Below are 144,179 nucleotides of genomic sequence, written 5' to 3'. Positions count from 1 at the left end.
TCTCCCTTACTTATATCTAGCATTAGGAACATCGGGGGTATGATATCAACTCAAGTTATACCTCCTAGTCCAGTAAGAGGAAAAAAAATGTTTTTACAGATTCCACAAAGGATAGACAGGCTGCTATACATTGCCCTGAGGACTCGCTGATGCAAGTTATAAACATCCCTTATTCATCCACTCGACAAAATGAATTATTGGCCATTCAAATAGCCTTAGCTAAATTTGAAGAACCCATCAACATCATATCAGACAGTGAATATGCAGTAAAAGTTATACACAGATTGGAAACTGCATATATCAAATATTAGAATACTAAATTGGGAGAATTGCTTCATCAGACACAAAGCATCATATGGGGTAGACAGAAACCTTTTTACATTTTACACATCCACTCTCACACAGCTGGACAAGGTCCTATTTTCAAGGGCAACAGAGTGGTAGATTAAGCTTTATTTACTCCTTTGGTCTTTGAACTTATTTATGATCCTATAACTACTCATGACCATTTTCATTTGCCCGCCCTTTTCTGTGCAGCCTTTATGGCCTAAGCAAACAAGAGGCTGTTCAGATTGTGAAGAAATGCCTCCTATGCATTCCTTATCAATGTCAAAGAAAGACAGGAACTAACCCCCGAGGAAAAGCCCCAAATGAGATTTGGCAGATGGATGTGGCACATTATGAAGGGTAGTACCTTCATGTAACAAATAGACACCTTCTTTAATTATATGTGGGCCACAGTACAGGGAGAAGAAGTAGTAAGGCATGTGAAAACCATCCCTTTCATTGTTTTGTAAATTCAAGAACCCCATTAGAACTTAAAATAGACAATGGACCTACATATACATCCAAGCAATTTAAGGACTTCCTAAAAGACTTTGGCATAACACATGTTATGGCTATTCCTTATAATCCTACTGGGCAGGCCATAGTGGAAAGAAGCAACAGGATGCTTAAAGTGATCCTCACAAAACAAAACAGGAGGAGAGGGTGGTGATCAAGGACCAATACAGCAGGGAACCACAGACAAGGCTGTGTACACAAACAACTACCTGTGTTTCTCAAACATTTTGGGACTCATGCCCACTATGAAACATCATGTCCCCATGGAAAAGACAAAAAAGGTTGTCCTTGAAAGGGCAGGCTATCTCTACAGAACAGCAAGTCCTCGTGCAAGCTCCAGAAGGAATTTGGGAAGGAACAGTTAGGGTGTTAATATGGGGACCAGGTTTCCACAGAAAATGGAGAGAGGTGGGTGCCTACCCAATGTGACTGGATTGTCTATCCAGAGACAAAAGAAGAAACATCACAAGAGGAGGAGACATAGAAGGAACACGAAGCAGCTTGGCTATCTCCAGTTGTTAATGCTCCTAGAAGGACTGCAGGTCACCACAGCAGAAGGAAAGTCACAACAATGGTGGGCCTTCATAAGGAATCCTCCATGATCAGTATTGGTGACTATGGGTGAGGAATTACCACCTCTCTTGCTGAGCGGTAATGCAGCCAGGTGGCTTAAAGAAGAATTACAACTGACTTCACAAGGAGGTAACAGTTCCACACTCCGAATGAACTTCACAGGACTAGCAGTAAGAGACCCTTTTTGCATGACAACTAATCAAATTTAGCACTGTTTGAGTGTGGAAAATGGTACTTTTGAACACTGGTTCAAGCAGGGCAAGGAATCTGTACACATGATGAAGCTAAAAGGAAGCCCTTGCCCTGCAAATCTCACTCTGCAGACAGGCAAGATGATGCAATGTTCTCATGTGAAGGTCTCGTGGGACCCCTTACCCCACATGCAACATTGTCACATGAACCATCGAATTTGTAACAACCAGACTGAAATGATACTTCAGGTATTGACATTTACCTGGCTGTGAAACTGTAGTGGTGTTACCAACATGGATAACACCAAAAGGACAGGTGAGATCTTACCACCAACTTGTCATGGCCTTGGGTCACATTGTTGTTGTCACACCTAAAAGCCAAGGACTATGGGGACCAAATTATACCGCTGATAGGTAGGATTCAAAAGAGGAGAGGTCTAAATATTGGACAATGGCTTGAGTCTGTCTGAAAGGGGGAAAATATGCTTTTATATGGGGAAGAATTGAAAATGTAAAATTCTTTATGAATGGAAATATTTAAAATGTAACATGCATGAATTGTACTGTCAATGAATGTGTGGGACCTAATGCAGGGTACGATCAGAAAAATCTTGATTGTAAAAAGAACCATATTAGCAGTCACACCAATTCAGAAACAGGTGGTTCACTACAAAAGGGGAACAAACATTGGAGCTCATACGTGAGGGAGCTGGAGGGTTATATAACAGAAAGAAAAGATGTATAAGTTGTGTGGTGATAGGGATTCTTATGTTAGTCACCTTGTTAACATCTTCCGTAAGTTTGGCTGAAAGTGTAACAACTGTATAGAACCAGGTGGTGCAGGCACACTTCTTGAATGACCTGGCCCAAAATATGTCACGAGCCTTTCAGTTACAGAATAAGATTAACAATGATTTTTATAATGACCTAAGAGTATTGAGACATGCTGTTATCACTGTTGGTGATCAAGTGGATGCCCTTATAGTTATTCAGGGAGTCCAGTGTGATTACAGATTCTCACACATGTGTGTAACTTCAATCCTCTATAATGACACATATTTTCCTTGGGATAAGGTGAAGAACCAGCTGAATGGGGTTGCCAATGGATCCATGGGGTTAGATACAGAATCCTTATGTAAACTAGCTCCTGGTATTATTCAAGCTTCTAGAGAAGATTTGATAACTGACAAGGCTGCTCAAGCTATTATTGAATTTTTTTAATCATTGGTCTTTTAATCAGTGGGGATTTCACTGGGTGATTCAGTTGACTGTATTATTTGGAATTCTGCTTCTTATAATGCTATGTTTACCTCTCGTGCTATGAACTTTGGAATCTAGTCTTAAAGGGAGTCTGGTCTGGGCTCTGGTGGAAGGCTATCATATGTGCTACATGCAAAACCAAAAATGGGAGATGAAGGAAGCCAAGGTCAAGTACAAAGCAGGCTCCCACGGGACTGAGGGATGGAAGTGAAAGTTGGAACCATGAGAATTTAGGGAGTGCTGAGGGCCCCAGCTTGTTTTGAGATACTCCCAGGACGTGTTAACCCAGGAATCACTGGGCAGGGCTTGAAGCAGACCATGTTGACAAGGCTCTCCTTGATTGGTTCCTTCTCTTCTGTGCACAAAGGCTTCGTGAGCTGATCAGGTAGACTCAGGGGTCCAAAAGGATGAGTTGCATAAGGAAAAGAAAGAGGAGGGGAAAAAATGTAACAGCAATGCACCACAATAAAGAACTGTTTGCTCTTACTCTCCTTGCCTTCTGGCTTCTCTTGACTCTTCAATCCAGGACTGTTGCTGGTCAACAGGCCCAGGGATGCCCAGAAGGTGTGTATAATGCAAGTGAGTTTCTGGAACCCTTGGGTGGGTAGGGAAGGTCCCCTACACTTGTGACCAGTCAATATATATTTACATGTCCAGTTGGAGCAGTGACATTCTGGCTTCCAAGGTCCCTTCAACATTTTGCAAAAGGAATCACAAAACTTGATTGAAGAAACTATCTCCTTTAAACATGAAACTGGGCAATTGAACAAAGAAAAGAACTTTAAATTTTTTTTTTAAAAAACTTCTTTAAAAACAGAATTGGAAAAAGGAAAAAGAAAACAACTCCTTCAAATATACAATTGGACAAAAGGAAAAGGAGATCCAAAAAGTAACTGAAGAAAACTCAATGAAAATGGAATTGGGCACTTGAAAGCTAAGGATTCTATGAGACAACAGGAATCAGTCAAGCAAAATGGAAAAAAAATTAATAAATAGGAGAAAATATAAAATACCTCATTGGAGAAAACCAAATGTCCTGGAAAATATATCCAGGAGAGATAATTTAAGAATTATTAGACTACCTGAAAGCCTTGATTAAAAAAAGCCTGGACAAACTATTTCAAGAAATCTTCAAGGAAAATTGCTCTAATTTCCAAAAGTGAGAGAGTAAAATAGTTATTGAAAAAAAATTCACTGATCACCTCCTGAAAGGGATCTCAAAGTGAAAACTAATGCTTAAAGTAGGCAAAATCCAGAATTACCAGATCTCACAACAATGCCACAAGTAGCCAGAAATAACCTATTCAAATATCAAGGAGCCGCAGTCAGGATTATGCAGGATGTGGCAGCAAAGGATCAAAGGGCCTGGAATATGATATTCCACAGGGCAAGGGAGCTTGGATTACAAGAAAGAATAAACTACCCAGCAAAAATGAGCATATTTTTTCAGGGAAAAAGAGGGAAATTCAAAGAAATAGGTGACTTTCAAATTTTCCTGATGCAAAGACCAGAATTGAACAGAAAACTCAAACTTCAAGCATGAAACTCAGAAGATTTTATTAAAAAGGAGGCAGGGGAAGGAAAAAAAAACATGCTATTCGATAAGATTAAACTGGTTTCATCCCTACATAGGAGGATGATATTTTTGAGAACTGTATCTTTATTAGAGGGAGTATACTTAGACAGAAAGTTTGGATAGAAGATAATTTTGATGGGGGTAATACAAAAAATTGAGACATTAAAAAAGGGATTGTAAAGGGACCAGAAGAAGGGAAAAGAATGGAGAAAATTACATCACATGAAGAGGCACACAGAACTTATTACAGTAGATGGATAGTAGAGAGGGAATAAGAGTTCCTTGTAGATTACCTTAATCAGACTAGACTCAAATTGGGAATAACATATAAACTCAGTAGGGTTTAGAAATATTTCTTACCCTAAGGAAAAATAGGAGGATAAATGGAGTAAGAAAAGGAGGAGCTGACAAAAGGGAAGACAAAAGGGGGGGTAAAATTATGAGGGTGAAATTATCCTAATTAGTATTATTGTAAAAGGAAAGAGAAAAGTACAAATGGAGAAGATAGGATGGACAAAAGTTAGTAATCACAAAAGTGAATGTTAATGGGATAAACTCTCCTATAAAATGGAAGTAGCAGAATGTATTAAAAACCAGAATCCTACAATATGTTCTTTACAAGAAGCACATCTGAAGCAGAGAGATACACACAGAGTTAAGTAAAAAGACTGGAGCTGAAGTGAATAAAGCACTCCTTATCTGATACAAAACAAAAGCAAAACCAGATCTCATTAAAAGAGATAAGGAAAGAAGTAACATTTTCCTATAAGGTACCATAGATAAAGAAGTAATATCAATATTAAACATACATGCACCAAGTGGTGATGATGACGTTTGCCCTCTGTTCTTGAAGAAGGTAATAACATCATGGAGGTGATGTCATAGCATGCTTATGAATTGGATTTGAGTGAGGGGGTGCTGTACAAAATCATCAGTCTAACTGTCTCCTCCAGAGACATTTGGATCCAGTGGTCAGATATGAATCAGGATTACTGGAGATGGCTCTAGATGTGAGACAATCAGGATTAAATGACTTCCCCAAGGTCACACAGTTATTGTTAAGTGTATAAGGCTTGATTTGAACTTCCATCCTCCTGACTACAAGGCCAGTACCTAACTGCCACCAAGTGGTATGGCATCTAAATTCTTAGAGGAGGAGTTAAATGAGTTATAGGAAGACATAGACAGAAAAACTATAATGAGGGGGGACCTCAACCTCCCTCTTTCAGAATTAGATAAATTTAAACACAAAATATAATAGAAGGAAGTTAAGGAGGTGAATAGAATTGTATCAAAGTCAGATATAACAGAACTTTGGAAAAAAACCGAATGACCCTAGAAAGGAATATACTTTTTTCTCAGTTTTACATGGTATGTACGCAGAAACTGATCATGTACTGGGACATTGAAACCTTGGAATCAAATGAATAAAAGCAGGAATCTTAGAGGCATCCTTTTCAGCTAATTGCGCAAAGAATTTCAAGTGTGGTAAAAGGCTATAAATAAAGTGACTTGGGATTGGTTGGAAATTAAATGACCTAATTTTAAAGAATGAGTAGAACAATAAGCCTTAGAAATGATTTGTCCAAGACAACGATAGGACAATATGCCAAAACTTGAGGGATGCAGCCAAAAGAGTTATTAGGGAAGGTTTTGTATCTCTAATTGCTTACATGAATGAAATTGAGAAAGAAGAGATCAATGTGCATGCAACTCAAAAAGCTTAAAAAATTACAAATTAAAAATCCTCTATTAAATACTAAATTAGATATTCTGAAAATCAAAGAAGAGATTAACAAAACTGAAAGTAAGAAAATTATTGAAGTTATAAGTAGAAACAGGAATTGGTTTTATAAAAAATAAAATGGAGAAACATTTGGTTAATTTAACTTAAAAGGGAAGTAAGAGAACCAACTTGTCATTATCAAAAATGAAGCAAGTGACTATACCAATGAAGAGGAAATTGAATTAATGATTAAGGACTTTTTTGCCCAGCTTTGTGGCAATCTGACAGTCTAAGTGAAATGGATGAATATTTGCAAAAACTAAATTGCCCAGATTAACAGAATAGGTAATGTAATACTTAAATAACCTCATTCCAGAAAGAGAAATTGGACAGGACATCAATGAGCTCCCCAGGAGTAAATCTCTAGGTGAGTCTGGAGATTTTTAAGTGAATTTTCCCAAACATTTACAGAAAAATTAATCCCATTTCTATACAGACAATTTGAATAAATGGGTGAGGAATAAACTCTGCCAAATTCCTTTTATGGCACCGATATTATGCTGATACCTTAAACCAGGAAGAGTCAAAACAGAAAAAGAAAATTATACACCAATTTCCCCTGTGAATATGAGTGAAAAGATTTTGAATAAAATATTAGAAGAGAGATTATAGCAAGTTATGTCTAGGATAATATACAAGGATCAGGAAGGATTTTTTTAATTAAAGATTTTATTTATTTTGAGTTTTACAATTTTCCCCCCAATCTTACTTCCTGACCACCTACCCCCACAGAAAGCAATTTATCAGTCTTTACATTGTTTCCATATTGTATATTGTTCCAAATTGAGTGTGATGAGAGAGAAATCATATCCTTAAGGAAGAAATATAAAGTCTAAGAGATAGCAAGATCAGACAATAAGATATCAGTTTTTTTTCTAAATTAAAAGTAATATTCCTTGGTCTTTGTTCAAACTCCTCAGTTCTTTAGATGGTCTTCTCCATTGCAGATAGCTCAAAATTGTCCCTGATTATTGCACTGATGGAATGAGGGAGTCCATCACTGTTGATCATCAATCCCATGTTGCTGTATTTTTCCAGTGTTTTTCTGGTTCTGCTCATTTCACTCAGCATCAGTTCATGCAAATCTCTCCAGGCTTCCCTGAATTCCCGTCCCTCCTGGTTTCTAACAGAACAATAGTGTTCCATGACATACATATACCACAGTTTGCTAAGCCATTCCCTAACTGAAGGACATTTACTTAATTTTCAATTCTTTGCCACCACAAACAGGGCTGCTATGAATATTTTTTTAGGGTTTTTTTTGCAAGGTAAATGGGGTTAAGTGGCTTGCCCAAGGCCACACAGCTAGGTAATTATTAAGTGTCTGAGACCAGATTTGAACCCAGGTACTCCTGATTCCAAGGCCGGTGCTTTATCTACTACACCACCTAGCCGCCCCTTACTATGAATATTTTTGTACAAGTGTAGTTTTTACCTTTTTCATCATCTCTTCAGGGATAGACCCAGTAGTGGTATTTCTGGATCAAAGGGTATGCACATTTCTGTTACCCTTTGGCCATAGTTCCGAATTTCTCTCCAGAAAGGATGAATGAGTTCACAGCTCCACCAACAATGTAATAGTGTCCCAGATTTCCCACAACCCTTCCAACAAGGATCATTTTCCTTTCTGGTCATATTGGACAGTCTGACAGTTGTGAGGTGGTACCTCAGAGAAGCTTTAATTTGCATTTCTCTAATAAGTAATAATTTAGAGCAATTTTCATATGACTATGGATTGCTTTGATCTCCTCATCTGTAAATTGCCTTTGCATATCCTTTGACTATTTGTCAAGTGGGGAATGGCTTTTTTATAATAAATATGACTCAGTTCTCTATATTTTAGAAATGAGTCCTTTGCCAGAAACATTAGTTGTAAAGATTGTGTCCCAATTTACTACATTTCTTTTGATCTTGGTGACAGTTGTTTTATCTGTGCAAAAGTTTTTTTAACTAAATGTAATCTAAATCATCTGGTTTGTTTTTAATGATGTTCTCCATCTCTTCCTTAGTCATAAAACTGCTTCCCTTTCCATAGATCTGACAGGTAAACTAGTCCCTGATGTTCTAATTTGCTTATAATATTTTTATGTCTAAATCCTGATCCATTTGGATCTTATCTTGGTATACGGTGTGAGATGTTGGTCTTATTAAAGTTTCTTCCATACTAACTTCCAATTTTCTCAGCAGTTTTTATCAAAGAGAGAGTTTTTATACCAATAGCTGGACTCTTTGGGTTTATCAAACAGCAGATTACTATAATTGTTTCCTGCTATTGCACCTAGTCTATTCCACTGGTCTACCACTCTTTCTTAGGCAATACCAGATAGTTTTGATGACTAATGCTTTATAATATAATTTTAGATAAGGAATGGCTAAGCCCCAATCTTTTGCACCTTTTTTCATTAAATCCTGGGAAATTTTTGACTTTTTATTTCTCTATATGAATTTACTTACAACCTTTTCTAACTCATTAAAGTAATTTCTTGGAATTTTGATTGGTAGGGCACTAAACAGGTAGTTTAGTTTTGGTCAAATTGTTATTTTTATTATATTAGCTCTACGTGTCCATGAACAGTTGATATTTGCCCAGTTTTTTAAATCTGATTTAATTTGTGTGAGAAGTATTTTATAATTGTTTGCAAAACGTTTTTGAGTCTGCCTTGGCAAGTAGACTCCCAGGTATTTTATATTGTCTGAGGTTACTTTGAATGGGATTTCTCTTTCTAGCTCTTCCTGCGGTATCTTGCTAGACATATAGAGAAAAGTTGAGGATGTATGAGGTTTTATTTTATATACTGCAACTTTTCTATAATTGCTAATTGTCTCCAGTAGTTTTTTGGATAATTTCTTGGGATTATTTAGGTAAACCATCATGTCATCTGCAAAGAGTGAGGGCTTTATCTCTTCCTTCCCAATTCTAATTCCTTCAATTTCTTTTTTCTTCTCTAATCGCTAAAGCTAACATTTCTAATATGATATTGAATAGTGATAATGGACATCCTTGTTCCATCAGGTAGAATTTTTAACAAGAATTCAAGGTTGAATCCATGAGAAATGTAAGGTGTTTAATTTCCACAGAGTGTAAGAGAAGATTGTTGGTTAAAATATGTATAAACAAATCCAAGACTGGGGTCTGTCTTTGGTTATGCCTGCATGCAGCTCTGTGAGTGTAAGACAAAAGAATTGAACCCTACCTAATAAGACTTGAAATTAAATCACACCTGTTCCATCCAGTTCCAAGTTGACTTAGAGTCCTTGCTTTTTACAGGTGACTTATTACAACACAACGTCCTATGCTCATTAGAATAAGGACCAGGGAAGGGAAAACATATTACAAGAGAATGGTATCCATTACATTGTAACACTGACCAATGACTGGCATAAAGAGGAGTAACAAGTCATTCAAAATGTGTATAAGACTGGACATTGTAGTAATTCACTGCTTTCCTCACTAGGAGAAATGGCCCTCCTCTGAAGACAAGTTTATTGATAAAAAGCTATTTTAAAACTCTGGACTAAGTATTTATGATTAGGAGCTATTTATTTCAGACCAGCATTGGGATAACAGCATAATTGGCCATGTCAGTGACAAAACTAAAATAGGTCATATATTTTTATAAATAGATACTGAAAGGACTTTAGATAGAATACAGTACCCATTTCCTATTAAAAACACTAGAAAGGGGGTGGCTAGGTTGCACAGTGGACAGTGCACCGGCCCTGGAGTCAGGAGTACCTGAGTTCAAATCTGGCCTCAGACACTTAATAATTACCTAGCTGTGTGGCCTTGGGCAAGCCACTTAACCCTACTACCTTGCAAAAAAAAGTATTTGGTACTGGCTAAGAAATAGAGTGGCAGGTCATTGGAAGAGACTGGTTACAAAAGAAAGAGTACCAAATAATTACAATTTATTAAGGTCAAAGACTCAAACTTCTAGGCTAAGAACTCACTATTTGACAAAATTTACTGGGAAAACTAGAAAATAGAATGGCAAAAAGTAGACATAGACAAATATCTCATACCCTATACCAAGATAAGCTGGGAATGGGTTTGAAAAGGATTTAGAGAAAAAAGGTGATATCTAAGTCATTGAGGAGAACAAGGAGCAGTTTATCTGTCAGATCTATGGAGAGGAAAAGAATTTATCATCAAATAAGCATTAGAGGATACTGTAAAATGCAAATTGAATAATTTGATTACATTAAATCAAAAAGATTTAATAAACCCAATGTAACCAAAGACCAAAAGGAATACAGAAATTTGGGAAACAATTTTCACAGCTGATATTTATGATAAAGGACTCCTTTCTAAAATGTATACAAAACTGAGTCAAATTTATAAGAATAGAAATCATTCCCATATTGATACGTGGTCAAATGTTATTAACAGACAGTTTTCAAATAGAGAACTTAAAGCTATCTATAGTCATGGGAAAAATTTTAAAAATCATTATCGAATGGAGAAATGCACATTAAAACAACTCTAATGTACCATCTCATACCTATCAGATTATTCAATATGATAAAAAATGAAAATTATCAATATTGGAAGGGATGTGGGTAAACTGGGACACTGGTGCATTGTTGGTGGAACTGTGAACTGATCCAAACATTCTGGAGAGCAATTTGGAATTATGCACAAAAAGGCAAGAAAATTTTGCTTACCCTTTGATGCAGCAATAATACTATTGGTCTATATCTCAAATAGACCATAAGAAAGGGAAAAAACACATGCACAAAAATATTTTTATCCATTCTTTACTTAGTGGCAAAGAATAGGTAATTGAGGGAATGCCCATCAACCACAGAATGAATGAACAAATTATGAGTAATGAATATGATGGAATAGTACTGTTCCATAAAAACTCATGAACAGGTGGATTTCAAAAAAAAAACCTGGAAAGACATGAGTTGTTGCTGAGTGATATGAGCAAAACAAGCAGAATATTGTATACATTAACAGCAATACTGTGTGATGATCAACTCTGTTAGACAACTCTCCTGAGCAGTACAATGATCTAACAGAATTCTAAAGGACTTGTGATGAAAAGTACCATTCAAATCCAGAGAGAGAACTATGGAATCTGAATTAATATCAAAGGTTACTTTCCCATTTTGACATTTTTTTTATACTTTTTTTTGATTGTCATGGATTTTTCTTCCCTTTTGTTCTGTTTCTTCTTTCACAATATGACTAATATGGAAATATGTTTAATATAGCTATGACTGTGTAATCTATATCAGATTATTATGATATAGAGGAAACAGGAGGAAAGGAAAAGGGGGGAAAAATGTAAAAGTCGAAATTTAACAAAAAATGAATTTTGAAAACGTTTTGCATGTAAACTTATTTTAAAATTAAAGTGACCCAGGGACAAGATAATACCCTGCTTCAGTCCATCTGGCTCAGTCTTCTGCAGCTTTACAAAATTTATTAGGAAGTAAATTATGAGTTTGGAAAATTCCTAATATTTAGGCAGAAGTTAGGCTCGCTTCTTAAGTTAACATTTATTTCTGTTTCTATTTTATCCCTGACCTCTTTGAGGTTGTGACAAAATTCAAATTCCTTGTAGCTACATAAAATTGAATGTAGCTAAAGAGTAGATTACTATGACTATGACTTGACAGGAATTAAGAGTACAAGTTGTGAAAGGAACTAATCTGTTCTTGAAAATTTCCTAAGACCTCCAATAAGTGAGCACACTGGTGGAACCAATCTGGATCTTTTCCTCTAAGATGCTAATAGACGCAGCGTCCTTCTGTGCCAGATTTCAGTCCTACTTCCACTTTCTCCTATTGCTGATTGATCTAGCGCTTCTGGTTATTGGTTCAGCTTGCTTTGTCTCTTCTCCATACTTTCTCCTTTCAAACCCTAGCAATCTCTGTCTTTTTTGAGAGAGTTCTTTCCTTTTTTTTTTGTTTTGCAAGTCAATGAGGTTAAGTGACTTGTCCAAGGTCATGAAGCTAGTTTAATTATTAAGTGTATGATGATGGATTTGAACTCAGGTCCTCCTGATTCCAGGGCCAGTTCTCTATCCACTGTGCCACCTAGTTGCCGCCGAGTTCTTTCCTTTCATACAAATTCTTAAAGGCATGACCAAATCCCTTAAGGCATTAAGGCAGTGCTTCTGACTGACTCCAGAAGATACAGACAAACACTCGAATCGTTTAATTCAATTAATATCTGTTCTTTCCTGCTCCGGGACCTATCCCGAGCCTTCGCCTGGATACATACCTTTCCCCGGTCTTCGGACGCATGGACCCTCCTTTGGGGAAGGAGGGCAATAACTGGACAGAACACCTGGTTGCAGTCTAACAAGCAGGTCTTTATTTCTTACATAGCAGCGAAAAAAGCCTCTCCTCTTCCCCAGTCCCCTCCCTTATCTAGTCTCCTGTTCCTCCCCCGAGCTCCTCCCCTGTTCCTCCCTCATGGGCGGAGCCACTCCTGTTACTGGGGCGTTCCCAGCACCCATGTGGGCGGGTTCACACCCCCAGGCGTCTCCTAACCCATAGGTGGCCAAGGTCCAGAGCTGGGTCCAGAGCACTTGCCTAAGGAAGTTATTTCCTTACTTTTAAGGGGGTGGGATAATCAGTAAACATCAAAAAATTAACTCTAACAGTAAATAATCTTAGAAGGCCTTTCCCAACAGAACCCTCCTTGAGGCAACACTAGAGAACATGGAATTTTCCTTAAACTGAGAAATAGTCTCTATCTAAAACCATCAACAAGCATAAGATCAGGCATGAAGCAAGTATTTCCATTATCACCACTGTTATTCAAAATTGTACTAGAAATACTACTATAGCAATAAGAGAATAAAGAACATTATAAATTGAAAAACGGATGATATTGACTATATTCACTTAAAAATTTCTTGCTCTAATAAAATCAGTGCAGACCAAATAAGAAGGAAAAAAAGGAAACAGAAAATTTTTCACAGCTAGTGTTTCTGAAAAAAGATTCATTTGAAAATTATATAGGGAACTGAATCAAATCTCTAAGATTTCAGCTCATTCCCCACTTAAAAAATGGTCAGAGGATATGAATAAGCTGTTTTCAGATGAAGAAATTGAAACTCTTCATAGGCATATAAAAATGCTCTAAACATGTTTGGCTGCCTTACTTTTTTAAATTTAATTTAATTTTTTAAATTATTTTCACCCATATTCACATGTATATTTTTAAGTTACAAAATTTCCTTCCACCCTCCCTTCCCGCCCCCCTCCCCTCAGCAGCAAAAACTCAGATTAGTATTGTTCTTTGTTAGCATTGTATTTTTATAAACATATTTACAGATTAGTTATTTTTGGTATGAAGAATTAGGAATAAGGGAAAGAGATACATAAGAGATACTTTATATAAAGTATTCATCAGATTCTGAGAGGTTGACTTTTTTTGTGTGTTTTGTTTTACTTTGTTTGTTTTCCTCTGGATGGGAATCCCATAGCTGATCTAATACAGTTGTCCTAGCTCTCTTAACTGCCTAGAGCAGCTGCTTCCATGAAGGTTGTTCATCTCATAATGCTGTTGTTGAACATTTTTCTCTTGGTTCTGCTCCCTTTGCTCAGCATCAAATCCTGTAAGTCATTTCATGCTTTTCTAGAGTCTGACCATTTATGATTTCTTATAGAACAATAGTATTCAGGAATACATTGCCTTACCCCAACTCAGGGGAAAGCATTTGTATATGAGAAAGCAGTAAGGACTCATTTTTGGATGCAGTATTAGGGCATAGCAGTGCATGGGCAATCTTCTGATGACTACATTTGTCCATGAAATGGAGATTATTTGGAGATGTCTACTACAGATATTTAATTCCAAATAACTAAAAGCTAGTAGTCATCTTGATATTCACCTAAATAGAAGTTTTAGGGAGTAAACATTGATTTAGCTCCTGCCTAATCATTTCTCTTCCTATCTTCCCATTTAGACATTTCAAATTTTGCCTAGCCTTTCAAGAAAACTATAGAACATGAAGTCAGATGGGGAAGATTAAATTGTGCTTTGAACTGATATCTTTGAATGTTTTGAGTAAAGAAATTGCAATGAACTGGTGATTATAGTCATTCTAGCAGATATCTATTTGTCCCTAGCTTCAGGGAGGGTGGGGTAGGTAAATATACTACCTGGGTGTCTCAAAGATCATAAAAGAGTGTCAGCCTGGTTCTGTCACAATGTCTCACCCCTCAGGCAAAGGTAGTACAGCTGTTACTTCTGCTAAGGAATCATTTTGTCCTCTCTCCTCAATAATTCTCATGATGTCTCCCTCTTCTCAACATAATCTCAAATCTGGGAGAGGGGTCTGGGTGGGGAGGAGTTCTTTAAAATATTAATCAGAAGGGACTTCTGGCCAAGATGGTGGAGAGAAGACAGGCACTGGGATAAGTGCTCTCTCTTTCCCCTCAGAAATAACATGAGAGAAACTTCTTAACAAAAATTCAATCAACAAAACCCAGAAAGAGATGATAGGAGAAGAACACCTACCAAGAAGGTCTGTCTTAGGGAACCATGGGTGAACCAGGAGATAGGAGCAGAGGATCAGTTCAGGATGGCAGCTGGGGTAATCCAGAGGGCCAGCATCAGCCATAGAGACTAGGGTGACTGCAGGTGCAAGATCCAACTTTAGCTGTGGAGTCCTTGACTGGAGGAGAGGAGCTACTCGAGGGTGAGTTCCAACAGAGTCTCAGAGCATACCTGGAGAAAAAGCAGCTGGGCCAGAGACCTGAGCTCCATATTTTCAGCAGAGCCCTTTGCCCAGAGCAAACAATAAACAACCCTCTCCCTGACCACAACCTCGCTTGACAGAAAGAGATTAACTTCCTCCTCCAGGGCCAAGCCCAGTGTTCAAAGTCAACTCAGACTCTGCTGCTGAGGACCTCACTATAGAGAAAAGAAACCAGCACCCCGGAATTACTAATCCAAGTGAAAAAAGCCTGTAGGATCTTCAAAAGCAAAACTCTGAAGGCCAGGTACCCCTCCCCTAATACAAGATGAATAAAGACCAGAGGAAAGGGGGGCCCATGGAGAAACAATTAGAAGGAACAGAGAGATCTAGCACTGCTCAGGAGACTATGAATTGGTCTCCAGCCCAGAAAGACTTCCTTGAAGAAATCAGGAAGGAGTTTAAAAATCAATGGGAAAAATTGGGAAAAGAAACTGTCTGGGGTCTTCTTCCCCGGACCCCCGAGTGAGCTCCTCAGTGTGCACTGCTTCAGGCGTCCCTGGTATTTCCCTCCCCCGGGGATCAGCGAGGAGGGACTCAGGCAGACACGTCTTCAGGAGGCATATGTTTTATCATTCAGTTAATAAAGGGAGGACTAACTCATTCAAAGGGCTTGCTAGCTACTCTGCCTGCTGACCCCTCCTTAGAGGAGATAATTGATAAGGCCCTAGACGAGGAACCCCCCCCCCGACCCTCTCCAAACCTCTATTAATCTCCTCTGCTTTTGCTCGCTTCTGCCACCAATTCGGTGTCACTCATGTTACCGGTATCCCTTACAACCCCACCGGTCAAGCCATTGTGGAGCGTGCCAATCAGTCCTTGAAGCGCACTCTCATTAAACAAAAAGGGGGAGTGCGTGGTAGACTCACTGCAGTTCAGGTAGCAACTGCGGTCTTCACCAGGAATTACTTGATCGGTGATGATCAGGGCATTACCCCTGCTATGAAACAAATACTACCTCCACAAACTCCACTAACACAAGAAACACACACACACAGACAAAAAACCTAACAAAAAATAAACCCACGACAGTATGGTGGAGAGATGAGGAAGGACAGTGGCATGGTCCCACCCAGGTGATGGTATGGGGAAAGGGATTCTTGTGTCTCCACACAGGTGAAGGGACATGCTGGGTCCCCACCAGGTGGACCAGGACCTGTACAGAAGATAAAGAGAAACCACCAAAAAAGCAGACGGAAGCGCCTCAACAGGACGCAGAAAGCAAAGATGGCACATAAATGGCTAAGTATGCTAGGAATATTAAGCAGATTAAAACCCATTGACTCCCGATCCATTCCCCTTCATTGGAAAAATCTTACTGAGGCCACTCATTTTACTTATTGGACAGTAATACCAGGGTTTCCTACGGTTGTTCCGGCCACATGGATAGGAGATCCAGTGGAATTACAGTTAGCAGGCTCTGCCTACCTAGTGCTAGGAGGACTTAAAGGGGCTCCTCCTGAAAAGAAACATGATCTGAATAGCCCTGTAACATTGACTTCTTTGCATCTTCCGATATGCCTTACTACAGGCTCTCACCCCCTCTGTGCTCAGGTGGTAAATGGAACACTTAAAGAAACCCCTCATGGACTAGATAGCAATCTTGGGCATGGTGACTTCTTGCATTTTTCTATGATCCAACATCTTATGCCTGTGGCCTATCTGACGCCAGATGATAAGACCAAAGGAGATATACACTATGTCCCGTCACTCCCTCTGCCCAATAACAGTTATATAGGGAGAATGGCTTTGAGCGAGTTCAAAAAAACGTGGCATTGGATTCTGGGAGGTGGATGCAATACCACTAAACCCTCTTGGGAAAGTAATAAAACTGATGGCCCTTGTAATTTTATGGACAGGATTAGAGTGGCTGCAGGAATGTCCCCTAACCAAGAGATACCCCATTCCCCTCTACCACCATGCTCTCCTTCACCAACTATGTTTGAAGCCGTACAGGTTTGTTCTACAGGAGTTCCAATCTACGGTCCCAACGTGAACGGCACTCAAGTGTATTTCCGGGATGGTGGCCCAGGCCCCTATTTCGCCGCTCCGGTCCCGCATGTGATGAAAGACAACAGTACCAGACCACAGACGCACCTTTGGAAAGCCGCAGCAGCCTTCGATGTCATCATTCATTCTATGGACAACACTGCCCCTGCCAAAGTGAACAACACCATCTGGAACATTTGGGCTGAACTGTTTTATGACTTATATTGGGTGTGCCCCGAAGGACAGAGGACAGACTATTGGTGTAATGTTTTTACCACAGAAGCAGTGACTGTTCGGAGCTCAGATATGTTCCTCATCTGCACCAATACTTCTTTCAAATGGACAGATGAGCGCTATAGCATTACATGTAACAATGGAACAATGACTAACACCCTTAAGCCAGAGTATGTAGGGTCAAATAAGACCCTGATCTTCTTATTGCAGATACCCCCTGTAACCTTCCTCCCTGTAAGCACGTCAAAACCCTTTGCAGATTCTGAATTTCTTATGGCTATGATGGAGAGGGATAAGAGGGATGTGGAATTTCCAGTTTTGGACGTAGTTGAGCTTGTAGTTTCCGTGCTGGAGCAATTAGAAATCTCGGCTCTAGCTAACCAGATGCACATCCTGGCAGAGGACCTTCAGAGGTTTATGCAAGCTACTACACAAGCATGGTCGATGCAGCAACAAATAAATAGAGAAATCCAGACAGAGCTGAGTGCTCTAGTCTCTGCTGTACAAGCCCTGTCTACCTTAGTGAGAACCCAGATGCTACTAGATGGGCTACCATGTCATCACGTCCTTAAACGACCAGCTTGCATGACAGCTGCAGTCAGAAATGCTAGCGAACAACTTGACAGGGCTATACAAACCCTGAATGACCATACTAGCCTACCTACCTATCTAGATGAGTTAGACAAAATAATCAATACCATAAGGAATATCACAGATCAGTATAAGAAAGATATGGAGGATGATCACGGTCTATTCCCTGATTGGATAAATAAGATAGACCTTAATCATTGGATGCATTATTTGTTGATTCTTGGTGCTTGGTGTTTAATGGCCTTATTGCTATGTTGCCTGTTTCCCCTTCTTTTTTCTCTGTTTATAAAAATGGGGCGTTGGGCCCTTGAGCAACTCAAGGCAGACATACTCATGTTAAACAAAAAAGGGGGAGTTGTCGGGGGTCGGCCCTGACCGCCTGGGTGGATAGGACCTCCCCGGGAGTGAGGTCAGACCAACCCAGAGAAGACACGGCTCCTTAAGGGGAGCAGTGGCTTCGCCTGGTTGGCCTGTGTCACTTGCTCCAATCGGGTGGTAGGTTCTGCCCTCGGGGCGGATTGGGGTGGCAGCCCGGAAATAACTCCCTATATTATCCAGCGCCCTGAGCTATTCGGGGGATCCCTCTGCACCTAATAAAACATATGCCTCCTGAAGACGTGTCTGCCTGAGTCCCTCCTCACTGATCCCCGGGGGAGGGAAATACCAGGGACACCTGAAGCAGTGCCCACTGAGGAGCTCACTCGGGAGTCTGGGGAAGAAGACCCCGGACAAGAAACTCAAGAGAAAATTAATATGTTGCAAGAGAAAATTAACATCAAGCAATGAGAAAACAAATCCTTGTAAAATACAATTGGACAAATACAAAATGAGAATAACTCTCAAATCTTCAATTGGGCAAATTCAAAAAGAAAATGATTCTCTCAAATCCTCAATTGGGAAAATGCAAGAAGAAAATGATTCTCTCAAAACTATATTTGGGCAAATAGAAAAGTCCTTCAAAAATAGTTTGGATCAACTGGAAAAGGAGTTGCAAAAGATAAAGAATGGAATCAGTGGAAACTAATGACTTCATGAGACAATGAGATTGTGTTAAACAAAACCAAAAGATCAAAAAAATAGAAAAAAAATTAAAATACCTCATCAACAAAACCACTGACCTCAAGAAAAAGTCAGGAAGGGAGAATCTGAGAATTATTGGCCTTCCTGAAAACATTGAAGAGAAAAAAGCCTGGGCTTAAAATTACAGGATTTAGTGATGGAAAATTGCCCTGATATCATGGAACCAGAGGGCACAATAGTTATTGAAAGAATACATCAATCCCCTCTGGACAGAGATCCTGAAATAAAAACATCAAGGAATGTTGTGGCCAAATTCCAGGACTATCAGATAGAAGAAAAAACATCCTACAAGCAGCCAGATAGAAAACATTTAAATACCAAGGAGCCACAGTAAAGATTATGAAGGACCTGAGTGAAATAACTTTAAGGGATTGAAGGGCCTGGAATGAGATATTCCAAAGAGCAAGGGAGCTTGGAATGCAGGCAAGAATCTACTACCCAGCAAAGCTGAGCCTTCTCTTCCAGGGAAAAAGCAGGGCATTTAATGAAATGGGAGATTTACAATATTTCATGATGAAAAGACCAGAGCTAAATAGAAAATCTGGACATCAAACAAGAGGCTCAAGAGACACATGAAAAGGTAAAAAACACAAAACTATACAATAAGGTGAAACTGGCTATATCCCCACTTGGAAGAAAGATTCTCATAACGGTTAAGAATTGTAACTCTATTAGAGAGAATATACATAGCCAGAAGTGATGGACAATCATAACTTTTGTGTGATTCAGAATGATTTAAAAACAATACCTCCTTAAAAAGGGGGGGAGTAAGAAAAAGGGAGGTTGGAGGGAGACTGAATCTGTAAATCTTATTACATCAAGAGGTACAAAAGATCTATTGTAATTGAGGGGAATGAGGGAAGAGGTGAGAACTACCTGAATCTTCATCTCATCAGACTTGGCTTAAAGTTAACTTAGACACACTTAATCAAGTTAAAAAACTTATCTTACCTTTCAAACATTAAAAGGGGAAAAGTGGAGGGGGGACAGAGAGGGCAAGAAAAAGGGGAACTAACAGAAGGAAGGGAAGAAGGGGAAAAGGGAAAGGGGATAAAAGGAGGAGGGGGTTGATATAAGAGGGAAAACACACTGAAGGTGGCAATATTCAGAAACAAAATATTGGGGAATATGGATAAAGGGAAAAAAGGGAAAAATACAAACAGAAAGAAGATAGCATGGAGGGTGATAAAGAGTTAGTAACTGTAACTTTGAATGTGGTGAACTTTCCCTTAAAACCTAAGTAGATAGCACAGTGGATTAAAAACCAGAATTCTACAATATGCTGCTTACAAGAAACTCATTTGAAAGAGAGAGATATAAATATAGAGTAAAGGTAAATGGTTGGAGCAAAATATATTTTGCTTCAGCTGAAGTGAATAAAGCAGGGGTAGCAATCCTTTTCTCAGACAAAGCAGCTGCCAAAATAGATAGTGTTAAAAGACACAAGGAAGGAATCTTTATCCTCCTAAAAGGTACCATAGACAATAAAGTGATTTCAGTACTGAAAATATATGCACCCAATGGTATAGCATCCAAATTCTTAGAGGAGCAGTTGAAGGAGTTACAGGAAGACATAGATAGCAAAACTCTACTAGTGGGAGACCTCAACCTCCTGCTCTCAGATTTAGATAAATGAAATTATAAAATAAACAAGAAGGAAGTTAAGGAGGTAAATAGATTGCTAGAAAATCTAAATATGATAGACCTATGGAGGAAATTGAATGGGGATAGAAAGGAATATACTTTTTTCTCTGTAGCACATGGCACTTACAGAAAAATTGACCATGTACTAAGGCATAAAAACCTAATTATCAGTTGAAGAAAGGAGGAAATAATGAATACATCTTTCTCAGATGAAAACGCAATAAAAATCATATGCAATACTGGGCCAGGGGGATATTAACCCAGAACTAATTAGAAATGAAATAATCTCATTTTAAAAATGAGTGGATCAAGCAATAAATTATAGAAAGAATTATTTAATCCTAGATAATGACAATAATTATATAACACACCAAAACCTATGGGATACACTCAAGGTGGCTTTCAGGGGATACATTATATCTTTAAATGCTTATATGAATAAATTAGAGAAAGAAAAAATAAAGGAACTAATTATGCAACTAAAATTAGAGAAAGAACAAATTAAAACTCTCCAATTAAATACCAAATTAGAAATTCTAAAAATTAAAGGAGAAATTAATAAAATTGAAAGCAAGAAATCCATTGAACTAATAAATAAAACCAAGCGCTGGTTATATGAAAAAAACCAATAAAATTGATAAACCTCTGGTCAATTTGATTTGAAAAAAGAATCAAGAAAACCAAATAGCTAGTATCATAAATGAAAAAGGTGAACTCACCACCAATGAGGAAGAAATTAAAGTAATAATTCAGAATTATTTTGTCCAACTCTATGCCAATATATTTCACAATCTAAGTGAAATGGATGAATATTTAGAAAAATTTATGTTGCTCAGGTGGAATGAAGAGGAAATTAAAAACTTAAATAACCCTATCTCAGAAAAAGAAATTCAACAAGATATTATTGAACTCCATAAGAAAAAATCTCCAGGATCAGATGGATTCAAAAAATGAATTCTATCAAACATTTAAGGAATAATTGTTTCCAATTCCATATGAACTCTTTGGAAAAATAGGTGAAGATGGACCTATGCTTAACTCTTTATATGACACCAATATGGTGAAGAGTTAAAAAAAGAGAAAGAAAATTACTTTAATGAGTTGGAAAAAGTTGTAAGAAAATTTATATGGAGAAATAAAAAGTCAAGAATTTCCAGGGATTCAATGAAAAAAAAGTGCAAAAGAGACAGCTTAGCCTTACCAGATCTTAAATTATATTATAAAGCATCAGTCCTCAAAACTGTCTGGTATTGGCTAAGAAATAGAGTCATAAATCAGTGGAATAGACTAGGTTTAATAGCAGGAAAAGATTATAATAATCTGCTGTTTTATAAATGGAAAGAGTCCAACTATTGGGATAAAAACTCTCTTCAATAAAAACTGTTGGGAAAATTGGAAGTTAGTATAGAAAAAACATAGAAAAGACCAATGCCTCACACCCTATACCAAGATAAGATCCAAATGGATACAGGATTTAGACATAAAAACAATATTATAAGCAAAGTAGAACATCAAGGAGTAGTTTACCTGTCAGATCTATGGAAAGGAAAGCAATTTATGACCAAGGAATAGATAGAGAATATAATTCAAAGCAAACAAGATAATTTTGACTACATTAAATTAAAAAATCTTTTGCACAGACAAAACCACTGTAACCAAGATCAAAAGAAATGTAGTAAACTGGGAAACAATTTTTGCAACTATTATTTCTGACAAAGGACTACTTTCTAAAATATACAGAGAACTGAGTTGAATTTTCAAAAAACAATCCATTCCCCTGTTGGCAAATGGTCAAAGGATATGCAAAGGCAATTTTCAGCAGAGGAAATCAAAGCAATCCATAGTCATGAGAAAAATTGCTCCAAATCATTACTTATTTGAGAAATGTAAATTAATGCATCTCTGAGATACCATCTCATACCTCTCAGACTGGCCAATATGACCAGAAAGGACAATGATCAATGTTGGAAGGGATGTGGGAAATCTGGGACACTAATACATTGCTCATGGAGCTGTGCACTTATCCAACCTTTCTGGAGAGCAATTTGGGATTACGTGCATGCCATTTTACCTAGCAATACCACCACTGGGTCTATACCCTGAAGAGATTATGAAAAAGGGTAAAACCATCACTTGTACAAAAATATTTATAGTAGCCCTGTTTGCGGCTGCAAAATATTTGAAATTAAGTGAATGTCCTTCAACTGCGGAATGGCTGAACAAACTGTGGTATATGTATGTCATGGAACACCATTGTTCTATTAGAAACCAGGAGGGATGAGAATTCAGAGAAGCATGGAAGGATTTGCAGAAACTGATGCTGAGCGAGTTGAGCAGAACCAGAAAAACATTGTACACCATAACAGCAACATGGGGGTTTTGATCAACTTTGATGGACTTGCTCATCCCTTCAGTGCAACAACCAGGGACAATTTTTGGCTATCTGCAATGGAGAATACCATCTGTATCCAGAGAAAGAATTATGGACTTTGAACAAAGACCAAAGAATATTATCCTCAAATTAGAAAAAAATGTTATATTTTTATGTAATTTTACTATTTTATACTTGATTTTTCTTCCTTAAAGATATAATATCTGTCATCACATTCAACTGAGATCAATGTATAACATGGAACCAATGTAAAGACTAACAGCATTCCTTCTGTGGGGGATGGGGAGGGAAGAAAGAATGGGGGAAAATTTGTAAAACTCAAATTAATAACATCTTTCTTAAAAAAAATTAATCAGAACCTTGACCTTCTCACCTGAACTCCCCTTAAAAGAGATAATATAACAGTAATAAGTACAATTTAGGAACTAGTCCTCGCTTCTGGGGATCAAGTTTCTTTTTTTCAATGTTATTTTTTCCAATTATATGCATAGATAGTTTTCAGCCTTCAGTTTTTTGTTAGCTTTTGAATTTTACTTTTTTCTATCTCATTTCCTTCCCTCCTTCCTCCCCAATATAGGGAGTAATATGATATAGGTTATACACATACAATCATGTTAAATATATTTCTATATTATTCGTGTTGTGAAAGAAGAATCAGAAAAAAGGAAAAAACATTAAAAAAACAAGTTTTAAAAAGTGAAAACAATATGCTTCAGTCTGCATTCAGACTCTTTAATTTTTTTCCTCTGAATGTGGATGTTTTTCCATAATTAGTCTTTTAGAATTGTCCTTGATCACTGAACTGCTGAGAGGAGTGGAATCCATTACAGTTGGTCATCACACAGTGTTGCTATTGATATGTATAGTGTACGTCTTGATTTACTCACTTCACTCAGCACTGGTTCCTGAAGGCTTTTCTAGGCTTTTCTGGTCACTCGTCGTTTCTTAGAGAACAATAATATTCCATCAACTATATAAGCCATAATTTTTTTAGCCATCCCTCAGTTGATGGGCATCCCCTCAGTTTCCAGTTCTTTGACACTACAAAAGGATCTGCTATAGGTATTTTTTATATATGTGGGGTTTTCCCCCTGTCTTACAATCTCTTTGGGATATAGACTTAGTGGTTATGTTGCAGGATCAAAGAGTATGCATAGTTTTATTACCCTTTGAGCATGGTTCCAAGTTGCTCTCCAGAGTGGTTGGTCAGTTCACAACTCCACCAACAGTGCATTGCTGTCCCAGTTTTCCCAATACCTCTCCAACATTGGTCAATTTATTTTTTTTGTCATTTTAGACAATCAGATAGGTGTGAGGTGATAGTTCAGAGTTGTTTTAATTTGCATTTCTCTAATTGATAGTAATTTAGAGTAGTTTTTCATATGACTATAGATAATTTTAGTTTCTTCATCTGAAAACTACCTGTTCATAGCCCTTGACCATTTATGAATTGGGGAATGACAAGTGTTCGTATAAATTTGACTCACTTCACTATATATTTTAGAGATGAGTTCTTTATCAGAAACACTAGCTGTGAAAATTGTTTCCCAGCTTTCTATATTCCTTGGTTCCATTGGTTTTATTTGTGCAAAACTTTAATTTAAGATAATTAAAATAATAAGATCAAATGTCTTTAAGAAATCTCTGTAGAGAAGAAAAATCATATGCCCTGATTGACTGTCTTTTAAAATTAAACACCATCCTTTTTGGATTTTCCAATCAAAACTATCATTAGGATGCAAGAACGTACAATAAGGGGACTTCTTTTGACAAATGATTATACAGAGTCTACAGGAGAAGTTCTCTAATGCAGTGGTAAGTCCTATTATAGAGTCTCATTTTAATTGCTTTAGATATCAGAATTGCTACATTATATCCCTCTAATTAGTCTATTGCTACAGCGGGCAGACACTGTATATTATTTATTGGTTTAAAATACGATTTAGAAACTGAAATGTTTTACATACACTGTTTTAAGCTAATAACAAATTGTGTGCTATAAAACAATAATGGGATGTTTTGCTTGTTTTAAATCAATAACATCTGAGGATGATTTTTCTGCCTTTACTTAATTTGTCTGTCATAACTGCATTTGAATGTAATATATAATGTTCTTAATATAATTACATGATTCATTTTTTAAAATAAATGTGCTGGTAACTTGAAGAAAAGTCTGATAAGTTGGGATAGTGGTTTGTGTTTTTGTTTTTGTAGGGCTAATGTTGCTGAAGACCTGTTGGTGTTCAAGGTTTTCTAAAGAATCATTCTTAAATGACTGTGAAAGAGACTCATAACTGTAGAACAGTATAGGACATAAGTTGCTTTACTCCATCTAAACTATTTTGGGCTTATGCACTATAATGATGGTTACTGGATGTTGTTTAGGCAGTTTCCAGGTCATTAGGTAATAGTGAAAGCAATTTCTGTGCCCATCTCAACATTTCTCCACTTATGCCATCACGTTTATTTATATTAATGGTGAATTCACACATGATGAGGTTTTCAGACATTCATTTTCTTTGTGGAAAGGATCATTTGCATGAACTTTTCCCCATAGCACCACACACAATGTCAGGAATATATTAGGAAAAAGTGAAAGATGATGATTGTTTAGTTTTAATCCTGCTTTCTCTTTCACCCATTAGACTCAAAGCTGCTCTGTGGGAAATTAGAGATCAGTATGATGATCCTTTAAATGCAGAGTCATTGGATTTATGTCTATCTGATGGAAATTATGGAAACTTAGTTTATATCTAAATCATTTAATCCAAATTCAGCAACCTCAAATCCACACGTCAACTGAAAAATAATTCACAGTATTTTACTATCATCAGCTTTAAGTACCCTTATATGCAATATCTCTTTCATTATTTTGTTTGCAGGTATGTATATTTGTGTACACATGCCCCAAATCACCAATAATGGTCTTTTGGTGAAAAGTCCTTTGACTTTTCCTTTTGGGCAGCCAGGTCATACCTTTGTTACAAGGTTTTCGTGGCACCAGACACGACCCGTGTGTTCAATAATGAGACTTCAACCAGGAGAGATGTGTAACAGATTTTATTAACAGGACACTACATCTTTACATCTCTACATCTCTAACTCACATAGTTGAGAAAAGGCATATATAAGCCTAGCCCCCCTGTTACCAGCATTCTTCATCTCCAGGCACTATGAAAGAGTAAAATGGGCATGCCAAAAAAGGTGTGTATCCTGGCTTAAACAGGATGAGGATGAAAGGCAGAGAGATAAGGGCCAAAGCTCCTTCCTGAGATACTTAAACAAGGTAAGGATGAAAAGTTCTTTCTGAGAATCTTCAACAAGATAAGGATGAAAGGCAGAGAACAAAGAGAGAGAAGGGCCAGAGCTCCTTCCTGAGTTCAGAGCACTCTGGTATGAACATTCCTGTTGTCTCTGGTCTCAATGACTCACAGGATGAACTCCTCATGGCCACATACTCTGTCTATTAATGCCTTACAATTCTCCTTTCTTGTTTAAGTGTGAAGCGCCCTATAGATTCCCAGAAAAGGGTTGTCTCAGAGGATCGACAAAAACATCAGTCAAAACCTTTCTTATGCATGAGATGAGGACTTGAATCACAAGGGGCACACACAAGCAAAATAATAAAAGTCCAATACCAAACAATATATATGGTAACAATACATGCAACAGAGCATCAGACGGAGTATGAAAGAACTGAATCAGCTTATCTGATACCTGATTAAGTTGTAAATCAGAATCTTCTGCCTGGTCAATATAATCAGTTATTTGGGCTAATTTTGACAATTCTAATGTAACATTTTCCATGCTCAGTCCATGTAGCTGGGCTCTAATAACATTCTATTCTACTTGAGATTCATTATATCATGCTTTGGTCAAACAATATTGATTATATCTACAATCACATTGTATCCTTTCTTGTAATTCCAAATATTGTACTTATTCTCCCCAAAACAGTGGCTTTCTGCAATTGATATAATGCTTTATAAAATTACTCATCTACCTGAAGTTGATGTTTAAATCCCACTGAAACATTCCACATTAATTCGTGTAATTCCTGTGCTTCAACTATTTGATTCTGAGTATTAGATATTGATATAGCAAGGGCTATAGAGGCCACAATGGCTTTTACCAGTAACATAATGCCCAAAATAACACAAGAAATACATCTTCTGTTTCTCTGGTGAAAGGATAATATTTTCTCATTAATAGTCTCAAAAATATGATCACTACGTGTTCTATACCAATTTTTTGTTTTTACAATTGTAAATGCATAACATGGTCGTGTTACTATGAAAACTTTTCTACCTACAGCAAATTTAGGGCCTATGCAAGTTCTTACTAAACAATTTATAAAGGTTAAATTGAACACCCCATCAGCATATTTAGTTAATGTAATATTATATTTTCCTTCTACTAAAAATGCATATCCTTGACCCAAGCATACCCTAGCACTAATAGTGATACTACTAGTTATATTATTCCTTATATCAGTATTAACCAATTCACGCATTCCTTGCACAGAATGTCCCCCAACTGATACAAGTTTTTCTATCCCTTTAACCTCTATTCCAGATCCATGTATATATTGCAGTCGAGGATAATTTACTGCTCCTCTATCTTGCATGTCTCTTGTGGTATTATGACAAGATATTACATATTCTGTATAATTCATAAAGTCTAAAGGTACTTTGATGCACTGATGAGTATAACAATATTTAAAGGGCATGAAACCAGGATAATGATACATAAATGAATAGAATTACAAGAAGAACTTAACCTGTTCCTTTGATATTGTTTAGTATCATTCAAAGGTATCTCAGTATCATTTAATCTCCATGTATGTAAGTGATATTTCCTGGTGTCAATTTGTCTAGAATTTTTATTTGTTTTTACAGCAATATCCCCCAAATACATCCTTCCATCCACAATCTGAGTACACCATCTATCAGAAGGTACAATACTTTTAGTGTAATTCCATTCAGTGCCCAACCAGATTCCTCCAATTTGTTTCTGGAAGCACACAGGAAATCCTTTAATCAATCCCATGAAAGTCATTGTTTTCTTAAAGTTCTGTATGGATTCATTACTTTGTTATTTCTTCAGCACCCCCATCGTCGTACATGCAAGAAAGATTTCCATGTAAAATAAATTCTGGCATAGTATCTATCCAGGACAGTGCTTTCAACCACTGTGGAGACAGAATGAAAGCCCATCAATGATCAGTCATATCAGCCTTTCCTACAGTTAACAAGTGCATCATCATAAATGTTCTTATGAGTATCTTTAATTTTCTTTTATGAGCATGATTCTTTCTTCCTCTCTTGCCTTGCCTTATCTTTCATCGATTCTTCCTCAGTTTCCACATTTCTTGTTCTTTTTGCAGGAACCCAATTGTCTCCAAGATCTGTGGAAATACAAAGAAAACCTGGACCCCATATTAATACTCTATAAGGTCCAGATCATGAGCCATCGAGCTCCTTTATCAATACAATAGATTTATTTTCAGAATTATTTTTGAAGTATTTTATTTGCAATTGTTTCTTAATTTGTATAAAATGTCTCATGGCTGGAGACAAATCATCCAATTTAGAAATTTGTAAAAAAATTATACGTATATATTGCTTTGTCTAGAATTCCTTGTGATAGACATCCTCTTCCCCTTTCTTGTTTAGTGAGGATTGCCTTAATAGTTCTGTTAGCACGTTCCACTATAGCCTGACCTGTAGGATTGTAAGGAATTCCAGTGATATTCTTTCTTCCCCAAAACATTTAAAATACAAAGAATTCTTAAGACCAATTGTTGCTAAAAAGTCCCTTCTTATGACTACAAGATTTTCTTCATACTTCTCTTAAATTCCAAAAGTCATATTCAAATTAATTTTAAATCATTTTCTTTTCAAAAGCCTAAAAAGTTTGCAAATTCTTCTCATCTTTATCAGTGCAGTACTAACTTCCCAATGCTCTCATTTATAAAAACTTTCTATTCTCACTGACCAACATTTCTTAATATTAGAACATTCTATATTCTGGGAATTAGAGATTCCCCACAATTTGAGATATCAAAGTGATATGTACTAATTCTTTACCTTTACTGTTTATCATTATTCACTCACTCCAGATTCTTCCCAAATACATTATCCACATTCCAATCAGTATAAAATTTTAACTTCCTCTTGTTTAGTTATTCTAAAGCTAACTCACAAGTCTGTCCGGACTCCCATGACTCTGGAGGGGCCATAAAACATCAGAATCCAAACTCAAACATATTATTTACAAACCCCTTAATTCAATTTACATGTATCTTTAGATTAGCACACTATAGGATCAATAATAACATAATAAAATTAACATTTACCTAGCAATTGCTTTCATATCAAACTTTTCACTTTATGAGGTTTATTATTTTTGTAATCAATTCATTGCCAAACATTGCAAAAAGTACCAATTCAATGCAACTTAAATCACCCCAACCTCATATAAACACATATCTCCCTATAGACTTACAGTTCTATACTTTGTTCTTGTCTTATCCATCATTTTCCAAAGTTCCCAAAATCTGTCTTTTGTATACAAAGTTAATCCTGCTCAAATCTTCTGTCTACATACTTTTACCACTTTCCATACTTAACAAATGTTTCAAAAGAAACCCCAATTGTCTCTAAGTCTGTATTTTCTTTCCAATACTTTCAGAATCTCTTGCTCAAACTATACAACTCAAATTTTCCACCATTCCTTTTCATTAGCTCTTCTTGACTTTAATTCATACTATTCCAAACTAGAGTCACATAGCTTATACAGCTATATAAACTACAGATATGATTCCACTTTTCACAGTGAATTTTTCATTCCAAGGTTTTAATATTTAACATTTCTTGATTACAACTGCTAAAATCCTGGAGAAGGCAGTCAATCAAAAATCCCTTAGCCTAATTAGAACATTCCCTGCCCCTCTTCTTCAAATAGAGTAAACTGAATAACTTTTATAGAGAGAGACCATCCTAGATTCTTTATGGAGGGGGGTATTGGTCTTCTATTCTTCAACCCTTACATGTCCCATAATTTTCTGTAATAACTAACAATATCTGAATCTATATTGATAAATTCCTGAAGCTCTAATGATGCCATATCATTCTGGAAAAAGGATTAATCATTTAGTTTCCCCTATATGGGCATTTTGGTAACCACATTATACACTTTAGGATTAACCTGACTCTCTTGTCTTTCTGAAATTTATTTTCCCTATTTCAAATTAAAATAACATTTGTTTCTATGATTTCTTAGTTTAACATATTTGGTAATATTTGCTGTTTCTTTAACTTCAAAATAAGGTTCCTTTTTAACACTTACTTTACTAATTCTTCCTGAAGTAGCTCTCCCTCCTGAAAGGGGGAGGGAGGGGGAAACACTCCAGCAGCACAGAATCAAGGAGAATGGGAAAGAGAAGGTAACATAAACAAGGAATGGGGGGCCCTACTCATAATAGTAAAATAACAGAGTGATCGTTTGGCCTCAGTCAATTTAACACCAAAATCCATTCCTTTTTAAAATAAAAACAAAGAAAATTTAAAAATCCCTCTTGGAATTGCTCAAGAGGAGGGGGAGGGCAGCAGTGGTAGTGGCAGCAGCAGAGGGGAGGGGGGGATCAGATTACTCACTCTAACACAGGCAGAAAGCAGGCTCAAGGGGAGAGCCAGGGAGGGCATTAGATGCCTAAAAATCTAGGGGCCCAAAATAACAAAGAGCAACAATTTAAATGAGACAACCCAAGAACAGTTTTAGGGGAACTTTCCTCCCCATCTAGCAAATTAATAGAAGAACCTGAACACACATGTAAATAGACAATCTAAACTCATAAAGACAGATGAGGCACAAGCACAGATCACACAAACATAACAGAATTTTCCAAACTGACCATCTCAACACATATCCAGAAACACAGACCAATGGCAAATTCCTGAGTCTCAGGAATGCCCTGAGGGGAGATTCTCTCTTAAACTAGTAAGAAGGAGCTGGTGCAGAGGAGGCCAAATTTCATCCTCCTGTATAACTTTATTTCTTTTTTCTATTTCTTTGTACAGGTTTATTGTCTGTTTGACTTTCTATAGAGAAATGTCTCTGAGGTCGCTCCGTTCCCCAAAAGCATTTTTTACTATACTAAATATCAAGGAATCTAGTTCTTTAAGATAATCAGGGCATGCTTGTTCGGAGTTAGTCATCTGTTCTCCTTACTACTTTCCATTTTTCAGGGGTTAATTCTATATCTCGAAGCCCTGGTGAAACAGTCTGAATTCTTTCTATGAAACTCTTTAAATCTGGAAGATTTATAGTTACTCCTTGCTTCTTTACAGTTTTATAATAATTGTGGAGCCCAAACTTCCTGTTCTTCTGGTTTAATTATGGGTAACAAATTTCCCATCTTCCTGACCTTTTTCTCGGGGTACTCTCACTACTTTCTGTCTTTCCATTTAGACAGGGTCCCGGTTCCTATCCTGCCCTATCCCCCCTGTTCAGGGGGCCACTTGAAAAATCCTTTGACTTTTCCTTTTGGGCAGCCAGGTCATACCTTTGTTCCAAAGTCTTCGTGGTGCTGGACACAACCTGCATGTTCAATAATGAGAGTTCAACCAGGAGAGATGCGTAACAGGTTTTATTAACAGGACACTACACTACATCTCTACATCTCTAACTCACATAGTTGAGTAAGGGTATATATAAGCCTAGTCCCCCTGTTATCAGTATTCCTCATCTCCAGGCACTGTGAAAGATAATAGGCATTCCACAAAAGGTGTGTATCCTGGCTTAAACAGGATGAGGATGAAAAGCAGAGAGATAAGGGTTAAAGCTCCTTCCTGAGACACTTAAACAAGGTAAGGATGAAAAGTTCCTTCCTGAGAATCTTCAACAAGATAAGGATGAAAGGCAGAGAACAAACAGAGAGAAGGGCCAGAGCTCCTTCCTGAGTTCAGAGCACTCTGGTATGGTCATTCCTGTTGTCCCTGGTCTCAGTGACTCTCAGGATGAATTCCTCATGGCCACATACTCTGTATATTAACCCCTTACATTTTGGAAAGTGTAAAATTAAATAAATTGACCATTGCACAAGCATTCAGATGTTACAGTATAATCCATACTATGCTGAAAGGGTAATATCTTTTTACCATCTGGTAAATGGACGAGAATTTCTCATTCAGAAGATTTTCTTGTATACATGTAATAAATTAATGAAATTAATTTAAAAATTCTCTCAGCTTCTAAAGAAACCTACTATCTGCTAGATTGTTTCAATTATCTTTTTTGTTTAACTTGTATATTTTTTCTAGACATACAACTACCTATCTCAAAGAAATCTCTTTATATAAGGGAGATGTATTATTGACACGGAGGGAATACAAATTTGATATTTCTTAAGTAAGAAGTTTCATACCCATCCTTGGGTCCTCCTCACCCCAGGACACCAAGAAGAGATTTTGTATTACTAACTCTTCTTTGCCCCTCTTTGTCCTTTCACACCACTTCTCTCCTTTTTCCTAGGATAGGAATGTGGTTAGATTTGTAGTAGGAATAACATACCCTTAGTAGGAGGAAAGGGGCTGGCTCAGGGATACAGAATTATAATTGTTCAAGGTCCTACAACCTGGATTCATTGTTGTCGCCTTTCCCCATTTTGTTCTCTAACTCCCACATCTACACTTGAAAAAGTTTTAGCCACAAAAAATAGCTAAATCTCCAAATGGCTTTGTCCCCAATTCCTATCCTCAAATTCTATATTTTTATATATTTTGGAATTTCTCTTATAGATTGACTGTTGACTGAGGTAGATATGGGGTAGGAGTGTGGGGATAGACTGACTAATGAGGGTCCAGTCCTAAGATTTAAAAAATGAATTTTAGAGCCACACACATTTCTGAATGTCGTCTGTGGGTTATAAAGCAGAAAACAAAAGTCAATGACAATCAAGTACTTGTTAATTTAATCTTCATTATAGAATGATATTAATTTAATCCCTTATTTTCAAAGACCATTTCTGCAAATGAAGTATTATTTTGATAATCTTTATTGTCAATTTTCCCTATATTGTTATTTTTTAGTCATATTACTGAAGTGTAAAGTTGGAGATCAAAGATTTTCAAGGGTTATTAAAGTATCTTTAAATAGGTCTTATTTTCCTGTTGACATTTTAGGTTAAGTGATCTTGCCCTTCACTACACAATAGTTATTTACATTTCAGCTTAGTATTCAGGAGTTTATTTCCTCTTAGTTGCTTAGTTAGTTATTAAGATATGTTCTGGCCATGTGAGCCGTCATTGTGGCCAAACTATTGTCTTAGAGTGACATGCCTCCTGGATCTCATTTAAGATCACTGAGGGCTTAGTTGCAATTTGGCATCAGATGTTCTCCTAGCTGCTTTTAGTTGATGGCTCTAAGCTCCCTAGCAAGGGTACACTGACAAGAGACTGAGGGTGGTATGAAAGAAGTGCATCTCCTCTCAGTTCCTTGCCCTTAGTATTTTTTTCTTCTTCATCCATCAGCAAAAATAAAGAAAGTGATTGATTATATCCATGTGACATTTCTACACAAAAGATCTTATGCATCTTCTTCCATTCAGGGAGAATAATTTTCCCCTTTTAGAATGTGGGAGTAACTTTAGTCCCCTCCAACAAGAATTTAGCTGCTGACTATTTTCCTCAAGAGCAGGATAGTCCAAAAGTCTTTGAAAAATTATTAAGCCTTAATAGTTTAAAGCTGAACTAAGACTTTTCAGTTACCATATACAGTAATCCTCTAGTTAATTAGAAAATTTTATAACAAACTTTTGATATAGTTTTTGGCATTATGAATGTTGTAGTTTTTATTTTTTTTAACTTAGTAGTATTTTATGTTTTTCCCCAAATAAATGTAAAGATTGTTTTCAGCTTTCATTTTTGTAAAATTATGAGTTCCGAATTTTTCTCCTTCCCTCCCCTCAATATAGCAAGCAATCTGTTATAAGTTACACATGAACAATCATGTTAAACACATTTTCAAAATGTTGCAGTTTTTAGCAAAATCTTATCTTCCTCTTCACCCAAGGGGCCAATAATCATTTCAGAGCAAACAGTTTAAAAATAATCCTTTTATTTTTTGATTGGATTTTTTGATTTGATTTTTTGAAATTTTGATTGGATTTATATAAATTAAGAGATTAAAAGTATTTCACATAATTTTCAAAAGCTGATATGTAATTTATATTAGGTTTAATATAATATTGTATAAAGTCTTCTTCCAGGGCCTTGTCTTGGTGGAGCTGATCCTGGGCTGTTATGTGGTCCAGAGGTAGCACCTTCGGGCAAGCTAGAAAGGCTCTAAGGATTTCCCTGGTGATAGGCTGCCTGGTATTCAAGGTGCAGGCTAGCCACATACAGGAGGGTCTATGAGCAAATTAACTCTTAATAATGGAGGATTAAGTTAGTCTTTGCATGATTAAGATTAAGCTAACAAGAACTTAATCATCACTCCCTAAGTGTCTGACATATGATAAATTTTTTACTAGAAAAAAGCCCCAAAACTCAAATATTTATGAAATCCTGTCTGAAGACATGAAAGGGGTGCAGTCTGTCCTGATGGAGGGATATACCCACATCATTGGAATCCTGAGCCTTTTGAAAGGATGAAATTATTATTCAGTAAGAGAGTGGCCAATTTTTAAAAGATGAGGTAATAGGTTTATATGTTTCATGTTTCTGGTTCTATTTGGTGGCACTATTATTTTAGAGAATATAAAACAAAAAAGTTGACTGATGATGCCCTTGTAATAATTTATGGTAATCTTAAAACTCTAGTGGGATCAAAGAAGATCTCTCTAGGTCTCTAAATGTTTGTATTTTATTGCTGTAGAAATTACTGTTATTAGTAGAAGTGCTTCTATTGGTTTTAATTTGTTTTTAACAAAAAGAAACTTTGTTCCAATTTTTAATAGAAAAAAAGTTGTAATTTGTTTTGAGATGAACAATCCAATTATGTGCATCTTTTAACTAAGACACTTCTGTCCCATTGTGATTCTTAACCAGGACCAGGCAGTTTTGATGACTGCTGATTTATAGTATAATTTTAGATCTGGTAGAGCGAGGCTACCTTGCTTTACATTTTTTTTTCATCAGTTCCCTTGGTATTCTTGTCTTATTCTTGCCCTTTTTGGATTTTGGAATTATTTTGACTTTTATTATACTAATTCCCTACTTACAGCATAGTTTTAGGTTGTAATCTATACAAACAAAATGCAGCACTTTGTAACTTATTTGTAACAAATTTCATTTGTTTCAAGTTGTTAAAAAGGAGACAATATTAAAAATGTACAGACTATTGTTTATCATATTCTAATAAAAAAGAGCCACAGTATTCCATAAAATTCACATATCATAACTTCTTTAGCCATTCCTCAATTGATGGACATCCCCTCAATTTCCAATTCTTTGCTACTACAGAAAGAGTTGCTATGAATATTTTCATACAAATAGGAATTTTCCCTTTTTTCATAATTTCTTCTGTATATAGACCTTGAATTGGAATTGCTGGGTCAAATGGTATGAATGGCTTTATTACTCTTTGACATAGTTCTGTATTGCTCTACAGAAAGGTTGGGTCTGTTCACAACTCCACCAGCAATGCATCAATGTCCCAATCCTCCCACAACCTCTCCAAAATTGATCATTTTACCTTTTGCTCAAGTAGGTCAATCTGATAGTTGTGAGATGATACCTCATTGATGTTTTAATTTTCATTTCTGTAATCAATAATGATTTGCAGCATTTTTTCATAGGATTATATATAGTTTTAATTTCTTCATTTAAAAACTGTCTGTTCATATCCTTTTGACCATTTATTAATTGGGGAATGACATGTGACCTTATGAATTTGATGCAATTCTCTATATATTTTAGAAAGGAAGACCTTTATTAGAACTCCTAGTTGTGAAGTTTGTTTCCCATCTTTCTGCTTTTGTTCTAATTGTGGCAGCATTGATTTTATTAGTGCAAAACCTTTTTAATTTAATATAGTCAAAATCATTCATTTTGCAATTTATAATGTACTATATTTCTTGTCTGGTTGCAAATTTATCCCATAGACCAAGATCTGATAGAATATTTCTTGGTCTTTTAATTTATCTGTGGTATCACCCTTTATGTATAAATCCTGTACCCAATTGGATTTTATTTTGGTATAGAGTGTGAGATATGAATCGATGCCTAGTTTTTGCCATACTATTTTCCAGTTTTCCCAGCAATTTTGATCAAATAGTGAGTTCTTGTCCCAGAAACTGATGTCTTTGGATTTATCAAATAGTAGATTGCTCTATTCATTTACTACAACTTCTTTTGAACTTATCCTAATTCACTGATCCATTCCTCTATTTCTTAAGTAATTCCAGGCAATTTTGATGATTGTTGTCTTTAGATCTGGTAGAGCGAGGCTACCTTCCTTTACATTTTTTTTCATCAGTTCCTTTGGTATTCTTGCCCTTTTCTTGTTCCAGATGAATTTTGTTACTATTTTTTTCTAGCTCAGTAAAATAGTCATTTGGTTTGATTGGTATGGCACTGAATAAGTAATTTAATAAGTAATGTAATTTGGGCAGAAGTGTTATTTTATTATATAATATTAGCTCAATCTACCCATGAGCATTTGACATTTCCCCAATTATTTAGGTCAGACTTTATTTGGGTGAGAAGTGCTTTATAATTGTGTTCATATACTTTCTGGGTTTGTCTTGGAAAGTAGATTTCCAAATATTTAATGTTGTCTACAGTTATTGTAAATGGACTTTCTCTTTCTATCTCTTGTTCTTGGGCTTTGTTGTTCATATAACTGCTGATTATTTATTTGGGTTTATTTTATATCCTGCTACTTTGCTGAATTTGTTAATTGTTACAAGGAGTTTTTAAGATGATTTTCTCAAGTTATCTAAGTATTACATCATATCATCTGCAAAGAGTAAAAGTTTTGCTTCCTTGCAATTCTGATTCCTTCAATTTCTTTTTCTTCTCTTATTGCTACAGCTAGCATTTCTAATTCTATATTGAATAGTAATAGTGATAATGGGCATCCTTGTTTCACCCCTGATTTGATTGGAAATGCTCCAAGTTTATTCCCATTACATATAATATTTGTTGATGGTTTTAGATAAATACTATTTATTATTTGAAGGAAAACTTCATTTATTCCTAAACATAGTGTTTTCAATAGGAATGGATGCTGTTTTTTATCCAAGAAGTTTTCAGCATTTATTGAGATAATCATATGATTTATCTCAGTTTTCTTATTGATGTGTTTAATTATGTTGAGTGTTTTCCTAATGTTGATCCATCCTTGTCTACCTGGTATAAATCCTACCTGATCATGGTATATTATCTTAGTAAGAACTTACTGTAGTCTCATTGCTAAAATTTTAGTTAAGATTTTTGCATCAGTATTCATTAGGGAGATTGGTCTCTAATTTTCTTTTGTTTTGGTTCTTCCTAGTTTAGGTATCAACACCATGTTAGGGTCATAAAAGGAGTTTGACAGAATTGCTTCCTCTCCTATTGCTTTAAACAGTTCATGTAGAATAGGAATTAATTGTTCCTTGAATGTGTGATAGAGGGGGGCAGCTAGGTACCACAGTAGATAGAGCACTGGCCCTGGAGTCAGGAATACCTAAATTCAAATCTGGCCTCAGACAACTAATAATTTCTTAGCTGTGAGGCCTTGGGCAAATCACTTAACCCCATTGCCTTGCAAAAACAAAAACAAAAACAAAAAAATGCATGGTAGAATTCACTTGCAAATCCATCAGAACCTGGAGAATGTTTCTTAGGAAGTTTATTGGTGGTTTCTTCAATTTCTTTTTCTGAAATGGAGTTTATAAAAGTAACTTATTTCCTCTTCTGTTAATCTTGGGCAGTTTGTAATTTTGTAAATATTCATTAATTTCACTCAGATTAAGCTATTTATTGGTATACAGTTTGGCAAAGTAGCTCTGAATTATCTCTTTAATCTCCTCATCATTGGTAGTTAGTTCACCCTTTTCATTTTTGATACTGCTAATTTGATTACTTTTTTTTTAAATCCGATTGACCGAAGGTTTGTCTATTTTATCGGCTTTTTCATAAAACCAGCTCTTAGTTTTATTTATGGGATAACTGGTTTATTTTCTTTCCAGTTTATGAATTTCCATCTTGATTTTCAAGATTTCTAATTTTGTTTTTAATTGGGGATGTTGAATTTTCTCTTTTTCTAGCTTTTTTTAGTTGCCTACCCAATTCATTGATCTGCTCTTTCACTATTTTATTCACATAGGCATTTGGAGATATAAAGTTTCCTCTCAAAACTGCCTTGGTTGCATCTCATAAATTTTGGTATGATGTCTCATTATTATCATTTTTCATGGATATAATTATTGATTGTTTCTATTATTTGCTGTTTGATTCATTCATTATTTAAGATAAAGTTGTTTATTTTTGAATTAGTTCTTGGTTTATCTTTCCCTGACCCTTTATTACACGTAATTTTTATTACATCATGGTCTGAGATGTGTACATTGATTACTTCTGCCTTTCTGCATTTGATTATAAGGTTTTTTTGCCCTGGTACATGGTCAGTTTTCTTATATGTGTCATATACTGCTGAGAAAAAGGTATATTCTTCTCTATCCCCATTAAGTTTTCTCCAGAGGGCTATCATAGCTAAGTTTTCTAAGATTTCATTCATCTTAACTTTCTTCTTTTTTATTTTTTTGTTAGATTTATCTTGTTCTGAGCAGAGAGATTAAAATTTACCATTATTAAAGTTTTGCTGTCTATGTCTTCTTGTAATTCACTCAGCTTTTTCTCTAGAAATTTGGATGATATACCATCAGGTACATATATGTTTAGTAATGATATAGCTTCATTACCAATGGTGCCTTTTAAGATGTTATAGCTTCCTTACTTATTCCTTTTAATGAGATTTTTGCTTTTACTTTATCTGAGATTAGGGTTACTATTTTTTACTTCAGCTGAGGCACAATATATTTTGTTTCAAAATTTTATCTTTACCTTGTGTGTATCTCTTGCTTCAGATGTGTTTCTTGTAAACAACATATTGAAAGATTCTGGTTTATAATGTATTCTGCTATCCACTTCAGTTTCATGGGACAGTTCATCCCATTCACATTTACAATTAAGAGTACTAATTCTGTATTTCCCTCTATACTATCTTTCTTCATTTATATTTTTCTCTTTCCTTTTCCTTTATTCCTCCTCACCAAAAGTTTACTAGCTTTCCCCTTTGACTTTTCTTTTAAAAATGTAACTTTCAGTTTATTTTCACTTATACCTTCACTTTCCCCTTTATTAGTACCTTCTTCCTTTATCTTTCCCTTTCCCAGTCCCACCCCCTTCCCTGTGGATTAGGGTAGATTTTAAAACCCAAATGTGAATGTATCTTATTCCCTTTCTGGACTAAATATATTGAATAAAATTTATTCAGCATTCACAATTGCCCTTCTTTCCCTCGAAAAATTATAAATCTTTGTGCCTCTTCCCTTGGTGATATTTATCTCTCTAATACTATTAATCAGGAATCATCAATCAAAGTTTGATTATTTGATTCCTTGATAAGGTCATATTGTTTTCACAATTTCATCACAGCTTGTTTGTTTGATTGTTTGATAAGCAGCATTGACTCAAATTACATTAAATTATAATCCTGTTTTTACTTTACCCCTTTTTAAGTATCTGCAAGTACACATAATGCTCCTTATGAGCTAAAGTGTCATCCAAAGCCATATCATTTCTTGAACTATTTGTGCCCTTCCCCACAGGTCTATTTCCTTTTTTTAAAATTTTATTAAAGATATTATTTGAGTTTTACAGTTTTCACCCAATCTTGCTTCTCTCCCCCCACCCCCACCCCACAGATAGCACTCCGTCAGTCTTTACTTTGTTTCCATGTTGTACCTCGATTCAAATTGGGTGTGATGAGAGAGAAATCATATCCTTAAAGACAACAGAATTCTCAGAAGTAACCAATTATTCCCAATTGTTGCCCTGATGGAATGAGCAAGTCCTTCAAGGTTGAACATCACTCCCATGTTGCTGTTAGGGTGTACAGTGTTTTTCTGGTTCTGCTCATCTCACTCAGCATCAGTTCATGCAAATCCCTCCAGGTTTCCCTGAAATCCCATCCCTCCTGATTTCTAAAAGAACAATAGTATTCCATGACATACATATACCACAGTTTGCTAAACCATTCCCCAATTGAAGGACATTTACTGGATTTCCAATTCTTTGCCACCACAAACAGGGCTGCTATAAATATTTCTGTACAAGTAATATTTTTACCCTTTTTCCTCATCTCTTCAGGGAATAGACCCAGTAGTGGTATTGCTGGGTCAAAGGGTATGCACATTTTTGTTGCCCTTTGTGCATAGCTCCAAATAGCTCTCCAGAAAGGTTGGATGAGTTCACAGCTCCACCAACAGTATAATAGTGTCCCAGATTTCCCACATCCCTTCCAACAATGATTGTTATCCTTCCTGATCATACTGGCCAATCTGAGAGGTGTGAGGAGTTACCTCAATGAAGCTTTAATTTGCATTTCTCTAATAATTAATGATTTAGAGCATTTTTTCATATGGCTGTGGATTGCTTTGATCTCCTCATCTGTAAATTGCCTTTGCATATCCTTTGACCATTTGTCAATTGGGGAATGGCTTTTTGTTTTAAAAATATGACTCAGTTCTCTGTATATTTTAGAAATGAGTCTTTTGTCAGAATCATTAGTTGTAAAGATTGTTTCCCAATTTACTACTTTTCTTTTGATTTTGATTACATTGGTTGTACCTGTGCAAAACCTTTTTAATTTAATGTAATTGAAATCATCTAATTGGTTTTTAGTGATGTTCTCCAACTCTTCCTTAGTCATAAACTGTTCCCCTTTCCATAGATCTGACAGGTAGACTAGTCCTTGATCTTCTAATTTGCTTATTGTATTGTTTTTTATGTCTATGCCCTGTAACCATTTGGATCTTATCTTGGTAAAGGGTGTGAGGTGTTGGTCTAATCTAAGTTTCTTCCACACTAACTTCCAATTATCCCAGCAGTTTTTATCAAAGAGGGAGTTTTTATCCCAGTGGCGTGACTCTTTGGGTTTATCAAACAGCAGATTACTATAATCCTCTCCTGCTTTTACACCTAGTCTATTCCACTGGTCCACCACTCTATTTGTTAGCCAATACCAAACAGTTTTGATGACTGATGCTTTATACTATAATTTTAGATCTGGTAGTGCTAAGCCACCTTCGTTTGCATTTTTTTTCATTAAGCTCCTGGCAATTCTTGACTTTTTAATTTCTCCATATAAATTTACTTACAATTTTTTCTAGCTCATTAAAGTGATTTTTGGGAATTTTGATTGGTAGGGCACTAAACTGATAGTTTAGTTTTGGTAGAATTGTCATTTTTATTGTATTAGCTCTACCTATCCATGAGCAGTTGATATTTGCCCAGTTATTTAAATCTGATTTAATTTGTGTGAGAAGTGTTTTATAATTGTTCTCAAAAAGATTCTGAGTCTGTCTTGGCAAATAGACTATCAAGTAGTTTACACTGTCTGAGGTTGCTTTGAATGGTTCTTTCTAGCTCTTCCTGCTGTTTCTTGCTAGTCATATATAGGAAAGTTGAGGATTTATGGGGGGTTATTTTATAACCTGCAACTTTGTTCAAATTGCTAATTGTTTCCAGTAGTTTTTTAGATGATTTCTTGGGATTCTCTAGGTAGACCATCATGTCATCTGCGAATAGTGAGAGTTTTGTCTCTTCCTTCCCAATTCTAATTCCTTTAATTTCTTTTTCTTCTCTAATTGCTGATGCTAACATTTCTAATACAATATTGATAGTAGTGGTGATAATGGGCACACTTATTTAACCCCTGATCTTATTGGGAATGCCTCTAGCCTCTCCCCATTGAGTATAATGCTTGTTGATGGTTTCAGATAGATACTGCTCATTATTTTAAGGAACAGTCCATTTATTCCTACACTCTCTAGTGTTTTTAATAGGAATGGATGCTGTATTTTGTCAAAAGCTTTTTCAGCATTTATTGATATGATCATATGGTTTCTGATACGTTTGTTATTGATATAATTGAGTATACTAACAGTTTTCCTAATATTGTACCAATCTTGCATTCCTGGAATAAATCCTACTTGATCATAATGTATTATCCTAGTGATGACTTGTTGTAGTAGTTTTGCTAAGATTTTATTTAGGATTTTTGTGTCTATATTCATGTGGGAAATAGGTCTATGATTTTCTTTCTCTGTTTTAACTCTTCCTGATTTAGGTAGTAGTACCATATTGGTTTCATAGAAAGAGTTAGGCAGAGTTCCATCTTTCCCTATTTTTCCAAAGAGTTTATATAGGATTGGAACCAATTTTTCCTTAAATGTTTGGTAGAATTCACTTGTGAATCCATCAGGCCCTGGAGTTTTTTTTTTTAGGGAGTTCACTAATGGCTTGTTGAATTTCTTTTTCTGAGATAGGGTTGTTCAGGTATTTAATCACTTCTTCATTTATCCTGAGAAACTTATATTTTTGTAAATATTCATCCATTTCACTTAGATTATCAGATTTATTGGCATAAATTTGGGCAAAATAATTTCGAATTATTACTTTAATTTCCTCCTCATTGGTGGTGAGTTCACCCTTTTCATTTATAATACTAGCAATTTGGTTTTCTTCTTTCTTTTTTTTAATCAAATTGACCAGTGGTTTATCAATTTTATTGGTTTTTTCATAATACCAACTTTTGGTTTTATTTATTAATTCAATAGTTTTTTTGCTTTCAATTTTATTAATTTCTCCTTTGATTTTTAAAATTTCTAATTTGGTCTTTGGCAATTTTTGATTTGTTCTTTCTCTAATTTTTTTATTTGCATGTTTAGTTCATTGATTTCCTCTTTCTCCAGTTTATTCATATGAGCATTTAGAGCTATAATATATCCCCTGAGAGTTGCTTTGAATGAATCCCAAAAGTTTTGGTATGTTGTTTCATTATTATCATTATCTAGGGTAAAATGGTTAATTCTTTATATAATTTGTTTTTTGGTCCATTCATTTTTTAAGATGAGGTTATTCAGTTTCCAATTTGCTCTGGGTCTATATCTCCTTGGCCCAGTATTGCATATGACTTTTATTGCAATGTGATCTGAGAAAGATGTATTCACTATTTCTGCCTTTCTGCAGCTGATCATTAGGTTTTTATGTCCTAGTACATGGTCAATTTTTGTATAAGTTCCATGTACTGCAGAGAAAAAGGTATATTCCTTCCTATCCCCATTAAGTTTCCTCCATAAGTCTACTCTATCTAATTTTTCTAACAATCTATTTACCTCCCTAATTTCTCTCTTGTTTGTTTTATGATTTGATTTATCTAGATCTGATAGCGGGAGGTTGAGGTCTCCTACTAGTAGAGTTTTGTTGTCTATGTCTTCCTGTAATTCTTTCAGCTTCTCCTCTAAGAATTTGGGTGCTGTCCCACTGGGTGCATATATATTCAATATTGAAATGACTTTATTGTCTATGGTACCTTTTAGGAGGTTAAAGTTCCTTCCTTATCTCTTTTAATGCTATCTATTTTTGCTGCTGCTTTGTCTGAGATAAGGATTGCTACTGCTGCTTTTTTTACTTCAGCTGAAGCAAAATATATTTTGCTCCAACCTTTTACCTTTACTCTGTATGTATCTCTCTCCTTCACATGAGTTTCTTGTAAGCAGCATATTGTAGGATTCTGGTTTTTAATCCACTCTGCTATTTGCTTAAGTTTTAAGGGAGAGCTCATCCCATTCACATTTAAGGTTATGATTACTAATTCTTTATTGCCCTCTGTGCTATCTTCCCTCTGTTTGTATTTTTCCCCCTTTCTCCCCCTTTTATCCATATTCCCCAGTATTTTGTTTTTGAATACCCCCCCTTCAGTGTGTTTGTCCTCCTTTATCACTCCCTCCCCTTTCTTTCCCCTTTCCCTGTTCCCTTCCCTTCCTTTTGTTATTTCCCCTTATTTCCTTGACTCCCCTTCCCTTTCTCTGTCCCCCCTCCCCTTTTCCCCTTTTACTTCTTGAAAAGTTAGATGTTTTATAAGTTAACTGAGTATTTGCAGGTTGGCTTTAAGCCAAGTCTGATGAGAAGAAGAGGCAGGTGTTTCTCTTCTACTCCCTTCTTCCCCTCTGTTACCATAGGTTTTTTGTACCTCTTAGTGTAATGAGATTTGTCCTATTCAATCCCCTCCCTCCTCCCGTCTCTTTCCTGTCCCCCTTTTTAGGGAGGTAGTGTATTTTTTTTAGATCATTCTATCTAAGTCATAGAAAATTTTGAGTGTCTGACCCTTCTGGATCAGTATATTCTGTTAAATAGAGTCCAAATTCCTGAGAGTTATTAGAGTCTTTCTCCCCGGTGGAGTTAAAGCCAGTTACATCCGATTAGATATCAGTCTCATGGATAGGTCATGGATGTCCAGCATTTCTGGCTAGGTATATTCTCTCTGTTAGAGTTACATTTCTCAGGATTCTCAGGATTTATGAGGGTCTCTACCCCCCCCCCCCATGCTGGGATATAGCCAGTTTCAACTTGCTGGATTGAATTTTTTTCCTTTTACTGCCCCCCCCCCCTTTTTTTTACTTTTTCATGTGTCTCTTGAACCTCCTGTTTGATATCCAAATTTTCTGTTTAGCTCTGGTCTTTTTATCAGAAATTTTTGGAATTCTTTCATTTCGTTAAATGTCCATCTTTTTCCCTGGAAGAGGAGGCTCAGCTTTGCAGGAAAGTAGATTCTTGGCTGCATTCCAAGCTCCCGTGCTCTTCAAAATATCTCGTTCCAGGTCCTTCCATCCCTTAAAGATGATGCAGCCAGGTCCTGCGTGATCCTTACTGTGGCTCCTTGACATTTAAATTGTTTCTTTCTGGCTGCTTGCAGGATTTTATCTTTTATCTGATAGTTCTGGAGTTTGGCCACAACATTCCTTGGTGTTTTCCTTTTAGGATCTTTTTCTGGTGGGGATTGATGTACTCTTTCAATAACTACTTTGCCCTCTGATTCCATGATGTCAGGGCAGTTTTCCATCACTAGAGCCTGTAATATTAAGTCCAGGCTTTTTTTCTCTTCAGTGTTTTCAGGAAGTCCTATAATTTTCAGGTTTCCCCTCCTCGATCTATTCTCAAGGTCAGTGGTTTTGTTGATGACGTATTTCACATTTGCTTCTATTTTTTCTATTTTTTGATTTTGTTTAACTGACTCTTGCTGTCTAGTGGAGTCATTAGTTTCTGTAGACTCCATTATTTTTTGGGGGAGGAGTTTTCTTCATTAACCTTTTCCAATTGGTTGATTCTACTTTTGAAAGAGCTTTCCATTTGACCAATTGAGGTTTTGAGAGAATTAATTTCTTTTTGCATTTGCTCATTTGAGGATCTGAGAGAATTATTCTCATTTTGCAAGGTATTAATTGTCTCCCCCCAATTTCCAGTTGATTTTTAAACTCCTTCCTTATTTCTTCAAGGAAGTCTTTCTGTGCTGGAGACCAGATTGTATTCTCCTCAGAGGTTCCAGGTCTCTCTGGGTTGGGGTCTTTCCCTTCCAGGAATTTTTCTATGGATCCACCTTTCCTCTGACCCTTCTTCATTATGCTAAGACCTTGAGTTGGGTGGGGCTGGTTCATCTGGGCTTGGGATCTCTAAAGGCTTTACTGAGTGCAGTTTCTCTGGCTGGCCAGTAGGAGGAGCTGGTTGCCCTCTCTGGGGTGTCTGTGACCTTGGTTGGGAGGCCTTCTCCCTTTGCTTGAGGGAGGGAATTGGAACTATTGAATTCTTTTGCCTTCAATCAATGGTGGGCTTTACCCTGGCCTGAGGTGATTCCTCAGCTGGGCTGGTTCTTTTGCTCACACACCTGGGCCAGAGGCAGAAATAATTTGCATTTATTTGGGAGAAGACCTCAGTGCAATGGAGGCATGGGCTCATAGTTTCTCAGACCTGAGGAGCCCAGGGATGGTGTCCGCAGCTGTCCTGCACTAGACCTCTTCCCACAGCCTCTTCCCCAAGCTCCAGGGGGACAGCCCTAACACCAGCACCTCTGCTTCCCCGCGGACCCAAGCCCCCTTTGTCCAGCCACACCGCTGATCCAGCAGGTCAGGCTCTCGGGCCTTCAGACTCAGTTCCGATTCAGGTGTTGGTCTGGCTGATCTTCCCTGGGAGCTCAGATTCACCTGCCAGTACTCAGCCAAGGCTGCTGCGGGAGACAAATCCTGAGGTAGATTTTCCTCTCCTGGCTTTTCTTTCTGGGTTTCCTGGAGGTCTATTTTCTATCACACTTTCCTCTCCCCCTCCCTCACACAGGGTCAGGGTTCTTAACCCCTTGTCAAGTGAAGCAAGGCCTATCTTTCTCACTTTATAATCTGCCTTGCCCACTCAGGCTAATTAACCCCTTGTTAAGTGAAGCAGGCCTAGCCTCATTCCCACAGCCCCCCTCCCCCCCCCAAGGTCCAGGGTAATTAACCCCTTGTTTTTAGGGGTTTTTTTAGGTTTTTGCAAGGCAAATGGGGTTAAGTGGCTTGCCCAAAGTCACACAGCTAGGTAATTAATAAGTGTCTGAGACAGGATTTGAACCCAGGCACTCCTGACTCCAAGGCTAGTGCTTTATCCACTACACCACCTAGCTGCCCCAATTAACCCCTTGTTAAGTGAAACAAGTTCTATTCTCTCTCCCACTTTACCACCTTCCACTCCCCATCCAGGGTATTTAACCCCTTGTAAAGTGAAGCAAGAGTTAAGTCAAAAACCTGATTTAATCAACTGCAATAATATTAAAGATCTCTAAGTACTGGGAGGCTCTGGAGGTATCCCTGAGGACTTTACAAATGATTGTAGGATACAGAGACATTGACTCAGGACCGCCAGATTTTGATACCTCATTAGACAAAGAGCTAAGAACAGTAGAATTAAAGTGGTTCAAAGGATAATGAAGCACTTAAGTTTAAAGTTAATACCTTTGATTTTCTTCATGGCTTTTTGTCTCAAACATAGTGATGTCATCTTGGACCTCTTCAAGGAAGAGGTAAGACTCAATTATGCCCATACCCTTTATCTTCATTCTATTCAATTATATTCTACCCTTTAATTATCCCAAGAGAAGAAAAGATCTAAAGAATTAGAAGCATTGTATCTTCCCTTTTAGTGTTGTATACAATTGATGGTCTTGGCTAGCATATATTTAGTTTAGTTTTGCTTTTTCCTGCCTCTTTTCATTGACTTTTTTCATACAACTCTTCAGTCATGTTTTTGGCAATTGAATTCTCTGTTCAGATCTGGTCTTTGTGTCAGGAAATTCTGGAAGTCCTTTATTTTGTTGACCATCCATCTGTTTCCCTAATAGCACATGCTATATTTTGCAGGGTAGTACATTCTGGGTTGTGACCCCGGTCTTTTGTTCTTTGAAATATGCTATTCAAGGTGTTCTGATCCTTCAGTGTTGAGGCTGATAGGTCCTGTGTGAGTCTAATAGTGTTTCCTTTGTATTTGAATTGTTTTCTTTTTGCCATATGCAATATCCTTAATTTGAGAGTTCTGGAATTTGGCTATTACAGCCCTTGGAAATTTTATCCTGGGATCTTTTTCTGGAGGGGTTCTATGATTCTTTCAATGGTTTTATTGTTACCTTGTTCTAGCAGATTTGAACAGTTATCCCTTATAATTTCCTTCATGATGTTTTCTGGGTTCTTTTGTTGGTCTAGGCTTTCTAGTAATTCAATGATTTGTAGATTATCCCTTATGGATCTATTTTCCAGGTCATTCATTTTCCCTAAAAGGTACATTACATATTCTTCAAGTTTTTCAGCCTTTTTGATTTATTTGATGGGATCTTGTATTCATTGATTTCTATGTGTTCAATTCTATTTTTTAGGGATTTATTTTCTTCAGTTTGCTTCTGTGTTTCCTTTTCCAGTTGGTTATTTTTACTTTTAGCATAGTTGATTTCTTTGGTCAATTTTTCATAATTTTCCTGCATGATTTTCATTTCTTTTTTTCTGTTTTTCTTCTTCCTCTCTTTTTTCTTAAATTATTTTTTAATCTCTTAGTTGAGCTTTTGTATTTGAGTCCAATTTACAGATTGTTTTGATACTACCCCTGTGAGTGATTTTTGACTGCTTTCTTCTTCAGACATGACATTTTTTATCATCTTTGTCTTTAAAGTAGTTTTCTATGGTGAGAGATCTTTTAGCTCTTTTGCTCATCTTTGTTATTTTAGAGCTGATCCTGACATATAGGGAGTATAGATCTAAGCTTTTTTTTCCTGGGGCTCAGGGTTGATCCCTAGCTTTTTGTTGGCCAAGATGTTGCCTATGCAGTCAAGGCCTTCCCTTTGCAGAGGTTTTTTCCTTCTTCATGTCCAGGTTCTGACTTAACAGTGGTTTGTTCCTGACCCAGTCTTGTCTTTTAGCTTGGTGTTCTCAGGGTTCAGACTTTGTTTGAGGTTGGGGTCCTCCCTGACATGCTATCTAGCTACTTGGACCTTTGCTCTTGTTAAGTTGTCAGGACCTGGATTCCACTGTGCCTAAGAGCCTGCTGCTGGATTTCCAGCTCTCCTGTCTCCTTAACATTACTTCCCATCCCCCCAAAGAGACAGAACTTCGCTGAAGATCCTCCATGATATCTACAGTTGAAAACTTCTTTGAAGCTTTTCTTTTTCTTGGTGGGATTGGTACTTTGAATGTCAGAGTATAGGCTTCATTTGCCTTTGGTGGGGAAAAGTTCCCAGAGCATGTTAGTTTCACAGTGCCATCTTGACTCTACCCCAAATCATTATCGATTGGAGAAATGTAAATTAAAACAAATGTAAGGTACCACCTCATACATATCAGATAGACTAAGATGACAGAAAAGGAAAATGATCAATGTTGGAGAGTATAGAGGAAAATTGGCACATTAATGCACTATTGGTGGAGTTGTAAACAGATCTAGGCATTCTGGAGAACAATCTGGAACTATGCCCAAAGATCAATAAAACTGATCATATCCTTTGACCAATACTAGGCCTATATCCAAAAGAAATCATGAACAACGGAAAAAAGTCTCACATGTTCAAAATCTCAATAACACCTCTTTTTTAGTGGCAAAGAATTAGAAATTGAGGGGGTGCCCATCCATTGGGGAATTGCTGAAAAAGCTATGAATGTTATGGAGTACCATTGTTCCATAAGAAATCACGAATGGTCAGAACTTAGAGTACTATGGAAAGAATTACACAAACTGATGATGAATGAAGGGAACAGAACCAAGAGGACATTTCATATACATATATGTGTATATATATATATATATATATATATATATATATATATATATATATATAAACAGCTACCTTGTAAGATGATTAACCTTGATGAATGCAACTTCTTTCAGTAGTTTGGAGATCAAGGACAGACCTGAGAGACCTGTTATGTACAACATCATCCACATCCAGAGGGAAAAAAACACAGATTCTGAATGTATACTAAATACACTTTTTAAAACTTCTATCATAATTTTCATTCCTATTTCACTGTTTTCTTTCTAATCCCTGGTTCTAATTCCTCTTACACAATATGACTAATATGTAAATGTGTTAAAAACAAATGTGCATGTACAAATTTTACCAGAAAGTTCACTACCATCTGGAGTGGAGAGGGAAGGGAGAGTGGTAGAAAATTATGCACCTCATAAATTTGCACATGGATGAATATTGGAAAACTAACATATTATTGGCAAATTAAACAGAATTTCAATTAAAAAAAGAATTCTTAAACACAAATTTAGAAAAGCATTAAAAAACATAAACAGGAAAGAGAAATCATTAGGGACTCAATAAAGTTAAACTATTTACAATTGTATATTTGAAGATGATATTTATAACTCATATGATCTTTATCACTTCAAGGGCAACTGGAAGGAATCTACATAGACAGAGACCATGGGTATGAATTTACAAAGTTGTGATAATCTCTGAAAAAAAATGAAGTGAAAAGTGGGGAACACTTAGAGAAGGGAGAAAGGAATGTAGAATGAGGAAAATATTCTCACATTAAAGAGGCATACAAGAAAGACTCTTAGAATGAAGTGTTTGAACATCAGTTTCATAAGAATTGATTCAAAGAGGGAAGCATATAAACACATATGAAGTTGTATATGGAAATCAATTCTACCCAATAAGGAACTTATAGGAGAAAGGGTTGAGAGAAATGGGTAGGTATGATAAGAGGAAGGTCAGATTAATAGACCTTTGAGGATTATCAGGATAAAAAGAGAGAGTAAGAAGCAGAAGGAAAATAAAAGAAGGAAGTAGAAGAAGAAGAAGAAGAAGAAGAAGAAGAAGAAGAAGAAGAAGAAGAAGAAGAAGAGGAGGAGGAAGAGGAGGAGGAGGAGGAGGAGGAAAGGACATAAAGGGAAATACAGAGTTAGTAATCATGACTATAAATTTCAAAGGGATGATAAGCTCACCAATAAAACAGAAGTCTATAGCAGATTGGTTTAGAAACCAGAATCCAACAATATTTTGTTTATAAGAAACACAGATGATACAGAATGAAATACACAGAGTAAAAATAAGGAACTAGAGCAGATTCTATTATGCTTCAGTGGAAATTTAAAAAAAACAAAGGTAGAGGTATAAATTGTGATCTCAGACAAAGCAAAAATAGATCTCATTAAAGGACATGACGGAAAATAAAATTTTACTAAAAGTTATCACATATAATGAAGTAATATCAACATTTTTGAAGTAAGTTTTTTCTGATCACCACTTCCTATATTAAAATATATAGGAAACTAAGTCAATTTTTTAAAAATAAGAGCCATTTACCAATTGATTAATTGGAATCAAAGGTTATTAATGGTTTTTTCAGAAGTAGAAATCAATATCACTCATCGTCATAGTAAAGAAGGTTAAATATCACTGTTTTTTTAGGTTTTTGCAAGGCAGTGGGGTTAAGTGGCTTCTTGCTCAAGGCCACACAGCTAGGTAATCATCAAGTGTCTGAGGCCGGATTTGAACTCAGATCCTCCTGACTCCAAGACGGGTGTTCTATCCACTGCACCACCTAGCTGACCCAATATCACTATTTTTTTAGAGAAATGCAAATTAAAACAGTGCTGAGTTACCTCCTCATATCTATCAGAAATGACAAATACTGGAGGGGATAAAAGAACATAAGTACATTACTGAATTGTTGGTGGAATTGTCTACTGATCCCATCATTCTGGAGAACCATTTGAAACTTGTTCAGAGAGCTATAAAACTGTGCATAACTTTGACCCAGAAATTCCAGTACCAGGTTTGTATCCCAAAGAGAACAAAGGAAAAGGAAAAAGATCTAATTGTACAAAATTTTTGTATCACCTCTTTTTGTTGTGACAATGAATTGGAAATTGTAAAGAGGCTTCTCAATTGAGTAATGGCTGAACAAGTTGTAGCTTATGATTGTGATGGAGTGCTATTGTCCAATAAGAAATCATCATGGGGAAAACCTTGAGAAGATATATATGAACTCATACAAAATGAGGTGAACAAAAACAAGAGATCATTGTACACAGTAACCACAATGTTGCAACGTTTGATCATTACAATGATTGGCTAGGTAGTTCAAAACAATTATCAAGATGATTCAAAGAATCTAGGATGAAAAAAATGTTATCTTCCTTCAGAGAGAGAAATGATGAATTCTGAATACAAATTGAAGTCCAATTTATCATTTTCTTTAGTTCTCTTGTTTTTTAAAAATATGGCTAATATAGAACTAGATATTGCATGATTCCCCATTAATGATTGATATTATTATTGCTTGCATTTCAGTTGGTGAAGGAGGACAAGGAGGTAGAGAACTTGGAACTCAAAATTTAAACAAAAAGAAAATAATTAATATATAAATAACAACTTTGCTTTTAATTAATTCAGTAAAAATGATAAAAGAAGAGAGTGGGGAAGAAATGCCAAGACTAGATCAACTCTAAGGATTTTGACCTTTCTGAGGACTGCTGTATGATTTTACTCTCAGGAGAAATTGTGCAGCTTCCTTTGTGTTCTCCTAAAGACAGGAACTGATTAAGATAGCAGAAAGAGAGTCAAAGTAGGGTGCCTACTAACTTGTGTATCATTGTAAAAAGTGAGAGGAAAACAAGAATCTGACCTGGGATGAATGAAGCAGAAAGAGTTTGGAGTCAGCACTGGGTTCCTAGCTGTGCCTGCTCTGTGCAATGGTTCCAATGGTTGGTTCATGTGCTCATGAATGTAAGGTGGTATTACACTTAGTAACAGACCAGAGATTGTCAGAGCTAGGAACATTCTTCGATCATGGAATGCATCTGGGAGGACCAAGAAATCAATGAATATGGAATGTCAGAGCCAGAAAGGACCCTGGAACACAAAATATCAGTGGTTGGGAGGATCATATTGACATCACAGAAGGCCAGAGCTCAAAGGCACTTTGGAACCCAGAATGTCACTGCTCCAGTGGGATGTTGAATATATATGTAGATAGTTACATAGCTATCTATCTAGCTAGCTAGCTAGATAGATTGTTAGACAGATATATAGACTGGCCACATGATAAGGGTCCTCAGGAGGGTATTCAGAACACTTAGTATCATTGCTGAAGTGGTATTTGCCTGAGCTTACACAGTTTATACTAGAGATCTTTCCAATTAGAGATTGGAACTGAGATCAAGTCTATTGATTGAATTGCTTAGGATCTTTGATGCTTCAAAGCTAATTAAGACCAGACACTTATTCCTACCACCTAACCTGTGGTACAACCTGGGATGTGGAGGGTGTAAAGGTAGTCTATCCAGTCCTGTGGTCATGTCCTCTTCCTGAAGATTTGAGGTAATAACTGAATAAAAAAGCCAAAAGGAATGTTTCCCTTGTCAGATGACACAAATGAACTCGTGTAAACCCAGAGGAACTCAGCTCCCTGAGTGACTGATACTAACTGCTTTGGTCCAATAACTACAAATTATTGATTGAGGAGTCATTCAGTCTGTGTAAATGTGAAAACATAAGCAGGCACTGAAGCCACCTGGGCCAAAAGACCCAACCCCTAGGTCCCAGGATGCTTGACCCTGGTTTGTTCAAAGAGCAGGAAGTAGGACCTTGGCCATTAGAAATCTAGATCACCTCCACTTTTGGTGGAGTATAATCTCTTTAGAGGCAAATTTGAGCAAGGTAGCTGCAACCACTTCTAATCATTGGTTGCCATGGTGACAAGGCATTGCCTAGGATACCTGGAATCCTGAGTTGCTAGGACTCAGGCAACCTCCTTCTCAGAATGTATTTCATTATGGTCCCTAGTCCAGGAGGAGTGGAGAGCTTCTTCCCAGCTTTGTCCTGGACTTCCAAGTAGGTGCATGTCTATATAGATCACAAGTGGTTGCAAAATATTTGGAGATACCCACACATGCACAGTTACTCTGTATACTGTATATAGAGAGACACAGAGAGCAAAGCAAAGACAGAAATAGAGATACAGAACCAGTCAGAGAAATATAGCTGTCAACTACAGAATATTATGCAGAAGAAAAAAAATAAAGCAAATAACTGTTGCTATGAGACATGCATCAAGGCAAGAGAACAAGCCTCATCCCAAGCCCTCACTGATCTATCTTCTCTTAACCAGGTGAGAAGCTTAACTGAGGCCCAATCATGTGAAGTTGTGGCCCAGCTTCACCCAGGTACTAAGCATTTGAGGTAGACTTTGGAACCAGGGCCTCTTATTCCATAGCAGTAGATGTTCTTTCCAGAGTAAATTTTTGCCACCAAACCATGGATTCCCTGGGAGACATCAGAATTTGGCTTTTAATTCTCCACAAAGAAATGATAAAGGACCTGCAAGCATGTGAGCAATCCAACTAATAATATAACAAATATAGAATAGCTTTTAAAAAATGTACCTGGTGAAAAATGCGAAGTACAAAATATTTGTACTTGACCACCATATCTGTATATACACAGCAGACATTTAAAAAATTCTTTATTGACGGGCTGTGTCCATAAAGGTCAAGAAAAGTCTGCATTCCTCTCCAGTGATCTTGTCTATGCCCCTAGGAATTATGCTTAGGTGGAAGCTTCTCATCCACCAAGAGAAAACCTGGGGTCAAGAAAAAAAAAAAAACAACTCTCTCTCTCTATTGGTGTCCACCTTCAATGTTATTACTCTCTTTAGGTCTCTATTTTGTTATGATGCTGCTTAGAAGTAGCTCCATGGTGGAACTTTAGCTCCAGAAGTCAATTTAGAAAAGCTTCCACTTGTGCCACATTCTACTGAATTCTATGTTTCCATTTAGAGGATTCTTTTTATCTTGAGACTTCTCATCAGGAAGTTTTAGATTTCTTCCACTTCAATAAAAATCCATGCTTTCCACTGTGAGATGATATTATTTGGCTGGGAGAATTATTTTGATCGTGAACTTATAGTCATATTTTGAGCAAGGCAATGGGGTTAAGTGACTTGCCCAAGATCACACAGCTAGGTAATTATTAAGTGTCCGAGGTCAGATTTGAACCCAGGCCCTCCTGACTCCAAGGCCAGTGCTCTATCCACTGGACCACCTAGCTTCCCCTAGTCATTGTTTTGTTTTGTTTTGCTTTTGTAATTTTTTTTTTCAAGCTCTCAGCTCATTTGGAGAATGACTGAAAATCCTGTGTATTCCTGACTGTGGCTCTTTGGTACTTGAATCATTTTTTTTTTCCCAGACTGCTGGCAATATTTTTTCTTTAACCTGTAAACTCAGGATTTGGCTATAATGTTGTCAGAAATTTTCATTTGAGGGGTGAATTATATATTTTTTCATTTCATCTTTGGTTTCTGGTTTTAAAATGTCTAGAAAATTTTCCTGTTGGATTTTATTAAATATAATATCTAAGTTCTTTTGCATCGCAAAACTTTTATGCTGTCCCAAAATTCTTTAATTTTTATTCTTTAACTTTTTTCTTTGTCATATATTTTTTCTGTTATAAGCCATAAATTTTTCTTTTCTAGAATGTTTTCATTGCTTTTTTGTGTATTTTATATCTCCTCAATGATTCTACATATTCATTCTTTTCCCTCTCCCAGAGAACCATCTGATCCATTGTACCACCTAGCTGCCCACTAATATTGTCTTTTAAATTGGAAAAATAATTCAGCACAACTGATTGAAAAATTGAAAAGACTGAAAATATGTGCAATTTGTAACACCTGTACACCTTTTTATCTCCACAAAGGGGTACATGAGAAGTGCTCTCATAACTTTATTTGAATCATGCTTAATCTTTATGATTTTGTTACATTTACTTCTGAATTTTGATGTTTTGTTTTGATTTCCATTAATCTATCTGGTTACTGTGTGGTTTTTTTTGGATCTTCTTACATCACTCTGCATCACTTCATGTAACGTTTTCCATCATCCTTTATGTTCATGAGGGATACAAATTTTTTACAGTGGAGTAATATTCCATTATGTTGTTATACTATAATTTATTTAGACATTACCCATTAGTCATAGATATCTCCTTGTTTTCAATTGTGTGCTACCACCAATCAGGTCTTTCTTCTTATCATGCCTTCCTTGTTCTATAAGATCAGTAATGGAGTCTCTGATTCAAAGGGTTTAAACATTTTAGTCATTTATTTGCGTAATTCTAAACCGCTTTATGTAATGATTGTAGCATTTCACAACTCCACCAAAAGTGTATTCATTTATCTATCCTTCAACAACCTCTCCAACATTGACTGTTAGCATGTTCCCCAATTTGAAAAATGGAGGGTGAAACCTCAAGGATTTGTACATGAAAATTATTAGATGATGTATGACCTGCATAAACGTAATGAGCAAAAAAGATAAACTGAAATCTGCATAGAAGTGAATGAGAATCTAAAAGAAGAGAAGAAAAATCTAGTAATATTTATTTTTTAAAATTTATATATTTTATTTTTTTCCAATTACATACAATGGTAGTTTCTACCTCCCCCCCCCCCCCCCCGTCTTCCTATCTTTTACAATAGGTCCTTTGCACCTCTTCATATGATGTAATTTACCCCCATTCAATCTACCCTATCCTCCTGTCTCTTTACTATTCCCCTTTTTAATGAGATTATCTTTACATCATTCTATCAAGGTCATAGACATGTAATGGTCGCCCATTCCTTCTTCCTAAGTATATTCCCTCTAATAGAGTTACAATTCTTGAAAATTTTGAGAATCTTCCTCCCAGGTGGGGATGTAACCAGTTTAATCTTATTGGATTGCAGCTTTTTGTTCTTTCCCTCCTGGTTTCCTTTTCATGTATCTCTTGAATCTCCTGTTTGAAGACCAAATTTTCTGTTTATCTCTGGTCTTTTCATCAGTAAAAATTGAACATCTCCTTTTTTACTAAATCTATCTTTTCCCCTAAAAGAGAAGGCTCAGTTTTTCTGGATAGAGAATTCTTGGCTGTAACCCAAGCTTCCTTGCTCTCCAGAATATCATATTCCAGCCACATCGATCCCTTAATGTTGATGCAGCCAAATCCTGTGTAATTCTTTCTGTGGCTCCTTGGTATCTGAATTGCTTCTTTCTGGCTGCTTGTAGGATTTTCTCCTTGTTCTGATAGTTCTGGAGTTGGCCACAGTTTTCCTTGGTGTTTTCAGGAGGGGATTGATTTATCCTTTCAATGATTATTTTTCCCTCTGATTCCAGGATATCAGAGCAATTTTCCTTCACTATATGCTGAAATATGGAGTCCAGGCCTTTTTTTTTCTTCAAAGTTTTCAGGAAGTCCCTTGATTCTTAAATTGGCTGTTCTGGGTCTATTTTACAGGTCAGTTGTTTTGCCAAGGTGCTATTTTTACATTTTTCTCCTTCTATTTTTTTAGTTTTTTGATTTTGTATAACAGATTATTGATGTCTCATGAAGTCATTAGTTTCCATAGTTTCCTTTTTTTAGAGAAGCGTTTTCTTTTTCCCAGTTTGTCCATTTGATGTATAATCTTCTTTCTGATCTCTTCTGAGAAGTCTTTCTAGGCTGGAGAACAATTCCTCTACTCCTCTGAGGCTCCACTCCTCTTTGAGCCTATATCCCTGTCTTCCAGATGACATTCAATGGACCCCATTTTGCACTGGTCTTTCTTCCTTTTGGTCCCTTTCCCTAGGATTTTGTGTTGGGGCAGGGGTTAGTTCAAAGCCCTTTGGTGTTGAGATTTAGAGAGGCCTTGCTCCCTGAGGTTAGGATCTCCAGGGGGCCTGTCAGTTGGCCCACCAGTATGCCAGAAGTTTTCCCTAAATTGTCTGTGTTGTTTGTGTCTGTGACCCACTCCCTAAACCTCTCTTCCCACAATATGGACTGGGTCTCAGGCTAAAAAGTTAATCAACTTAATCAACAATCTGCTGGATAGATCTGTCACCCACACCTGGGCCTTGGGGCAAGGTGCAAGTACCTGGGGCTGTTTCAGTTTGTTCTAGAGAAAGTCAGGCTCTCCCAAGGTGGGGAAGGGGCAGTGCTTGACTGTAAACACAGGTATTCCTTTGCTAAAACCTCAGGGGGCTCACGGGATCAATAGATGACTGGTCTAGGCACCTCTTGGAGCTCTCCTCTGCCTACCATGCACACATCAAACCTTCCACCATTTTTCTCAGGTTAGTCTCCTGGCCTTACCCTATATCCCTGCACTGGGTCTCTGTTCTCTGCCCCCTGCACACCTACATTCCCTGTACCAGTTCTTGGTAGATGTTCCCTTGAGTTCTTCTCTGGGTTCTGTGGATCAAAAATCTGTTTAGAGGTTTAGTTCATGTTATTTCTGAGGGAAATCCAGGAAAGCTTAAAACAGTGCCTGGTTTCTCTCTGCCATCTTCCCCAGAAGTCTTCCAGTAGCATTTAAAGAAATTAAGGTCACTACACACACACACACACACACACACACACACACACACACACACACACACATTTTGAAGACAGGATGCAAAGAGATAATGTAAGGATTAGTTGTCTCCCAAAGGAACAAAATAGATCAGAAACCTTTTACTATATTACAGGAAGTTATAGAAGAGAAGAGACCAGACTTTCCAAAGATTGAAAATGAAATACCAATTGAAAAATTGCATAGATCACTTCTAGAAAAGAAGCTACACAAAGCATGAAATTTCCAAGATACGTGGTGTTCGAATTTCATAATTCAATTGAGAAACACCAAGTTCTCCAAGCAATGGACAGATCCTGGTCATAGCCTGATTAATCATTGACATTTAGGGGACTACAAATGGGATGATGAATGAAAAGAAGATAATGAAAAGCATGTTAGGGATTTGTAAAGAGGGCAAGTTAACCCTTGTGGCTTCAGGAAGTGAAAAACCTTTGGTTTTTCAAGGAAGAAGAAAGGATTCAAAAGGGGAAGAAGGAAGGAGGGAGGCCTTGTTTTGGTAGTTTGCAGGAAAAATCTACTGGACTAGGTGAGAGAAAGGAAGTGGGGGGGGAAGAAGTAAACAACCACAAAAAAAGAAATGAATAAGCAAAACACCAAATAGAAAATGAAATCAGGAAGTGGTGAGCAGCAATGAAGAGAGAAAAAAAGAACAATTTGGAGGCTATCCATGTGATAAAAATACACTAAGATAACAGAAGGAATTTGATATAGTGTTTATAGCCAAAGACAAGAAAAACTTTAAAAACTCACATTACCAACAAACCCCCCCAAATATTTATGAACATTATTTATATTCTAGGCAGTGTGACCACTGCAGGAGATTTGAAAGGAGATAAAAGAGAGTTCCTACCCTTAAGTAGTTTTCAGTCTATGGGGGGGGGTTATGATCTAATAGGGAATCTTATAGTTTACTGGGATAGCTTTCAATATAATATTGGATCTTATAGTCTTCTACTCTGCCAGTTGATATTAGAGACCAAGAGAGAAAAATGGAAACAGCTAAATGAGTAAGAATGACAGATTGGAGAAGAAAACCAAATTCTACAATATGTCATTTACAATAAATATATTTGAAACACAAATACATATGCTCAATAGAAGAAATTCAAAACAACAAATACTATGCATGAAGTGATTCCAAAAGAGAAAACAGTGCCATCATGGTATCTGAAAAAGCAAAAGCAAATTTCTAAAGAATAAAAAAGAAAAAAGAAAACTACATTTGACTGGCAGGAACCATAGAGCACAAACCATTGCTTCTAAAAACTAACTTTTCTACTCCCAATGGTTATATGGCTATAAGAGCAGATGTCATAGAAGAGAATGGAGACCTGAGTGATCTTCAGAAATCAAGCAAATTTGACAGATCCTGACTGTCCATTGTGTTTCTTTTAATGCCCTAAGAACAACAGGGAGCTTCATCAGAGGGAAGCAAGGACAATCAGATTTTATTCAGTCAATAGACATTTTTTACTGTTTACTAAGTGCCAGATTCTTAGCTACACTGGAAATATAAAGAACTGGAAGAGTCCTTGCTCTTTCAAGGAGCTCATAGACTAACATAGGAGTCAACAGTCAAACCACAATGAACAAACAAGCATATTTAGGAAATACCAGGAAAAAATCAACATAAAGAAGGTGCTAGAGAACTGCAGGAAAGGGAAAAGTTTCTTTAGATGGTGGAATTTTAGCCAAGATTTGAAGGAAGCCAGATCAGTCAGATGGCAGAGATGAAGAGGGAGAATGTTCCAAATGTGAGGGACAGACATTGAAAGAAAATGTCCAGATTTTAGAGATGCAGGATCTTATCCAAGGAAGAGCAAGGAGGTCTGTGTCACTGAACTGAAGAGCACATCATAGGTATGAAGGGCTATAGAGAATGTGTTTAAGTTTAAGGAAAATGGAATGGTGAGGATGGGTAGTTTATGAAAGGCTTTGAATGCCAGAGAGAGTTTCATATTTGATCCTGAGTGGACAGGGAGCCACTGGATTTTATCAAGCAGAAGGGCAGGGGTTGGGAATGGCACATCTCTGATTTGTTCTTTAGGAAGCTGATTTTGAGAACTGAGTGAAGGACAGAGTAGAATGGGCATGTACTGGAGGTAGAAACCCCAACCAAAAGGAAGGTTCAATAGTCCATTGTGTGAGTTTATGAGGGATTGCACCAAAGCTTGTCTGAGGAGATAAATGATTCTAAATGAGCATTTTTTAAAATGTGACATTGACAGGCCTTCTCAACATGTTGATTTGGGGAGCAGTGTGATCAATAGCTAAGGAGGGCACCTAAGTTTGGCCCCTCAGTTACTGGGAGGATGCTGGTACTTGTCTCTGAAGTCAAGATGCAATAAAGTATGGATCAAATTTCTGCTGCTTGAGCTAACTTTGGTCCAACAATGAAAACCGAGAGTTCCTTCATCAGTCACCATCTCTATGTTGAACTACTGGTTACAGCAAATGGAGAAATTTAGAATACTGTGGATAAGTTCATGTACCTTAGCACTGTCCTATTTAGGGAGGTACACATTGATAATGACATTCTCATTGGCAGAATCAGCTCAGTATTTGGGAGACTCCAAAAGAAAGTGTGGGGAAAGAGATTTTAGACTGACTATTGATCTATGGAGTCTTGTACTGACCTTACTGCTATATGCCTGTGAAATATGGACAATCTACCAGGACCATACCAGGAATTTAAATCACTTCCATTTAAATTGTCTTAAGAATAGTCCTGAAGATCCCTGAAAGGAGAAGATACCAGACACTGAGGTCCTATCTCAGCTAAACTGTCTGATATTCCAATGTTTCTGCAGAGAGCCTAACTGCAATGGACAGGTCACGTTGTTCAAATGTCAGATATATGCTTGCCAAAAAGAATATTTTCAAGAGAACTCTCAGAGGGCAAGTGCTCACAGAAAAGCTAGAAGAAGTGATACAAGAACACTCTCAAGTTCACTCTGAAGAACTTTTGGAACTGAATTTGCAGCATGGGAGACCCTGGCACAGGATCGGCCAGCGCTGTGTGCCCTCAGAGAGGGTGCTGTGTTCTATGATCGGCAGAATTGAAGCAGCTCAAAAGAAACATGAGATGCATAAATTTATATTAAACACCTAGGTGTTCACATGGACTGTTTCTGTTGAACCTATGGTAGAACATACTGAGCTGGAAGTGGTATTGAAGATCAGTCACAGTCAGACACACTGGTGCTTGTCTCTAACATAGTGATTGCAGTTTGGTCTTCTTTGATAACAAAGGAAAAGAACCACCAACAGTTATAAGCATTTTGGGTACTTTATTTTTATTAAATTTATTTATTTATTTTGAATTTTACAATTTTCCCCCTAACGTCACTTCCCTCCCCCCACCCCAAACCCCATCCCCCACCAAAGGCAGTCTCTTAGTCTCTCATTGTTTCCATAGTATATATTGATCTAAGTTGAATGTGATGAAAGAGAAATCATATCTTTAAGGGAAAAAAATAAAGTATAAAAGATAGTGAAATTACATAATAAGATTATAGGTCTTTTGTCTTTTTTCAAATTCCACAATTCTTTCTTTGGATACAGATGATATTTTCCATCACAGATATCCCAAAACTGAGCCTGATTGTTGCACTGATGGAATGAGCAAGTCCATTAAGGTTGATCATCACCCCCATGTTGCTGTTAGGGTGTACAATACTCTTGTGGTTCTGTTCATCTTGCTCAGAATCTGCTCATGCAAATCCTTCCAGGCTTCCCTGCATTCCCATCCCTCCTGGTTTCTAATAGAACAATAGTGTTCCATCACATACATATACCCCAGTTTATTAAGCCATTCCCCAATTGATGGACATTGACTCAATTTCCAATTCTTTGCCACTACAAAGAGGGCTGCTATGAATACTTTTGTACAAGTGATGTTTTTACCCTTTTTCATTATCTCTTCAGGGTATAGACCCAATAGTGGTATCACTGGATTAAAGGGTATGCACATTTTTGCTGCCCTTTGGGCGTAATTCCAAATTTCTCTCCAGAAAGGTTGGATGAGTCCACAGCTCCACCAACAATGTATTAATGTCCCAGATTTCCACATCCCTTCCAACATTCATCATTGTCCTTTCTGGTCACATTGGCCAGTCAAAATGCATAAGCATTTTGAAAGGGAAGAATAACTTTGTCACATTTTGGGGGAAACTAATTGCTATTTTGGTAGAGGAGGAAGAGGCATGAATCAACTCCACGGTGTACTGAAATAGTTGTAGACCTATGATCCAGGAATTGGAATTGCAATTGGAATTGAAAGTTTAAAATACCTTGTTGAATTTGACCAGCCCTTTACCAATGCACTGTTAATGGTTTTCAGAAATGGAAAAGGAAATGAAATGGCATTTTGCACCATGCCTTACTTATTCTGTTAATATAGCAAAGTTGCTATAGAAGAATGACATTTTCTAAGAAGTACTCTCCCTAGACCCAGATTTTTTAAAGAATCCATGTTCTTTTCTTTAATGATAATACATGATACATATTTGCTGTGGTGATGACAGATGACAAATATGGGTCTAAGCTCAACTGGCCTTGGTACACATTATATTTCTGAAGAACCACAGGGTAGTTGTGTTTGGTTGGGTTATATTTTAGTTGTGTCCAACTCCTTGTAATCCCACTTGGGGTTTTCTTGGCACATATTACAGTGTTTTGCCACGTCTTTCTCTAACTCATTAGACAGATAAGGCAAAGAGGTATAAGTGATTGACCCAAGCCACACAGTTAATAAATGTCTGAAGCAAGATTAGAACTCAGGAAGACCATTCTTCCTCACTCCTATGGACTGGGCCACCTTGTTGCCCATGGTTGTACTACCTTTTGACTATGCAGTCCCTGTGATGTGTATGATATATATGAATATGTATATTACTGGATTAGGTCATGTACTGAGAGGATATCTGGTAGAGTTTTCCAGTGTCTTTCATGATGACATATTTTTTATAATATCCCTTGATATCTCATCTAACCTAAGCTGTTGTGTAAGTCTTTGAAAACTCATTTCTGCGAAGGTAAAACTGGGAAAGAGAGAAAAAGAGAGAGTCACATGTGGACAGGAATCCCACTGAAGAATTCAATTCTGGTCAATAAGAAACTATTGAATGCGCATGAGGTGAAATTGCTTAGTTTTTAGAAATGACATTTTGTTTGACATTTAAAAAAGAAACCCCTCATTGTTCTAGTCTTAAAATATATAGAAAGATGAGTATACACTAGTGAGAAAAGAGTATAAAAGACAGCAGGAACGAATGGACATCCCACTCAATTTTGAGTCATAAATATGTGGATTTACATCCTAAATTAGGAGCTATGGACACTTACTAGGGTTGTGATCTTAGACAACTTGCATAGCAGCTCTGACATTCATGGTTTTCCTTTGTTTTCCTTTCATTGTTTTCCTTTCATTCCTTTCATTTCCATTCATTCCTTTCATTTCCTTTATGCAAAGGTCAAGGAGTTGACCTTTGAGGTTCTTTCCAACTCTATACCTCTAAGTCAAAGTAGGAATTGGGCAAGACTCTTGACCTTTCTGGAATTCATTTTTCCCCTGTAGCATAAAGGGATTGGACTAGGTGAACTCTGAGGTTGATATGAGCTTGAGATTTACGTTTATGATCCTATGAACCCATTTGGTGGCTTGAGTTAAGGATTGAGCAAAGAGGGAATTGAGGCAGCAGATAGAGAACATATATAAGGGATTTAAAAGAGGGGCTTTATTAGGGATAGAGGCCATGGTCCAATGGCAAGAATCGGGACTGATATGGAATGAGAGGAGTAAGATGAGGTCTCCAGTTGTACTACTGATACAAAGAGCACCTCTAGTGAATCCCTCAATGTCTCATTTTTGTATACCCCTAGTTAGTTTTTCTTTTATACTATGATTTAATTTATCTTATTTGACACCAAAAATATATTGACCAAAATTGATTAGTTATTGACAAATACCCTAAACAGTTAAGACCAGTCATTTTCTTGTATATATTTTCTCCAGGTTTTGTCCTTGTCAGTGGGCTACATGAATTCTTTGACTGGTACATGTCCTCTGGCCCTGTATGCTTGCTCATCTGCTTGGTGAGCCTCTGACATGGTTGCCCCTCTCTTATCCACTGATGTAGAATAGCATGGCCATTTGTTTCCCTAGCTTCTCAGGGCAAGCATGTCCTGGGAGAGAGTCTTTGAGGCTGACACTAGTTTTTCTTCCACCTACTGACTCAATTGATTGAGGGGTTGAGTCCCCTACAGTCTCCATGCTTGAGGCTGGTTTCTGAGAGTACAAACTGTAGTTAGTGAAGGTGTCAGTGCAGAAATTTTCCTTCTCTTGGAGCCCCCATGGTCCTCACATATGCAATCCCTATCCCTGAAGTTGTCTAATCAGAGTTGCCTCCTTCTCAGTCTGCTGGGGATCCTTAGTTAGATGCTTGAGCCTGTCAGGTGCTCTGGGTCCCCTGGGCAATGCTCCTCAAGGGTAAGGTTAGCATCCTGGATCTCTGTGTGTACTTTTCTGTGTCAGTAAGTATGAGTTAAGTCCCCCCTCCTGTCACTGCCCCTCCTGCCCCTCCACGTCCACTGGTTATAGTCTATTCTATCCCATTTTCAACCCTTTCCTGAACCTCCCCTCACCCCAAATTGGCTTGTTTTCATGTCCAGTGAGATATGTGTGTAGGCATGGGTGGGGGTCATGGGAATATTCATATCTTTATGCATGCATTGTATATGGAGGTAGGATCCTGTGTGTTTGTGTGTATTTATGTGTGAGTACATATGTGTACCTATGTGTACCTGCTCCTCTAGGGCTGCTCCTGCCTGGGGCTTCATGCCTGCTCAGACCTGGGCCTATGTGGTTGACACTGGGGGGGAGGGCTGAAGTTGGGTGGAGTTCAGTGAGACCAGCAGAGAAAAGTCTTTAGATATACTCCCTCCCTCCTTGTTGCCTCATGTGGATGTTTCCATCTTTCCAGTCTTCCAGCCTTCCTTCCTCATCCTCAGAGTGGGGAAGGGGGATCTTTCCCAGGGATGGGTGGATCAGTCTTTTCTGGAGAAGTGACTTGGTCCTCTGTGCAAGCACATTCCAGATTTGTCCTTTAAATTGCACAATACAGTTGTGATTAGCATCCTGGAAGGGATAAATTCTCCCAAGGGAAGAATAGCTTCAATGTCTTGTGAAGGCTGGTTGCCCATAGGAACTTGATCGAAGTCTTATTTTATTTCAGAATTTTTCTTTTTTTCTCTTTCTTTTGCCAAACAATATTGACTCCCTAAATTCAAAGCTGGGGATTTAAAAAATCGGTTCTTGACTAAAGTATAAGACCTGGAACTCATCAGTTCCAACCAGCAGGTTTTCACTGGTACCTACAGTAGGTTTTTTGCTGCTCCCCCCTCCAGTAACGTGCCAGCCCTGTGGTGCCCACTCCAAGGTTTTCTCCTGTGGCCACAAAGCTCTGAGACAGGCTGGGAACTTTTCTGTTAATGTTGCCCATAATATCTCTTTTATTTGGTGTCGAATAATTTAATGGCATATTTATTTTTGGTTTGGGATTCAACCAGTACCTGGCCAATGGGGCATTTCTTTGTACCTTTTGGTCAAATAGAAAGAGGGGACTGTCCCTGAACTTACACATCTCTATGATTTACAGACTGAAAGAACACAGGTGTTTTAATGTGCCCTTCTCTCAGGAGGGTCTTGGAGCATCTTGTCATAGCCATCAATGGCTCGTATTTTTACTTTGAAAATGTCCTGTTCCGTTGACCTACTGGAGACCTACTCAATCTCTATAATGGAATATGTTCCTTCTAAATGTTGCACATGCAATAGTCCTTAGAAAAGTTTGCTGCAAAGATGCTTATCCTCACTTAACTGTTAACCTTATTAATTTAAATGCATTTGCTCTCTTTGTACAAAAAATTTCAACTTTATAGAATCAGAATAATCCAATTAATTTTCTCTCTATAGTTTCTGCTGGCATCAACTCTTCCTCTATCTGTAGATGTGAAAATTTATTTCCTCCCTGCTCCTCTGATTTGCTATTTATTTCCCTTTTACACCTAACTCATGTATCTATTTATCATTAGATATGATAGGCTGTGTCAGGTGTTGGTGTCCTATCAAATTCCTACAAATTGCTTTTCCCTTACTTGGTTTGTTTGTTTTTCTTTTTTAAATCAAATAATGTGTCCTCTTTCTCACCACCCTGCTTCACACTAACTGGTCAATTTAAGAAACATAATTTTATTTTATTTGTTTATTTCTATATATTGCACAGCCAATCTTTTCCATTGAACAACTTCTCTATTTTACTAAATTCCAAATGTTTTCCAGGCAGCTAGGAGACTGAAATCAGGAAGACTTATCTTCTGAGTTCAAATCTGGTCTCAGATACTAATTATGTGACCCTGGACAAGTCACTTAACCCAGTGTACCACACTTACTCATCTGTCAGATAAATTGCAGAAGGAAATGGCAAAGCACTGCAGTATCTTTGTCATGACAAACCCCAAATGGGATCAGGAAAAGTCAAATAGGACTAAAGAACAACAAATGTTTTCATAATCACTGCTTTATAATTATAGTTTAAGATCTGCTGCTGATACTCATTAACTGGAAACCCTTTGACTTGGTGTCAGACTGATTCCATTGAGTGGACTAGGTGACTTTGTGATTACACCCCCCCTCAATCAGGACAGTTGGACCCCAGGAAAGAAATTGCTAAACTGAGTGGATGAAGTCCCCCAAGATACTATATCTGGAGATTTGGATTATGCTGTCCCTAAAGCAGGTGCTTTCTGTCCTCTGAGACTCCATGTCTTTATCTGAGAAAATGGTGACAATAAAAGTAATTTTATTAAAGTACTACCTTTTATATCATGGTCTTGTAAGAATGATATAAGGTTTATGGAAAGTCCTTGTTACCCTGAAAGCACTTTGTGTTGGTATGCGGAATGTGCCCTAAAGATCACAGGCAATTTATAAAGTTCAGTCCCATATTTGCACCATAGATAGACTTGCTGGCACCTGGCTAGGAGATAATCTATGAATCTCCCTGGAATAACCTAAAGCAAATATATTTCATGTGCTTCAGGCCTTGATAGCTGGTTCATATATCTTCTGCAGTTAGATGCTCTCAGTTCTTGTGTCTGTCTCTGTTTCTCTGCCTGTCTCCCTCCATAGATATGCATGGGGGTATGTTCATATCTCCTGAAATTGTATAGTATCTAGTGAGGGATGGTCATGCTCATCTGGTCATCCAGAGAAAATTGGGAACAATCTTCCCCTTCTCTTGGACTTTGAATTTAGCACAGGTCTGACAAGGAAGTAGAATGAATGAAAGCAATTCAGGATGTGTTGTGTCCTTAAAGATGGACCAGTCACCAGGACAACCAATAATTAGGACTCATGGACTGGTGGCTGCTATCATCCTCAAAACTAAATTTTCCCTTTAGTGAGATTATAAAATGTAATAAAAGTATTCAGCCTGGCTCCCTTGATCTGGACATTGGAGACTCTCCTCTTGCTTTCCAGCTTTTGGACAGTCCTCCTTTTTTATCCCAGAATGAAGCATGGTTGGGGCTATAGGTGCCCAAATACTATTGAATATCCCATCTTTTCCTTTCCTTTTTACATCCACTTAATATATCAGTGCTAGTAAATTGATATGACCAGATGAGCAAAAGCAAGGAGTCATAATACATTAGCAGGGGCCTAAGCTCTACTTGCTTCTCATGGGTAGAATCCATTTGTACTTCACACATCCCATCCCTTTCATTGGTTGAAATGTTGGAGGTGAGGAGTGAGGAGGGTGATATTAACTAGTTCTGAAGAATCACCTCTTCCTGAGGGACAGGAGAGGAGGAGATAGTAGAGGAAGGTGAGTTATCACAGATGTAAGAGATGTGAGATGAGGGAGTTCTCAATGAATAGACTCAGTTTTCTCACTGAAATGAAGAAGGATTCCTAGTTGACAGAGTGGGGGTGGGGAGGGCTTATGTGAAATATCTGGAGGTTTTGGAAAAACAATGTGGTATGTGGGATACTGAATTGCTTAGGGAAATGGGAAACAATTGCCCTGCTACAATCAGGGCCCAGCTGAGTTTAGGTAATAGGAATTATTTGTGGACTGTCACCCTGGTTTCATGACTTTTTTCCAGCTTTATTCAACAAGTAGTGAGAAAAGGCTAAGACAGTACAGGATGAGAGTCATCCAGGACTGATGCTGGGCAGGGAAGATCATCTATAGATTAAAGGGCAAAAGACTCAAGAGAAAAGGTGAGGTTAGAGTTAAACTGGTTCACCAAGGAGCGAAGATGGAGAAAGGCAGGAGAATGTAGGCATGGAAGAATGATGGCCTTGGATCAAATCCAGAAGTCCCAGAACTGGAGGCTTAGGTGAGGGTGAAGTGGAGGGTTTGGGGTTGTAAGGCAGATAGAGAAGTGGAATAACAACAGAATGTGATAAAGTGAAGGAATTCAGAGTTCAGGGGAGTGGAAGTTGAATACTTGTGGATGGTGGATGACAAGATGAAGGATGTACCATTACCGTATGATGGGTAGAGGAGAAGGTCATGGAAAGTGAGTTAAGTTGGACTCAGAGAAGAGTGGGATGATTGAGGGAGTATCATAATATACCCTGATGTCCTCTAGAAAGAGAACAGAAATTGGGAAGAGAGAAACTTCAAGGCACAGGCACTGAACTTACTGGAGAAAGAAGAGAAGTGCTATTAGGTGTCACTATGGATGGAAAGATGCTCAAGGGACCTGGAGAGGTTACTGAGTGATGGTGGTAGAGGGAGAGCCTTGGCGTGCCATGGGGTCCAAGGGGATTGCAAACTGTGATGATGGAAAGGGGCACGTTTGGGGCAGGGGGTGGAAATGAATGACGATGCAACTGGTGCTGGAAAGGGTGGCTAGGAAACTTTGCCACATGGCAACAGATGTTCTGTAGTCTCTTCCAGTTCAGGACCTGTGTTCTCAGGTCCCTTCTGGGGCTGCCATTTGGATTCTCAGAGACATTGACTTCAGACAGGGTTTGGGCAGCTGGCAGCAATATACTGGAACACATTGCTGAAAGGAGCTCCTCCTCCAAGAACCTTCTCCCCTGCAGGACAAAAGACCCTACCAACAGCTTCCAAGGCACCTCACTCCATGGAACTACCAGGTCTCTGGGCGCATCCTTACTAACTGGATGGGTCAGCCTGCTCCAGACATCCTCACCCAAGAATGGTCCTCTCTGAAGAAGAGAGTCAGCACCAGAGAAAGAGTTTTTGTGACAGGAGGAGATCCCATAGAGAAGTGGGGCTTGTTTCCTTGGGGCTTTTCTCCATCATCCTGCTGTATTCCAACTAGAACTTCCCTTCCAGGGATGTGTGCACAGATAGAAACAGACAGAGACAAAGAGGAAGAAAAGAGAGACAGAGGGGGAGTGAGAGATGGACAGACAGAAAAAGAAAGAGAGGGACAGAGAGACAGCAGACAGACAAAGCCCTTGACATGCATGATCAGGTTTGATTCTTGGCTTGGATCCCACTAGTTTCTGTGGATATTCTCGACCCTGGCCTCCATCTCCATCCCCCAGTGCCACCCCTCTCAGCCTTCTAGACCAAGGTCCTGCAAGCAGAGACCGATGATTCAAACATACACATCTTTTCTGTATCATGGACCTGGCAGTAATCATTAAACACAAACAGTCAAACCCATAGTGAAGAGAATAAGATCCTGTGTGATCCTGTCTAGACCTTCTGAACTTGTCATGTTATGTCTGTATTTAGTAACAAAATGTTCACTAAGGTTCTGTGCCCTCTTCTCATCTTAATTTTGTTTTTTCTCTTGATTTGATTTACACTGATGCCTCTCTCTCTCTCTCTCTCTTTCTTTCTGTGTCTCTGTCCCTTCTTCCCACTCATCTTCCTTCCCCCCTATCCACAGGGTGTCATTTTTCCTCTTTGTATTGCCATTGACAACCATAAAGTCCAGTTTGTACACTGGAGGGTTGCAGAAAATGTTTCCTGAGTTGTATTCCAAGAGGTCTGGTTTGGGACAGGAGAGGCTACAGACTCTATGCTGGTAGGGTCAAGATCAGGTAGACATGGGGTCTATCATGCTGAAGGATCCCAGAAACTACTTATTGGTTCAGTTTTAAAGAGGTATGTTTTCTATATATTTTATTGTAGTTTTATTTCTTCTAGCAAATCTTTCTGAACTGCATTTTAACTGGTTTCTCATGTTCGACACCTCTCTTTCTAGTTGAAAGAGATCTTGGAGATCATCTAGTACAGGTTTCCTCCTTTCATAGAACAGATACAAGTTGAGTGACCCTCTCAGCCTATCAGAAACCCAAAGAAAATGAACCAATCTCTCTCCTAGAAAGGTGCTCCCCATCAGGGGCCTGGAATCATTTACCAGAAAGCAAAAGGGACATCTCTGATGTTGCTTCTCCATAATGGGACTGAAAACTAGGCCCCAGACAGAATTTCCAAGCTGGAGGAAAGCAAGGAGTACAGTGTTATTGTTATTACTCTTTGGTGTTTTTGAAGAAGTATGTATTTTTTTCAAAAACTAAACCAAGAACATTGGATGACTTTTTAAGGGGACAAAGCATGCAAATATTTCTTTTTAAGATGTAATTTGTACACATAAATATTCTTTTTCCCTTTCCGTGAAGATCAGCATGTTTAAATGTGGAGAAGAAAGCAGACAGATGACTTAGCCAGGTTTTTTTGGCACAAAAATTTCTGTTATAAGCAATTTGAGAGGTTTTCAAGATCAGAGAAAATGTCTAATCCTCCATCTTATTGGTCACATGTGAGGGAAGCCCAAGGGAAGGTTCTGATTGGTGAGACCAAGCAGAAGGCATAATAACCAGGACACCCACCCATGCCAGGAAAAAGAGTGTGGGGAAAATGGAAAGGGGTTAGAATGGACATCTGCTCAGTGTCAGCAGCATAAGACAGATACAGGCTTCAAACCTCCTGGACGCATATTGGTTGGCAGCCATGTCTGTGCTAGGAAGCCTCCAAATTCCTGTCTCCATCCCACCACACACACACACACACACACACACACACACACACACACACACACACACTGAACTTTGAGATCAATCTTAGTTGTTTTTCAATGACTTCTTCCCTTTCTGCCCAAGACCTTAAGGAGTTATCTTCTTGTACTCAATACAGCTTTCACCCATAACCATCAATATGGAAGTTTTCATTGCTTTCCTTATGAAGCCATCTTTATAGATGAGATGGCCTCTATATTTTATACATGACAGTATAGCTTGTTTTGTGTGTGATTATTTTTTAACTAAAACTAGTCAAAAAGAAATAAAAATCCATTGGGCAAAACTATATTCTCCCCTCTTTTGGACAGTATTGAGTGACTAGTTGACTTTCAATAAACCTGAAATTGTAATAGCCAAAATTAACAAGGAAAATCTGAACTGCTACTCTCCTCAGCCTCAGGGCCAACCTTCTTTAGCATCCACCAGGCTAAACCCAGGTTGTTTGTAGGACCCCATTCTCTGCAATCCCTGCCATCCCCAGTCCCTGCCCATGTCTCAACAGGTATGTCAGCCTATTGCCACATCTAGCCCTCCCTGAACTCTTCAAGTGTTTTCATTAAATCTCTTTTTACAATGAAAAAATATGCATAGTCAAATAAAATAATTTTTTTCTGTCAAGTCGAAAATTATGCATTTGTTCCTGCCCATTGAGTAGAGGGCAGTTCACTGTTACTAGGCCCTCAGGCTCTAAACCTAGGAGTCTTCGTGGAATCCTCACTATCTCCCACAGCTCATATTCAGAGTCCTGTCACTCCTACCTTTTCAATATCTCTTCAATATACCCCCTTCCCTCCTCTGATATTGCTACCCCTCACCCCTCCCCCGGTGTAGTATCTCATCACCTCATGCGCCGACTACTACAGTAACTGCTGGTGGGTCTGCCTGCCTCAAGTCTTTTCCCACTCCAGTTCATCCTTCACTGAGCCCCTAAAATAGTTTGGCTAAAATTTAGATCTGATCTTGTTGGTTCCATATTGAACATTCACAAGTGACTTCCTATTGTCTCCCACAGCAAATACAAACTGCCTTTTGACTTTCAAAGCCTTTCGTAACTCAGGCTTTCTATACTTCCAGATGGGCCATGAATATGACTCTCCATCTCTCAGTTCCCAGAATTTTCTTTGGTCTGAAATATTCTTCCTCCTGGGCTCAGATTACTCTTGGCTTCCTTTACCACCCAGCAAAGTCCCATTTTCAAGAGTAAGCTTTCCTCAACCTTTCTAGACCTTGATTCATGTACATCTGTTTGTTTGTTGTCTTCCCCATAGATTGGAAGTTCTTTAAATGAAGGGGTTGTCTTTTACCGCTTTTTGTAGATCCTGGTGTAATGGAAAGGGTTACATGCTATAGAGACTTTAAATTTGATCAGTTTGAATCTGTCCCACAATGATACACATTCTCTCTTTTAAGTCTTTAAATCAGAATTTTAATGTTTAATATATTTATAACACAAGATTATACACACTTACATATATTTAAAACATCAGCATAGATAAAGGTGAGAGAAGAGATAAAAGAGAAAAAATAATCACCCAACCAAGGAAGCTCCAACAAACCTGGAAATCTGACTAGGGAAGTCCAGAGATGTCACAACACAGCCTCCAGGGTCTCGATGGGGAAAGTCCCCTCGGCAGAGCATCCTCTCTGAAGGGATGGACTTCCAAAGCCCACTTTCCCAAAACCTTTATGGTGTTCAAACAAAAGTGGTGCAGATCCAAGGGTTTACAGGACTGAACTTATTGATCAATGAATGGGCTCTCCACCAAACTCAATGATCCTGTAATTTTGGTCAAAACACCCTCAGATTCTGAGTACAATCACTTTCTCCAGGTGTCTTGTGGTAAACACCTAGGGATTGGTCAAGTCCCCAGGTGTGGACCCCAAACATGTTCACTAGGAATGTTCCCCAGCACTCCCTGCCCAAGAACGTGTCTTGATCAATTATGCTTCAATGCAGTATGCCCAGAACATATCTTGATTAAACATGCCCTGGTTCACTGGGCTTGGGAAGTTCCTTATCCTTGGACCATGACAGCTGACAGGGAAGATCTCATTTTAACCCTTCACCCTTCATTCAGCCTCTAGATCTGACCTATCTTTGGATTAGGTACACAACATCTTAAGTGAGAGATCACACACACTCCCTCACCATAAGAGACACAACATCTTAAGTGAGAGACCACAAGCACTTCCTCACAACGAGGTACAAATCAACTCACACGGGGAACCAGAAACATTCCACAAAGAGAGGAAATACAATACAATGGACTCACTTGGAATAAGAAAAATCTTGTAGTCTAGAAGAGATAAATTAAGTTAAATAGCTTAATAAATACATTTCACAAAAATAACAATATTAATATAAATACAATGATTTGAAGAATAGAATAAAAATATTTTTGTAGACTATCTCATATAGTTCAATTGTTGCCTAGTATCCTTCATCTAAGAGGCAGCTTCACATCACTGATGTATATTAGAGTTGTTGATGTATACATAACAGGAAGTATTAATCACCATGCATACCCCACCCTCTGCTGCAAGTAAATAATCTAATGCAATTCTGTTATCAAGAACAGCATTTGCCAATGAGTCCACAGACTCTTGAAGGTTTTATAACCCTTCAGCAACTTTATTAGCTATCAACTTAACTGTCATGGTAATGCTGGTCAATATCTCTTGGTCAATATAGCCTGCCCAAGATATCAAAAAGGATACTGTCTTTCAAATCCACCAAAGAAAATTATCCCAGGATCCTCTCTGAGATATATGATGTAATGGGAGGAGCATATTAGTATGATTGTACATTTGAATGCCTGGATTAAGTACTCCTGATGCACATTGTCCATAACTCTGACATGGATTAAGCAATGAAAGGCTGTCAGGTGGTCATTACACCCAAATGAGTCATATTCTTATTTTCGATAATTTCCCATACAACCTGGGGAGGATTGTACCTTCCACATGGGAAAATAGATCACAAGGTAGTATTCATTAAATGCTCTATCAAGTGATTCCATTCATTTGTAGGATTACAGCCTGGGGTTGGGTAGGGTTTAAGGTCTACCTTCAAAGGTTGTTGTAAAGTTCCCCAGTAAAGGGGAGGATCTTTTGGCCACACTGCCTTGTTGGCATTTTGAAAGCTTTGGCCAGAGTATAATGTAGTAGCACTGGGGCACCAGGAGCAACAATTTGCAGACACATGCATGTACACTTTATTCACCTGAAACAAGGTAGGACGTTGAGAACAATTATTACATATTTGGCTATATGAGTAAAATTGGGGGAGAAATCTCTAAGGTTATCAAAATTAAAACATGAATAAGTAAAGGGGCCGATTTGGGCTTTTCCCTCACATGGATAGCAGTACAGTCCAAAATACTGTGTCTAAGTATATGGCACATTATAGAAAGGCAAGCCAGTGGGGAACCAATCAATGGTGGAGATACATATGTAAGCCAAGGGTAGGGTTGAGGCATCTGCTCTGCAGTATTGTTAAGTCCATGTCTGGTTGGGGGTCTCCGCCGTGTCTGAGGATGTTCTTGGCAGACCCAGCATCCATGAGGTCCAGTGTTTGCCACCACTTTTCCTAGTCACACCAAAGAGTTCTGTTTCCAATGTGCACATTTTCCTTCCAAAAGTACTAAACAGACTGCAAGACACTATTAATACAAGAACAGTTGGGTTAGAGGACATTGATGAATTTTGTCATCCTGTGTAAAAACTACTACCACTGTGCCATCTTTTCCTTCTGCTATTATTTCAGCAGCAAGGGAAACATCAGCAGAGTGTCTCTTGACTCATACCTTGGATCCTACTTTTAAAGCAGTGCTGTCAAAACCATCACTTCAAGTGCTAACTGAAGGTGGTACTGTCATCTCTTCCCACTGTTCTTTATAGTAGGGGGAACTCACCAACTGAACTATTTGAGAGTCCCTAGAGCACACTAATGTTTCTGGACCAAGGTTTTGTAAAATTCTTTAATCTCTCCTACATAATCTGAATCTATTACTCCTCCCAATGCATGTGTCCCCTCTACAGTCAGACTGGCTCCGAGCAAAGTGTCCAAAATGACTAGGTAGAATTATTATTCCCAATTCCTGTAGGGACAATTCCTATTTTTCCCAATTGGCAAGTCTACAGTAGCCATAGTATGTAATCATAACCAGCAGGGCCTGCAGTCCCTAAGAAGGGTGATCTTGCATGTGGATTGTAAGCCCACTATTGTAATGTTGTGCTCTTCAGTCCCTACATTCTTATCTGAATATTAGGGTTCATTATTCACCCTAATGTGGTCAAATGCATCTTTAAGAGTTGGTTATATTTCTCTTTCATCACACCCAATTTGGATCAAGGTACAACATGGAAACAAAGTAAAGACTGACAGAGTGCATTCTGTGGGGAGGAGGGGGGAGGGAAGCAAGATTGGGGGGAAAAATGTAAAACTCAAATAATATCTTTAATAAAAAATAAATTTAAATTAAAAAAAGATTTGGTTATTGAGTTCTTGTAGGGCCTCAGATTAATTCTGTGCAATGAGCATCGGAATTATCACCTATATTTCTAAGTTTGTCTTTTAATAACCCATTCATTCTTTCTATTAATCCTGCTGCCTGAGCATAAGAAGGTATATGATATATCCATTACATATTATAAGTACAGTATTGTTCAATCTCTTTTCCCTTAGAATGTGAACCATTATAACTTTGTATCTGTAAGGGGGGTCCATAGTAGAAGGTAATGATATCTATAATTCTACAACCATTCTTTTGTGTAGCATTCCTATGATGACAGGCCACTAGCATTACAAAGTTAAGTATTCACACAGGTGCACATGTATCTACATCCTCCATCAGAGGGGAGAGGACCTTGATAATGTATTTGCCAAATCTCAGCAGGTAATTTTCCTCGGGCCAGTTCACCTTTAATGGTGTGAAGGATGGATCACTTCTTTTCCATCTGACAAATAGAGCATTCAGTTTAAATATGTTTCAAATGAGATCAAAAGATAAATTTCCCAATCTACTTCCCACCTATAAAAGGCTTGAACTGAGGTGTCCCACTTATTTTTGCACCAATTGTGCTAGGGTGTAATCTTCACTGTACTGTTGTTGTTGAAGTACAGCTATTTTTGCTAGTTGATGCACATGGGCATTATGATCACATTCTGATGTGCCCGCAGTGGTGTGAGCATCTACATGAAAAACTGAGATGTTAGTAACATTGTGACCATTCCCATATATCTTGCCACAATTCTTTTCCCCAGATACCTTTCCCATGAATTTGCCAGTTATTTCTCTTCCATATGGGTAACCATGTAGTCAAACCATTAGCTACTGCCCATGAATCAGTAAAAATATGACATTCTTTCCCTTGTTCAGTTTTAATAGCTGCATGAAGCACTATTAATTCTGCCAGTTGACTGCTTCCTTCCTGTCCAATATTTTCCAAAGTCACTGAAGGGGTAGGATTATATGCTACCACTTTCCAACATCTCACTTGGCCTACATACTTAGTTGACTTGTCTGTAAACTAGGCTTGTTTCTTTTCTTCTTTCCTCAAGCAGTTATAGCCGTCTCCCCATTTTACTAATGAATTTGGAATTGTTTTGGCTGGTGGCACCACATTTTGAGCCACTAACATATCAGAAATCTTTTCATATAGTGGAGAAATTCCTTACTTACTTGTCCTATTTTGAATTTATCACTTCCACTAAATAACATTGGCTTCCTGAGCATGTCCAATTTTACATGAGGCAGGTGTACTCATTATCCACTGTATCATAGGAATTTTTGACTGCAAAATCACTTCATGCCCCATGATCAGTTGTTCTGGCTCAACCAGTTCTCAATAGGCAGCTAAGAGCTGCTGTTCAAAGGGAGAATAATTTTCCCCTGCCTGCAGTAGTGTTCGTGAGAAGAAGCCAAGGGGCTCATTTTTCCCTTATTGTTTTTGTCACAAGCTGCAGTCTGCATAACCTTCTGGAGTGGAGACCTGCAATTCCATGGGCCCCTCCCCTATAGGCCATAAATCAAGGGCAGTTTGTATGCTGATTTGGCTTCTTCAAAAGTCTTTTCTTCCTCTTGTCCCCAACTCAACTCATATTTCTTCCTAGTAACCTGCTAGAATGAATTAATATTTGGCCTAGATAGGGGATAGGAGCTCTCCAATACCCAAGTAATCCCAAAAGTTTTGTACCTCAGTCTTATTCATGGTGGGGTATGAAATCCAGGATTTTCTGCTTAGCTTTGGGGAGTATTTCTCTATGTCCCTTATTCCCCTATATTCCTAAAAATTTATTGCTGGGGCAGGACCTTGTACCTTGTTTAGTTTAATTTCTCATCCTTTATCTTTCATATGTTCTATTACCATTTATAACTGATCCATTCCCTGTATTAAAATATCATCAATGTAGTGAATTATTTGTTCATCAGCTTTTAATTCATCTAAATGGTCTGCCACTACCATATGGCAAATCGTTGGACTATGTATATAGCACTGTGCCAGTCGGGTGAATGTATTTTGTCTTCCCTGCCAGGTAAAAAAGCAAATGGATTCCACTGGGAGGGGTCTATGGGGATTGTGAAAAAATCATTAGCTAAATCTATCACTGCATACCAATGCCTCAGATACTTGTGTATATGTTCCATTAGAGTAATAGAGTCAGGAACCAGGAACAGCATCAAGAAGTAGCAACCTTATTTAATTATCTGTAATCTACTGTCATCCTCCAAGTCCCATCAGATTTTCTTACAGAACACACAGCATTATTCCATACATTGGTGATAGGGGTTAGCACTCCTGCCTCCACATATTCTTTGATAGTGGCAGTAATCTCCTCTTGTCCTCCAGGTATTCTACATTATTTTAAAGATATAGTTCTAGAGGGGGATGGCAATTTAACTGGAGGCATTTTTACTTTTCCTACTAACAAAGCCTTGATAATTAAAGCACAGACTGCAACCTGATAACATCCATCAGGTAACTGCAAAAATCATTCATCTTAATATATCAATCTCAATTACATACTGAGGAATGGGTAAACTCCCTACTGTATATTCCCTCAAGGTAACTGTCCAATCTTAATTGGCAACATTATTTGTCTGGCAAGTATCTCTTTTCCTCCTAATTCTGTGATAATCAGTTTTCCCATGTTTAAATTTATTAGGATTCCAATATATTAAAGAGGGCTCTGCTCCAGTGTCAATTAATGCTATAGCCACAGCAATGGAACCATTTTTTTCAATAGAGTAATAGTGATATGGGGTCTGCAATCTCTTTTCCTTATTATCCTCATTTGCACTGGAGATTGGTCTTTTTCCTAATCTTCTTTCAAGTGATCAAGGACAGGATAAAGCTAGGCATTTACCTCAGCTCTTTCACTTGGGAATTCACTTCTTCTCTTTATTTATCTTTCTTAATTCACCAGTGGGTTGCTCACCTATTTTTGCTCACTCCACTCTGGCCCTAAGTAAGGCATTAAACAAATGTTTTTGGGACAACTTTTCTATCTTGGCACATCCTCCTTTATTTCTTTTTCTTTCCCAATTTGCTGTCTTATCCCTAAAGGATGGTGTCACCCATTCTCCCAAGTCTCCTAACTGTGAAATTTTCTCTAATACTTCATTCAGAGGTTTTCCAGATTCTCCTAATAACAAAGTCATCATCAGATGTTTATAAGCTGGAGGGACAGTGTTTACCAATGTATTTCGATGGAGGGCCCCCAACATGTTAAATAGTAGGTGTATGCATTCCCCCAATGTTATTACCATTTTCATTACTTCCTCTTTTAATTTCTGAATCTCATCTTTTGAGAAAAACCAAGGTTGGTCCCCTCGGGGGCACATAGAATCTGTCAGCTATTGTTCCTTACAACCCTCAGCTACCAAAGCTAACAAATTAGTATTTTCAGCACCTGCCTGGTGGCTAGTCAGCATCCCATGTTCAGGCATGGGATGCTGCACAAATGAATTATTGTTTATTCCCATAAAATTTATGCAATCGATGGAGTCAACACACATACTCCCAACCCCTCTGTCACTAATTCTAATCACCCAGGATAGCTGAGGTTCCCCTGGCTTCTGCTAATATTTGTAATTTCCTGTTGAGTAAAATCCTCAGTAATAGTTTTTAAAATTCTGTTCCCTTCCTGATCTTCTTCCTTCTTTCTTCTAATGATCCTTGCCTCATTTTCTTCCTCAGGGACTTTTTTATTGGGCTCCTCCCATGCCTTATCTTCTATCTCATCCCCATTTAATTCATTCATTAATCCATTCCTTTTGTCAGGGTCTCAATATGGCATGGCTGAGGCTACAACCGCATAAACTTTCCATTTCTTCACTTTCCCGTTTCATTTTTTGTACATATACTGGGCAACTCAAACTTCAGCTTTTTCAATCACTCCCTGAAAATTTCTAACTTGATCTCCTAAGATGAAAGTCTGATACTGCAACATTCAAAATTGGCTCTGAACTGCCTTCTGTGGGCGGTGGGGGGAGGGAAGTAAGATTAGGGGGAAAATTGTAAAACTCAAAATAAACAAAATCTTTAATTAAAAAACAAAGAAAAAATTTGCTCTGTAATTCTATTAACTCTTTCTCCAAAGCTACTTTATCCTCCCACACTTTGTCCTGGTTCTCAGACATTTTCTTATAGGCAGTAAATAAAGCCCAACCTCTACTACTTACCCTACTTATCTCTTTCCCTTTTTCAGTGGGGATATCTTCCAAACACTTGATGCCTTTTTGCAGTTCAGCCTATCTTAAATGTTTCCCCTATCTTCACATGGATCTGTGTTTTTAGCCTATTTCTTTGCTAATGAGGTTTAGGGGAGATCCTCCCACAGGAGAATCTCTGGCTCTTTTCTTTTAATCTCTTCTGACTTTTTCCTAGAACTGCATTGTGGTACAGATCCTGTTTGTGATGCCAATTGGAATGGAAAGGGTTATATGTGCTGTACAGACTTTTTTTAGATTTCTGCAAGGCAAATGGGGTTAAGTGGCTTGCCCAAGACCACACAGCTAGGTAATTATTAAGGCTGCATTTGAACTCAGATCCTCCTGACTCCAGGGCCGGTGCTCTATTCACTGCGGCACCTAGCCACCCCTGGACAGACAGTTTTCCATTGGTGGAATGGACGAATGAGAACACTTCATTCCAACAGCTATGAAGTTTGCTGAAGCGGGCATTGTGGAACACTGTGAGCTAGGTTAGACATCAAAGACATCAAGGTCATCCACTGCATCTAGAGCTATCACTAGTTGTCTTGACTCTGTCATCCTACTGCACCATGGTGACTTTAGAAGAGAGAGTGAGACTAATGTCTTCATGCAACTCTGCCTCACTTAAATCCAATTCATGCAGGAATCAAAAGACATCACCCACACCACTTTACTAGTCTGATCTCACAGTCCTGAGGCAACAGACACATGATGAAGCAGCAAGTGTGGATAAACTGGCACATAACCCTATACACAGGCAGCCCAGACCATAAGGTCATATCCATACTGGAAGCAACAGAGGCATTCAACTGCCCCCCTGGACTCTGAGCAGCCTCCTGGGGTGAAGAAGAGTCACCTGAAATTGTCTGTTTATGCAAACATGGCCTTATTACTGTAGCAGGTAATTGAAACACCAAAAAATGAAGAAAACCTACTTCAAAGAAGATTTCACTCACCATAGGAGCATGGAGTGTGTGTGCACTGGTAGAGAACATAAGATCCAATGGGCCCAAAAGATTCGAATACCTAGTGTAAACTTGGCAAATATATTTATGGAGTTATGAGTTATGGAGAATTTACCCAGGCCAAGTGAATACAGGAGAATCAGAAGAAGTGATGCAAGGACACTCTTGAGATCTCTGATAAGAACTTGGGAAATGATTGTACAGCATGGGAAATATTGAAGCAAGACTGCCCAGCAAGGTGTACCCTCATTAGATAGGGTACTGTGTTCTATGAGCAAGGCAGAATGGAAGCAGTTCAAAGGAAATGAGAGATGTGTGAGTTTAAGAGTCAACACCCCAGGTGTTCACATGAACTATTTGTGCCCAACCTGTGATAGAGCATTCTGAGCTCATATTGGTCTAATCAACAACAGTTAGAGACACTGTAACTTGTCTCTAACATAGTGACAGTGTTGAGTTGTTGCTAGTCTAAAATTTTGTTTAATTTGTTTCCAATTATATGCAAAATTAGTGTTAGAAATGAGGCTCTAAAGACCCTCAGATCATAATGGAGAAGTTAACCCAGTACCAGCTTTTACTGCCCACAGCTTTCTCCTTGTAATGATCCTTCGAAACTCAGCCTCAATAAGGAAACTACACACAGAACACCATATTTCATCATTTCATCATATATGTGTGTGTGTGTGTGTGTGTGTGTGTGTGTGTGTGTATATATATATATATATATATATATATATATATATATATGATGCACTCTTTTTTGAAAAATTTTGGGTCTAAAACCTGGGTGTATCTTATCCAGTAGTTGTAGATTTTATTACTTTCATTTGCCACTTTTTCACATTTGTTTTTGAGCTCAGTGCTGTAGATTTCTTTGCTTGCATTTCAACTTTTTATCATTTGATGTCTTTGCCCTCATAGATAGAGATTTTTTTACTTGCATTTTACACTTTTTTGCATTTGTTGTCTTTGTGCTCATTGTTTCCCATTGTTTACCAGTGTATTAGGTTACTGGTTTGCCATGTTCTGCCCAAAAATGGATCAGAAAAGATTTAAAAACAAAGCTGAATTCAAGTTCAAAGTGATCCAGTTTGCAAAATTGAACGAAAATACTGCTGCTGAATGTCAGTTTGGTCCTCCTCTAACTGAGAAAACAGTTGGAGACTGGCTATGGGAAGAAGAAAACTTACTAAAAATGCCACAACAGAAGAATGCTATGAGAGGCAAGGCAGCCAAATGACCTGATTTAGAGAGGGAATCAAAGAGATGTATTGAAGATTAAAGGGCCATTGGAATTCCTGTGTCCACAAAGATGGTTTATCATGGGGGCGGCTAGGTGGCGTAGTGGATAAAGCACCGGCCTTGGAGTCAGTAGTACCTGGGTTCAAATCTTGTCTCAGACACTTAATAATTACCTAGCTGTGTGGCCTTGGGCAAGCCACTTAACAAAAACCTAAAAAAAAAAGATGGTTCATCATGAAGCACGAAGAATTGCTGAGGAAAAAGTAGTGACTGATTTCAAAAGAGGACACAATGGGTGCTTCAGGTTCATGAAATTGTATGGCCTAAGTATGCACACAACACACACAACAGATTTGCCAAGGGAGGGCTTATGGTCAACCACATATGAGAGCACCAACAGGTGAGAAGTCAGACCCTCTCCTAAAATGATTCATCATCAAACGCAGATAAGGATGCGTTTTGACAGTAATGAGGAATTGCATGAATTTTATGATGAATAAAACTTGAATTCAATAACTTTAAATAATACCTTATTCTTAAATTTTCGAGTCCCAAAATGAAGGTGAGTCTTTTTTCATGGGAGTGTCTTATACATGGGAAAATACTGTAAGTGGAGAATCTTTATTTAGAGTTCTTGCTGGAATTGGGCATATCTCCCCTTAGTGGAAAGTGTAATGAATACAGAAGGGAGAACAAGCTTTATATTATTAAATCAACCCAGACCATCCCTTGCAGACCTGATCGGTCCCTTCCCTACCGAAAAACCTTCTTTATTCACCCATTCCATGTTCCTCCTTGATATGTTACTCCTCCCTCATCATGCAAACCACGATCATTTAATGAGGTTCTATGCAGGGTATGTCAGTTACTATGTATGAGGTTCATTAAGCATGTGTACCTGATTCTTGAGTTAACTTTTATCCTACGTAAGACTAGCTAGAGTTGGTTCTAGCCCTTGAGGAGAAAAGTGGGTTCTTCGTGATTTCTTAAAAGGATGCTGCCTTTATTCTGATCAGTTGACCCCCCCCCCTTTATTTTCCTGTGTGAGAAAATCTTGCTGTAACCTTTGCTGATATAGCAAGAGTTAATTCACTTGGGAGTATAATTATAGCTATATATATAGTTTATGAGTTTCATATTTTTCTACCACTCTCCCTTTCCTCCCCAAGGCAGCAAACAATCTGGTAAAAGTCATACATGTTCAATGGCATTTAACTTATTTCCATATTAATCATATTGTGAAAGAAAAATTATCATTAAAGGGGAAAAAAACCAAGTGAAAGAAAAGAAAAAAGTTTTAAAAGATGAACATATTATGTTTTGTTCTGCATTCAGAATCTATAGGTTTTTCCTCTGGATATGCATGGTTTTTACCATAACATGGAGTCTCAGAATTGTCTGTGATCACTGAACTATTGATAAGAGTTTCATTCATATCATAGCTGATAATCTTGCAAGGTTGTTGTTAATGTGATCAGTGTACTCTTGGCACATCACTCAACATCAGGTCTTACAAGTCTTTCCATCCATCTCAAAAGTCTGGCAGTTCATGATTTTTCACAGAAAAAAATAGTACTCCATAATATTCAAATTCCATAACTTATTCAACCATTATCCAACTGATAGGCATTTCTTCAATTTCTAATTCCTTGTGGGACTTTTCCCATTTTATATGGTCTCTTTGGAATATAGACCTAGTTATGGTATTTCTGGATCAAAGGAGATAGACAGTTTCATTTTCTTTGGGGCATAGTTTCAAATTGCTCTCCATAATGGTTGGATCAATTCACAAACTCCAGCAACAGTGCATTACTATTTCAATTTTCCCACATCCTCTCCAACACAACAACAATTTTCCTTTGTTTTCATTGGACTCAATCTATTAGGTGTGAGGCGGAACTTCATAGTTCTTTTAATTTACATTTCTCTAAGCAGTATTGACCTGGAGAATTTTTTCTTTGACAATAAAGAACTTTGATTTCTTCATCTGAAACCTGCCTGTTCATAGACTTTGGCCATTTATCAATTTGAGAATAGCTTGGAGTCTTATAACTTTGAATAAGTTCTTTATGTATTTTAGAAATGAGTCTTTTACCAGAAACATGAGATGTGAATTTTGTTTCCTAGTTTTCTGCATTTTTTTGAATTTTGGTTGGATTGGATTTATTCATGCAAAAACTTTTAAATGTAAGATAATCAAAAAACATCCATATTGCAATTTATAATGTTCTCTATTTCTTGTTTGGTCATAAACTTTTCCCTTTTCCATAGATCCAACAGATAAAGTATTGCTTGCCTCTTAAGGGATCTATATCATCCATTATGTCTAAAGCCTGTACTCAATTTTGACCTTCTTTTGTAAGAGGGTATGAGATGTGAGTCTATGCCTATGCTTCAGAGGAGAATATGAATTGGTATCCAGTCCTGAAGGACATCTTAGAAGAGGACAGAAAGGAGTTTAAAAATCAAATGGAAAAACTGGAAAAAGAAATGCAAGAGAAAATTAACATCTTACAACAAGAAAACAAACCTTATGAAAATAAAATTGGACAAGTGCAAAAAGAAAATAATTCTCTAAAACCACTATTGGGCAAATGGAAAAGGATAACAACTCTCAAAAATAGAATTGGCCAATTTGAAAAGGAGGTGGACTAGGTAAATGAAGAAAATTCTTCACTAAAAAAGACTGGAATCTGTAGAAACTAATGACTTTACGAGATAGCAAGAATCTGTTAAACAAAAATAAAAAAATAGAAGAAAATTTAAAATACCTCATTGGCAAAAGATCTGACCTGAAAAATAGAACCAGAACAGACAATTTAAGAATCATAGGACTATTTGAAAACCTTGAAGAATAAAAAAATCCTGTACTACACAATTCAGGATGATTTCCTGGAACAAGATTGGGAAATAGTCATTGAAAAAATACATCAATCCCTTCCTGAAAGGGATCCCAAAATGAAAACACCAAGGAATATTGTAACCAAACTCCAGAACTATCAGATCAAGGAGAAAATCCTTCATGGGGCTAGAAAGAAACAATTCAAACCAAGGAGTCACAGTCATCTTTACACAGGACCTGGCTGCATCAAAATTAAGGGAACTAAGGGCCTGGGATATGATATTCCAAAGAGCAAGGGAGTTTGGATTACAGCCAAGAATACACTATCCAGCAAAACTGAGCTCTTTTCCTCTTTCAGGGGAAAAGAAGGACATTTATTGAAATAGGAGACTTTTTTATCTTTTCTTATGAAAAGACCAGAGTTAAACAGAAAGTTTGGTCTTTAAGAGATTCAAGAGATTCAAGAAAATGTAAATAGTGGGAAGGAAAAAAATGTTATCCAATAAGATTAAACAGGTTATAACTCCATCTGGGAGGAAGATTCTCATAACTCTTGAGAATTGTAAATCTATTAGAGGGAATATACTTGGGAAGAAGGTATGGACATCCATTACATGTCTATGACCTTGATGGAATGATTTAAAAATAAAATCTCTTTAAAAAGAAGGAAGAGTAAAGGGACAGGAAGATTGGGGGGATGAAATGGGGTAAATTACATCACATGAAGAGGTGAAAAGGACCTATTGCAATAGAGGGGAAGAAGGGAGGAGGTGAGGACCGTCTGAATCATACCCTCATCAGATTTGGCTCAAAGAGAGATTAACATACACTGACTTGGTTGAGTTTAGAAACTTATCTTACCTTTCAAGTATTACTAGGGTGCATGGTTAATACATAAGATATAAGATTTTCCATGGTAAGGCCTTATAGTTTATCTACAGAGAATTACTGACCCACAATTTACCTCTGGTGTACAGAGAATTACTGACCCCCAATTAACCCCTGATGTACAGGGAGGGGAGATGAGCAGAATTGATTTTATGCGTATATTTAAAAGAGTTTGAGCATTTAAAAGAACCGCTGAATGTCCTTGACTGTCCTTGATGAGAACTGGCCAGACTCTCAAGGACATACTTGATTAACACTGCCTATCTTTTCAGGAACTAGTCATTCCCAAATGTAAACACCATAATTCTTGGGGTTTGGGGAGAGGTGGCTCCCTCCTTGGAAAACACAGAAAATTTGGTTTTATTCTCCCCCAAATTGGCAAAAAGCTTTTTTCTTTGCTCTCAAGCTATATAAGATCTAATAGACCTTAGCCTAATTAGAGTATCACCAATGGAGAGGTTGCTCTGTCTGGGACTTTCCTGATAAGGACTCTGAAGGCTGTACCCCAGGATTCCCCAGATACTAATGATACAGATGTTGAAGCTCCCTCGAATCGGTAATATTTTCTCTTAATGTTTATGTTTAGATAGCCTTTGTTCTTCTTTTTATTATATTAGGAGTTATTGGTCCATTTTACAGTAAAACTGATTTATTTCTACTTGTTTTATAATCACTTTATTAAATATACTTTTTAGTTTTATTGGTGTGAAAGTATAATTTTGTAGGAGCAAATAAAAACCAACAGAGGGGAGGAAAAGTGGGAGGGAAGGAGGGACTGATAGAAGGAATGAAAGGAAGAAGGGGGAGGGGAAACGGAAAAGAAAAGGGAAAGGGTTGGATAGAAGGGGGTAAACACTCCAAAACAGGGAGTATTCAGAAGCAAAATACTGGGGAGTAGGGATAAGGTGAAAAAAGGGGGAAAATACAAAAAGAGAGGAGATAGCATGGAGGGCAATAAAGAGCTAATGATTATAACTGTGAATGTGAATGGTATGAAATCTCCTATAAAACAGAAGTGGATAGCAGAGTGCATTAAAAACCAGAATCCCACAATATGCTGCTTACAAGAAATGCCTTTGAAGTAAAAAGATACATACAGAGTAAAGGTAAAATGGAGCAAAATATAATATGCTTCAGAGCAAATGAAAAAAGCAGGGGTAACAATCCTTATCTCAAACAAAGCAGCTGTGCAGAAATAGATCTCATTAAAAGAGATAAAGAAGGAAACTATATCCTCCTAAAAGGTACCAAACAGAAGGGAGTAATCTCAATACTAAATAAGTATGCCTCAAGTTGTATAGTATCCAAATTCTTAGAGGAGAAGCTCCATAAGTTACAGGAAGACTGGTGGGAGACCTCAATCTCCCTCTCAGAATTAGATGAATCTAACCATAAAATAAACAAGAAAGAAGTTAAGGATATGAATAGAATCTTAGAAAACATTGATATGACAGACCTCTGGAGAAAATTGAATGGGGATAGAAAGGAATATACCTTTTTTCTGAAATGCATAGCACCTACATAAAATGTAATCATATATTAAGGCATAACAAACTCATAATCAAATGCAGAAAGGCATAAATATATCCTCTTTAGAACATGATTCAATAAAAATCACGTGCAATAAAGGGTCATGGAGAGATAGACCTAAAACTTATTGGAAACTAAATAAAATAATTTTAAAGAATGAGTTTATCAACAACAAATTATGGAAGCAATTAAGGATTTCATCCAAGACAATGACAATAATGAGACAACATGCCACAACTTATGGTATACAGAAAAAATAGTTATTAGGGGATATATTATATCTCTTAATGCTTACATGAATATGATAGAGAAAGACGAAATCAATGAATTGAGAACAGAACTAAAAAAAGGTAGAGAAAGAACAAATAAAAAACTCCCATTAAGTACCAAATTAGAAATTATGAAAAGTAAGGTTAAGTTACTAAAATTGAAAGCAAGAAAACTATTGAGCTTATAAATAAAATCAAGAGTTGGTTTTATGAAAAAATACAATAAAAGAGATACAGCTTTGGTTAATTTGATTTAAAAAAAAAGAAAGAAGAAAACCAAATTACTAGTATCAAAAATGAAAGAGGTGAACTCACCATCAATGAGGAGAAAATTAAAGTAATAATTCAGAACTAATTTGCCCAAATGTATACTAATAAATCTGATAATCTAAGTGAAATGGGTGAATATTTACAAAAATATAAATTTCCCAGGTTAAAAAAGGAGGAAATTAAATACTTAAATACCAAAATATCTATAGATTACCCTATCTCAGAAAAAGAAATTTAACAGCCCATCAATGAACTCCATAAGAAAAAAATCTATAGGGCCAGTTGGATTAACAAGTGAATCCTATCAAATACTCAAGGAATAATGGATTTTTCCTTAAAATGATAAGCAAGAATCTATCATCTGAAACTGTCAACAAGCATTATATGCAATGGGGATAAGCTAGAAAAATTCCTGGCAGTGAAATGAGTCAGGGAATAGTCAGGAGGATGAGAGTTCAAATCCAGCCTCAGACATTTGAGACTCACTAGCTGTGTGAACTTGGGCAAGTCATTTAACACTGATTATCTTGTACCCAGAGCCATCTCCAAACATCCTGATTCATATCTGGCCACTGGACTCAGATGACTCTGGAGGAGAATGTGCTGGTAACTTAATGCAGCTCCACCTCACTCAAATCCAATTCATGTGCTTATCACGCCATCACCTACTTGATGTCATGATCTTCTTTGAAAATGAAGGACAAAATATCATCAGAAGAATTCCCAATATGATCAGGGTTGAAACGAGGATGCCAGTTATCATCACTATCATTCAACATTGTATTAGAAATGTTAGCTTTAGCAATAAGAGAAGAAAAAGTAATTGAAGAAATTAGAATTAGTAATGAATAAGAAACTCTTATTCTTTGCAGATGATATGATGGTATACTTAGAGAACCCTGGAAAATCTTCCAAAAAGCTAATGTAAACAATTAGGAACTTTAATGATATCACAGAATATAAAACAAATCCACAACAATCCTCAGCATTTCTTTATAATACTAACAAGATACGGCAGCAAGAGATAGAATGAGAAATCTCATTTTAAATAACTTCAGACATTCTAAAATAATTGAGACTCTACCTGCCAAGGCAGATATAGAAACATTATTAAAAAAACCATAAAACACTTTTCATACAAATAAAATAAGATCTAAATAATTGGGGAAAATAACAATTGTATGGGTAGGTTGAATTAATATAATAAAAATGGGGTGACTAGGTGGCACAGTGGATAGAGCACTGGCTCTGAAGTCAGGAGTACTTGAGTTCAAATCCAGCCTCAGACACTTAATAATTACCTAGCTGTGTGGCCTTGGGCAAGCCACTTAATCCCGTTTGCCTTGCAAAAACCTAAATATGTATGTATATATATATATATATATGTATATATATATATACATACATATATATTTCTACCTAAATTAAACTACTTAGTAAGTGCCATATCAATTCAATCCAACTTCCAAAAATTGCTTTAGTGAGCTAGAAAACATAGTAACAATCATATGGAGGAACATAATTCAAGACTATCAAAGGAACTGATGGAAAAAATGCAAAAGAAGGCAGCCTAGCCATAAAAGATCTAAAATTATATTATAAAGCATCAGTTAGCAAAACTTTCTGGTACTGACTAAGAAATAGAGTGGTAGATCAGTGGAATTGATGAGATGCAAAAAAGAGAGCAAGAAATGACTATAGTAATCTATTGTTTGATAAACCCAAAGAGTTCAGCTTCTAGGTTAAGAAATCACTTTGATAAAAACTGCTGGGAAAATTGGAAGACAGTAGGGCAGAAAGTAGGATTAGATCAACATCTTACACCCTATACCAAGATAATATTAAAATAGGTGAAGGATTTAGACATAAAAGACAATATTATAAGCAAATTAGCAGAACAAGGCATAGTCTGTGTGTCAGATCCATGGAAAGGAGAACAGTTTATGACAAAAGATATAGACAATATTATAAAAAACAACCTGGTTAATTTTGATTACATTTAATTAAAAAGTTTTTGCACAAACAAAACCACTGTTACTAAGATCAGAAGGAATGAAGTAAATTAATTTTTACCATTAGTCTTTCAGACAAAGGACTCCTTTCTGAAATATATAGATAGCTGAGTCAAATTTATAAAAAAAAAGCCATTCCCCAGTTGACAAATGATCAAAGGATATGCAAAGGCAATTCTCAGAAAAAGAAATCAAAGCTTTCTATAATCATAAGAAAAATTGCTCTAAATCATTATTGATTAGAGAAATGCAAATAAAGTATCTCTGAGGTACCACCTCACACCTCTCAGATTGGCCAATATAATCAGAAAGGATAATGATCAATGTTGGAGGGAATGCGGGGAATCTGGGAGACTAATGCATTGTTGGTTGAGTTGTGAACTGATTCCACCTTTCTGGAGCACAATTTGCAATTACACTCAAAGGGCAATAAGAATATGCATAGCCTGGGATCCAACAAAACCTCTACTTGGTCTACATCCTGATGAGATCATGAAAAAGGGTAAGAATCCCACGTATAGAAAAATATTCAAAACAGCTTGGGTTGTTGTGCCAAAGAATTGGAAATCAAAGGGATGTCAATCAATTAGGGAATGGCTGAACAAATTGTGGCATATGAATGTGAAGGAATGTGATGTTCTATAAGGAATCATGAGGGATGGGATTTCATAAAAGCCTGGAAAAACTTTCAGTAATTGATGTAGAGTGAGATGAGCGGAACTAGAAGGATATTATACACACTAACAACAAAGAGTGATGATAATCCCTGATGGACTTGCTCACTCCATCAGTGCAATAATGAAAAGGGACAATTTTAAGGAATTTGTGATGGAGAATACCATCTGTATCCAGAGAAGGACCTGTGAAGTTTAAATAAAGACCAAAGCTGATTATCTTCAATTTTTAAAAGTTGTCATGTAATATGCAATTTTGCTATCTTTTTTTTCTCTTTTGGATCTGATTCTTCTCTCACAACAAATTCAATTTAGATCTTTGCTTATCATGGATGCAAATATAAAGCCTATATAAGATTGCCTTTTGTTGTGAGGAGGAGGGGGAAGGGAGGGAGGGAGGGAGAAAACTGTAAAACTGAGAACTTTGCAAAAAAAAATGATTGGTAGAAACTACCACTGGATATAATTGGAAAACAAAGAAAATATTTATATATAAAAAAGAAAAGGATTTCAAAATGAGCAAAAAAATTCACATTTCAAATCTGAGTGTACTCATCAATTACAAAATATGGTCATTCAATAAAACTATCTTTAAACATTCGTGGTGTGAACATTAATGCACACACACACAAACATATGCAAAAAAAACTACCAAGGAAAGAATAATTAATAAAATAAATTGTCATGTCACAAGATTTAAAGGAGAAAAAGAAAGGACAATTTACAAATAACTGTACTGACAAAAATCCTGTAAACTCATTTCTGTAGTTTTTTTCCTCATTTTACAGATGAAGAAACTTTTCCACAGAGGTATAAAATGACTCATTAGAATAATGACCACAGTGGGGGAAATATATTAGACTGTAATACTGAGGATAGACCAATGGCTACCTCAAAGGGGAGGAGAAAGCTTTTCAAACTGCATATAAGGATAGACACTGATGCAATTAGGGGCCTTTCCCCTCCAGTGGAAATGGCCTTTTTCTGTAGAAAAGTTAATTATTTAATAAAAAGCTCTTTTAAACAAAAAAAGAAATGGAGTTTGGATCAATGGAATGGAATAGGTACAAAAGAAACAGTAGCAAATGACTACAGTAATCTATTGTTTGACAAACCCAAAGACAATAGCTTCTGGGTTAAGAACTCACTATAATTAATTGCAGCTATTCTGAGGGAGATGAGAGGAAAGAAAATAAAGACTTGCACAGCAGAGAACAGAAAAGAACCAAGGAAACCAAGGAAACCAAGGAAACCAAGGAAACCAAGGAAACAAAGAAAAGATAAACAGTTTTGAAAACAATGTGTAATATTTCTTCATACACAAATTTATGCTTGATATTGTAAATCCTCTCTTATGTTTTGCTGTGTACCTGACAACTTTTTTAAAATTAAAAAAAAATCAATCTTTCTTCTTAAGCTTACATTTTGCTGAGGCACAGAGATGACATACTTATCAAATTTTGGATAAGTGGGAACAAGTCACAAAAAGATACAAATATGTTTGGATATATAGAAATAAATGAAGGGCTGAAGTCAATCAGAAAATCCTAATAACAGGATAGAAAGTCCAACTTTACAACTAAGTAAAAAAATATTTTGGCAATTAGAAGATGGAGGAAATCTGAATTAATAAAGGTATTTATGTGGAAAATGACTTGTGGAACTTAATTAACTAAAGGTAAAAACAAATCAACACTGTGAACTGGTTGTCCAAAACAGGGAAATCCTTCTTTAGCTGTTTTTAAGGGAATCCTAGTGACTAGAACAAGATCAAAACTGCAGACAGTAGGAATAGAAGGAAGAGGTGCAAGGGCAAAATTTAGGCTGCTTATCAGAAAAAAAAAACTCATAATTAATAAGAGTTGTCCAAAGCAGAATGAACTGCCTAAGGATGGGGAGTGTAGGGGTCTCCTTCAAATTTGAAGCAAAGCATAACCTCTAGTCTGGCAGATTACACAGAGGATGCTTTCTCAGTCATGAGCTGAACTAGATAGTCTCTGACATCCTTTACAAATGTGGCACTCATTTTGACATAATTCCTATAGGCACACTGGTTTGAATCAGTAGGTTCCACCTGTCTCTTTGGAGTCATCTAGACCTAAACTGGCTGCTGATAGCATGCCTTCCACCTGCCCAAACTAGAGGAAGGGGGGGGGTGCTTTCTGAAATTCTAACTGGGAAGCTGTGGGAAATCTGCCCAGGTTCTTTTCATCTCTACCACCATCTCTTCCTACCCTAAGCCAAATCAACACTTTAACTCTTCTGGTCAGGATTTCCAAGCTAAGCAGATGCAGAGCATTAATGTTTTTCCTTTTCTGAAGAAATACAAAATTTCTTGAAGTAATGATTGCCATAATTTACCTGCTGTTACTACAAAAGACATAAGAGAGTGGAGAAATTGGAGAAAATCTCAGAAAGAAGGCACTATGATTAAAGAAGACTAGGAAAGCTTTCTCATACAAGGTAGGTCTTTAGCTGAGCTTTAATGTTATAAAATATAATTGAAGGAATAATAAAGTAATAATAATAACTAATATCTGAATGGCACATACTAGGTGGTGGTGTTGGACCACTCAAAATTCAATAAACTAGAGAAAAAGTCGATCAATGAACTGGGTATGAAACCACAGCATCAACAACAAAAAAGATGAAGTTTAAAAAGACTCAATTAAACACCAAATTGAATATCATGAAAATCAAAGTATAGATTCATAAAAATCAAAGTAAAAATATCCTGTAAATAAAGTAATAATAAAACTGTGATTGCTTTAGAAAAATTTAATAAAATAAACAACTGAACTTGATTTAAAAACCAAATAATGTAATTAAATTACCAGTATACTTAATGAGGAGCTATTTGGCTTAATTCATGCCAATAAATTTAATAATTTAAATCAGGCCTGTCCTCTTACTTTTAAAAGTTTTTATGAAAACAATAAATAATATATTTTGATTTGCCATTTCAGTGAGAGCTCTGCTGTAATTCAGCTCCATTTACTAAAGCATTTAGTAAACCCACAGGTTGCCATATAAAATTACCCTGCAGGCCACATGCACCTGCTGGCTGCATTTTGGACAGCCCTGATCTAAATGAAATTAATGAACATTTACAAAAATATAAATTATCCAAATTCAGAAAAGAAGAAATATAATACAGGTTTAATAACCCTATTGTAGAAAAAAGGAAACTAAACTAGCCAATCAACACACTCCCTAAGAAAAAAATTCCCAGGACTAGATGGATTTACAAATGAATTCTCCCAAACATTTGAGGAAAGACAATTAAACCTAATGTTTTAAACTACTTGGAAAAAAATAGGTAAAGAATAAATTCCACCAAGTTCCTCTTATGCCACAAAGACAATATTCATAACTATAATTAATGGCTTGTAAGTATTAATACATAGTCCAGAGTGATGAAAATGGCTTTTATTCTTCTCTGCAAAGAAGGATCATCCGTCTTAATGAAAGAAGGCTCCATTTTGAATAATGTCCAGTCTTATATGTAGTTTGAAAGGTTTGTTACTCTACTTCATGCCAATCATTGTTTGGGGATACAATCTAATTAATACATTTACCCCTAAATGTTTTCCCCACACTGGTCATTACACTAATGAGGAGAGGGGAGTGAACAGTAATATGCATGAACCTCCTTGAGCAAGTGCACTTGTAAAGGACAAGGACCATAGGTCAACTGGGAACCAAATAGGGCAGGCTGGATCTAATCTCAGGTATCATCAGATCAGGGTCAATTCCTTTGTCTTACACTCACATACCTGACCATAGGTACAATCACAGGCAGACCCCAGTCTTTGTAATATAATCTAACAATCTCCCCTTACATTCCTGTGGAAACCAAACACCCCACATTCCTCACAATAACAAAATCAGGAAGATCAGAAACAGAGAAAGAAATACTTTCACTATGCAGAAAATATGATATACTTGCAAAATCCTATTTGATCAACTAAAAAACTAGGTGAAATAATTCACAACTTCAGAAAAGTTGCAGCAGCAACATCTCTATACATTATTAGGAAAGTCTAGCAGGAAAAGAGCCAAAGGAAAACTCCTTTTAAAATAACAGTAGATAATATAAAATAGTTGGAAAGCTATTTGTCAAGGCAAATCCAGTAACTATATGATTAAAGTTGCAAAATACTATTCATTTAAATAAAATCAGATCTAAACAACTAGAGAAATATTAATTGCTCATGAATAGGTCAAGCTAAAATAACAAAATGACAATTCTATGTAATTTCCATACCAATAAAACTATCAAAAAATTTCACGAACTAGAAAAAAAATAAGAAAATTCATCTGGAAGACCAAAAGCTCAAGAATATCAAGGGAATCAATGAAAACAATGTTATGGAAGGCAACCTTATAGTGCCAGATTTCAAACTTCATAATGAAGCAGTAAGCATCAAAGCTATCTGGTACTGATGAAGAAAAAGAGTGGGAGCTCAGTGGGATAGATTAGGTATACAACATACAGTGGTCAATGATCAATGATTTGGGATCAAGAAATCATCATTTGACAAAATATCCTGGGAAAAACAAAAATCAATTTGGTAGAAACCATGTCAAAATGGGCCCATTATTTAGACAAAAGGGTGAAATCATAAGCAAATTAGGGGAACAAGGAGTAATTTATCTGTCAGGTTTATGGTTAAAGGAAGAATTTATGATGAAACAAGAAACAGGGAGCAATAGAAAATATAAAATGAATAATTTGGATTATAGCATCTTCAAAAACTTTTCCAAAAACAAAATCAAGGCAGACAAAGTTTGAATGGGAGCAGGAAACATGGGAGTAATTTATAGCAAGTTTCTGTAATAAAGGTCTCATTTCTCAAAAATTGAGAAAACAGAGTCAGATTTATACTAATTATGAATCATTCCTTATTTGTTAAATGATCAAAGGATATAAAGAGCAGTTTTCAAAAGAAGAAATGAAAGCTCTCTATAGTTGCATGAAAAAAAATTTCTCCATCACTACTGATAAGAGACATGCAAATTGGAACAACCCTTAGATACCACTTCAAACCTATCAGATTAACTACTATGATAGAAAAGAAAATGACTAATGTTGGAGAGGATAGGGAAAAATAGGAACACTGATGGACTGTTGGTCTAACATTGTGAACTGCTTCATCCACTCTGGAGAGCAATCTAGATCTATGCCCAAAGAGCTGGAAAACTATTCATGCTTTTTGATCCTATACCATCAGTACTAAGTGGTAACTAACACACTCCCAAAATAGAACGAAAAGGGCCTATATATACTAAAATATTTATAGCAGTCCTTTTTGGGGAGGTAAAGAATTGGAAGTTGAGGAGATGCTACTCAACTGAGGAATGGTTGAAAAAGTTGTGGTATATGCTCATGATGAAATAAAAAACTGTTCTTGAAGAAATTACAAGATGGTTTCAGAAAAGTCTGGAATGACTTACATGAAGTGATACAAAGTGAAATGAACAGAAACAGAATTCTCAGCAGTACAATGATCCAAAACAGATCTAAAGACTAAGGATGAAAAATATTATCCATTTCCAGATAAACTGAATACAGACTGAAAAATACCTTTTGAACTTCATTATTTTTGTATTTTTAGTCTGTTTTTGTTTCTAATATGAATAGCTTGTAAATGTTCTGCATGACAATTCGTGCATAATCGATATCAAATTGCTTTCCTTCTAAGGAGAGAGAGGATAAAGCAAGGAAAATAATTTGAAACAAAAAAGTTTTCTTTAATGAATATGGAAACATTTTATATTTAGTTCTAACTATAAAAATTATATATAAAACTAATATATGAATAAACTCAGTTAAAAAAATAAGCAACAAATGAATGAATAAAACAAAAGATTCCTTCCTTGGACTGCTAGTTAAAGTGCCACCTAGGTCCTTCTATGGAGTATCTCTAGAAGGTGAGGTCACCAATCCAATGCAACTAAAATATCCAAATTTCTGAAATGAAAGGTTTGAATAAATTCAAGCCACTTAATTTTTCTCTTTTCTCCACTATCTATGTCATATGGCTCCTGGTGATAATTTCTGATAAAACAACAAGCATTTACTTGGCAAAGATTATTCCTCAAGCAGTGTTCTTAATCTTGAGAATATTAAGAAAGACAGAATAGTCAGCTTCAGCCCATAAAGATTTCACAGTCTAATGAAGAAGAAATCAGAGTGTAATGACATAAACAATTAAGCAAAACAAAATAAATAAGCTGAAATTCCAGAGGAAGATTGATCTATATCTTGAAGAAAGACATGGACACCAGGAAGCAAAAGTCAGGAGAAAGATCGTTCCAGAAATGTGAGTATGATAGCCAATAAAAATAGTTTGGATTTGGGAGGTGAACTAAATGGAGCAAGAAGTAACGAGAAGGCCAATGTCCCTGAAATGTTGAGTATGTAGAGAGCAGTAACTTTTAAGATGTCTGGGAAGATATGAAGGGGACCTGTGGTGAGATGGTTTTCCTTGATTCAAATGAATTGTGAAATCAATTAGCAGATTTTTTAAAAATGTAATTTTTAACATATATGACACTTACATGTAAATTAATTTTTAACATTTAGAAAATTTTTTAGTTCCAAATTCTCTCTCTCCCACCCTATCCTTGAGGTGACAAATACTTTGATTTGATTACACATATGAGATCATGCCAAATATATTTCCACCTTAGCCATTTTGCTAAAGAAAACACAAACAAAATGAAACAGCAAAAACCCATAAAGTTTACACAAAGGTAAGTTTCAATCTACATTCCAAGTTCACCATTTCTCTCTTTGGAGGTGGACACCACTATTCATCACGGGGCATTTGGAATTGTCTTAGATCACTTGACCAGAGTAACCAAGTGTTTCTCAATTGATCATCCTTTTCAGTATTATTGTACCAGGTTCTCCTAGCTCTGGACATTTCACTTTGCACAAGGTCATATAAGCATTCCTAGGGTTTTCTGAAACCAACCTACTCAACATTTTTATAGCACAATAGTATTCCATCCCAATCCTATTTCTCAACTTATTTATTCCCAAAGGATTGTATCCCAAGACTTCCCATTATTTGGTCACACAAAAAGAACTGCTATGAATATTTTTTTTGTATGAATAGGTCCCTTTCCATTTTCTTTGATCTCTAAAGGATAGAGCTCTTTGCTGGCTTAAAGGTTATGCATCAATTTGCAGGCCAATTCGGTGAAGGTGCCATAGACAGCTGAGAAAAAAAGGATACAGACACTTTTGGATTTATATAAGAGCAATGTTTCACAGATCTCTACATACAGCAATTTTAAATAATGTGAATTTGCTCACTGAAATGAGAAAGGATGGGATTGTGTACCCATGGAGGAAGGAGGCTAGCATATGTTTAAGGGCATGTAGAGTCTAGGTACAGAGAAACCACACAAGGAAAAACACTCAAGTACCAGGGCCAGCCATGTGGGGCTTGGCTAGAAATTACCAAAATTGTAGGGGGCCAACAAGAGGGGACCAGACACAAACAGACAGGAAACAATGGTCAACATGTGGGGGCCAGGAACAGTTATGCTGTAACAAAATGCAGATGGATGAAGACATGAGGACCAAAAGTGGTACAAGTGAGATAAATGAGGTTTTGGAAGAGTTGAACCAAGCCCTGACCAGCAGTTGTGGCAGAAGTCTCTCTCCACATCTCTTCTTCTACTTTCATCTTGGATATGGTTAATTTTAGGGAGTTGGGGGAACTGGAAAGGTGAGAAACCAGGGAGCACCAAGCCAAGGGGCAGGAAAGGAGAGAAAGGACACAATACTGAATATTAAAGTTCACATTTGTGAAGTTGTGATGCAGATTTCTTTCAGAATTTTTTACTTCAAATTGAACTTGGATAAACTTAATTTAGCTTAAATGAAAATTGATGTACTTTTATATTCACATTCAGTATTCTCTATAGGTCTGTCATAGCCGACTTCTCTAAAATTTTATTCTTCTCTTAGACTTCTTTCTTAATTATTTTATGACTAGGTTAAGCTAGCTCTGAAAGCAGAAAGCTGAGTTCCATCAGTAATATATTTTTTATTTCCTCGTGCATTTCAATTAATTATTGTTTCAAGTATTTGGAGGCTATGCCATTTTCTGAACACATATTTAGCAATGATATTAATTACTACATTGACTTTTATTCCTTTCATCAATATATAATTTCCTTGCTTATCACCACTAGTTAGGGTTATTTTTATGTTTTTGGTTTGTCTGAGATTATGATTGTTACCCTTGCCTTTTTTACTTCAGATGAAGCATAATAGATTCTCTTCCAGGAAATTATTTTAACTTTGTGTATGTGTTTCTCAAGTTAGTTTCTTGTTAAAAAAACACAAAATTTTGGATTCTGATTTCTAATTCTTTCTGTTAGCTGTTCCTCTTTCTGGGATGAGTTCTTCCAATTTTTACTCACATTTATGAATACTAACTGCATTTTCCTCCTTCATAAAATTTTCTATTTCTCTCTCTCTCTCTCTCTCTCTCTCTCTCTCTCTCTCTCTCTGTCTCTCCCTTTTCCATCTCTGTCTTTCTCTGTATCTCATTCTCAGTCTCACTTTGTCTCTCTGTCTGTCTCTTTTCATTTTTGTCTCTGTCTTTCACTCTTTGTCTCAGTCTCTTTGTCTCTCTCTTTCCATTTCTGTCCCTGTCTCTCCTTTTTCTGCTCTGAAGTTTGTTTTACTTCTGACCAGTGCCTTCTTTTATTTTCCCCCTCTATTTTGAGTCCCTTTGCTGTTAACCAATTCCTTACTTCTTTATTAGGTAAGGATTGATTTACCTAAGATAGGATTTGAATTACCAATTTTATACATTTATATATATATATATATATAAATGTATAAAATAAAATAAAGAATAAATTCTTAACAGATATATATGCCTACAATCATACATATATACATGTATGTGTGTATAGAGAGATAGATAAAGATATGTAAATGATGTTTCCTTTTTTTGAACCAATTTAGATATCAACAAGGTTTAAGTCTTGTCCTCCTCCACCATTTTATTTCTTAAAAGTCTTTGTTAAATTTCTTCCTTGATGGTCTTTTATCTAAGATAATTTTCCTTATCCTTTCTCTCTCATTTTCCCTTGTCCCAGTGAATTCCTCTTTTTCATATATTCATTTTTTATATATATTAACATAATCAACTCACTTCTACACCTTTGCTCTAAGTTTTACTAACTTCTCTAATAAAAAAATTCATAGAAGATATATACATCTTATTCCCTTTTAGAAAGGTATACAGTTTAATTTTCTTTATTGTTTCTTTTTTGTGTTTACCTTTTCATGCTCCTCTTGAGTCTTGGAGGTGAAAGTCAAATTGTCTGTTCAGCTCTGGTCTTTTGCTCAGGAATGCTTGAAATGCCTCTATTTCATTAAATATTCATTTTACCTTGAAGGACCGTACTCCATCTAGAGTGAGCCTGTGGTAACCAGAATGTTTTCACAGACAGTATCTCCGGCCACAGTTGTCTTGTCCTCTGAACGTTATGAATATATCTGTTTTCCCAGAAAGTAAGTGCGTACTAGTCAGTATGTTTTCAAAGACACTGTCTCCAGCCACAAGTATCTTCTCCTCTGAGGGTTCTGAATCTAGATGTGTTTCCACAGAGAGCAACCCTGGAATAAAAAGAATGTTCTCAGACAGAGTGTCTCCAGCTATAAATATATTCACCTCTAAATGTTATGGATTTGTGCAGATTTCCTTTTTTTCCCTGAAACAAAAAACAAATACAATTTCTCTGGTGGGATAGCTCTCAACGAGGGTAGTGACACATGGGATACCATTATGTAAGAAATAGGAATGCTATTTTTAAAACAGAAGTCAAGAATCTCAATTAGTAGAGGGGGGAGGGAAGAAAGAAAGGGATTTTCGATACACATAGAGACCACTGCGACTGCTGGATCAAAGCCTTGACTTAAGATCTATGGCAATGAGGAAGGAGTCCCTGACCCTGCTCGGTCTACTGATGTGTCTTCTTTTCATCCATGCTTGGGTAATGGGTGCCGTCATCAGCCTTCCACATGTCATCTGTCCCCTCGTGCCTTTGGCTACCTCCAGCCCTCACGTGTCTTCCTCCTGGTTCCAAACAGGACCTCATGTGGCTGGCTCCAGGACCCACATGTTCCTTCTCCTGTTCTTGCTTTTCTGTCACTGGCCACCCTGTCTCCTTGAACCAGGTACAGAGTTCCTTCCTCCATGGACTCATGAGTCCCTTCCTGCTTCCTTCTATATCTTCCCTAGATCAGTGGGAAACTGTATATTTGATAAAAATCAGAATGGATGAATGTAATGGAAAGTGGCAATAACTTGACAGAGCAACAACCCACAGTACATATCAAATTAAACGACAAATAGAGGAATTAAATAGAAAAAGATCAGTGGCAACTTAGAGGAATGAGGAGGAAATTATTTTCCTATCTATGAATTGGGGAAGATGTCATAACATAACAAGATGCAGCAAGGATCACTTTGCCACTACAAAGCAAAATGTCTTCACTAAAAAAATCTAATGCAGTTAATTAATTCATAATGGTAACAATTAACTGAGGGGAAAAAAACATCTTTGTAGGAATGTTCTCCAAACAACATTGCGTATGCAAGAAATACAAGGAACTGATTCCAGTAGGACTAATTAAGAGCCATTCTCCAAAAAGTCAAAGGATATGAACAGGAAGATTTCAAAGGAAGAAATCAAAGCTAATATTGACCATATGACAAAATGTTTCTAATCCCTAATGATTAGAGAAATATAAATTAAAACAAACTCTTCTTTCAGTCTGTAAATTCCAGAGATCCACAGATTCATAGAGAGTCCACTTTTTCTTTTGAACAGAAACATGTTTGAAAATGACCCTATCACCAGTGCTTGCTGAAAACAGAAAAAAAATTAATAAACCATTAAATTAAAAGTCACTAAATAAACAAGATGATGGGGAGAAGAGGAGGGGAAGTGTCCATAGGCTGTCTGCTCTTGCCCCACCCCCAAAGCTATGCCAGCTCAAAGGACATTTACCACTATTAACTGTCCAGTGACTTGCCAGTACCCCATTACATGCCCACCTTGAACCTGAACTGAGCTATTTCTGGCACTCCATCCACCTTGACCAGCCTGGCACAAGAGAGGTAATTGCTCAGAAATTCCTAGACTGACTGACACTGTACAAATAAAACTCCAGATTGTAGAGCCTGAAGGGCCAAGATCTTATTGTATGTTAGAATTGGACAGGAAGATCAATCACCACAGCAACTGTATACATATAAAAGTTGGCAGAACTGGGAATGCCACTCTTAGACTCAAAAAACTTGAAAAAGTGCAGAGCTAAGAATCAGTAAAATAAGAGTGAGGCAGTTCCTTAGTGCTTAAGTTTTAAGTCAACTCAGTTTTGAAATCAACAATTTCTGGGGCATCTAATGAATGGACACACAATGCAAATGTTCTCAGAGGAGGGGCAGGGTGTAAGATAGAAGAAGGGTGGAAAGGAAGGGCAACAGCCCTCCCAGGGAAGTCCCCAACCTAAATGGGCTGGCTCTGACTGCTGCTTCCAATTATTGACATTTATTCCTTTGCATCAAAAAGGACCATTCCACCAAATTGGATATTGCTTTATCATAATGATAGTAAATAACTAAACATATATTTGAGTGGCTCAGAAAGAGGACATGGGGACAGGCAATGGGACTGTGCAATAAAGTGCTTCTTACTAAAGCATCCTTGGTTTTCTTTTCTTTTGACCTATGCATTTTTAATAGATATTTCATTTTCTGTCCTTGGAAAGACTGGGCATTTTTCTTGATGATATAAAATGGGGAAAAATGAGACAAGTGTTACAGAGAGCACAGAACCTGGCAGATAGGAGTAGTTCAATGGGAATGGGACTAAGGGAAAAGAAAAAAACCACTGGATAGGAAGAAAAAGCAAAAGAGAAATTTTTAAAAAGTGAACAGTTTTCATTCAGATTTTGTGGATTTTTTTGACTTGTTTTTTCATCTGGATGTGGATGACTTTGTCCATAACACATCTCCCAGAGTTGTCTTAGCTGTCTGAGTTGCTGAGGGGAGCTGTATCCACCATAGTTGATCAACTCACAATGTTGTTGATAATGTATCCAATGATCTCTGGGGTTTGTTCCATTTGCTCAGCATCAGTTCCTGTAATTCTTTTCATACTTATCTGGAGTTTGACCATTCATGGCTTCCTATAGGAAAATAGTACCCCATAGCATTCCTATATCATGACTTGTTCAGTCATTCCCCTTAGTCTTAATTCCTCACACACAAAAGAACTAATATGCAAACACATTAAACACAAATGTTTATTGTTCATCACTGAGGGGAGGGTTGTGTGAAGGGAGGGTGGAAGAAAAATAACAACATAATTCATCTTGATAACTAATGAAAAAAATGTATTGGACAGTGATCTAGCAATACAGATTTCAAACTAAAACACAGAGGTATTCAAGAAAACCATTAGGTACTGGCTAAGAAATAGAGTAGTGTATGAGTGCCTTAGGTACACAATTGATGGGAGTAAATGACCACAGTAATCCAGTGTTTGATAAACCCAATGAACCTGGTTTGGGGGACAAGGACTTACCATTCAAAAAAAATATCTGGATAAACTGAAAGCAAGTTTAGGAGAAACTTGGTATAAACCATCATCTCACATAATATACTAAAATAAAGTCAAATTGAGTACAGAACTTAAACACAACTGCTGATGTCATAAGATAATTAGAAGGGTATGGACAAATGTACCTGTCAGATTGATGGATTAGGGAAAACCGTATTACTTAACATGAGGCAGAGAAGATCGTGGAAAGTTAATTGGAAAATTTTGATTATATGAAATTAAAAAGAGGTAACAGAAACCAATGTAATGCAGTCAAAATTAGAAGGAAAATAGCAAAGTAAGAACGCATTTACAGCAAGTTTCTCTGAAAAAGGTCTCATTTCTAAAATATGTAGGGAACTGAGCCAAATTTATCAAAGTACAAGACATTCTCAAATTGGTAAAGGGTCAAAGGATATGAACAGATAGTTTTCAGACAAAGAAATCAAAGCTATCTATAGTCATATGAAAAATGCTCTAACCCACCACTGATTAGAGAAATGCCAATTAAAAGAACAATGAAATATTGCCTCAAACCTAGAAGATTTGCTAACATGTCCGAAAAGGAAAACAACAAATGGTTGAGGGGGATATGGAAAAGTCCAAATGTTAATGCACTACTGGTAGAGTTATGAATGATGCAACCATTCTGAAGACCACGTGGCAACTATACTCAAAGGATATAAAACTGTGCATGTATCCCATAAAAGATCTAATAAAAATGAAAATGACCTATTTGCACAAACATATTTCAAACCACACTTCACAGTAAATATATGTTTGTTTATTTATACCATATAAAAGCATGACTTTTAAATAAAATGGCATACAAATAAAAAAATCAGAAGCAAAATAGATTAAACACTCTTAGGGGTAAGAAATGTATATTTAAACAAAGAATCAGTAGAGAAATTACAAAAACAAAAATCAGTTAAGTCTAATTATTAAAACTGAAAAGTTTCTTCTGGACAAACAAAGTATCAAATTTACCTCATCAGGGTTTAATTATCAAGATACATACATATATATATATATATATATATATATATATATATATATATATAAACATAGATATAGATATAGACATAGACATAGATATAGACATAGATATAGATAGATACACACACACACACACACAGAGAGAGAGAGAGAGAGAGACACAAATGATCAAAAGACATGAAAAAATAATTCAAAGGAAGATCTGCCAAATATTTGCAACCACAAGAAAATAAGTGCTCCAAATAACTAATAATAAGAGGAATAGAGTACAAATCAACTCTAATGGTTTATGTCACAATACATATGGGAATAAAAGGACAAAAATAGCAGTGATGAATGATAGAGGGGGTATGATGATAGGCTCATTAATATATTGTTGGGACAACTGTGAATTAGCACAGCCACTGTGGAAAATAATTTGTAATTCTGCGAAGTAAGCAATAAATATGACTGTACTGTTTAAAACAAAGAGTCCAGTAGTAGGCTAATACACCTAAGAAGCTATGAACAAGGAAAAGGTCCCATATACTCCAAAATGTCTATAATCATGCTTTTTGTTACAGCTAAATTGGAAGCAAAGTAGATATGCATCAGGAAAGAATTGTTAAACAAACCTTGAATGTGCTATAAGGAGTGATGGGGGTGATGAGCTCAAAAAAGGCAGGAAATATATTTGCACACTGATGCAAAGTGAAGTAAGTAGAGTCAAGAAAACAGTATACACATTAATTTAATTTGGAATTTAAATGGAAAGAAAAAAAGAACAAAAAGGTAAAAGTACAGGGAAGAATATGATCAAGGGGATTCAAATAGGGACAGGATAAGACACCATCGACTTACACCTTCCTGAAGGTAAGAGGTCCACAGGTATTGCCCATATTTCCTAAATGAATCCTTTAGATGTGCTGACTTTTTTTTTTCTTCTGACTCTTTGTCACATATGTTGATTGTCAGGAAGGGAAAGAGAGAGGGAGATAGGGGATACCATGGTGATGAACAAAATAGAAAACCTTAATCAAAACTTTTGGAATTGCTAGCTTTAGCAATATGTCAAGAAAAAAATAAAGGAATTAGACAAGAGGAATCAAAAAGACCCTTCTTTGTAGGTGAAATGGTGATCATTTTGGAATTTTGAAAAAAAATTGGGACTTGTTAAAAAGATAGCCTGAACAATGGAAAAGATTAAGTATGCAATATAGAGGAGCCAAGAAATACAATATCGTGGTGTTTAATAAATCCAAAGACATCAGTTGTTGGGAAGAGGGAGGGCAGGGGAGAAGCTATTATTTCATTAAAATAAACAGATGGAGGGGTGGCTAGGTGGTGCAGTGGATAGAGTACAGGCCCTGGAGTCAGGAGTACCTGAGTTCAAAATCCGGCCTCAGACACTTAACTACCCAGTTGTGTGATCTTGAGAAAATCACTTAACCTCATTTGCCTTGCAAAAAAACCAGATGGGATAAGTGAAAAGCAATTTCTTAGAAATTTGATGAGAGATCAACACCTCACACTCCATAATAAAATTAAACTAAAAACAGATACTGGAATTAGATATAAAAGGGAAATCATTTGCAAATTAGAGGAGCAAGAGAAAAGTGGAAATGATATTACACATCTACAGATAGAAGAAGAGGTCATGACAAAATAAGGCACAATACAGTACTGTCACAAGACAGTATATCAATAATTCTGCCTCTATATAATTGACATACTTCTGCACAAACAGGGAGTAAGAGATTATTGAGGAAAAATAGCATTGCCTTAATATTCTCTGATTGATGTTGCATATGCATGATATACAAGTAACTGTTTCTGAAGCAGGGAATCATGGGTATAGGAAATACTGTCACTGGAAACAAATCCTTTTGTACTGTTAATATACTGTCACCTTAACCAATCCTTGACACCTCTGCACTGTTAAAACACTTCCTCTTGAGCATTTCCTTTGACCTTTGCCCGGCTTTCAGCAGTGGGTCAAGGTAGTTGCCAAATGAGGCAGGAGGGCAGACATCTTAAGCCACCTCCTACAAAGACATCTACCACCCTGACCAGAAATATTCTCTTCAATATAATACCCCAGACTACTCCCCAAAGGCCAACTCTCCAGTGCAGGTCCTAGGCCACTCCCCAGACAGCCCCTTTTCCATGGATTCTGAGGGGGCATTTAAGGAGACTCTGGAGGATGCCCAGGCCTCATTTTCCTTCAGCCTTTTAAAGTCATTGGGCCTGCCTGGTTAATCTGCAGTGCCTCAAATCCAAGCTATCAGTGACCATGTAACAAAATGTTCCAAATACCTCATAAGGGACAACAGTGACTTCTGACCAAGATGGTGGAAAGAAGACAGGCACTGTGCTAAGGTCTCCTGGTTTCCCCTCAGAAACAATATGAAACAAACCTCTTAACAGAGTCTCGATCAACAAAACTCAAAAAGAGAAGCTAGGAAAGGAACATCTACCTCAAAGTCTGTCTCTGGGGACCATGGGTGACCTGGGGGCAGAGAGCAGAGAGCCAGCAGGGGTGGGGTAAAAGCCAGATTAACCTAAGAACAGCTGTGGAGGTGCTGACTGTGGGAACTGTGGTCTGAGGCCAGGGAAGCCCCATCTGGGCTGGTGGAAGAGCTCCAGCATAGAGAGTTGAAGAGTGCAGCTGGACATCGATCTGCTCTTGCCACAGAGCTCTATTCTCAGAATAAAGAATAAAGTACCACTCCACCTCAGGCTCAGGTGTGGACAGCAGAGTCCCCTCAGCAGAACAGGGACATTAACATTCTCATCACAGGGCCCAGCCCACATTGTTCAAGAATAATTCAGACCCTGCCTTTCACCCCCACCAAGGTTAGGGAAAGGGTCTCAAATCAAGACCACAGACACTCCAGAGAAAGCAAGCAACAGCCCTACTGGTCGGCCCACTTGAAGTTACTAAACTGAGACATGCCTCCAGGGTTTTCAACACCAAACCTCTGAGAGGTAGCCCCTCCCCTAATACAAGATCCTTGGAAAAATACAAAAATAAACTAATTCTTTAAAATTCTCAATTGGGAAAATGCAAAAAGAAAATAATGCTTTCAAAACCTCCATTAGGCAAATTGAAAACTCCTTCAAAATATAATTGACCAATTGGAAATGGACTTGCAAAAGGTAAATGAAGAAAATTCTTCTCTGAAAAGAAGAATGGCATCTATGGAAACTAATGACTTCATGAGACAACAAGAATCTGTTAAAACCAAAAGCTCAAGAAAATAGAAGAAAATGTAAAATACATCATCAGCAAAACCACTGACCTCAAGAATTGAACCAGTAGAGACAACCTAAGAATCATTGGGCTCCCTGAAAACATTGAAGAGAAACAAAGTCTGGACTCAGGAAACAGAGGGCAAAAGAGTTACTGAAAGAATACACCGATCCCTTCCAGAAAGGGATACTAAAATCAAAACACCAAAGAATATTGTGGTCAAATTCCATAACTATCAAATAAAAGAGGAAATCCTACAAGCAGCCAGAAATAAACAATTTAGATACCAAGGAACAAGATTATGCAGGATCTGGATATCTGGATGCATCAACATTAAGGGATCGAAGGACCTGGAATGAGATATTCTGAAGATCAAGGGAGCTTGGAATGAAGCCAAGAGTACACTACCAAGAAAAGGTGAGCCTTCTCTTCCAGGGGAAAAGATGGACATTTAATGAAATAGGAGACTTCCAATTCTTCTTGCTGAAAAAATCAGAGCTAAAAAAGAAAATTTGGACTTTAAACTTCAAAATTTGGACTCAAGAGATACAAAAAAAGGTACAAAATGCTAAAAAACTGTTATCCAATAAGATGAAACTGCCTACATGCGCCAATTGGGAGGAAGGTTCTCATAACTCTCGAGAATTGAAACTATATTATAATATAGTTAGCCAGAAGTGATAGATGTGCATGACTTATCCATGACTTTAATAGAATGATTTAAAAACAATAACTCCTTAAAAAGGGGAATAGTAAAGAGACAGGAGAATGGAGGAGATTGAATGGGGTGAATCACATTATATAAAGAGGTACAAAAGACCTATTGCAATAATGGGGAAGAAGGGAGGAGGTGAGAACCACCTGAAACTTACTTTCATCAGATTAGGCCTAAAGTTAACATACACACACTCAGTTAAGTTGAAAAACTTACCTTTCAATTATTAAAAGGGGAAAGGGGGAGGCGAGAGGAAAAGAGGAACTAGCAGAAGGAAGAAGGTGCAAAAGGAAAGGGGAAAGAAAGGTAGTGGGTTGGATACAAGACAGCAAACACACTGAAAGTGGTTGTATTCAGAAACAAAATACTGGGGAATATGGGTAAAATGAAAAAGGGGGGAAATACAAACACAGGAAAGATAGCATGGAGAATAATAAAGATTAATTATAAGTCTGGGAATGGGATGAACTCTCCCTTAAAATGTAAGTGAATAGCAGAGTGGATTAAAAACCAGAATCCTACAATATGCTGCTTACAAGAAATTCATTTAAAACAGAGAGATACATACAGAGTAAAGGTAAAAGGCTGGAGAAAAATATATTTTGCTTCAGCTGAAGTGAAAAAAAGCAGAGGTAGCAAAGCTTATTTCAGACAAAACAGCTGCAAAAATAGATCTCATTAAAAGAGATAAGGAATGAAACTATATTCTCTAACAAGGTACCATTGTTACTGAAAAAATTTTAATACTAAATTTGTATGTACCAAGTGACATAGCATCCAAATTCTTAGAGAACTTGAATGAGTTACAGGAAGACATAGAGAGCAAACCTATCCTGGTGGGAGACTTCAACCTCTCGCTTTCATATTCACATAAAGCTAACCATAAAATAAACAAGGAAGTTAAGGAGGTAAATAGAATACTAAAAAACCTAGACATTATAGACCTTTGGAGAAAGTTGAATGGGGATAGAAAGGAATATACTTTTTTTCTGCAGTACATGGCACGTACACAAAAATTGACCATGTACTAGGTAGCATAAAGACCTAATAATCAAATGCAAAAGGCAGAAAAAGTGAATACATCCTTCTCAGATCATAATGCAAAAAGAAATCACATGCAATAACGGGCCAGGGAGAGATAGACCTAAAACTAATTGGAAACTAAATAAGCTCACTTTAAAGAATGAGTGGATCAAACTACAATTATGGAAAGAATTAATGATTTTGTCCTAGATCAAGACAATAATGAAACAACATACCAAAATTTATGGGGTACAGCCAAGGCAGTTGTCAGGTGCTATATTATACCTTTAAATGCTTACATGAATAAATTAGAGAAAGAGGAAATCAATGAACTAAACACGCAACTAAAAAATTAAAGAACAAATGTAAAAACCACCAATTAAATACCAAATTACAAATTCTAAAAATTATAGGAGAAATTAATAAAATCAAAAGCAAGAAACCTATTGAATAAATAAAATCAAAAGTTGGTTTTATGAAAAAAAATGATAAACCTCTAGTTAATTTGATTGAAACAAAAGAAAATAGAAAACCAAATTACCAGTACTATAAATGAAAAACATAAACTCACCACCAATGAGGAAGAAATTAAAGTAACAATGTAGAATAATTTTGCCCAACTGCATGCCAACAAATTTGATAATCTAAGTGAAATGGATTAATATTTACAAAAATATAAGTTGCTCATTGGAAAAATAGGTGAAGACAACTCTGGCTAAGTCTTTCTATGTCACCAATATGGGGCTGATCCCTAATCCAAGAAGAGTCAAAAGAGAAAGAAAATTATAGACCTATGTCCCTAATGAATATAGATGCAAAAAATCTTAAACAAAATCTTAGCAAAGCGATTACAGCAAGTTATCACTAGGATAATACACCGTGACCAAGCAGGATTTATCCTAGGAATGCAGGGTTTTTTCAATATTAGTAAAACTGTTAGTTTATTTAACTATATCAATAACAAACCTATCAGAAATCATATGATTATATCAATGGATGCTGAAAAATCCTTTGACAAAAACAACACTGGGGGCAGCTAGGTGGCGCAGTAGATAGAGCACCAGCCCTGGAGTCAAGAGTACCTGAGTTCAAATCTGGCCTCAGACACTTAAAAAAAAAAAACCTAAAACAAAAATAACCACAACACTCATTCCTACTAAAAACACTAGAGAGCATAGGAATAAATGGATCATTCCTCAGAATGATAAGCAGCATTTATCTGAAACCATCAACAAGGATTATAGTCAATGGGAATAAGCTAGAGGCATTCCCAACAAGATCAGCAGTGAAACAAGGATATCCGTTATCACCAGTACTATTCAATATTGTGTTAGAAATGTTAGCTTCAACAATAAGAGAAAAAAAAAAATTGAAGGAATTCAATTTGAGAAAGAAAAAACAAAACTCTCACTCTTTGCAGATGACATAATGGTATACCTAGAGGATCCTAAAATATCATTTAAAAAACTACTTGCAACAATTAGCAACTTTAGCAATGTTGCAGGATATAAAATAAACCCTCACAAATCCTCAAGATTTATATATATATATATATATTTCTAACAGGATACAGCTGTAAAAGCTAGAAACAGAAATCCCAATCAAAATAACTTCAGGCAATAAAAAATACTTGGAAATTTACCTGCCAAGGCAGACTCAAAAACTCTATGAAAACAGCCACCAAACACTTCTCTCACAAATAAAATCAGATTTAAAAAAAACCTGGGCAAATATTGCCCATGGATAGGCCAAACTAATATAATAAAAATGACAATTCTACCAAAATTAAACTACTTATTTAGTGTCTTAGCAATCAAAATTCCAAAAACATACTTTGAGTTAGAAAAATGTGTAAGTAAATTCTTATGGAGAAATAAAAAGTCAAGAATGTTCAGGGATTCAATGAAAAAAAGTGAAAATAAAAAGGATGTTGCTAGCCCTGCCAGATCTAAACTTCTAAAGCATCAGTCATCAAAACTCTCTGGCATTGGCTAAGAAATAGAGTGGTGAGGGGCGGCTAGGTGGCATAGTGGATAAAGCACTGGCCATGAAGTCAGGAGTACCTGAGTTCAAATCCGGTCTCAGACACTTAATAATTACCTAGCTGTGTGGCCTTGGGCAAGCCACTGAACCCCGTTTGCCTTGCAAAAAAAAAAAAAAGAAAAGAAATAGAGTGATGGATCAGTGGAATAGACTAGGTACAATAGCAGGAAATGATTATAGTAATCTACTGTTTGATAAACCCAAAGAGTCCAGCTTTTGGGATAAAAACTTTTCCATAAAACCTGTTGTGGTACTTCCGGCCAAGATGGAGGAGAGAATACAGGCACAGTGCTAAAGTCTCCTCATATCTTCCCCATCTATCACATGAAACAAACCTCTTAAAAGAAATTTGATGCACAAAAGCCAGAAAGAAAAGCCAGGAGAAAGAACATCTACCTCAAGATTTGTCTCCCCCAGCAGCACTGGATGAATTTGGGTGGGTGAGTCTAGGACCAGAGGGAGGATCAGCCCCAGGTCAACCAGATTAACTGCTGAATTGGAACTGGGAGTCTGAGGGTCCTAGACCTGGACCTGCTGGATCGGTGGTGGAGCTAGACAGCAGGGGCTTGAGTCAACTAGGGAACAGAGGCGCTGTACCCCAGGCGCTTGCAGACAGGGCTCGGGGCAGCGTTGTGAAGCAGGAGAGCTGCGGACCCACCATCCATGGGCTCCTCTGGTCTGAGGAACACTGTCCCATTGCAACTCAGACTTCCTCCCAAACAAACAAATGCAAACTACATCTGCCTCATGCCCAGGTGTGTGAGCAGAAGAACCAGCCCAGATGAGGAATGACCTGAGGCCAGGGTAAAGCCCACCATTGATTGAAGGTAAAAGAATTCAATAGCTACAACTCCTCCCTTCAAGAAAAGGAAGAAGACCTCAATCAAGGTCACAGACACTCCAGAGAAAGCAACCAACACATCCCACTGGCCAGTCAGAGAAACTGTACTCAGTGTGTAAAGCCCTTAGTGATCCCAAGCTCTGGTGAACCAGCCTCTCCCCAACTCAGGTCTTAGCAAAATTAAGAAGGGTCAGTGGAAAGGTGGATTCATAGAAAAATTCTTGGAAGGGAAAGACCCCAACTCAGAGAGACCTGGAACCTCTGAGGAGAATACAATCTGGTCTTCAGCACAGAAAGACTTCCTTGAAGAAATAAGGAAGGAGCTTAAAAATTTGGGAGAGACAATTAATACCTTGCAACAAGAAAACAAAACCTTAGAAAGTACAATTGGACAAATACAAAAGGAGAATAAATTTCTCAGATCATCAATTGCACAATTACAAAATGAGAATAAATCTCTCACAGCATCAATTGGACCAATACAAAATGAGAATAAATCTCTCAGATCCTCAATTGGGCAAATGCAAAAATGAATCAATTCTCTCAAAACTGCAATTGGTCAAATGGAAAGCTCTTTCAAAAGTAGTATTGACCAACTGGAAAAGGAGTTGCAAACGGTTAATGAAGAAAATTCCTCCTCAGAAAAAAAGAATGGAGTACAGAAACTAATGACTCTATGAGACAACAAGAGTCAGTTAAACAAATCAAAAAATAAAAAAAAATAGAAGCAAATGTAAAATACCTCATCAACAAAACTACTGAATTCGAGAATAGATCAAGGAGGGGCAACCTGAAAATTATAGGACATCCCTGAAAACATTGAAGAGAAAAAAAGCCTGGACTTAATATTACAAGATCTAGTGATAGAAAACTGCCCTGATATCATGGAATTGGAGGGGAAAATAGTTATTGAAGAGTACATCAATCCCCACCAGTAAAAGATCCTAAAATGAAAACACCAAGGAATGTTGGTGGCCAAACTCCAGAACTATCAGATAAAAGAGAAAATCCTGCAAGCAGCCAGAAAGAAACAATTTAAATATCAAGGAACCACAGTAAGGATCATGCAGGACCTGGCTGCATCAGAATTAAGGGATCGAAGGGCCTGGAATGAGATATTTCAAAGAGCCAGGGAGCTTGGAATGTCGTCAAGAATCTACTTTCCCGCAAAGCTGAGCCTTCTCTTCCAGGGAAAAAGATTGACATTTAATAACGAAATGGAAGAATTCTAAAAATTTCTGATGAAAAGATCAGAGTTAAACAGAAAATTTGGACGTCAAACAGGAGGTTCAAGAGACACATGAAAAGGTAAAAAAAGGGGGGGCTATGAATGGAAAAAAAATGCAATCCAGTAAGTTAAAACTGGCTATATCCTAGCATGGAAGATAAAAGATTCTCATAAATCTTCAGAACTGTAACTCTAACAGAGAGACTATACCTAGTCAGAAATGATGGACATTCATGACCTATCCATGAGACTGCTATCTAAAGAGATGTAACTGACTTTAACCCCACTTGGGAGAAAGACTCTAATAGCTCTCAGGAATTTTGACTCTATTTGATAGAATATACTGAACTAGAAGGGACAGACACTCAGAATTTTCTATGACTTAGATAGAATGATCTAAAAACCACTACCTCCTTAAAAAGGGGTACAGGAAATAGACTGTAGGAGGGAGGGGATTGAATGAGGTAAATCTCATTACACCAAGAGGTACAAAAAACCTGTGGTAATAGAGGGGAAGAAGGGAGCAGAGGAGAAACACTTGAATCTTCTCATCAGACTTGACTTAAAGTCAACCTACACATACTCAGTTAAACTTATAAAATATCTAACCTTTCAAGTATTGAAATGGGGAAAGGGGAGGGGGGGATGGAAAAAGGGAAGGGGAGTGGGGGAAAAAGGGGAAATAACAAAAGGAAGGGAAGGGAAGGGAATGGAAAAGGGAAAAAGGGAAAGGGGAAAGAAATGGGAGGGGGTGATATAGGAGGGCAAACACACTGAAGGGGGTGGTATTCAGAAACAAAATATTGGGGAATATGGAGAAAAGGGGAAAAATACAAACAGAGGGAAGATAACATGGAGGGCAATAAAGAATTAGTAATCATAACCTTGAATGTGAATGGGATGAACACTCCCTTAAAACATAAGCAAATAGCAGAGTGGATTAAAAACCAGAATCCTACAATATTCTGCTTATAAGAAATGCATGTGAAGCATATATAAAGGTAAAAGGTTGAAGGAAAATATATTTTGCTTCAGCTGAAGTAAAAATAAGCAGGGGTAGCAATCCTTATCTCAGACAAAGTAGCAGCAAAAATAGATAGCTTTAAACGAGATAAGGAAGGAAACTTTATCTTCCTAAAAGGTACCACAGAAAATAAAGTCATTTCAATATTGAATATATATGCACCCAGTGGGACAGCATCCAAATTCTTAGAGGAGAAGCTGAAAGAACTACAGGAAGACATAGACAGAAAAACTCTACTAGTGGGAGACCTCAACTTCCCACTATCAGATCTAGATAAATCAAATCATAAAATACACAAGAAAGAAGTTAAGGAGGTAAATAGATTGTTAGAAAAATTAGATATGGTAGACTTACAGAGGAAACTCAATGGGGATAGAAAGGAATATACCTTTTTCTCTGCAGTACATAGAACTTATACAAAAATTGACCATGTAGGAGGACATAAAAACCTAATGATCAACTGCAGAAAGGCAGAAATAGTGAATACATCTTTCTCAGATCACAATGCAATAAAAGTCATATGCAGTACTGGAACAAGGAGATACAGACCCAGAAAAAAATTGGAAACTGAATAACCTCATTTTAAAAAATGAGTGGACCAAAAAACAAATTATAGAAAGAATTAACCATTTTATCCTAGATAGTGATAATAATGAAACAACATACCAAAACCTATGGGATTCATTCAAAGCGACTCACAGGGGATATATTATAGCTCTAAATGCTTACATGAATAAATTGGAGAAAGAGGAGATCAATAAACTAAACATGCAACTAAAAACATTAGAGAAAGAACAAATCAAAAATCCCCAATTAAATACTAAATTAGAAATTCTAAAAATGAAAGGAGAAATTAATCAAATGAAAAGCAAAAAAACTATAGAATTAATAAATAAAACCAAAAGTTGGTATTATGAAAAAACCAATAAAATTGATAAACCTCTGGTCAATTTGATTAAAATTAGAGACAAAAACCAAATTGCTAGTATCATAAATGAAAAAGGTGAACTGACCACCAAAGAGGAAATTAAAGTAATAATTCGAAATTATTTTGTACAACTCTATGCCAATAAATTTGATAATATACGGGAAATGGATGAATATTTACAAAAATATAAGTTGCCCAGGTTAAATGAAGAGGAGATTAAATACCTAAACAACACTATCTCAGAAAAAAAAAATTCAACAAGACATTATTGAGCTCCCTAAGAAAAAATCTCCAGGGCCTGATGGATTCACAAGTGAATTCTACCAAACATTTAAGGAACAATTGGTTCCAATTCTATATAAACTCTTTTGAAAAATAGGGAAAGATGGAACTCTGCCTAACTCTTTCTATGAAACCAATATGGTGCTGTTACCTAAATCAGGAAGAGCTAAAACAGAGAAAGAAAATTATAGACCTATTTCTCTGATGAATATAGATGCAAAAGTCCTAAATAAAATCTCAGCAAAATGATTACAATAAGTTTTCATTAGGATAATACATTGTGATCAAGTAGGATTTATTCCAGGAATGCAGGGTTGGTACAATATTAGGAAAACTGTTAGTATATACAATTATATCAACAACAAACCTATCAGAAAGCATATGATCATATCAATAGATGCTGAAAAAGCTTTGGACAAAATACAGCATCCATTCCTATTAAAAACACTAGAGAGTGTAGGAATAAATGGACTGTTCCTTAAAATAATTAGCAGTATCTATATGAAATCATAATCAAGCATTATATTCGATGGGGAGGGGCTAGAGGCATTCCCAATAAGATCAGGGGTGAAGCAAGGGTGCCCATTATTACCACTACTATTCAATATTGTATTAGAAATGTTAGCCTCAGCAATTAGAGAAGAAAAAGAAATTGAAGGAATTAGAATTGGGAAGGAAGATAGAAAACTCTCACTCTTTGCAGATGACATGATGGTCCACCTAGAGAATCCCAAGAAATCATCTAAAAAAACTACTGGAAACAATTAGCAATTTTAGCAAAGTTCAGGTTATAAAATAAACTCTCATAAATCCTCAACTTTTCTATATAAATAAATATATATATATATATATATATATATATACATATATATATATATATATCTAGTAAGATACAGCAGGAAGAGCTAGAAAGAGAAATCCCATTCAAAGTAACCTCAGACAATATAAAATACTTGGGAGTCTATTTGCCAAGACATACTTAGAATCTTTTTGAAAACAATTATAAAACACTTCTCACACAAATTAAATCAGATTTAAATAACTGGGCAAATATCAACTGCTCGTGGATAGGTAGAGCTAATATAATAAAAATGACAATTCTACCAAAACTAAACTATCTATTTAGTGCCCTATCAATCAAAATTCCAAAAAAATATTTTAATGAGAAAAATTGTAAGTAAATCCATATGGAGAAATAAAAAGTCAAGAATTGCCTAGAGCTTAATGAAAAAAAAGTGCAAAAGAAAGTGGCTTAGTGCTACCTGATCTAAAATTGTATTATAAAGCATCAGTCATCAAAACTGTTTGGTAATGGCTAAGAAATAGAGTGATGGACCAGTGGAATAGACTAGGTTTAAAAGCAGGAGATGATTATAGTAATCTGCTGTTTGATAAACCCAAAGAGTCCAGCCATTGGGACAAAAACTCCCTCTTTGACAAAAACTGCTGGGATAATTGGAAGTTGGTATGGAAGAAACTTAGATTAGACCAACACCTCACACCCTTTACCAAGATAAGATCCAAATGGTTACAGGACTTACACATAGAAAACAATACTATAGGCAAATTAGAAGATTGACTAGTTTATCTGTCAGATCTATGGAAAGGGGAGCAGTTTATGACTAAGGAAGAGTTGGAGAACATCACCAAAAAACAATTCAATGGTTTCGATTACATTAAATTAAAAATATTTTGCACAGATAAAACTAATGTAACCAAGATCAAAGGAAATGTAGTAAATTGGGAAACAATCTTTACAAATAATGATTCTGACAAAGGACTCATTTCTAAAATATACAGAGAACTGAGTCATATTTTTAAAACAAAAAGCCATTCCCCAATTGACAAATGGTCAAAGGATATGCAAAGGCAATTTAAAGATGAGGAGATCAAAGCAATCCATAACCATAGGAAAACATGCTCTAAATCATTAATTATTAGGGAAATGCAAATTAAAGCTGCTCTGAGGTACCACCTCACACCTCTCAGATTGACCAATATGACCTGGAAGGAAAATGATCATTGTTGGAAGGGTTGTGGGAAATCTGGGACACTCTTACACTGTTGGTGGAGCTGTGAATTCATCCAACCCTTCTGGAGAGCTATTTGGAACTATGCCCAAAGGGCAAGAAAAATGTGCATAACCTTTGATGCAGCAATACCACTACTGGGTCTATACCCTGAGGATATGATGAAAAAGGGTAAAAACATTACTTGTAGGGATGGCTAGGTGGCAGTGGATAAAGCACCGGCCCTGGAGTCAGGAGTACCTGGGTTCAAATCAGGTCTCAGACACTTAATAAATACCTAGCTGTGTGGCCTTGGGCAAGCCACTTAACCCCATTTGCCTTGCAAAAACCTAAAAAAAATAAAATAAAAAAACATTACTTTTATAAAAATATTGGTAACAGCCCTATTTGTGGTGGCAAAGAATTGGAAATCAAGTAAATGTCTCTCAATTGGGGAATGGCTTAGCAAACTGTGGTATATGTATTTCATGAACACTATTGTTCTATTAGAAAACAGGAGAGACAGAATTTCAGGGAAGCCTGGAGGGATTTGCATGGACTGATGCTGAGTGAGATGAGCAGAACCAGAAAAACACTGTACACCCTAACAGCAACATTGGAGTGATGTTCAACCTTGACGGACTCGCTCATTCCATCAGTGCAATAATTGGGAACAATTTTGGGCTGTCTGCAAAGGAGAGTGCCATCTGTATCCACATAAGGCACTGTGGCGTTTGAACAAAGTTCGAGGACTATTCCCTTTAATTTAGAAAAAATAGATAGCTAATTGTCTGATTATTTACCTCTTAGACTTCTCTTCTCCTCTTTAAGGATATGATTCTCTCTCTTCACACCCAATTTGGATCATGGTACAATATGGAAACAAAGTAAAGACTGACATAGTGATTTCCGTGGGGGGGTGGGGGAGGAAAGCAAGATTGGGGGGAAAATTGTAAAATTCAAATAATATCTTTAATAAAAATAAATTTTAAAAAACCTGTTGTGAAAATTGGAAGTTAGCATGGTAGAAACTTGGATTAGACTAACACCTCATACCTCATACCAAGATAAGATAAAAGTGGACACTAGATTTAGACATAAAAGACAATATTAACCTCAAACTAGTAGATCAAGGAATAGTTTACCTGTCAGATCAATGGAAAGTGAAGGAATTTGTGACCAAGGAAGAGGAGAACATCATTAAAAACAAACTAGATCATTTTGATTACATTCAATTAAAAGGCTTTTGCACACACAAAACTACTGTTACTAAGATCAAAAGAAATGTAGTAAATTGGAAAATAATTTTTACAACTAGTATTTCTGACAAAGGACTCATTTCTAAAATATACAGAGAACTGAGACAAATTTTCAAAGAAAAGCCATTCCCCAATTGACAAATGATCAAAGGATATGCAAAGGCAATTTTCAGATTAGGAAATCAAAGCAATCCATAGTCATATGAAAAATTGCTCTAAATCACTAATTATTAGAGAAATGCACATAAAACCATGTCTGAGGTACCACCTCACACCTCTCAGACTGGCCAATATGACCAGAAAGAACAATGATCTATGTTGGAAAGGATATGGGAAATCTCGGGCACTAATACATTGTTGGTGGAGCTGTTAACTCATCCAACCTTTCTGGAGACAATTTTGAATTATGGCCAAAGGGCAATATAAATGTGCATATCCTTTGATCCAGCAATACCACTACTGGATCTATAACCTGAAGAGATCATGAAAAAAACATAAAAACATAATTTGTGCAAAAATATTCATAGCAGCCCTATTTGTGGCAGCAACAAATTGGAAATTGAGTGAATGTCAGTCAGTTTGGGAATGGCTGAATAAACTGTGATATATGTATGTCATGGAACACTATTGTTCTATCAGAAACCAGGAGGGCTGGGAATTCAGGGAAGCCTGGAGGGATTTGCACAAACCGTTGCTGAGGGAGATGAGCACAATCAGAAGAATTTTGCATACCCTAACAGCAACATGGGGGGTGATGATCAACCTTGATGGACTTGCTTATTCCATCACTGCAACAATCATGGATAATTTTGGGCTGTCTGCATTGGAGAATACCATCTGTATCCAGAGAAAGAATGGGGAATTTGAACAAAGACCAAAGACTACTACCTTCAATTTATTAAAAAAAAACATCACCTTATTATGTAATTTTGCTATCTCTTATATTTTATTTTTTTCCTTAAGGATATAATTTCTCTCTTAAGACATTCAGTTTAGATCAGTGTGTACCATGGATACAATGTAAACACTAACAGACTGCCTTCTGCTTTGGGGGGGGGTAATTGAGATTGGGGGGAAATTATAAAATTCAAAAAATTAACAAATATTTTTTTTTTAAAAAATAAGGGACAACTGCAAATTTAAACAACACACTCCTTTCATCCTGTAAACCATAGATCCCAGGTTAAGGTTCAGTTCTGTTCAGTAAGGTGCATGGAAATGTCTCTCTCACAAGAAACTGAAACCTGAAGGACCATAAAGACAGCATTAATTGGAAGAGGTCAGACAAAAGATGCTGGGGAGAAGCGGAGGGGAAGATTTGTCAACTGTCTCCCCTGTCCCCACCTCCACGGCCAAGCCCAGGAAAGAAGGGTGGGAGGGAGGAAAGCGGGAAGGGAGGGAGGGGAGAAGAAAGCCTCCGTGGGAGGAGGGAGTGTGCCCAGAGGCTTTTCCCTGTTGGACAGCAGCCCAGCCCAGCCCCTTACCCTCCAAGCCCCCCGCCCCCCCCACCAGACCGAGGCCTGCGCAGGCAGCCAGGCCCTGGCCGAGCCGAAGTCTGAGCTGGCCTGGAGGAGCAGGCCCCAACCGGGACATCCAGGGGGACACACGCAGTTGGGCACAGGTACTCCCCTCGCCCCCCCCCGCCCCGAGGATCCCAGCTCCACCCCCAATACCTGAATTTGCAAAGGTCTGAATGATGCCACGAACATCCGGGGGCCACGCGAGAAGGCTATGGGGGTGGGGGTGCTGGAGAAAATAAGGGGGAGCAGGAGGAAGTAAGGAGGGGAGGGGAAGAAGCGGGGATGAGCAGGGGCAGTGGATGGGCTCACGTCCCTACACTCTCCCACAGCTGCCCAGACAGGGCCCTGGGGAGATCTCTAGGGGGGGGAAGAGGGTAAAGGAGCAGGGGAGTCTAGTGGGCCACGAGAAGGGGAAAGGGGCAGGGGGCCCTCCAGCCACCTGAGGCCCGGTCCAGGGACCAGGGACCAGGGACCAACACCTTCTCCTCATCCTCCCCTTGCGGACACACAAAGGACTGACCAGCGTGGAGGGCCCGGATGCGGTGACGTCAGCTGGGGCGGGGCTGCCCTCCACCAATAAGAGAAGTGGGGAGGGGTCACGGAGGGAGCTGTGGGAGGCAAGGAGGGGCGGGGGATGGATGAACTCCATTCTAGTCCCCTTTCATTTTGTGACAAGTCCTCCTCCTAACCTCCCAACCGGTCCAAATTAGCTTGTGCGGCTTTACAGAGTGGCTCTCTCTCTCTCTCTCTCTCTCTCTCTCTCTCTCTCTCTCTCTCTCTCAATTTGTCTCCTTCGTACTAATTATTAGTCTGTGTCTGTCTTTATCTCTCTCTGTCTCTGTTACCACCTGTATCTCCTTGAATTCCTTCTTTTTTGCTATCTCTGTCTCTATGTCTCTCTTTGTCACTGTCTCTCTGCATCTCTTTGTATCTCTCTGCATCTCTTTGTATCTCTGTGCTGCTATTTCCGTCTCTGTAGCCTCTCTATCTTTCTCTGTCTTTGTCTCTCGTTGTATCTTTCTATCAATTTGTATTTTTCCTACTCTCTCTCTCTCTCTCTCTCTCTCTGTCTCCGTCTTTGCTTCTGTCCCAGTCTCTCTCCTTCTCTCGTTTCTGTCTTTCTCTCCAACTCTCTATCTCTTTGTCTCTCAGACTCTCCCTCCCTCTGCTCTTTCTTCCTCTCCCTTGCTCTCTGTCTCCCTGTCTCTCTTTGTCTCTCTGTCTCTCCCTTGCTCTCATCCTCTCTGTCACTGTCTCTTTCTCTGTATCTTTCTCTGAATGTCTCTCTCTCTGTATTTTTCTATAGCTCTCTTAGTCTTTCTGTTTCTATCAATCTCTATCTTTCTCTTTGTCTCTTCTGTGTCTCTATCTCAAGCTCTGATTTTCCCATTCTCTCAGTCTCTCTTTAATTCTGTATCTCCATTTCTATCTCTCTATTTCTACCAGTCTTTCTCTTTCCATCTGTCTCTATCTCTGTCTCTATCTCTCCCTGTGTCTATCTGTCTCTGTTTCACTCTGAGAGACAGATTGAGACAGAAAGAGAGACAGAGAGACAGAAACAGTGAAAGAAAGACAGAAACAGAGGCTGTCTCAGCCAAAAACTTGTGCGATATAGCCAAAGTAGTCATTAGAGGAAATGTTGTATCTCTAAAGGTTTACATGAATAAAATAGAGAACAAGGAGATCAATGACTTGGGCATGCAACTAAAAAAAGCTAAAGAAAGAAAAATTAGCAATCTCCAATTAAATAACAAATTAGAAAATTCTGAAGATCAAAGGAGAATTTAATAACATTGCAAGTAAGAAAACTATTGAATTAATAACATAAATAAAATGAAGTTAGCTTTATGAAAGAAAATACAGTAGATAAACCTTTGATTAAACTGACTTTAAAAAAGAAACTAAATTACCAGTATTAAAAATGAAAAAGGTGAATTTACCACCATTAATAAGGAAATCAAAGTAATAATTCTGAGCTATTTTACCCCACTTCATACAAACAAATCTGGCAATTTTTGTGAAATGGATGAGAATTAAGAAAAATACAAGGTACAAAGATTAACAGAAGAGGAAATAAAATACTTATATAATCCCACTTCAGAAAAGGCAATTGAAGAAACTATCAATAAACTCCCTTAGAAAAATTCTCCAGGTCCAGAAAGTTTTACAAGAGAAATATATAAAACATTTAAGTAACAATTAATTTCACTTTTATATAAAGTAGATAGAAGGACTTCAGCCAAATTCCTTTTATGACACCCATATGATGTTGATACCCTAAAAAGTAAGAGTCAAAACAAAGAAAGAAAATCATAGAACAATCTCTCTAATGAATATTGAGGCAAAAATTTTAATAAAATTTTAGCAAAGTGATTACAGCAAGTTATCATTTGGATAATATACAATGATCAGACAGATTTTATACTGATTATAAAGGGATGTTTCAGTGTTAGGAAAACAATCAACATAATTAACTATATCAAAAACAAAATTAACAGAAATCATGATTATCTTAATAGAGGCTGAAAAAGCCTTTGATAAAAGTCAATACCTATTCCTGCTGAAAATAGTAGAGAGCATAGGAATAAATGGATATTTCTTTAAATTGATAAATAGTATCTATCTAATACCATCAACAAGCATTTTGTATAACAGGGATAGAATAACAACATTTCCATTAAGATCAATGGGAAACAAGGATGCCATTTTTCACAGATACTATACAATATTGTAGTAGAAATGTTGGCTTTAGCAATAAGAGAAGAAAAAGAAAATGAAGAAATTAGAATAGGAAATGAGGAAATAAAGCTTCCTCTTTTTGCAGATGATATGATGTTATACATAGAAAATCCTAGAATATAAACTAAAAAACTACTTGATACAATTAACAACTTTGCCAACAGCAGTATATAAAGTCAACCCACATAACTTAATAGCATTTCTATACATGACCAACAAAGTTCAAGAGCAAGAGATAGAAAATAAATTCAATTTAAATTAGCTATAGATACCATAAAATACCTGGGTGTCTACCTCTTAAAATAAACCCTGAAACAATATGAACACAATCATAAAAATACTTTTCACACAACATCAGATCTAAACAACTGGAGAAATGTCAATTGCTTAAGATTAAGCTGAGCTAATATAACAAAAATGACAATTTTTTCCAATTTAAATTACTTATTCAATGTTTTACCAATCAAGCTACCCAAAAAATTATACAGACCTAGAAAAATAATAAAAAAGTTTAACTGGAGCCAAAAAACATAAAAAATCCCAGGAAATTCATGAAACAAAATGCAATGGAAAGTAGACAAGCTGTAACAGATCTAATACTATATTATAAAGCAGCAATTATCAAAACTGTTGGATGCTGGCTAAAAAATAGAGAAATGGGTCAATATATTACACTAGGTACAAAAGAAAGAGTATGAAATGACTTCAACCTACTGTTAGATAAACCAAAGACACTAGCTCCTGGAATAAGAGCTCACTATTTGACAAAACCTGCCAGGAAAACTGAAAAATAGTATGGTTAAAAAGTAGGCATAGATTCACATCTCACAGCCTATACCAAAATAATGTCTAAATGGGTACAGCATTTAGACATAAAGGTTGATCCCACAGATCAATTAATAGATCAAGAATTACTTTATCTGTCAGATCTATGGACAAGATAGAAGCTTATAACTAAAGAAAAAGAAAACTAAAAATTGTAAAATGGATGATTTCAACTATATTAAATTAAAAGATTTTTACACAAATAAACAACATTGCAACCAAGAAAGTATGTATAATGCCAGGACATAATTGTCACAACTAGTGTTTCTGAAAAAGGACTAATTTCTAAAATATATAGAGAATTTAACCAAATTTGAAAAATTTACAAGTCATCCCTCAATTGATAAATGGTCAAAGGATATAAACAGTCTGCTGTCAGATGAAGAAATTAAAGTTACATGTTATATTTTCATAGTCATATGAAAAAATGTTCAAAACAGTATTGATTAGAGAAATGGAAATTAAAATAATTTCCCTGTATCATCCCACACTTATGAGATTAGTGAAGATGCCAAAAAATAAAAATGATCACTATCAGAGAGAATGTGGGAAAATTGGGACACTGATCCAGCATTGGTGGAGATGTGATTCAATTATTCTGGAGAGCAATTTGAAACTACACCCAAAGGTAACAAATCTGTGCACACACTTTGACCTTGTGATACCAGTACTTCATCTATATCCCATGCGGAGCATAAAAAACCAGGTAAAGTCTTATAAGAACAAAAATATTTATAACAACTTTTTGTAGTGACAAAGAATTGGAAATTGAGGGGATGCCCATCAATTGGGGAATGACTGAAAAAGTTATGGTTTATGAATGTGATGGAATACTATTATTCTTTAAGAAACCATGAGCACACAGACTTTAGAGATTCAAGAGAAGTCTTGCATGAGCTGATACTGAGTGAAAAGAGCAGAACCAAGACACATTAGCAACCACATGTTGAGATAATCAATTATGATGGAAACAGTAGTTAAGTGATCAAGGACAATCCTGAAAGACTTGGTATGAAAATAAGACATCTACATTCAAAGGGAAAAAAATCTACGGAGTCTGAATATAGAGCAAAGAATACTAAGTTCACTTTTAAAATTTTCTTTTATGTTTTTCCTTTCTTTCTCATGACTTTTTATCTTATTTCTAATTCTTCTTTCACAACATGAATAATGTCGAAATATATTAAACATTATTGTCTCTGGAGACAGTAATGGGTAGATGAGAGAAAAATGTGGAGCTCAGAAACTTAAAAAAAAGGATGAATGTAGAAAACTATCTTTGCATGGAACTGCCAAAAATAAAAGTTAAAAATTGCAATAAAATTAGGTTATTAGGTTTCAAATAAATTTTTAATTTATCTTTTCATAGTGTTTTTACATGTAATTTTAGCATAATTATCTGGAAATGATGAATTTGATATTTCTGCCATTCTGCATTTTTTATGAGGTTTTATGCCCTAGTATATGGTCAATTTTTGTGTAAATGCCATGTGTCATAGAGAAAATGGATATTCCTCTCTATTCCCATTCAATTTTCTCCAGAGGTCTGTCATATTCAATTTCACTAAAATTCTATTCATCTTCTTAATTTCCTTCTTGTTTATTAGGTGGTTAGGTTTATCTTATTATGAGAGGGGAGGCTGAAGTCCTCCACTAATAAAGTTTTACTGTCTATGTCTTCCTGTAACTTCCTATAACTTCTCCTCTAAGAATTTTTGTTTGCTGAATGCCTTGGTTCATATATGTTTAATATTGATATTAATTCATTGCCTACAGTGTATTTTAATTTCTTTTAATTAGGTCAACTTTTGCTTTTTCAACCCTTCATTTCAACTGAAGCATAATGTATTCTGCTCCATCTTTTTACCTTTACTCTGGGTGGATCTCTGCTTCAAATGTGTTTATTATAAACAACTTTTCCTGCAGGATTCTGATTTTTACTTTTTTCTGCTATTTCCTTCAACTTTATGGGAAAGGTCATTTCATTCACATTCAGAGTTATGATTAACTCTACTTTGAAAGGCAAAAGACCTTAGATTAAAGTCAAGAATCACCTACCTTGGTAAAACTGAGCATAATATTTCAGGTGAAAAACTAGACATTCAGTGAAACAATGAACTTTCAAACATTCCTGATGAAAAGATCAGAGCTAAATAAAATTTGTGACCTTCATATACAGACTGAAGAGAAACATAAATAGGCAAATAGGAAAGTAAAATCACAAGGAACATAAATTATGTTGAACTGCTTATATTACTACAGGGAAAGTTGAATCTGATAACTCACACAAAATTTCTGAATTATAGGACTGTTAAAAGGATTAAATATAACAAAGGGCACAGGTGTGAGGTGAATATGAAGGCATGATATCTAAAGAGAAAATTAAGGACTGAGAAAGAAATGTACTAGAAAATAGAAAAGGCAGGGGTAGAATTGAATAAATCATTTCATATAAAAGAGGCAAGAAAAATATTTTTACAATAGAGTGGAAGTGAGGGGCTGGGGGAAGGAGGTGAGTGGGAGTGAGTGAACCTTACTCTCATCAGAATTGCTTCAAAGGGGGCATAAGGTACACACTCTGTTTGGGATATAAATTGATGTCATACAGGAAAGAAGGAGTGGAAAGGAATTCAGGAAGGGTGAGTGATGGAAAGGAGGGTAGAGTCAGAAACAAACACATATGAGTAGTGACAGGGTGAAAGGTGAACAATATTATAATTAATGGGAGTGAGAGGGAAATAAACAGTGGGAAATAAAGTTAGCAGTGATAATTGTGAAAAACATTTTGAGCATTTTTGTCTGATAAAGGTCTCATTTCTCAGATATCCAATTTATAAAACTAAGAACCTTTCTCCAATTTACAAATGATCAAAGCTAAAAACAGTTTCCAGATGAGGTTATCATAGATACATGCATATTCATAAAAAGTTCTAACTCACTAATGATTGTAGAAATACAAATTAAAACAATTTTTAGGTAATATCTTTTGCCTATTACATTGGATAATAGGACAGAGATAGGAAAATGAAAAATACTGGAGAGGATGTAGGGAAAAGGAAACATTAATGCATTGTTGGGGCAGTTGTGATTTCAGTCAAACATTCTCTTGAGCAGTTTGGACCTTTGTCCAATGGCCAATAAAACCACAGCTACCCTATTACCTGGCAATGCAACTGATGAATCTATATGCCAAAAGAGATGAAAAATCACAAAGAAAAGGTCCTATATGTACAAAGATATTCACAGCAACTCTTTTCTGGTGGCAAAGAATTGGAAAAAGAGTGGATGCTCATGAGCTGGGGAATGACTCAACAAATTGTGATTATATGATCATGATGGAATATTATTCAGCTATAAGAAATAGTGAGCAGGATACTCACAGAAAAACCTGCAAAGACTTGCATGAACTGATGCAATGTGAAGTGGGGTATGTACAGTGTAACAGCAATATTATGAGATGATGAGCTGTTAATGGATTAACTTTGCTCAATGTAATAGAGCAGTTCCAAAATTTCCTGATAAGAAGACCAGAAATGAATGGTGAATTTGATCTTCAAATAAAAGGCATAAGAGATGCATAACAAGTTAAATGGAGAGGGGAAAGAAAAAAGAAATGTTAGTCCAGAACATTAAATTATATACAATCTTAAAAGAGAAGAAAATACTTGTAACTCTTCAGAATTATATTTTTCTTAAGATAGTTAAAGGGTTGAATATACCCAAAGAAATTGTACTTAGAGAATATGAATATCATTGGTTCTTGTCCTTCCTTATTGAAAAAGATCAAAATGACATCATTAACTTTGAGACAAATCCCAGTGTGTTTCACTGTGATTGAGCAGACCAATACAAGCTTAGAATGTTCTACCACAAGTTGGATACAAATAGTTCAAGTGAACATCTAAGGTGTTTACTGTAATCTTATTTATCTTATGTTTCCTTTGAACTACTTTAATTCTTCCTTTCTCATAAAGCTCAACACTTTCCCTGATGAGGCTAACATATAGTGGAAGGTCCTGTACCAGTGTCTCCCATAGCTTACAGTCTATTCTCAAGTTCTTAAGAGAGACATTCACCCAGTAATTAGACTACTTAGAGCTTCTATGCATAATTAAATCAGAATTGACTTGACTTTACTAGTTACCTAGAAGTTTATCCTAAAATAGGGGCAGAGGTTGGGAACACAGCTAGAAAGGTTGAACATAAAGAGATTAGAAAGCGATTTTGTCTAAACTCATACTTTAGTATGGTTTTAGTAGCATTATTGTAGTTCTAAAGGTGCAGTTGGAGACAGTGTATCCACTACTTTGTTTGGGGAGGGTTCTAAATATTCTAAATATTTATATTTATATGAATAAAATAGAGAAAGAGGAGATCAATGAATTGTGTGTGCAATTGAGAAATCTAGAAAAAGAACGAAGTAAAGATGTTCAATTAAATATCAAATTAGAAATTCTGAAACTGAAAGGAGAGATCAATAAAATTAAAAGAAACAAAATCATTGATCTTATAAATAAAGCAAAGAGTTGGTTATGTGAAAAAATACTAAAATAAACTTATGGTTAATCTGATTTAAAAAAAAGAAAGAATACCAAATTAGAAGTATCAGAAATGAAACCAGTGAACTCATCAACAATGAGGAGATAATTCGGAGTCCATTTGCCCAACTATATGCCATCCTTCCTGCCCTTAGGTTTTTCTAATCCAGCCATAAGAAGGAGCAGAGCAGTTAGAATTATCTCTTACAAATGTGAGAGAATAAAATTCAGTGAGTTATAACCCTGAGGGCTGCAGAATGAACTTCTCTGGCCTCCAAATCCCTGCTTTTCCAAGTCATCACACTGCCTCTCACCATGAGCAGAATCTTAGTAGTATGATGTTTCACTCATACTCCATATTTAACCCAGACCTCTACAAGCATTCAGCTCCATAGCCCTGAGTCTGGAGTCAGGAGGAACGGAGTTGCCGGATGACCTCAGGCTGCAAAACTCAAGGTAAGTCCCATAACCCCTGTGAGCATCAGTTTTTTCAGCTGTGTATGGGAATGATCATAGCCCCCAGTTCCCAGGGATGATGTGAGGTTCGAATACCCGAATATCTGGAAAGCGCTTAGTACAATGCTGCTACAGAGTAGGTACTAATTGCATGTTTGTTTTCTTCTTTTAGATTTTTCATAGAAGATGCGTCTTTTATTTCCATTGGGTTTCGATCATGCTTGAAAAATGTCTCGCGGCTGATAAAGGTATTGTCTGTATTTCGACTTTGCGGAGAGGAAAAAAGTCCCTCAACAACCTGCCCTTCCAAACAGAGGCGATTCTTTGAAAAAGACAAGTCTTATTTTTGCTAGTAATTGTAACGAATGCGGTGGGTGTGCCGCAGGAGCCGGCGCTGCTGCCACGGTCGCCACTGCGGGCCTCGCGAGCTCCTTTGCGCCTGGCTGGTCCGGCCCCCGCCCCCGCCCCCTCCGCCTCCGCCTCCTCTTCACCCGGCCCGCTCGCCTTTCCTTCAGCTCAGGCTCCCTGCGACCCGCTGCAGCTTACGTGCTCTGCTCGGGCCCGTGGCCCGGGCCGCCGCCCCCGCCTCCTTCGCTCCTCCCCCCTCCCGGAGCCTGCCTGGCCCGGCTCGCGCGGGCGGCCCCCGCTTCCGGGTCTTCGGTGGAGGCTCGCTGCCGGCCCGCAGCCCAGCCCGACTCGCTCCTCCGACCAGGCCACGGGGACACTCGCTGAGCCTCCACTGCAAGGCCGGAGGGCTAGCCCGGCCCCGGCCCAGCCCGGTGCAGCCCGGTGCAGCCCGGCCCGGCTCCGAGGAACCGCGCCACTATCAACTCCATGTGATTGGGAGTACCAGATAAGTTGAGCTTGCCCACATCCATGTACATTGGGTTATATCCTGTGTCGTGACCTCATGGTTTACCGGGGAAGAAAGATGAGTATAAGCAGTGATGAGGTCAACTTCCTGGTCTATAGGTACTTGCAAGAGTCAGGCTTTTCGCATTCCGCATTTACCTTTGGTGTAGAAAGCCACATCAGCCAGTCGAATATCAATGGAGCCATGGTTCCACCTGCTGCTCTGATTTCCATCATCCAGAAAGGCCTGCAGTATATAGAGGCAGAAGTCAGTATTAATGACGATGGGACCTTGTTTGATGGACGACCCATAGAGTCTCTGTCCCTGATTGATGCCGTGATGCCTGATGTGGTCCAAACCAGACACCAAACTTAGAAAGCTAAACTTGCCCAGCAACAGGCTGCAGCTGCAGCCACCACCAATCAACAAGGTTCGACAAAAACAGAGAAAATACTGCAAATGGAGAAGAAAATGGAGCCCATAGCATAGCAAATAACCACACAGATATGATGGAGGTGGATGCAGAGGTAGAAATACCCCCAAACAAAGCTGTGCTGTTAGGAGGCCAAAGTGTTCATCTGTGCCTAGATTCCTGTTACTGATCTTCTAGCCTCAGGGTCTGGTGACTCAACAACAAGACAGGGAATCTGAGATGCACTGTGCACAAGTGCCTCTACCCAGCTAGTCCATTGGATAAGGCAGGGTGGCTAGGATGTGCCCAGCAACAAAGATGCAACCTCCCTTGATTGGAATACTGAAGGCGTGCTTCTCACCACTGGGTCATATGATGGATTTGCCACAATATGGACAAAAGATGGTAGTCTTGCTCACACCTGGGGCAACAGGAAGATCCTATTTTTGCATTACAATTGAACAAAAAAGAAAATTGTATCCTCAGTGCAGCAGTGGACAAGACCATGATTATCTGGGATGCACAAACTGGTGAAGCCATGCAGCAGTTCCCTTCTCATTCAGCACCGGCCCTTTGACTGTCAAAGCAACAACACTTTTGCCTCTTGCAGCACTGATATGTGCATTCGTATCTGTAAATGATGACAAGATAAGCCTATGAAAGCATTACAAGGACACAGAAATGAAGTAAATGCTATCAAATGGGACCCAACTGGTAACCTTCTGGCCTCTGGCTGTGATGACATAACTTTAAAGATATGGAGAATGAAACAAGAGACTTGTGTCCATGATTTGCAAGGAGATAATAAAAAAAAAATTTCTACTATCAAATGGAATCCAACAGGACCAGGAACAAACAATTGAAATGTGAACCTCATGCTAGCCAGTGCATCCTTTGATTAGACTGTCCAATTATAGGATGTGTACCAGGGCATCTGTATCCACACTCTGATGAGCCATCAAGAACCCATGTACAGACTGGCCTTCAGTCCTCACGGCTAGTATTTGGCCAGTTGCTCCTTTGACAAGTACGTGCACATCTAGAACACACAGACGGATGCCCTACTTCATAGCTATAAGGAAACAGGTGAAAGATTTGAGGTTTCCTGAAATGCAGCCAGAGAAAAAGTTGGAGCCAGTGCACCTGATGGTTCAGTGTGTGTGATAGACCTACAAAAATAGTACTACTAGTTGGAAGCCATGGACCGACTATGAATGTGTACATACCCAAAATTACTGTCCCTGACCCATATACTGCTCTAGTCCCACTGGAACCAAGACAAGTCCACGACAGCCAAACCCACAAGCAAGCTCCACGAACACTACTGTATAGAAACAAAGTAAAACAACACCCTGAAGAGGTTGGCAGCATGGGTCCAGCAGTGGATCCTGTTTGCCAGGCACTGTCATGGCACTGCAGAAGAGCCCAGGCAGGCACCTCTAAGAAGCAGACCATCCCTGCGTGAATGGAGAGACAATGAAGAGCAGCCCCCTATATCCCCCAACTAATCAGCCTGATGGATCACATTCTTTTGTCTTTTCAATTAATTTCCCTCAATAGTTGAGCACTTTATGTGTACAGAGAAAATTGACAAATGTAAACATGCAGCCATGCATGGTGGTTTCTTGTTTTTCAAAACTTCTTTTTGGTTTTGTTTATGGATGCAGGAAGTAAGGGAATAAATTGTTTCTTGTTTTTATTTTGTCACCTTTTAAACATAAAAAAATTCTCTTAAAACTGTTTTACTGCATTCTTTTGAAGAGGCCAAATAATATTTAGCCAACTCTGTGGCTCTCAGAGCCCATTTTCCATTGGTTGTGTGTTGGGGTGAAGGGTGATTTTAGAAAAATATATCTAAAATGTGACATTGGTCATGTTAATCAAGAAACTACATTATTTGTAAAGGGTATTCTGCTTTACTTTTTCTGATGGTGTGGCTGAAATGCAGAAGTTTCACATTTGGGACGTATTTCTGCCAAAGTTAAGAATGGAAGGGTGCAATTTTTTTTTTAATTTACAAATACAAGAGCTGCATTAAAAAGAAAATCTTGTTGCTTCAAGACCATAGCTGATTATGGTTGAGTTGTGCACTATTGTGAAAAGGAGCAAAGTAGCATTCTGCAGTTTTTTATTTTGCTTTTAAGAGATAAAAAATCTTTCTGGACAGTGGTATATTACCTTCTATGGGGTGCATCCATCATCTGTGTAGGAGCTATGATATATAATGTAACCAAATTGCAGTATTAAAACATTCTCATGTCAGTTTTCTTTATATAAATCAAAATACCTTTGGCATATATTTGATAACACTGCCATTATGTGGCAAAATGTTTACTACTGTAGTATCAAAAGAAATCTTTAGAACAGTAGACTTGCTTTAAGGTGTGTTTAAATAGCAGTGATTCAGCTTATTAAAAAAATAATACTTGTACTAAAAAAAATTCTAATGAATTTGGAAGTTGTTTTCACATGCAAAATAAAAGGTGTGATTCACTAAATTTCCACTGAGGATGTTTGAGATAACTGAGAGCTTCGAGTCCACTATATTCATTTATATTCCACTAATTCATCAATTTCTCCTTTGGGGAGTCCTGATTTTGAAAGGTAAGACAAGGCAACATCTTGGATCAGGGAAGTCATATAGAATTTAGAATATCTGAGCCAGGAACAAATATTGACTCCAGAAACCCAAAGTATAGTGTAAAAGTCAGAAAGACTGTACTGAATATTCTCTAGAAGTGAAAGATGAGGACATGATCTGGGAACAATAAAGGAAATGGACATCAGTGTCATTTGAACAAATAGAATGAGAGGATTTGGAGGAGCCATGTAGAAGAAAATGAGAGGGACAGGGGACAGGGGGAAAGTGGTATATTGAAGAGACAGGAGATCTGTTGAACCACCAAGGTTCTGAATGTGGTTTTTTTGAAAACCATTGTATGGGATACTTGGGGGGAGAATTCTACAAACGTCAATCATCTGCTCTGGAATTGGCCTAAAAGTGAAAACTCTCACCCATGCCAAAGACTAATTTTCTTCTCTATTCTTAGTCTATAGCCAGGGGGTACAAAAGGTTGCACAAAACTCAACAACTGAACAACATGTTCTTAGTGGATGCCAATATCCCTACTTAATTTTAAAACTAAGAAGGTATCTTTTTCATGTGAGGTTACTCATTTATTTCAATATAAAATATTCCATAATAGACAGAAAAAACACAAAATAAAAATATAAATATTAAAACACAATTTATAATGAAATCAATTTCCTAATGCTTTTATTAGGGAGACTGCTTGTATATTTTTTATGTAGGTCAAAAAATAAAAAACAAAACAAAATAAAATACTGAAATTGCACAAAACATGACCACCAGAAAAATACAGTTGAACATATTTTTTTTTTCATTTAGAAAAGACTACAGTTTCTATGATTATTATCAAAAAACAGATCTTCATCAATTTTGGATGAAAAAAGCAGGTATGCATTATAGAGTGTTTTTTAGAAAATTTTCTTTAAATTTCATCTTAAAGGTAAAACCAATGTATATTTTAATAATCTAATTAATGAAATTAAAGATATAACTTGACACATTATCATGATATGACTTTAGAACATGGAAACTTTCATATCTTCAATGTTTCCTAGAACATCAATTATTTAGGTATTCAGGAACCTTTCAGATGAGGCTGTTAGAAATAGCTGAGGGCAGAGAGAGAGAATTAATTTCAGAAGTAGGAGTCAACAACTGCCTCAGAAAGTACCAAGTACCATAAATTCAAGTTTAATTTTGAGGATGCATTGGTAATGCCAAAGAGAAACCGATCTGACATACTTAACCACAGAACATCGAGGGCATGCTGGAAATATTCTCTAATTTAGTGACATTCAAATGAACCTGCAAAACTGGCAAAACACCAATGTCCATAGAAAAAAACAGTGCAATCCTCTGCAATTACTTCATTGAAAAAGATAACTCATAGTAGTAGTAGTATTAAGAATATTAACTATTCAATGATTTGAACCATGAAAGCATGGCATTATGTGTCATTGATTAGAAATCAATGTATGGGTAAGGCTCAAAGTACAAATCAAAGAATTAAAGAAACTTTAGCCAAAAAAAAAACTCGAACAGAAAATGAAAGGATGTTCCTTTAGACGTGAAAATCTCCCCTCTGTGAAGAACTTTAGAAAACTGAATGTCTGGAGTTCAGGTATTTTAAAAGCAGACAAGTGCATGATAATCTAGAACTTAGAACAGAGTCTTTTCCCCACAAAGAAGAAAGTCCTACTTTTAATGAACACATTAGAAATGTAAAGCCAGAGTTCTTGATCGGGGCTTGGACTTAGAACTTAAGAGATATATGAGTTTGATAAAAATCTCTAATCTTAAAATGGGCATGACTAGAATGCTAAAAATGACAGTCCTGGATTGCTGAGCTCTATAAGTCCAAACGATTTATTTATTTATTTGATTTATTTATTCATTTAGTTAGTTTTTTAGTTTTTGCCAAGGCAAATGGGGTGAAGTGGCTTGCCCAAGGCCACACAGCTAGGTAATTATTAAGTGTCTGAGGCCGAATTTGAACTCAGGTACTCCTGACTCCAGGGCCACTGCTCTATCCATTGTTCCACCTGGCCACCCCCTATTTTTCTTTTTTACATCATTTCTTGTTTCTAACTTAATGCCTTTTGAGCATCAGGGATATTGAAGAAAAACAAAAAACAAAAACCAACTAGGCCTTACCCTTAAAGAATGAGAGATGTTGAGGTAATGCCATGGCATCTAAGTGAATTGGATTTGAATGAGAGGAACTAAGTCACAAGCCTCACTTTTTCCTCCAGTGGCCAGATATGAATCAGGATGACTAGAGATAGGACTGGATGTGATACAAATCAATATTAAGTGACTTGCCCAAGGTCACATAACTACTAAGTGTCTGAGACCAGATTTGAACTCAGGTCCTCCTGACTTCAGGACCAGCATTCTACCCAATGCACCATCTAGCTACCCTCAAATAGTATTTTGCATGGAGAAGACTCACACTCAATGATCAAGAGGTCTTTTGGGACCAGGAAGCTTGTAGTGATTGGTCATACTATCACCCCATCCCCCATATTTGCCAAGATCTTACCTGGACCCAACTACAATGTGAGTCATGAGACCTTTGAATCTCCTCCCAGTTGGCAGCTGTGTCAAATGTTGGAGACCAGCCTAAACCAAGCCCTCATTTCAGAATCACTATTGGGATGTAATGGGGCTCTCCTAAATTATTGAATCTAACTCTTATTTTGGGTCCACACAGCATGAAAGTTGTGAGAGATGACAAGTGTGGATCTGGGTGTCTCAGAAGTTATGTTTTTGAAGAACCACAGGGTAGTTGTACTACAGTGTGCCCACAGGGTCTCTCTGATGCCATGTAATATGTGACTATGATTAAATTAGATCACTGACTGAGAATACACATGGCAGAATGTTACATTGTCCTTGGTGCTGAACTCTGGTGGGTTGTTTTATTTTTTCAGTCTATGGATAACTCATGTAAAATAAGCTATTTTGTAAATTTTTTTTAGTTTTTGCAAGGCAATGGGGTTAAGTGGCTTGCCCAAGACCACATGACTAGGTAATTACTAAGTGTCTGAGGCTGGATTTGAAGTCAGGTCCTCCTGACTCCAGGGCCGGTGCTCTATTCACTGTGCCACCTAGACATACCCAATTTTTTTTAGGCTTTTGCAAGTCAAATGAGGTCATGTGGCTTGCCCAAGGCCACACAGCTAGGTAATTATTAAGTGTCTGAGACCAGATTGGAACCCAGGTCCTCCTGACTCCAGGGCTGGTGCTTTATCCACTCTGCCACCTAGCTGCCCCTCATATTTTGTAAATTCTTGAGAACTCTCTGATGCATGAATATATGACTATGTTTAAGTTAGGTACTTCACTGAGAGTATACCTGGCAGAGCTTTCCATTGTCTTTAGTGCTGAACTGATGGTTTGTTTTCTTTTTTTAATCTCTGTAAATTAAATCATGTAAACTAAACTGTTTTGAAAATCCTTGAACACTCATTTTGGTCAAATGTAAGGCTAGGGGGGCAGCTAGGTAGTGCAGTGAATAGAGCACCGGCCCTGGAGTCAGGAGGACCTGAGTTCAAATACAGCTTCATAATTAATAATTAATAATTACTATTATTTATAATAATTAACTTAATAATTACCTATCTGTGTGGCCTTGGGCAAAGCCACTTAACCCCAATGCCTTGCAAAAAAAAATATAAGGATAGGATAAGAACTTCTCACAAAGAAAGAAATGGGGGTTGGGGATGGATGGGGAAAAAACCCTATCTGGGCTAGACTTAATAAATTTCTCCTCCCCTCCTTTCCTCTCACATCCATTCTCCCTCTACCCTCGAAGGAAGACATCCCAGCAGCTCCCTCAGTGATCATGCCTCTCATTTCTTTCATTGGCTGAGGACAGACTCTCCCTGTACATCCTGCCCCTCCACTTTGTTCAGTCCTTTGTGTGTATTTAGGAGAAAGAGGAGACAGAGCAAAAGGATGAGGAGAGGACGTTCCCTGATCCCTGGTGTCTGGACAAAGCTGCAGGCAGTCCACTATACTCCTTCTCTCCTTTACCTTCCTCTCCCCACCAGAGATATCCCGAGGGTCTATTCTGGGAATGTGTGGGAGTGTGTGATTCCTCCCTTCCTTCTGTTGCCCCTATCCCTGCTGTCCCTGCCTTCCTGCCCAGCTCTTCTTGCTCCTGCCCCTCCCATAATTCTTATTTTCTCTAGAACTGTCCAACACCCATAGCCTTCTCCCTGTGCCCCAGTGATGTAGGTGGGGATCCCTGGAATCATTCATACTATTACTTATTGATGTGTTGGGTGTTTAGGTAGGATCCTCTGCATCTGCCTGTGTGTGTGTGGGAGGGGCATATACCTATGTATACCAGGTCAATGTGTATATGAATGTAACTGTTTGTGCCTGTTTCTCCATACCACTCCAACTGCTGCTCTGCTTGGGCTGCCCAAGCTTTGTTCTGGAGGGCTGGAGGCTTGGAATGTGGTGACTGGGGGTGTGGGTGGGAGAGTATCCAACATGGAAAAGCCTTTGGAGACATTCCCTCTTCCAATGGAAACTTTCTTCCTCTCTCCTTTATTCTCTCCCTCTCTTCCTTCTGACCTGGGCTTGAACTTAAAGACAGGGAGAGAGGAGGAAGTCTACAATTTTTCCCTTCCCTTCCCCAATTCTCTCTTTTATTTGTGACCACATTTAATTTAATGGTATATTTATTTTTGTTCTGGTTTCAAACACTATCTTGTGAAAGAGGCATTTCCATGCATGCTGTTGTTGAATAGAAAGAGGAGGCTGTCCCTGATCCCGTGGTTTTCTATGATTTATGGATTGAAAGAACTGAATAGTTTTTATTTACAGTTCTCTGTTATGAGGGATTTGGAACATTTTATTATACGGTCATAGATAACTTGAGTTTCTGTGAAAAATTCCTGTTCATATACTTTGACATCTTGTAGAATGTTTCTAAATAATTCATGTTGGAATTGATTCCTTATATATCATGCATATGCAACATGAATCTGAGAACAATTACTGCAAACTAATTTCCCTGCATTTGGTTTATTTGTGCAAAAACATTTCAATTTTATAGAAGCAGACTTCTGTTTTATTTTCTGTGATCCTCTCTAGGCTTCTTCTGTTATGAACTCTTCTTCTATCCACAGATGGGAAAAGTCATTTCCTCCACTAATTGCTTAATGATTTCCCATTCATATCAATTTCCAGTTTCTGTTTGTAGTTTCATTTGATATGTGATGTGAGGTCTCCTATCACACTTCTGACAAATTGATTTTCATTTATTCCATCTTTTATATCAAATAGTGTGTCCTCCCAAGCCCTCCTTCTCCTTAGCAACTAGCAAATCTTTGAATTTATTAAACACAATGATTATATATTTCTTTTATTTTATGTATTATATACTTAATCTTTTCTTTGTTCAGGCTTCCTTTTTAACAGTACCAATTTTTTTATACTCATAGAGTTGTAGGATAGTTTGAGATACATTACTGGCCAACATTCACCCAGACACCTTTGTAGCCATCTTTCCCCACCATTATTACCCTTGAGATTCTTGACCTCTTTTTGAAAGTTTTATTAATGTTTTCTGTCCTTCACATCACCATGATATACTGTGCTTCCCTCTATCTTTCCCTCCCTGAGAATCATCCCATATGACAAAGAATACTTTTTGTTTTAGGGAGGAAAAAAAAAAGTCGGCACAAGTGAAGGATACATTGGGAAAATATGTGAAAAGTGTAATAGCTATGAACCTCTCACCTCCAAGGAGATTTAAGTTAATGGTCTCTTCTCCTGTCTTTTCTTGAGTCTCCCTTAATTTTTAACATTTTGTTCCAGGTACTTTTGAGGGCATTGTTCTTTGTATTTAAATTGTTCTAGTTAAGGTGTATACAGTTTTCTTGACTCTGCTTACTTCACTTTGCATCATTTCCCAAAGATGTTTCCATACTTCTCTTACTCATCCTATCCATTATTTCTTACTGCATAGTAGCACCATGCCATGATCTTCACATACTATACATTATTGAGTCATTCCTTAGTAGATGCATATCTACTTCGTTTCCAGTTTTTAGTTGAAATAAAATAAGTATTGTTATAAATATTTGGATATATATGAGACCTTTTTCTTGCTGAAATCTATTTTGGACTATATGCCCAGTATTGGAATTTTAGTTTTAAATGTAGCTTACTTTTCATAATTCCAAATTACTTTCAAAGATGTTTGTGCAGTTTCATAGTTCTGCCAATAATATATTGTAGTGCCTGTCATCCCATACCCACCAATTTTGGCCATTGTTATTTTATTTTCCTTTTGGCCACTTTGTAGTATTAGAGTTCTGTTTGCTTTGAATTTCACTTATTATTAGTGACTTGGAGCATTTTTTATGAGGTTATGAGTACTTTGAAATTCTTCTTTTAAAAAAGCATTTGTTTAAGTCCTTTGACTATTTATCATAGGATAATGTTGCTTATATATCTTCAACATTAATCCTTTATCAAGGGAATTTGATAAAGAAATTTTCCCCTATTCAACTACTAGTACTGTATATTAGTGAAATAAATAGAAGCTGTTCAGTTTTAAGTAATCAAAGTTGTTGACTTTAACTTTTTTAATTGTCTGTACTGTTTCTTTGGTTTACATATATATTTCACACTCATAGCAGTGAAAGTTACATAATCTATTTCTTTTCTGATTTTTGAATTAATATAATATTTTATTATAAGTTTAAGCATTTATTTACATTGTCTTGTGGAGTATGGTTTGTATTATTTGTGTACAAATAAGTTCTTTTCTTTTTATTTGATTTTTTATGGGATACAGACTTGCAAACTGACCAAAGGATATGAGCAGTTTTATATCTTTTTAGTGTAGTTCAAAATTATTCTTCAAAATGTTTGGATCAGTTCACAACACCATCAACAATTCAATAACATGCAAATTTTTTCCATATCCCCTCTAGCTTTTAGGTTTGTGGGGATATCTCAGAGGTTTTTTTTTTCCTAGAGTTGCATTTCTCAACAGTTATTTAGAACATTTTTTCATATGACTACAGATAGTTTTGATTTCTTTATCTGAAAACTGCCTGTTCTTATTCTTTGACAATTTATGAATTTAGGAATGTCTTGAGTTTTTGTAAAATTGGTTTATTTCCCTATATGGTTCAGAAATGAGACTTTTTCCAAAGAAATTTGCTGTAAATGTGTTCTTACATTGCCATTTTCCTTATAATTTTGACTACATTAGATTTGTTTGTGCTAACTCTTTTTAATTTCATGTAATCAGAATTGTCCAGTTAACTTCCCATGATCCGCTCCATCTCAAGTTTGGTCATAAAGATTTCCTTATCCATCAATCTGACATTTTCCAAGATCCCTCAATTTGCTTGTTATATTATCATTTACCTCTAAATTCTATATCTAGTTTGAACTTATTTTGGCATACCATGTGAGATGATGGTTTATGCTAAGTTTCCACCAAAGTGCTTTCCAGTTTTTCCAGCAATTTCTGTCAAATGATGACATTTTTTGGTCCTCCAAACCTGGATCTTTGGATTTATCAACCACTGTATTAGTGTGGTCATTTACTCCCCTGTATTGTATACTTAATGTACTCCACTTATCTATCTACTCTATTTCTTACACAATATCAAATTGTTTTCAAGATTATATCTTTCAGGGGCGGCTAGGTAGCATAGTGGATAAAGCACCGGCCCTGGAGTTAGGAGTACCTGGGTTCAAATCCGGTGTCAGACACTTAATAATTAGCTACTTGTGTGGCCTTGGGCAAGCCACTTAACCCCGTTTGCCTTTCAAAACCCTAAAAAAAAAGATTATATCTTTCTATTCTAGTTTGAAATCTCTTACTGTTAGGCCACAATCCTTTATGTATATTTTTAATTGATTCCCTTGATATTCTTAACCTTTTGTTCTTCCAGATAAATTCTGTTGCTATTTTTTTGAGGTCTAGAAAATACTTATTTGGTAGTTTGATTGGTTAGGCAATAAATATGTAAATTAACTTAGCCAGAGTTTTCATTTTTATTCTGTTGTCTCTGACTTGCCATGAGCAATTAATATTTCTCTGTCTTCATTTGTGTAAAGAGGGTTTTGTAGTTATGTTCATGTAGCCCAGGGGTCTGTCTTAGCAACAGGGCTCCTAAGTATTGTATATTGTCTGCAGTTATTTTAAATGGAATTTCTCTATTTTTTTCCTGCTGTGTTTTCTTGCTAATATATAGAAATGATGATGATTTATGTGGTTTTACTTCACATACTCCAAATGCTGATGATTTATGTGGTTTTATTTTATAGACTACAACTTTGTTAAAAATATTAATTGTTTCACTAGTTTAGTTGATTTTCCAAAAGTGCTCTAAGTATAGGATCACACCATTTGCAAAGAGAGATAATTTTGTTTCCTCATTCCCTCATTGTCTTTTTTCTTATCTTATTGCTCTATCTAGTATTTCCAATACATTATTGAATAATAGTGGTGGTAAAGGACATCTTTATCTCACCCTTGATCTTTCTTGAAAGGTTTCTACTTTATTCACATTACAGATAATGTTTCTCCTTGGTTTTAAATAGATAGTACTTATCATTTTTAGAAATGTTGTATTGATTTTTTATGTTTTCAAGGATTTTAAATTGGAATAGAACTCTAACCAGGAATCACAACTCCATGAGATAATTCAGTCCAATAGAAACTGTATTTATTATAGGGTAAATGTTGTATGAGGAATCTCTTATATAAAGTATGAAGAAGCTTGCAATGCAGTCATTCACTGACTGTGTCAGTGAGCTACAGAAGGGCAAGTTCCATGGGAGAAGAACAGAGAACTCCCCTCCTAAATGGGAGTGTTATGGGAAGAAGAAAATAGCAGAAGCATAAGGAAAAGGCCTAGTCCCCCCTGAAAGGGAGGAGAAAGTCTGAGAAAGGGTAGGGGAATATGAGTAAGTAAGATGGCAAAAGCAGCTTTCTTTTTTCCTTGGGAACTACTAGCTTTTAAAGTCATGATTGTTTGCTTGTCTGTAAAGGTCCCAGGTGCACAAACATCATTTTAGTCTGATGCTGACTATCTCATATCCATCTTATTTTGGGATACTTCTCTAGGTCAGATGGCAAGAAGAGGGCATTGTGCAGTTTAAAATTGTTCAACCTACAATAAAAGAAATTGTGGAATAGCTCTGAATGAATTTCACTTTGTGAAAGAGCCCAAGGTCCCCTCTAAAGAAATGGATTTCAAATCTCCCTCATGATCTGAGTTGCCCCCTAATACACAGGACCTTACTTTTATAGCATTTGAAGCCCAAATATGCAAAAGAAGCATGGCAAACTATGACAGATGTGCTTTTTAGGGTAGCAAAAAATTAAGATGAATAAGTCAAGAATCATCCTCACTGACCAAGTGGGCATAATATGGTCACATGCTTGTGCTGGGCAAGAGAGGATGACCAACATGTACAAAAAAAAGATCTCTTCAAAATCCTGTCCACTAACTCCAAAGGCATCGCCCTTACCACTGATCAGAGAGGACAATCACAGTCATGACAGTGGAGTACTGGCCCAATACTATTTTTGGACCATCAAAATCATTTAGTTAGTAAGAGATTATGAAGTGCCTACCTTTAGGAGACACTACTATTATAGGAATGAGAAGGAATGATCCTGTCTTCAAGAAATTATGCTCTACTGCAAGAATACAAGTAGAGAGATTAGGAAACCTAGAATCTATGCAAAGTGAATTTGGAGGCTGACTTACAGGGCAGAGGGGATCAGGAAAGTCATCATGGAGAAGATGGTCCCGAGAGTGAGCCTTAAAGAGAAGTAAGGGTACAAAAGAAATAAGGAAGAAGAACATTTTAGGCATGGTGTCTATCAGCAATGTTTAGGCATAAAAAGAGAAAATACCATGATCTGTACAAGGAACAGGCCAGTCTGATTGGAGCAACTGAGTTCATGAAGAGGAGGCATCAACAATCAGCCTGGCACTGGAGGCTGGATCAGGATTGTAAAGGGATTTAAAAGACAAACCAAAGAGTAAATATTTTCTTTCAGAGAGCTTGATTGTCATTGAATCTTTTGATCAGTGGAATGGCAGGGTCAGAGTTCTGATTTAGAAGTTCCACCTTGGGTAATGAATGAGGTTGGACTGCAGATGGTAGTGGCTAGATGAAGCAGGGAAAGGAGGAAGCAAACATTCATTGTGCTCCTACTGTTTCACAGGCACTGTCCTCTTTATAACTGTTACCTCTTTTGATCCTCACAACAACCCTGGATAGGAGATGCCATCCATCCACATTTTACATTATACAAGAGAACTGCCCGGTGTTCCCAAAGATAGAAAATAAAATGTCAATTTGAAAATGCATAAATCATCTCCAGAAAAGAAAAAAAAATCAAGGATGCTGTGATAGCAATATACTGCATACCACCATTACTAAATCCTTACTTCTTTCTGAACCACACAAATCTATGTGAATGTATTGAATGAAATTATCACAGAGAAATGTCCCATTTAGAGGAACTGTCCTTCTTGATTTAAAGGGAAAGAAGGGCAATAGGAAGTTCAATAACAGAAGAATGAGCCCATATAGTTTTAGGACCTCCTTGAGGTTGCTATTCCCCCTCATCTGCACTCTTCTGTTTTTCCCCACTGCATCTTTGAGAACCTAGCATTCTCCTCATGATCCATTAGATGCTCCACAAATACTGGTTGTTTTAAAATGAATTGATTTCAAATCTGATAAACAAGGAATTTCCAACTTTGATTTTATGACTGTCAACTATGAACTTGCTCCCATTTTTGGCACTCCCAGTTCTCCCAACTCTTTCCATAGATGCAGTTTTTGTTGTGCTATATCTCCTTATCTTGGTATAAACAGGCAATAAAATTTTGGCCCTGCAGGCCCTACAGTCAGTAAAAACCAGTCAATCCAGGTATGTTTGAGCAGATATTGCTTATGTGCCAGGCTGTTCAAGGTGGGCTGAATGCCAACAATCTCTTAGTTCAGGTTACATGTTGAAATGAAATGTGATACTTCAAGTCATTGGAACATTAATGACAGCAGATTTCCTTTGAGCTGACAAAGCCTTGTCAGTGTATGAGCTCCTTTCCTTTTCTTTCCTGCCTCATATTATTTATTTCCTGACATTAATTTAATGGTATATTAATTTTTGTTATTTTCAGCCAGCACCTGATGAAAGGAGTATACCCACACATATTGTTGTTAAACAGAATGAGGGAATGGGATGAGAATCTCTCAATCTCTAGAATTTACAGACTGAAAGAATAAAGTAATTTTGATTTGCAGTTCTCTAATCAACAGGGATTAAAAGCATTTGGTCATATGGTCATTTATACCTTGAATGTCTTCCTTTCAAAACTTCTTGTTCATTCCTTTTATTTTTGGAGAATGGCTCTTAATGATTCCTAATGGATTCAATTCCTTCTTTATCTTGCATATGTAGCATTCATTAGAGAATATTACTACAAAGATGTTTTATCACTTAACTTCTAATTTATGTGGATCTGAACTCTGTGCAAAGACATTTCAATTTTATAGATACAGAATTAACCCTTTTACTTTTTTGTGATTCTTGTTTTGGCTTGGTCTGTCATGACCTTTTTCTCCTATCGATAAAATGAAAATCATTTCCTCCTTTCTGCTATAATTTGCTCCTGATGCTTTCTTAAAT

General features: G+C 37.0%; 1 long non-coding RNA gene and 1 pseudogene across 1 annotated transcript; one reads left to right on the top strand and one right to left on the bottom strand.

Annotated features, from left to right (window-relative positions):
• Positions 1–72,371: 72,371 nt before the first annotated feature.
• LOC141497542 (uncharacterized) lies at positions 72,372–120,569 on the bottom strand. The gene is made up of 3 exons (XR_012471351.1): positions 120,222–120,569; positions 99,634–99,972; positions 72,372–74,567 (listed from the first exon to the last, which is right to left on the bottom strand). It is a non-coding gene; the product is annotated as an uncharacterized LOC141497542 (long non-coding RNA).
• An 8,692-nt stretch (positions 120,570–129,261) lies between these two features.
• LOC141497404 (F-box-like/WD repeat-containing protein TBL1XR1 pseudogene) lies at positions 129,262–132,368 on the top strand (annotated as a pseudogene).
• Positions 132,369–144,179: the final 11,811 nt, after the last annotated feature.

The sequence above is a fragment of the Macrotis lagotis genome, chromosome X (assembly GCF_037893015.1).
Source record: "Macrotis lagotis isolate mMagLag1 chromosome X, bilby.v1.9.chrom.fasta, whole genome shotgun sequence".
Lineage (NCBI taxonomy): Eukaryota > Metazoa > Chordata > Mammalia > Peramelemorphia > Peramelidae > Macrotis > Macrotis lagotis.
This window is presented reverse-complemented; position numbering and strand designations above follow the sequence as displayed.